The 144,179-nt window shown below is 45.5% G+C and overlaps 1 protein-coding gene across 1 annotated transcript; it reads right to left on the bottom strand.

The window, feature by feature from the left end:
- Positions 1-13,271: 13,271 nt before the first annotated feature.
- Positions 13,272-115,811, bottom strand: PYD2 (pyrimidine 2). Its single transcript, XM_086519513.1, has 13 exons — positions 115,665-115,811; positions 88,279-88,437; positions 87,873-87,924; positions 64,511-64,780; positions 64,182-64,393; positions 63,957-64,077; positions 28,548-28,635; positions 28,389-28,467; positions 15,471-15,558; positions 15,146-15,186; positions 14,338-14,390; positions 14,078-14,234; positions 13,272-13,903 (listed from the first exon to the last, which is right to left on the bottom strand). The coding sequence occupies exons 1-13, from the start codon at positions 115,746-115,748 to the stop codon at positions 13,721-13,723; spliced, it is 1,587 nt and encodes a 528-aa protein (XP_086375639.1). The 5' UTR covers positions 115,749-115,811; the 3' UTR covers positions 13,272-13,720.
- Positions 115,812-144,179: the final 28,368 nt, after the last annotated feature.

Consider the following 144,179-nt stretch of genomic DNA (forward strand, 5'->3'; position numbering starts at 1 on the left):
TCAAAGCTTAAAGAGATGAGAATTAGAGGTCAAATAGGAAGAGAGTAGGTGGGAGAAATGTTGAAAACCGTAGTGTGTTCTTCATCTTCATTTAGTATTCCTTCATCACTCGATTATTATCTCCCTCTCCTTTGGATTCCAAAATGAAAAGGCTTTGCTTGTGGATTGTAGGCCACAAGTATCATCATCCTAGTGTTTGGAATACCTCTGTTCCATTTTTCCATCAAGTACAAAAATACAAGCTACAGATCTAAAGAATTGCATTAAAGAGCTTGATGTATACTCATGCATGTGCAGGCGTGTGGCATGTGTTGTGTTCGGGAGCATATGTTAGTACCTAGTTCTACACCCACTATTGGTCACTAATGACACTAGTGGGGATGTCGTGGTATTTAGTCAATACTATGCATGATAGAGCTGATGGTTATATATTCATGTGGGTGTATCATGGACCTATACCTTGCACTTTCCTTTAAGGGTGAATCTTGGCTTTGTATCGCAAATGAAATTACTTTCCTACTCCCAATGCCTATGCATGGTTTCAATTTTACACAAAGATGATGAGTATCAAGAGTTCATTCTCATAAAAAAGGGTTCCTTGTTTATTTCACCTTAGCTCTTTAGTTAATATTAGAGCTCATGGTCCATGATTCCACATTGTCCCTAGTCATGCTGCTTGAACAAGATTTCCCAATCTCAGAGGTTAAAGGTGGAGGAAAACTTGCAATTTTTTTTTTCTTCATGGGTGGTCAATGAGAGCAGTTCAACGTGCCTACTGGAGTGGTTATGGGAGCAGATATAAAAGGTTGTTGCTTCAAGGGTGTCGGTTCGATTTAGAGGTTTCCTTTTGGAAGGGTAGTAAATTTTTGAGAGAGAAGAAAGGTAATCTGGTAGAATCTGAGAATGAATTGAATAAAGTACAAAGTTGCTAGTAGGAGTGTATTTTCAAGGTAATCAAGACAGACTCTAGTAAGGAAACCCGGATTGAAACGGTCCTCTTGCTAATTATGCATGCATGCATAAGTAGAAGTTGAAGAGTTGGGAGGTCGGCATGCAAAGTCGATAAATCAAAGCTTAAAGAGATGACAATTAGAGGTCAAATAGGAAAAGAGTAGGTGGGAGGAATGTTGAAATCCGTGGTGTGTTCTTCATCTTCATTTTGTATTCCTTCATCACTCGATTATTATCTCCCTCTCCTTTGGATTCCAAAATGAAAAGGCTTTGCTTGTAGATTGTAGGCCACAAGTATCATCATCCTAGTGTTGGGCATACCTCTGTTCCATTTTTCCATCAAGTACAAAAATACAAGCTACAGATCTAAAGAATTGCATTAAAGAGCTTGATGTATACTCATGCATCTGCAGGCGTATGGCATGTGTTGCGTTTGGGAGCATATGCTAGTACCTAGTTCTACACTCACTATTGGTCACTAATGACACTAGTGGGGATGTCGTGGTATTTAGTCAATACTATGCATGATAGAGCTAATGGTTATATCGTCATGTGGGTGTATCATGGACCTATACCTTGCAATTTCCTTTACGAGTGAATCTTGGCTTTGTATCGCAAATGAAATTACTCTCCTACTCCCAATGCCTATGCATGGTTTCAATTTTACACAAAGATGATGAGCATCAAGAGTTCATTCTCATAAAAAAGGGTTCCTCGTTTAATTCACCTTAGCTCTTCAATTAATATCAGAGCTCGTGGTCCATGATTCCACATTGTCCCTAGTCATGCTGCTTGAACAAGATTTCCCAATCTCAGAGGTTAAAGGTGGAGGAAAACTTGAAATTTCTTTTTTTCTTCATGGGTGGTCAATGAGAGCTGTTCAACGTGCCTACTGGAGTGGTTATGAGAGGAGATCAAAAGGTTGTTGCTTCAAGGGTGTCAATTTGATTTAGAGGTTTCCTTTTGGAAGGGTAGTAAATTCTTGAGAGAGAAGAAAGGTAATCTGGTAGATTCTGAGAATGAATTGAATAAAGTACAGAGTTGCTAGTAGGAGTGTCTTTTCAAGGGAATCAAGACAGACTCTAGTAAGGAAACCTCCATTGAAACGGTCCTCTTGCTAATTATGCATGCATGCATAAGTAGAAGTTGAAGAGTTGGGAGGTCAGCATGCAAACTCAATAAATCGAAGCTTAAAGAGATGACAATTAGAGGTCAAATAGGAAGAGAGTAGGTGGGAGAAATGTTGAAATTCGTGGTGTGTTCTTCATCTTCATTTTGTATTCCTTCATCACTTGATTATTATCTCACTCTCCTTTGGATTCCAAAATGAAAAGGCTTTGATTGTAGATTGTAGGCCACAAGTATCATCATCTTAGTGTTGGCATTCCTCTGTTCCATTTTTCCATTAAGTACAACAATACATGCTACAGATCTAAAGAATTGCATTAAAGAGCTTGATGTATAGTCATGCATGTGCGGACGTGTGTTGTGTTGTGTTTGGGAGCATATGTTAGTACCTAGTTCTACACCCACTATTGGTTACCAATGACACTAGTGGGGATGTCGTGGTATTTAGTCAATACTATGCATGATAGAGCTGATGGTTATATCGTCATGTGGGTGACTATCATGGACCTATACCTTGCACTTTCCTTTAAGGGTGAATCTTGGCTTTGTATCACAAATGAAATTACGCTCCTACTCCCAATGCCTATGCATGGTTTCAATTTTACACAAAGATGATGAGTATCAAGAGTTCATTCTCATAAAAAAGGGTTCCTTGTGCAATTCACCTCAGGTCTTCAATTAATATCAGATCTCATGGTCCATGATTCCACATTGTCCCTAGTCATGCTCGGACAAGATTTCCCAATCTCTAGTAATTTACCCATTACCCATTTGGATGGTAGTTTAAATGAAGATCATCAAGTCTTCCAATTTTCTGGATGCCGTAAACATTTGCATTCATTTCTTCACCCTAAAAACAGTTGTATGAGCTTACATGGATTTTTATGTAATGATGCATCTCAATTATCACATGGACCTTGTTCCCTTTACCATTCTATCATGCTAATGCGGCGATGGACTAGGTAGCTGACATTTGATGCAAAAATAACCAAATCATATGTTGACAAACTTATTCCTAGAATCTGATTGATGCCTCTCTACAAAATCTTTAGCTTATTTATGAATCGCTTCTACACAAGATTATATTACTTTTTCAAGTTCTCTAAAGAAACATGGCCTTCAAGTGTTATTTAGAAAATCATAATTCATGAGCACCATGAAGTGTACAAGACTCAGTCTCTTTAGAATAGAAATTCTAGTTAATGCAAAAAGACTTTGATGTTTTCCTTTTGAATAAGTTTCCACTGCTTTAGGAAGAAGAAGAGGAAGAAGAGAAGTCATAGGAACTATCCTAAGCCTGAACCATACACATAATAAGAAACTGGTGCATCTTCTGGCAAAAGGGAGAACTACCCAACTACAAGAAATATGATGCAAGTGTAGAGGGAACAAACAATAAAGATGATGATAGAAGAGAGAATGCAACCAATAATGATGCCATCAAAATAGAACATACATTTGGATGGATATGTACAAGTCCAAAATAACCAATGAATCCCTAGATCTGCTTATAATAATGGTTGACTCATCCTCAAAGTGTGTACATAGTGTTATTGAGAGACCAAAGTTAATGCACTGCATTGATTCCAAATTTAACATGCAACCTCTCTCTAACGCAGAATATTCTAAGATGCATAGAATTAGTGCTCTAAGGGTGCACCATCAAAATGTTTCTTTATATGGTGCATAATTTTCACATAGCTCATGAAACTTGTGCAATGATGCATGATTGTTTGTTAGAGAGGCGGTATATGCTCCATGAAAAGAGAGGTGAGCAGGGCCAAAGAGAGGTGTTGGGGTATAGGCGTCTGTGCCTTGCCCGGCCGCCCAGAGTCTGGGCGCCCACTGACTTTTATACCTTATACATAGCATAAGTGTATAGGGGGCTGCTCACTCTTTTGAGTCTCCCCACCCATATCTGTGTCGTGTATCTCCTTCTCTCTCTCTCTCTCTCACTCTCCGTCTGTGGTGCTCCCCGATCCCCTTCAATTGGTATCAGAGCTTTGGCTTCGCGACAGATGGAGTGCTATAGAGAAGTGAGCTTTCGGCTATGGTGAGCTCGCTTTCGGTGGAAGCTTGAGATCGGTGAGCAAACACCAGATCTGTGCTCATGGAAGCTTGAGGGGAATTCCCAAGCTTGAGGGAAGAGTGTATTGCAAGTGTGTATGGCTATTTGCAGCCATACTTACAGGAAGAATGCAAATTTTCATTTCCGCAAGTCATTTTTCTGGCCCCAAAAACAATGTTTTTTGCATAACTTTTGCATACGGAATGCGATTTATGCAAGGTTAAGGTGTAACCTGGGGTTTTGGAACGCTCCGGACGCAATGGTGATGTCCATTTGAGCTGATTTTGACCTCTCAAATTTCTGCAGCAGCAGCAAGTTTTTGTTGCGTTTTTGGGCCGAAAACAGTGTTTTTGGCATATTTTGCACACTCGGACTCGGATACATATGATCTAGGAGTCTACCTTGGGGTTTTGGCATGCTCCGGACGCGCTCATCATATCAGAATTTTAAAATTCTGAACGCTGAATTTTCTGCAGCAGCAATTGTTTATTGTGTGTCGAGGATTTCACACATGGTTTGCTCTCAGATGTGAGAGTGATATTTGCTGCAAGTTTCCTCACAGGTGGGAGGATACGATGTATGCCTTATGTGATTTGATGCTCAGGGAGACTAATGTGATTGCATTTTGAGCTCGTCAATGTATGCCTCGAGAATGTTTTTTGGCAGTCACAGGTAGAGCAGATATTTGTGTACTAGATTTACAGATGTTTGCAATGATGTATGCAAAGTGTGGAGATTGGTGCATGCATTTGAAGTGCGGTTTGATGCGCTTTGGTTGCTCATGGTTTTGAGCGTGCAGTCAGTTTGGTTACTGGTTTTGTGGCCGTTTTACTGACAAAACTCTGGCGAAATTTTCCCAGGAATTTTATGCGTATCATTTATGCGATCTAGGTAGAGATTGCGGGTTGCACTCAGCATTTGCGTGCGGTGTTCTCTGCAGGTGGGAGATTTGTGCGTGTGTATGCATCGATACCGCACAGTGTGGGCTTGGTGATTAGCTCACAGATTGCAGTGTGATACTAGAGCAGGTGAGGCTTGTATTGACATTGCGGGAGCTCTATTTTGGAGTGTGTCTCACAGGTTTTACATTGTGTTTCTGGCCATATTTGTAGACAATTTCCAGGTGTTGTTGGTGAGGTGGTTTTGCTTTCTAGTTTGCTACATTGTGCTCATGGCAGAGACAGGTGATCGCTCAGATTATGATCTCTCCGAAATGTGCATGTTTGATGGGTCAGACTTTGCAGCATGGAGAGAGTGTATGCTTGATGCATTGACACAACGAGGGTTGCATCGACCATTGAGTGGTGATGCAGGTAGACCTTCAATTATGTCCGACGATCAGTGGCAAGAGCTAGAGAAGATGACACTATCTACACTCTCTTTGCACCCTGCGGAATCTGTATATACTCTTGTTATGTATGAGACTACTTCGAGAGCACTTTGGCGCAGATTACATGATATGTATGATAGATCTGAGTCATCACGGACTCGTGTGAGACATGTACATTCACGAGCACGCCGACAGGTGACATGTTGGTATTGTGGTCATTCTGGACACGTTAGACGGCGTTGTTTTCGTCGTATGCGACATCGTAGGAGACATGGCAGTCTCAGAGATGTATGTAGTGATGCCATGGACTCAGTTGCTTTGACAGTTGAGACACATATAGTGTTGAAGTATACTAGTGACGGGGATGTCACTTTTACCTCGAGCTATGCACGAGATGCTATACATGTGGATAGTGCACTCCCTTCGCAATGGTTGCTAGACGTAGATGCTATGTTTCATGTCACGCTGCATCGTGCATGGTTTTGTAGCTATTCTAGCGGGATGCTTAGCAGTGTACGTTTGACCGATGGATCGGTGCATGCGATAGCAGGTGCAGGAGATGTGAGACTGTCATTACCGAGTGGTGCATCTTACTTGTTACGACATGTGCGCTATGTACTAGATTTGACAGTGAGTTTGATCTCGATTGGTCAGCTTAGAGATTGTGGATGTCAGATTTCGCTACGAGAGCGAGATTTTGTGATACATTTGGGTTCGCTAGTGATTGCGAGAGGTACCAGGAGTGGTACAGGTTACCCATTGCATGTGGATCACGGGAGAGACGGTGTTGTCTCTGTGATCATGCAGCCAGGTAGAGAGCGAGAGAGCAGGCGAGTCTCTTTTGCTCATGGGTTGCAGGGTACTTTGCATGGAGTGCAGAGTAGTGAGCTCGTTGTGCACACAGTTGGGGCACGACTTGAGCAGTCACACAGAGAGGTGACAGAGTCAGACATGCATGCTTTGCTAGTGACTGAGCAAAGCAGAGAGTCAGTTGTGTGAGATACTTCTATGCAGGATAGACAGGTAGAGCGGTCTTGCTCTAGTGAGTCACGCCAGGAGGACGTTGTGCAAGAGTCTATGCATACGGAGTTAGAGCATGAGAGCTCTAGTGAGTCACAGCAGATTGAGTGGTCATGTTTGCAGTGGATGATTGCAGAGGAGTGGATGATTGCAGAGGAGGCTGAGACGTCAGCGATTATGCAATCATTCCTTTGTATGCTCGACAGTGAGCATGGGGATATATTTGTGCAGGATATGTCTTCCAACAGACACCTAGAGCAACTGGTTTTCTCTGAGGTTGCACGACAGGTTGATGCGTCTTTTGCGGACAGTCAGGAGATACATGTGGTTGACACGCCTCGTTAGTCAGAGATGCCTATTGCCAGATATATATATTTAGATGCATGCTCCGTAGAGCTAGCAAGGCCCGCTAGCATTGCATCGGCATTCGGTGGTCTCATGTATGAGATGCTGATCTTGAGACCGGATATCGCAGCTGCAGTGGGAGCATTTGCAGTTGGGGTTGTCAGTCGTTTGTTGACTGATGATGGCATAGTGCATGAGGGAGATATGCAGGTATTGCGTACATACTTGCAGTACGTGTGCGGTACGTCTGGTGGTGTATGGACTTACACGGGAGCAGGACAGCCGGATGCACACGATCACAGCCAGCCAGTGGGCATCGGTTGAGAGCGGTTTTCTCTCGCCTTTTGTAGTCTTTAGATTAGGTTCTCTTGCTTAAAGGCACAGTCGCCTTTAAGTGGGAGGTTGTTGGGGTATAGGCGTCTGTGCCTTGCCTAGCCGCCCAGAGTCTGGGCGCCCACTGACTTGTATACCTTATACATAGCATAAGTGTATACGGGGCTGCTCACTCTTTTGAGTCTCCCCACCCATATCTGTGTCGTGTATCTCCTTCTCTCTCTTTCACTCTCCGTCTGTGGTGCTCCTCGATCCCCTTCAAGAGGCATGTGAGGGAATCAATGAGAATTTGTTTATGCAAGTTTTATTTGTTGGAGGCATAGTATATGTTATGCCCTAATTATTTTTGTGAAGAGCTATGAGGGTAATACCGTCTCATCAAAGTGATATTTTAGATGTATGCCTTGGCAGTATTGGACTGTAGGTTGTATTGTGCCTCTAAACTACTTTTCCACAAAATTGATAGGATAAACAAGAAGTTTGATGTAGAGGATAAATGCTCATCTTGTGTTTAAATGCACACTTGGTACAATGTGAAGGTATTTGCTGTTTAGAAACGTAGTGTTTTTTGGTGCCTACTTTTGTACAATTGAGGACTTCAAAATCCTGATATAATAAAAGAACACTTGAAATGTTTGTGCCACTATGATGGTGATATTGTCCTTATAATTCATTTTTCTATGCAGAAATACATGAACCTTCCAAGGAACTTATCGATACATAAAAAGCTCAAATGGCTTGGGAAACGAACTGATTTTATAGCTCTTCTCTTAGGATGATTAGGGAACAATATGTTGTTTCCTACAAGGTAAGAAGTTCTTCAAATAACCGGGCGGCAGAGGAGAGAGGGGCGGGGGACTTATGGACACCCAACTTTTTAATAGGGATCAATGGTCCCTGTCAAAATGCATGAACATCGCTCATCTACGTCGTCAAGTTGCAAATGTACACCGGTGTGATAACAACTAGTACGGCCGGCCGCCTTTGGCGGCCTCTCTCTCTCCCCCTCTCCCCCTCACTCATATAAACCAGAACTCACCGGATGCAACAAACTGTGACACGTGGCATTGGAAAACTAGCCTCCTTAATATATAGTATAGATGTGATCCTCTTGTGATGGGATCACAGGAGAGCCACAATAATCTGATCTTGCTATAATCAAAATGTGATCTCATGTGAGCTACACATGAAGCGTGATCCCTCTGTGAGCTGGATGTGATCCTTGTGCAAACTCAAAAACGTCAAAACCTGACATGCACTTAATAATTTCTCCCCTGTCTTTATTGGTAAGGTGTTCACGTAGTAGTCTTGGTGCAGTGAGTTCGAACCCCACCCTCATGGCGTTTCTTCCTTACCAAGGGAGATACCCTTGTGATTCTCAAATCATCTCCCTTGCCCATCCGACGGCCTTGGATGCAACTTATCCCCACACCGTTGATCCCTACTAGAATTTGGGTGTCAATTAGTCTTTGGGAGGTGGTCGACGGGGGTTGTTCATTGAGAAATTCTATTCCATGCACCAAAAGAACATTTCCAAAACTTACATAAAGTAGTGCAACCTTCAAAGAATGCGCTCAATGGTTTTGCCTTGTTAGTGAGGCATTCTAAGAATTAAAGCATAGCGCGGCATAATAGTGGCCAACAATTTTGTTTGCACAATAGTAAAGGAAGCTTACATTGGCTTGTCTCCTAGCTGACGCCATTTTGTTAGATCTGTCTTCCTTTTCTTGATGTCATATAAATTATCATTCATCTTCCTTGGTGCTTAGTGTCTGTACTAAAGTTTATGGTGAAATTTGTGACATTATTACATTGTTCAAGCTTGTTTCTAATTCTACATTGCCTCATTGCACGTGATGACAATTTTATTTAGAGCATATGCATCTTAGTGTGTGGCACAAAAACCTGGATGTTTAGTGCTCATATACGCAAAAGGAATAGAAAACATTGCTCTTTGTAATCGTTCCTTCTATCAAAATTCTTGCCGAATATCAAATGTTACCATATACATGTGGTAGTGATGTGTGTGAACACACTTAGGATTGTCGAGGCATTTTTTCACTCATTAGGAGGTTTTCCCCCCCGTGCATTGTATATACGCCTATCATTCTAGGGTTGTTATATCTTTCCATTGCACACTAAGTAATATACTCTCTGTTGTGTGCCTTGAGCTTCCTTCGTCTTCTCCAAGCTGTGTGTGTTTTCTTGCAACCCAATTGGTATCAGAGCACGTTGCGTCCTCCCGGGCTTAGTCGCCAGTAGCTGTAGCACATGCCTGCTCACTTTCTCCAATTTCAGTGAGCTTTGGCGAGCGTTTGCAAGTCGAAAAATATTAGAAATGAGCTCGAAGAGCATAGTCTGCTCAAATTTTTTATTCAGACTCATTTCGGTCTCCGTTTCCACTACAGGTAGTACTGTGCAGGCTATTTTGTCATTTTGTGCAAAAAATTTGTCAATGCCGTTATTTGCGTAACGGGTCCCTCACAATCTTCTATGGTTTGTGCTATATATCAAGTGTTTTTTTCGCTTCCTTTCTCCTCTTTTCGAGTAGTTTTCACATGAGGTATAACATTTACCATGGTTGACAACAACACAAATGTGTTCAAGATGTTTTATGCCAAGGATAGATTGGATGGGAACAATTACCCTATGTGGGCTTATATGATGCAACATGTTTTTGTGTCAAAAGGCGTTTGGAACATTGTGCAAGGCATTGATGTACTTCATGGTTCTGAGGATACAGGCGATGTTGAGTATGCTGTAGGTCTTGCTGTTGTTAGAGTTGTTTTGCCTACGGATGAGCAAGCTTGTTGGGGTGTAAAAGATGCGCAGACTTATGCATTGATTGCATTGTCTGTGAAGCCCACTAAGACTCCCCACATTTGTTTAGCAAAATCTACCAAATAGACTGATATTCTGGCTGGTCTTTATGCAAGTCGTAATGAGGCAAAAATTGCATTGCTGCGTAAAGAGATGGAGTCGAAGATTATGTATGAGGAAGATGACATGGACACTTTCTTTGTTGGTGTCAAGGATATCAATGAGCATGTTTTCTGCAGGTGAAGTCATTTCAAACAGTTCCCTTGTGCAGGCTGTACTTAATGCCTTGTCAAATTCTTACCAAACTTTTGCTAGTACTTACTGACCTATGACCCAGGGAAATCCCGAAGTTGTCAAGTTTGATGTATTGTGCACATTACTGTTGCAAGAGTCACTTTCCAGAACAATAGGACTAGACAACGTGCAATTAAACATGCCTTTATTGTTGTTCAAAGAAAAGGTGGTAACAACAATGTAGCCACTTCCCAGGGTTCTTCTGCAAGTGATAAATCACCTGTTCCTAATGCTTTTGTTGGCAGCAATTTGTCTGCGAATTCTAGTGATAAGGGTAAAAAGAAGATACGCTGCCATTATTATAAAGCTAATGATCACTTGATCAAGTAGTGGCCTAAGTTGAAGGCCAAAGAGACTGAGAAGAAAGAGGGTGGTTCCATTGCAAATGCTGATTCCACTACAAATACAGCTATTGTTGAGTCTTCTGTGAAAGGAGACTGTGATATTGATGTTGATGCATAACATGTTGTCCATGATGCATGCATGTTAGTTGCTGCACATTCAAATGTGTGGTATTTTGACAGTGGTGCTGCAAAGCGCATTACCTCACATCGTGATTTGTTCACCTCTCTTGAGTCTGTCCGTCATGGGAATTTAGTTACTTGTGCCACAATGCCTCTTATCCGGTTTAGGGAGTTAGAAAGATTGTGCTTACTGCTGCAAATGGTAGTTCTTTTACACTTGTTGATTCATTGTATGTACTTGGGATCAAGAAGAAACTTTTGTTTGTATCTGTACTTGCTAGACTTGGACTTGTAGTACTTGCTAGACACATGGACTTTATGTGATTTGTCTCCTGGCGAAAAAGCCATTGGTACAAAGTGGGTTTACAAGTTGAAACGCAAGCCAGATATGAGAGTGAGCGCTATAAGACTCGACTTGTTGCAAAAGGTTATGCGCAACAGAAAGACATAGATTATGAAGACTTTTGCTCCCACTTTTTGTATGACTACTGTGCATTCTCTATGTGCATTGACAACCCATTTTGGTTTATTACTGCTTTCTTGAATGGTAATATATTTGAGAAAGTTTATGTAACACAGCCTCGCGGTTTTGTCATTAAAGGGCAGGAAGATAAAATGTACAAATGCAAGAAAGCATTCTATGGGTTTGAAGCAATCTCCTCATGCTTGGTATGAGAAGGATGACACTCATTTGGTCAAACGAGGCTTTCGTAACAATCCAACAGAAAGAACATTGTATGTAAAGCGTGAGGGTAAAGTACTTCTCATTGTGGTTCTCTATGTAGATGATTTGTTGATCACTGGACCAAATGAGAGACATAGCATTGAATTTAAGGCTGATTTGAATGCTAATTTCAAGATGAAAGGTTTGGGATTGTTGCATCATTACTTGGATATACAATTTAAGCACTGTGACAGTGGTATCATCTTGTGTCAGAAAAGTTACATAGAGAAATTGCTATGTAAGTTTGGACTTGAGGATTGTAAACCATTGCCACTCCCATGGAAAAAGGTTTAAAATTGAGTCTTCATGATATTGGTGATCCTGCAGATGTCACTCTTTACCAAGCAATTGTTGGATGCCTCATTTATGTATGCAACACGAGGCCTTATGTTCCGCTACTTGAGTGGCACTTTACATCTTGGCTTGTTATACGAGTGTCCATAAGTGGCTTTTGTTTCATGCTTGGCAGTTCATGTATATCATGGTGGAGCAAGAAACAGCCTACTATGCCACTTCCAGTTGTGAGACTGAGTACATAATAGTCTTCACAGCTACGGTTGAGTATGTATAGTTCAGACGTCTTATGGTTGATTTGGATGTTGGATAGGACACTGCCAACACTATCTACACTAACAGTCAGAGCGCATTGGCAATTGCGAGGAACCCAGGTTTTCATGCTTGCACAAAGCACATTGAGGTGCATTACCACTATGTCAAGGAGAGGCTCTTAGCAGGAGAGATTTGCTTGGCTTATGTGCCAACACACGACAACCTTGCAGATCTTCTCACAGAGGTATTGTTTCATGAGAAGTTTGAAGCTTTTTCGCAAAAATTTGGGCTTACTCCCCTTTGTGGACTGATCATGTCCTCAAGGCATGGCACTTCCCTTTACTCTATGTGTCAGCTCTTGTTCCTGCAACACTCCCAAGGGGGAATTGGTTACCATATACGTGTAGTAGTGATGTGTGTGAACACACTTAGGACCGCTGGGGCATTTTTTCCCTCACTAGGAGGTTTTTTCCTCGTGCATTGTATATACACCCATCATTCTAAGGCTATTATATGTTTCCATTTCACACTAAGTAATACACTCTGTTGTGTGCCTTGAGCTTTCTTCATCTTCTCCAAGCGGTATGTTTTCTTGCAACCCTAATTCCAACATCACATACTTTTCTTGATGTGTAATAGGGTAACCGTATCTTTCAACTTTAGGCTAACTTGTTGTACAATTTTCTGTTTTTAACATGACTACATACCTTCGTGATGAACAATTCTGCACTGCTATCTACTCATTTGGAAATTAAACTAACCAATGCAAGATTTATTTATACTAATTCAATGACGTGATAACCTTTGTTTGTTGTTGGCACTACCTTTTGGGTAAAATGGAGGGTATCTGTCCAAAAGTTTCAGACCGTGTAGGGTAAAAACTCCCAACTTAAGAACACTCTAAAAGTAGGGACCAATAGAGGGAAGTTCAAATTGAGGTAATTCAATTGTCCACTTCAAGTAATGATTTCGAGTGAAACTTATCTAAAAAGAAAGCCCTTGTCAAAATCTCATCGTATCCCATGCTAACCCATCATGATACTTGAGTATTCAAAAAATAGAGTAGAGCCAAACAAAAGGTGTCCTTGTATTGGGGGTTTTACCCTAGAGCAGAGTACCCTTGAAATTTTTGAGAAGGTACGTTTTATTGTTCTCCCTCTTTAACCTTTAGTCTCTCTCTCTCTCTCTCTCTCTCTCTCTCTCTCTCTCTCTCTCTCTCTCAGATTGAAAGGCAATGCCAATGAATGTCTCTCACCAAGGTGTCTTGTGTAGATTTCCCTTTCAAAAAATATCAGTCATGTATCTATATCAGCCACGGGCAAGGGCCTGCCATGTGGTCACATGTCTAGGAATGATGGAGCATCTCAATGGGGTAATTGTATTTTCTGTTACTACAGAAAGGAAGTAGCTTGTTCATCCAGTTTTCTTTTACAAGGTTACAAATGTCTCCTAAATCTGATTCACAGAGTTTTATTTGCTATACACCCCAGTGGGACGAGTTAAGGGGGAAGAGTAAATGCACATTAAATTTTACAACAAATATGATTGAAAAGTACAGGTTCTTATACCTTGAATGCGATGTAAAGTTCACTGACATGCCTTCCCATTTCATACAAGGGAAGCATCAATATGGTGTGACTCTTTAGGATATAACTATGTGGATACTCTAGTCATATACTCTGATTCCCCCATACCTACTTTGAATAATGCCTAGGTGCTTTGAGGGAGGAAAGGTAGGCGGAGTCGATTTTATCAAGCCCATCAAAAAGATAGCTGTAAGGGGGTAAGTGTATGTATCTCCCAGAACCTGGGAATACATTTAGAACCCCATTCTCCCATACAACTCTTCCTCTGCTTATTGTCACTTCAATCTTGCCCTGGTATAAAACAGGTGAAATTTTTTGTTGTAAGTGTTTTTGTTCACTCAAGAGGGCAGACATAAAGATGTGCACGCCTATACACGATGCCTTTGATAGGTTCCATGCATAAGGAAAAGTTGTATGCACGTTCAACAAAAGCATGCACATGCTATGACACACACAAGAAGATACCTTCAGGGTCCATCCTTCGTAAATGTTTGTATCGACATTTGAATGATGCGTCTTCGAACTGATAGTGGAAGTTGCATTCGGATTCAAAAGAATGATGTCTGCATCAGCACCTGGGATTATTGCTCCTTTCCTTGGGTAAATATTGAAGATCTGGGCACTGCATGTAATAGTCACGGAAATGGTAGTTTTTTTCATAGCAAAAGAAACAAGAGGAGGAGAAATAGAGCTAGAAAACTACAGGTCTCAAATGAACCACGCACCATGCTGTGCTCGTTATTCGCACGTAGTCCATTGGTGTGATTTTCCCAGAGTTCTGAAATGTGGAAAAGTGTCCATCAAAATGCCATTGTCCTCCACATTCAATTTTGAGAAACAAAAATTCACACTACTTTTTCTTGCTATAAGGAGCAAGTTCAACACCACACAATCTGAAACTCAGGGTTGACATGTACGGTAACGTACCTCAGCACACATAGTGAAGGTGTGGTAATACTCAAACTACAAAAATTATAACGTACTGTGGATGCTACGTACGATAAGTAATAGAAGACTGGTTAATTTAGCCTAGAGTCTAGTCCTTGAAGAATAAACATGTGGGAAAAGAAGCTTACTGGGCTAAAGGCTATAGTAGAGCCCAAACACATGGAGAAAGGCCAAAAATGCAGCCCCCAAGCTAGTCCAATTGATTAAAAGCTGCTCTGACTGCCATGAGAAGTGGCTCACCCTATTTGGTTGGGTCGTTTGTTTTAAACGGTAGAGCCTGAGGTTCAACCCCTGCCCATTCATGGACGGGGGAGCTTTCCCGTCCAATACTTTGTCCAGTGCTCAAATCCCGGAGCCAACCACGTTTTGGCAACTGGCAGCCAGGTCAGCTCATGCACCTGCCCATCCCCTCCTGGGACTGGCTAGTAACAAGCCATGTGCACTAGTTTAGCGATAAGTATCTCGCTCAACATGCCCGGGAAGAGGAGTATGAGTTTAGCTTTGCCGGGAACCATCTAACCTACCTAGCCATAATCACTGAAAAGGACACAAAGTAATGCTATACTAGGGAAGTATATAACTCACCACCATAAGATCCCACAGAATATGCATTCGTTCTTCAATACCTACAATAATGGACAGAAAATTCACATCATTGCATGCAGATTGTGATAAAGATTCATTCACATGTATAGAGCCACAAAATCTACTCAGACAAGAGAGAGTGCGCGCACACAAACTGCAGAAACAGACTTCAATAGTCTCTTATACCTTATTTAGTGTCGACAAACATACATCCTCTTTCTGTGGCTATCATTGCTTGTGTCATAATTACTTACAATTCAAAATGTGAACGTCAAAGCAAGTTATCTGGATAAATGTGAACAAAAAAGATTAAGAGATGCCCAACCGTTGACACCATTTGGGATCTTCCTGAAATCACCCTTTCCTGCAGCCTTCTGTGTTGAATTAAATGTGCAATGATCTGTTCCAACTAGCTGCAAAATTCATGATTCATAATGGGTCAAGATAAGCTGAAAGAAATTCCTAGAGTTTCATTAAGAGTAGCAAAGCCCAAATACACGGACAGAAAGAGGAACATAAAAACTGTAAGATAAGCGTAAAAGAGTACAAGTAGTGGAGCCCAACACAGCCAGAAACAAGAACATAATGGTGGCAAATCAATGCATAGCTTTGAAGTCTCCAAACAATATTTGAGGTGTGGAAGATATAGAGCCACCAAGGAGGTTCATACCACATAAGGACTTTATGACAATACAAGAAAGTAGCATAATCCTAACCAATTGAGCATCTCCCACAAACCCTTTATCGTACACAAACTTATAAAACCCTGAGGAGCTACCAAAAGGCTGTTTGGGAGCATGCAGTTTGCCTTGCACTTATCCAAAGACACGATGAAGAAATCCAGCTGGAAAAAGTAACATTTTCATGTACCCTCAGTATATCTTTGAGCCTACAAGGAGAGTAGAGAGAGCCTAAACATTCTCTGATTTTTGACCTATGTCCTTTGAGACCACCCTGATCACAAACATAGCACAAAGAGTGATGAACTGTCCATGCAACAAAGGTAGGGCCATACAAATAATGTTGACATACCCTCAAAGCGTGGACCACGGCATAAAGCACTTTCTCATATGTTGGATAACGCATTTCAATGTCAGAAAGCTTCTTGCTTTAAAACGCAATAGGGCGTTCATCCTGATAAAGTGTTGCACCAACCGCATAATCACTAGCATCCGCCCCAACAACGAATCGCTTGCTAGGATACACAATATGCAGCATTGGTGCAGTAGTTGAAACAAACTTGTTCCCTCCAATGGACTACAACATGGATGCCAGATGAGCTTGGCATCAAGAATTGAAGGACAAGAATTATAGAACCAACAGTGAGGATTTCCTAGTGGCTAACGTGGACAAAAGTTGAGTCCTCAGGTGTATATCCCAGCCATTTCCCCACAAAGTAACTAGGTTTTTTATATTTTGTTCTTTTTTATATTGTGCCATTGGCACCCCTAAGTGCAATTAATGAAACTGCTGTATCCTACTTGTTGCGTAGGCATTGCAGCCTCCCATGCACTTTAATATTAGCTTTTTATTCTGTCTCACCTTATGCATGTACTTCTTCCATGGAAAAACCCATTAGCATTTGGTACTGACAGTATATGGCCTTTCTTGCTTTCATCATTTATTCTCTTGTGACCATATAATTTTAGTGAACATCTGTAGGGTTACAAACGACCATGATATTCATCTCCTCACTAACACTCTACCGTACATGAGCCCACATTTGCTCTTGCATGCATCTTTGACTGTAAGAAATATATAACAAATAGGATCTTGTAACAAGGAGAGGAGAAGATTAGTTCTATTACAAAGTGATGGCATCATTCACCAAGCACTCTCAGATAGAGCTTAGATTGCGATATAGACACTAGTAAGCAAGAAAGGGGCTAGTTATCCTTCAACATAGCATGCCATGGTTCATGGAGATGGCCTCCTTATATAGTCCTATGGGTGGGTGGTAGATAGGTGTGTGTGTGTGTGTGTGTGTGTGTGTGTGTGTGTGTGTGTGTGTAGCATGTGCGGTATTGACTATGCCAACCCACTGCCTGCGGCCACCGGCCATATATTAATGGTACTAATGGCATGTACATATGGCCTAATATCGCAAGGAATATTTTAGGAATATTTCTTCAAAATTTAAGGTGGGGCTCCTGAATTAGCTCTATACCATTCAAGATCACAAATGAAGACCTCATCAACATGCAAGATGGAATCCACGAAATACATGTGCACTATTGGCTTCTCCTCATATGGGGGCCTTACAAATTGTGCAACATACATGATGGTGCGAAAAATTGACAGGTGGGCATTGCAGGTATACTAACACCCCCTCTCAATGAACACTCCAAGATGCTTTATGTTGGCCGTGTGCCAACTCTAAGTCGATGAAGATGTCAAAGTAGTTGGTCTTTCCCAAGAGATTTAGTCAAGATATCTGCACAACTTTCTTTCCAAGAAAAAGATCCTTCCATTAGTTAAGAATACTGCCCAAGGGGCTACAACCAGCCTCTACTATAGATGACTACATCAAAACGTGGGAAGACTGATAAGATATGTACAATGAGGGCTAAATAACGAGATGGGAGGAGGGAACAACCACATTGGTGGCCGTTAGTGCCATCTAGGCACGCCATGGACCATGGTGAAGAAGGGCCGAGGGCGTCGAAGTCATAAGAAGGCCTCGCAGTGCTCCCGCACGTGGTCAAAGATGCCTTGAAGTCTCTCAAACTGTATGAATTAGCTCCAGCTTGATATCACAAACAGTCTCTGTCAGAGGGACAAGACGAGCCTCGAAAATGCAAAAGCAGAGGGCCCGCCAAACAAGCCTAATCAGGCCGCAGATGAACTCTCAACACCACTCTCTATCATTGCACCACTTGTAAGGGATTAGCTTTGTGGCGGGCTCGAGTGTATGCCGACCCTCCTAAATCACTATCATCCTACGGATGAAAGCCATCTCAATATGAAGCACTGGGCCCGTGAGTGTGGATTAGGCTGCGGCACCCCAAGTGTACTGGCGGGCTGTGGCAAGTGCTGGCATCAGCCGAAGAATCCAAAGCCAAACCTATTGCGCCATGGGAATTTGCACAATTATCTTCAATAGAACAAAACTCTACAATCTCATTCGCAATAATCTCTCCAACATAGTGACGTTGAACCTCAATATGCTTTGCACGTGCATGGAAAACAGGGCTCTTAGAAATCCCCATGCAACTTTGATTGTCACATTGAAGTTTCGTTGTTGAATCAAAATTTCCAATATTGAACAAAACATCAAACTGTTGTAAGAATTTGAGAGGATTGTGGGAATGGACGCCTGAGAAGGTTGTACCACCATCCTTGAAGGGTTTTGGACCTGATTCTGCTAGCTAAGGTGTTGAGTAATAATAATAATGGTGATGGTGTCCATCCGTTGTATAAGTGGGTGCATTTGGTGGTGGGGGGGTGGGGAAATCTGTAGTGGTACTTCGGAAACCACATGAGGTCGTTCTCCTAAGGCCATGTTCTTGAAAATGCCTCCTAGAACTGCGAGACATCTCCAGAGTTCTGTTGTGAAGAAGTAGTCGGGTAATTTCGAGGAGGATCAGAGGAGAAAATCTGGGAAGATTGGGGTGGCATAATAGGGTTACTAGGAGGATTCAAGGTGTTCAAATAGCTATGCAAAGCTTCCAAATCAATCCTGTCATCCGTCGGCTTCTCTCTTTGTTGTTCTGCTAAACATACCAATTGTCGTACCACATACTAGGCATCTGTCTCGTCAGGACGCATCTGGCTGGATGGGCTTGGTGGATTTCCTCCTTCAACAGTGTGATCTTCCGGTGCTCTGTCCATGTCGATAGAATCTTGGATTCTTTATGGCTTATGCCCCTTAAGACAGAGCGGTGTAGATGCGAGCGCGCCCAATGCGCAATGGACTAAGGGTGGGAGTGGCTAGTAAGTCCAGGGTAGGGACATGAAGATTCTTTGATAATAAAAAAATTGACTGCTCTATCTGCTCTTGAAGGACCGATATAATTTCAAAAAAACACACGCCTGAAGCTTTGATACCACTGTAATCACCTTCGGCGAGTGATCAAACGGAAACACAAAGATAACCGCAATCTACACACTTGGTAATTTAGTACTTCAAAACACTTGAATAAAAGAGAGAGAAGACGACATGGCACGGTGGAGTTCCGAGCCGAGATGCGTTGGCCCCAAAGGCTAGCACTCCTTTCGGTATTTCTTTAATACTGAACTGCAAGAGTACAACTCCTGTTGGGTCCAGGTCTTCCAGCTTTGTGTCTTGATGCCTAGAAGAATGGCCCTATGGGCACTTGTAAAGAGTACATGGGTTGCTAAAAGCAGAGCCCCAAAAGCATTAAGCCTAAAAGCACTTCGTTCTAAAAACATATGGACCCAAAAAGCTCACGTAAAAGCTCCCAAATCTACCAATGTAAAAAGCGAAAGTCCGTACAACAGTGTCATGTCATCGCCAACAACACAATGCGAAAATACGTATAGTAGTGCCACGTGTGGCAAAGTAGTGCTATTTACGGAAGTCAGCTCCATAGGTTAAGCTTTCATTGTTTGGGTTTTAGGCCGCTCGGCCAGTGCTCCATAAGTTGGTAGGGGTTAGGTTTATTAATCCCTAACCCCTAGATACTTTAGGCCATTCAATAGGACCTTTATAAGTTGGTTTTCTATTGTTTCTTCTTCGTCTAGGTTTTAGGCCTCTCGACTGGTTCCTCCAAAACTCAATCAAGTCAGTCTAGACTCGAAGGTCTCACAATTGCCCTTGCATCATGCAGATGACTTTAGATGCAAATATTTCATAGAGACTTCCGGCTTTGACCAAGAGATTGGCATGAACCACCCTCCTAGAGAGAGTGAATCTGGGACAAGCCAACAAACGCATTGGACCGATGCTTCTATGACCTTGGCACAAAAACCCTAACCCTAAAATCCGTCACAGGGCTTCCAAGTTAGCTCCGTACCATTCACAATCACAAATGAAGACCTCATCAGTGCGCAAGCTGGAATCCATCAAATATATATGCACTATTAGCTTCTCCTCATATATATGTGGTAGTGAAGTGTGTGAACACACTTAGGACCGCCGTGGCATTTCTTTCCTCACTACGAGGTTTTTCCCCCCGTGCATTGTATATACGCCCATCATTCTAGGGCTAACTTATCTTTCATTTATGTATTAAGCAATATACTCCCTGTTGTGTTCCTTGACCTTCATCATCTTCTCCAAGCCGTGTGTGTTTCTCTACAACCCTATTTCCAACAATTGGTATCATAGCAGGTTGCGTTCTCCTAGGCATAGTCGTTAGTGTCGCGAGCACCCACCTGCTCACTTTCTCCGATTTTGTGCGAGCTTTGGTGAGCGCCAGCAGGTCAACAAATACTTCGGGTAATCTCATTGAGCTTGGTCAACACATAATTTTCATTTGGGCTCATTTTGCCCTTCGTTTTCACTATAGGCAGTACTCCATAGGCAATTTCGTCCTTTTGTGCATAATTTTTGTCAGTGCAATTTTTGCATAACAAATCCCTTACAATCTTCTTTGGGTTGCGCTATATAACACGTGTTAGCCCCGTCTCGTTTCTCCTCTTTTTGGGTAGTTTTCACATCAAGTGCAAGCACTCGCCATGGCTGTTCTTATGTCAAAGAGCGTTTGGAATATTGTGTAGGACATTGATGTACGTCCGGATTCTATGGATAAAGGCTCTCTTGAGGATGTTGCAGATTTTGGTGGCAGGACTATTGTTGCTAGAGCTGTCTTGCCTATGGCTGAGCAGTCTCGTTGGGATGTTAGAGATGTGCACGCTCATGCATTGATTGCAATATCTGTGAAGCGCACTATTACTCCTCACATTCGTTCAGCTAAATTAGCAAAACAAGCTTAGGATATTCTGGCTGGTCTTTATGCAAGTCGTAATGAGGCTAAAATGGCATTGCTGCGTAAAGAGCTGGAGTCGAAGATCATGCATGAGGAAGATGACATTGGACACTTTCCATGTTGAAATCAAGGATAATAATGAGCAACTCATTATCAGGCAAAGTCATTTTTGACAGTTCACTTGGGCAGACTATTCTCGATGCATTACCAGATTCGTACCAAACTTTTGCTAGTACTTGGAGACTTATGAACCAAGGAAATCTTGATGTTGTCAAGTTTGATGCATTATGCACATTGCTGTTGCAAGAGTCACTTTCAAGAAAGAACAAGGCTAAACAACGTGCAGTTGAACAAGATTTTATTGCTGCTCAAAGAAAAGGTGGTAAATTGTAGCCACTTCTCATGGTTCTCCAGCAAGTGGAGAATCCCATGTTCCTAATGCTTCAATTGGCAGCATTTCGTATGGGAATTCTGATGAAAACGGCAAGAAGAAGATCTGTTGCCATTATTGCAAGACCAATGATCACTTGATTAAGCAGTGTCCTAAATTAAAGGCAAAAGAGGCCTAGAAGAAAGAGGCTTGTTCCACTACAAGTGCACCTAATGGAGAATCTTTTGTGAAAGGTGATTGTGATGCTGATCTAGATGCAGAGTGGGCATTTAGTGCATAGTGCACTTATGATTCTTCTGTTCATGATGCATGTACGCTCAGTTGTTGCAGATTCACATGTGTGGTACTTTGAGAGTGGTGCTACAAAGCACATTACATCACATCGTGACTTGTTTACCTCTCTGAGGTTGTCCCTCATGGGAATACAGTTTTTGTGCCAACAATGCCTCGTATCCGGTCGAGGGAGTTGGAAATGCTGACTGTTGCAAATAACTGTTGTTTCACACTTGTTGATGCACTTTATATACCAGGAATCAAGAAGAACTTGCTAGACTTGGTCTTGTTGTCAAATTTATGGATGACAGATGTACAGTTCATGATCTCAATTTTGATGATGAAATTGTTGCATCTTGCATTTTGTTATAAGGGCTGTATAAGTTCACTTTGTACGACAAGTGTGGGCAGAATTTTGCAAATGCAATTGTGGATTCAAAGGTTCTGCAAACCTTTAGCATACACGTGTTGGACATCTGAATTTTGTCAGTTTGCTACGTTTGCAAAAATATGATATGTTGAAATTAGGGTTGCAGGAAAACACACAGCTTGGAGAAGACGAAGGAAGCTCAAGGCACACAACAGAGAGTATATTACTTAGTGTGCAATGGAAAGATAAGCTAGCCCTAGAGTGATGGGCGTATATACAATGCACAGGAGAAAAAACCTCCTAGTGGAGAAAAAATGCCCCGGCGGTTGGTCCTAAGTGTGTTCACACACATCACTACCACATGTATGCAGTCACAAATCCCCTCTCGGAGTGATGCGGTGAACGAGAGCTGGCACATAGAGCTTAGGGAATTGTCATGCCCTGAGGACATGATTAGTCCACAAAGGGGAGTAAGCCAAAGCTTTGCGGAAAGCTTCGAACTTCTCACGAGACAATGCCTTTGTGAAAAGATCTACAAGGTTATCCTGTGTTGGCACATAAGCCAAGCTCATCTCTCCTGCTGAGAGCCTCTCCTAGACATAGTGGTAATGCACCTGAATGTGCTTTGTGCGAGCATGAAAAACTAGGTTCCTTGCAACTGCCAATGTGCTTTGACTGTCAGTGTAGATAGTGTTGGCAGTGTCCTATCCAACACCCAAATCAGCCATAAGGCGTCTGAGCCATACACACTCAACCGTAGCTGTGAAGACTGCCCTGTACTCAGCCTCACAATGGGAAGTGGCCACAGTAGGTTGCTTCTTGCTCAACCATGATATGCATGAGCTGTCAAGCAGGAAACAAAAACCACTTGTGGGCACTCGTGTGTCAAAACAACCAGCCCAATCTGAGTCCAAAAAAGCTTGTAAATCTGGTGAAAATGAGTCCCTCTTAGGATAAAACAAGCCAAGATGTAAAGTGTCACTTAGCGAAAAATCCTCTTGATAGTCTGCCAATGCTTAGACCTTGGGCTATATATGAATCGGCTATATATGAATCTGCTGACTTGTGAGACTGCAAATTGAAGATCTGGCCTCGTGTTGCATACATAAATAAGGCAGGATCACCAGCATCATGAAGACTCAACTTCAAACCTGTTTCCATGGGAGGGGCAATAGGTTTGCAATTCTCAAGTCCAAACTTACATAGCAATGTCTCTATGTAACTTTTCTGACACAAGGAAATACCACCATCACACTGCTTAAACTGTATACCCAAGTAATGATTCAACAACTCCAAGTCTTTCATCTTGAAAGTAGCATTCAAATCAGCCTTAAATTCAGCAATATGTCTCTCATTTGGTCCAGTGATCAACAAATCATCCACATAGAGAACCACAATGAGAAGTACATCACCCTCACGCTTTACATACAATGTGCTTTCTGTTGGACTGTTACGAAAGCCTCGTTTGACCAAATGAGTATCAGCCTTCTCATACCAAGCATGAGGAGATTGCTTCAACCCATACAAAGCTTTCTTACATTTGGACACTTTATCTTCCTGCCCTTTAATGACAAAACCGTGAGGCTGCGTTACATAAACTTCCTCATATATGTCACCATTCAAGAAAGCAATCACAATTCTGACTAATGTACATCCCAACCAAAATGAGCTACCAATGCACATAGAAAATGCACAGTAATCATATGACAAGTGGAAGAAAACATCTCTTCATAATCTATGCCTTTTTGCTGTGCATAACCCTTTGCAACAAGTCAAGCCTTATAGCGATCAATTTCACACAGCCTTCCAAAACAACCTCATGAATCGGGGATCTCTGTCAGAAACTATTGTCTCACGCATGCCATGTAATCTAAATATCTGGGCAATGAACAATCTCGCTAAATGATCCGGCTTGACTGTTTTCTTTATTGAAATGAAATGAGCCTGCTTGCTAAATCTGTCAATAACATTCCAGATACCATCATGCCCACTCTGTCTTCGGGAGATAAAAAATGAAATCCATAGCAATACTTTCCCATGGGCGGGTGGGAATGGGTAAAGGCTGTAACAATCCCTGTGCTTTATGCCTGTCAAACTTGACCTTCTGGCATACCAAGCAACTACGTACAAAATCGTCCACATTCTTCTTAAGTCTCGGCCAAAAAAAGTTTCGCTCCATACCTTTCAAGGTGGTATCAATGCCGCGGTGACCCGTAAATGGTGGACAGTGGTATTCGGTTAGAACCTTTTCCCTCAACGGCTGTGTAACGCACAACATCGTTTTCTTCATCAAGTAGCCATCCCAAATGAAATATCCAGCTACTACCTCCCCATTCTATATTCGACTGAATACATCTAAAAAATCTGGATCTGTGGCGTACTGATCGACCGTGTTCTCGAAGCTTCTATGATGAATCGCGGAAATAGCCAAGACTAACGGCTGCCGGGACAAAGCATCTTCCACCAAGTTCTTTTGTCCCTGCACATGGACAATCTGGAAGTGAAATTGTGACAAGATATTAGCCCACCGCATTTGCTTTTCCGATAGCTCCTTTTGTAACAAGAAGTAGCGTTAACTCTGATGATCAATGAAGACAATAAAATCGGCTCCCAGTAGGTAATGTCGCCACTGAGTAAGAGCATGGATAACCGCCAAAAGCTCTTTCTCATATATCTGTGTTGTCAATTCCCGCCTTGAAAACAATCAGCTCTCATAGGCAATGACGTGGCCTTCTTGCATTAAGACCGCACCCAGACTACGACCACAAGCATCACAATATACTTCAAATGACTTTTGCAAATCCGGCAAAGTTAAAACCGGTCCTGTAATCGATTTCTCTTTCAAAGTCTGAAAGGCAGTCACCTTTGTGGGTCCCCACGAGAAAGGGACTCCTTTTTGTGTCATGATATGCAAAGGGGAAGCGACCTCTGCAAATTTTCTAATGAACCGCCGGTAGTAAGAACATAAGCCCAAGAAGCTTCTAACTTCATGGACATTCTTCAAATCGGGCCAATCACGTATAGTCTCAATCTTGGCCGGGTCCATCTGTACTCCTGCTGCTGAGACGATGTGTCCCAAAAAATGTATCTCCGGTAAGAAAAATTCACTCTTCTTGGCATTGATCACCAACTTGTGAACTCGCAATGCCTGAAAGACTTGTAGCAGATGTTGTCGATGTTCTACCTCATCCTTGGAGAAGACTATAATGTCATCAAAGAAAGTACCAACAAAAGATTTGTACTCTTTGAAAATCCTGTCCAGGTTAAAAGTCGTTGGAGCATTGTTAAGCCAAAAGGCATCACCAAAAATTCATATAAAGCAAAGCTCGTCCGAAAAGCTGTCTTGTAGACATCTCCCAGTGCGATTCGGATCTGATGATATCCGCTTTTCAAATCGATCCTGCTGAAACAAGAGGATCCCTGTAATTTGTCACGAATATCATCGATCCGTGGAATCGGAAATCTGTTCTTGATGGTGATTGTAGAAAGCTACAGTGTCACTTTCACAGGACACACAGTTAGTACAGTTGGTCTGGTCTAGTTCACACTGGACGAACTCTCTGGGCTGGGCAGTGACACATGGCAAGGATACGGATGGTGGTCTAGTGGACATCGTGGCCAGGTCACCACCGCCACTAAGTTGGAGATAGACTTAGATGGCTGACATTTATTAAGATTTGCGAACGTGTGGAGTGAGAGAGAGGGGTCTACGGTGGAGTATGCCAACACCTGGCTAGCACACGAAAAATCCATGCTGGATTTCCACGCTGGACTCTCCAGCTTGCGAGCGCTGGTCTTTGCTGCAAACAAGAGCTCCTTTCTTCTTGCGCATGCTCCCTCTCTGTTCTCTTCCATTTCATTTCATTTTCTTCCGGCGCATACTCTTCTTCTTTGTCTTCTCTCTCTCTCTCTCTCTCTCTCTCTCTCTCTCTCTCTCTCTCTCTCTCTCTCTCTTTGCTCCACACTGGAAGCAATAGAGAAGGAGAGACAACTCTTTCTCGTTCTTCCTCTCTCCGTACTTACAAGCATGCCCCTGTAAGACCGAGCGTCCCATACCACCCGGCCTCGCCTCCTCAAGGTGACCTCGCGCACTCCTAGCCTCACGGGCTAACCACTGGCACTCTGCCAGTGGGGGTCGATAACTACAAATGAGGTCTTGGCCTTCCTTTTATAATAATGGCCGGCCACACTGGCTGCCTCAACACTGGACGCCCCATCCCGACGGCGTCTAGGCTAGATCCCCTCTCCTGTAAGCGGGACATAACAAATACCTCTACCCACAAAGGCCTCCTTCCATGAGTCCGCAATAGTCTTACATACACCTCATGGATGCCTCCAGACCCAAAAGCAGCAGACCAAAAGGTCTCATAGCGACCACGAAGAATCTGACCATAGCGCCGAATGCGGCTCTCACAAAGATGATGCTCCTAGAGCATAAGTGTATCAATCATACCACCCACTAGGCATCTTTGAATCTCCTGACGCAAGCAACCCCTCTGACATTGAAACTAGGGTCCACCTAATCCCTGCACATTCCATGAGACAATCCTCATGGGATCACTGAGAAAAAACCGATGCTGCAACAGGAGCCAACCGCACTATCTTCGAGGCCAGCTTCCATGGGGAGTAATCCGCATCCGAGCGATCCCGAGATAAGCGTGACTGTAGTGACTGTCCAACCCACGCCCAGGAAGAACGTGCAATCCGTAGGGCTATCTCCTCTGTCCAGGAAATGTCATGTACATATACATAGCAGGGTGTACACTGCACGTCAACAAAAAAGTGTACCACAATGTGCTTACATCCTGCTGTATTTGGTGGTGTCACAGAAAACTTGGCCAATGACCACAGAGTCTGTATCAAATCCCTCACTCCCAAGTCTCCCGTGTGGTGAGAGAACACGAGAGCCTAAACCCGATCACTGAATCCAAGGTCCACTCAGTCTGATCCCTGCACACAGTGGGAAGGAGAAACCAATCACTGTGTCCAGGGCTTCTGCCCCTCTAGCTGCTAGAAAAAGTACGTGAAATTTGAAGCAAGAAACCTCAAGCTCAGGAGAAGAGTCGCCAAGGAATCGTGTGAAGTCGTACCGACGATGGATGCCGAAACTAGTCAGCCCACGAGGGACTGCTGCAAAAGGTGACGTCTGCACTACCTGGGGCGTCCACAAAAAAGACTGCTCCTCCTGCGCCAGGTAGCTCGTGGCAAACGCTTTGCCAAGAGACCTCCCAGCAGTCGAGAAAGGTCAAGTCCCCTGGGTTGACTGTGCTGAAGGAGAGGGGGTAAACAATGGAGTAGGGGGGCTGGTAAGTGGGATGGGAGGGGGCGAGGTGGTAGCGGGGGGGGGATGATGGAGGCGGGAGGGTTTTGTGGAGCAGTAGCAGGGGGGGCTGTCGGTGGCGAGGCTGAGGTGGAAGGGGTGTCCATCGGCTCGTCCTACTGTAGGGGGTCAAAACGGTTCCCTATAAGAACCCACTGCTACTAGCCTGGATCAAGGCGGCAAGGGGGGGGGGGGGGGGGGGGGGGCAGCGATGGCGGGGAGAGTAGAGCCACGAGCGCTGATTAGAGGAAGTAAAATGCCCCACTATTCTTCATGTGGATCACAAACTACTTTAGTTGACATACACAACCAATGAAAGATGTATAAAGATCTTGTCTAGAATACACATAAGGCCCTATTTGGGTTCCTACCAAAGATCACCTTGCAAATTATCAATGCTTGTTGATATGTTTAACGATCTTCTAACAAATGCTTTCTTGTAAGAAATTCAAAGATTTTTGCAAAGCTATGGGCTTACTCGTTTAAAATTGATCACAATCCATGACGCTTGGCATGTTTTTCTAATGTTCACGGTGCTGTGGTAGTGGTGTGTGAGCACAATTAGGACATCCTCCACCCCCAATTTGTCTATACAATCTTGCGTACCCTAATTCCAACAATCCCTTGAGACTCGGTTCATACTTTGTAATTGAAGAATGCCAAAATGGGTAACCTGGGTAGGAGATCATTGCCCTTGCGGCTCCTATCTATTAGTTTCATCATTCAGTAGTAAATTTTGTATCCATTTTTCGTTTGTCTTCTTGTGCTTGCAAATGTATGATTGAATATGCTAAAATATAAGAGACTTTTTTGCAAGGTAATAGCAAAAACTTGTTGCTTGCCAAGCTTGCACATTTTCATAGAACCATGATTAGTATGGCGATTAATTACTAATAAAATGAGTACATGAAACAAATTGACCAAGTATGGTGCCTTCTCAGGGAGCCATAATTTTATAAAAAAGACAGGTACGTGATGAGGTACAAATAAGATCTAACCTGCAAAAGTCCGGTCGAAAGTGCAGCTCGGAGTGCCATATTGTGCCCCGCAGGCCTTATTGGTGGGCTCATCACATACCTACCATGTGGACTATATAAATTCACGTGTCTCCAGTTTTCAAGTGCTTTTAGACAAATACTGATGAAATATATACTCACTTGGCAGCAACATCAAAATCGGGGTCCCACAACACTGAATCATCGAGCGCTAATCCAGAAACAACAGGTTCTCCAATCACACGCTGTCCTATAATCATAAAGATTGATATAATCATAAATCTCTCTCTCTCTCTCTCTCTCTCTCTCTCTCTCTCTCTCTCTATACAGAACCATGCCCACCTACCAGCACCTTCTTTACCACTAAGATGGTAAAGAGAGCCATTGACAAGATGAGGACCAGCAGGGCATATGATCATGAAGATTGATATAATCATAAATCAATCTCTCTCTCTCTCTCTCTCTCTCTCTCTCTCTCTCTCTCTCTCTCTCTCTCTCTCTTCAAGACAGGAGACCCCACAGTGCCAGGGAATTACCGTACTATTATGGTAGGACACACATTGGCACGGTTGTATGCATCCATCCTTGAGCATAGGCTGAGCAGTTGGGCAGAGGTTATGGGCTTACGGGCACCTGGGCAGGCTGGTTTCAGGAGGGGTTTCTCCACACTGGATCATGTCTTTACACTTGGAGCTATCATCGAGGAGGGTTGAGCACATGGTAGACGGATTTATTGCAGCTTTGTGGACTTCCGCAAAGCTTTTGACACAGTACCGACGGCCAGATTGATGCGCCGACTTATGGAGTTGGGGGTACCCACAGAGCTGATATGGGGGATTATGGCATTGTACAATTGAGTGATGGGTCATGTACGCACATCAGAGGGGATATCTGACATAGTTCACTCCACTATCGGAGTGAAACAGGGATGCCCATTGTCCTCTACTTTATTTGATATGTATGTTGATGAGGTCTGTTGACAGTGCTGGATGGAGTAATATGGAGAGGCCCTTGATATCTATGATTTCTAGGCTGATTAGAGCCAAGGCCTCAGTTCCACATGACATCATTCGAGCGGAGCTGGCTGCCCCACCTATGGAGGTTGAGGCACTCACTAGATCAGTATCATTTGTACACAGCTTATGGGACACCACCAGGGACAGATATCCTAGACTTGCTCTTGAGTCATCGAGACAGCCGGCATTACAGGGAGATACATCACGTTGGTATGCACAGATGAGCTCATGGTTTCAGAGGCATGGTTTCAGGTTTCAGCATGGACAGGCTGCCCCCGTTCCAGTATTCTCTTGATGCACCATCCTTGGCTCTTACACGGATGGAGATTACTAGACTCATTCGGCAGGATCTTATCCAGCTTGATAGCAGGAGGACATGGATAGATCCATCACGGGAGTTGGGTACGAAGAGGGCTTTCTATAGAGAGCATCTTCTCCAACTCACGACAGACGGATTTGTCACACGGCACAGAGCTCGGTTCCCACCCATACACACACCAGCGGTACTCTCATTGACCGAGCTATAGAGTTGGGGAGATCGAGACGACCGCGACTGAGGGGAGCCACGCAACACCGGCGTAGAATGCGGCAGAGGATTCACAGGATTCTAGCACGACACTCTGAGTGTCGATCAAGGTAGGCTTCTACTACTGCTATATTATATCATGGTGACACTTATCCCCACTTTGTACCTATGTGGCATGATACCATTGCTCAGCCTACCAGCCACCCATAGGAGTCGGTAGCACTCCTATCTCAGTGTTTAGTTTGTAGTTTTCTTTGTTTGTACCCAGACTTGGTACTAGACTACTCATCATTGTAATTAGTTGGTCTCATAGGTCATTTTGGCCTTTTGTAGACGTTAATATATCATTTCATTTCATCTCTCTCTCTCTCTCTCTCTCTCTCTCTCTCTCTCTCTCTCTCTCTCTCTCTCTCTCTCTCTCTCTCTCTCTCTCTCACTCACTCAGACAGGTAGATTCAGAGGCATACCAGTAGACAGTAGGATATGTCAGTTATGCCATGCAGAGCCAGAGACAGAGTTTCACTACATATGTCACTGCACAGTCTACTATGAGATACGGGGACGCTTTCATTGTTTATTTAGAGATGGTTTTGACTCGTTAGATAGAGTCATGAGATATCAGGATCAGAGATGTCTCGCATTATTTCTACTTGAGATATAGAGACATAGAGACTCTCTATTGAGAGGGCATAGACAGAGACAGCCCCAGAGACGCATCTCAGATTTCTTCAGTCTGAGTACCACAGAGACAGAGGGGACACCACCATCACAGAGCTCGGTTCCCACCCATACACACACGAGCGGTAATCTCATTGACCGAGCTATAGAGTTGGGGAGATCGAGATGACAGCGACTGAGGAGGGGAGCCACGCAGCACCGACGGGGATTGCGGCAAAGGATTCACAGGATTCTAGCATGGCACCCAGAGTGTCGATGTATCATGGTGACACTTATCCCCACTTTGTACCTTTGTGGCATGATACCATTGCTCAGCCTACCAGCCACCCATAGGAGTTGGTAGCACTCCTATCTCAGTGTTTAGTTTGTAGTTTTCTTTGTTTGTACCCAGACTTGGTACTTAGACTCATCATTGTAATCAGTTGGTCTCATAGGTCATTTTGGCCTTTTGTAGACGTTAAAATATCATTTCATTTCATCTCTCTCTCTCTCTCTCTCTCTCTCTCTCTCTCTCTCTCTCTCTCTCCAGATAGCTGGCATTATAGGGAGATACATCATGTTGGTATGCACAGATGAGCTCATGGCTTCAGAGGCATGGTTTCAGCATGGACAGGCTGCCCCATTTCCAGTATTCTCTTGATGCACCATCCTTGGCTCTTACACGGATGGAGACTACTAGACTCATTTGGCAGGATCTTATCCAACCTGATAGCAAGAGGACAGGGATAGAGCCATCACGGGAGTTGGGTACGAAGAGGGTTTTCTATAGAGAGCATCTTCTCCAACTCACGACAGACGGATATGTCACACGGCCCCGTTACATGGACACACATCTATCTCATGGGTTACGATGTGCTATAGGCCAGATTCGCACATCTTCACACCAGCTTGGGATTGAGACAGGTAGATTCAGAGGCATACCAGCAGACAGTAGGATATGTCAGTTATGCCATGCAGAGCCAGAGACAGAGTTTCACTACATAAGTCACTGCACAGTCTACTATGAGATACGGGGACGCTTTCATTGTTTATTTAGAGATGGTTTTGACTCGTTAGATAGAGTCATGAGATATCACGATCAGAGATGTCTCACATTATTTCTACTTGAGATACAGAGACATAGAGACTCTCTATTGAGAGGGCATAGAGAGAGACAGCCCCAGAGACGCATCTCAGATTTCTTCAATCTGAGTACCACAGAGACAGAGGGGACACCACCATCACAGAGCTCGGTTCCCACCCATACACACACGAGCGGTAATCTCATTGACCGAGCTATAGAGTTGGGGAGATCGAGATGACAGCGACTGAGGAGGGGAGCCACGCAGCACCGACGGGGATTGCGGCAAAGGATTCACAGGATTCTAGCACGGCACCCAGAGTGTCGATGTATCATGGTGACACTTATCCCCACTTTGTACCTTTGTGGCATGATACCATTGCTCAGCCTACCAGCCACCCATAGGAGTTGGTAGCACTCCTATCTCAGTGTTTAGTTTGTAGTTTTCTTTGTTTGTACCCAGACTTGGTACTTAGACTCATCATTGTAATCAGTTGGTCTCATAGGTCATTTTGGCCTTTTGTAGACGTTAAAATATCATTTCATTTCATCTCTCTCTCTCTCTCTCTCTCTCTCTCTCTCTCTCTCTCTCTCTCTCTCTCTCTCTCTCTCTCTCTCTCTCTCTCTCTCCAGATAGCTGGCATTACAGGGAGATACATCATGTTGGTATGCACAGATGAGCTCATGGCTTCAGAGGCATGGTTTCACCATGGACAGGCTGCCCCATTTCCAGTATTCTCTTGATGCACCATCCTTGGCTCTTACACGGATGGAGACTACTAGACTCATTTGGCAGGATCTTATCCAACCTGATAGCAAGAGGACAGGGATAGAGCCATCACGGGAGTTGGGTACGAAGAGGGTTTTCTATAGAGAGCATCTTCTCCAACTCACGACAGACGGATATGTCACACGGCCCCGTTACATGGACACACATCTATCTCATGGGTTACGATGTGCTATAGGCCAGATTCGCACATCTTCACACCAGCTTGGGATTGAGACAGGTAGATTCAGAGGCATACCAGCAGACAGTAGGATATGTCAGTTATGCCATGCAGAGCCAGAGACAGAGTTTCACTACATAAGTCACTGCACAGTCTACTATGAGATACGGGGACGCTTTCATTGTTTATTTAGAGATGGTTTTGACTCGTTAGATAGAGTCATGAGATATCACGATCAGAGATGTCTCACATTATTTCTACTTGAGATACAGAGACATAGAGACTCTCTATTGAGAGGGCATAGAGAGAGACAGCCCCAGAGACGCATCTCAGATTTCTTCAATCTGAGTACCACAGAGACAGAGGGGACACCACCATCACAGAGCTCGGTTCCCACCCATACACACACGAGCGGTAATCTCATTGACCGAGCTATAGAGTTGGGGAGATCGAGATGACAGCGACTGAGGAGGGGAGCCACGCAGCACCGACGGGGATTGCGGCAAAGGATTCACAGGATTCTAGCACGGCACCCAGAGTGTCGATGTATCATGGTGACACTTATCCCCACTTTGTACCTTTGTGGCATGATACCATTGCTCAGCCTACCAGCCACCCATAGGAGTTGGTAGCACTCCTATCTCAGTGTTTAGTTTGTAGTTTTCTTTGTTTGTACCCAGACTTGGTACTTAGACTCATCATTGTAATCAGTTGGTCTCATAGGTCATTTTGGCCTTTTGTAGACGTTAAAATATCATTTCATTTCATCTCTCTCTCTCTCTCTCTCTCTCTCTCTCTCTCTCTCTCTCTCTCTCTCTCTCTCTCTCTCTCTCTCTCTCTCTCTCTCTCTCTCTCTCTCTCTCTCTCCAGATAGCTGGCATTACAGGGAGATACATCATGTTGGTATGCACAGATGAGCTCATGGCTTCAGAGGCATGGTTTCAGCATGGACAGGCTGCCCCATTTCCAGTATTCTCTTGATGCACCATCCTTGGCTCTTACACTGATGGAGACTACTAGACTCATTTGGCAGTATCTTATCCAACCTAATAGCAAGAGGACATGGATAGAGCCATCACGGGAGTTGGGTACGAAGAGGGTTTTCTATAGAGAGCATCTTCTCCAACTCACGACAGACGGATATGTCACACGGCCCCGTTACATGGACACACATCTATCTCATGGGTTACGATGTGCTATAGGCCAGATTCGCACATCTTCACACCAGCTTGGGATTGAGACAGGTAGATTCAGAGGCATACCAGCAGACAGTAGGATATGTCAGTTATGCCATGCAGAGCCAGAGACAGAGTTTCACTACATATGTCACTGCACAGTCTACTATGAGATACGGGGACGCTTTCATTGTTTATTTAGAGATGGTTTTGACTCGTTAGATAGAGTCATGAGATATCACGATCAGAGATGTCTCGCATTATTTCTACTTGAGATACAGAGACATAGAGACTCTCTATTGAGAGGGCATAGAGAGAGACAGCCCCAGAGACGCATCTCAGATTTCTTCAATCTGAGTACCACAGAGATAGAGGGGACACCACCATCACAGAGCTCGGTTCCCACCCATACACACACGAGCGGTAATCTCATTGACCGAGCTATAGAGTTGGGGAGATCGAGATGACAGCGACTGAGGAGGGGAGCCACGCAGCACCGACGGGGATTGCGGCAAAGGATTCACAGGATTCTAGCATGGCACCCAGAGTGTCGATGTATCATGGTGACACTTATCCCCACTTTGTACCTTTGTGGCATGATACCATTGCTCAGCCTACCAGCCACCCATAGGAGTTGGTAGCACTCCTATCTCAGTGTTTAGTTTGTAGTTTTCTTTGTTTGTACCCAGACTTGGTACTTAGACTCATCATTGTAATCAGTTGGTCTCATAGGTCATTTTGGCCTTTTGTAGACGTTAAAATATCATTTCATTTCATCTCTCTCTCTCTCTCTCTCTCTCTCTCTCTCTCTCTCTCTCTCTCTCTCTCCAGATAGCTGGCATTACAGGGAGATACATCATGTTGGTATGCACAGATGAGCTCATGGCTTCAGAGGCATGGTTTCACCATGGACAGGCTGCCCCATTTCCAGTATTCTCTTGATGCACCATCCTTGGCTCTTACACGGATGGAGACTACTAGACTCATTTGGCAGGATCTTATCCAACCTGATAGCAAGAGGACAGGGATAGAGCCATCACGGGAGTTGGGTACGAAGAGGGTTTTCTATAGAGAGCATCTTCTCCAACTCACGACAGACGGATATGTCACACGGCCCCGTTACATGGACACACATCTATCTCATGGGTTACGATGTGCTATAGGCCAGATTCGCACATCTTCACACCAGCTTGGGATTGAGACAGGTAGATTCAGAGGCATACCAGCAGACAGTAGGATATGTCAGTTATGCCATGCAGAGCCAGAGACAGAGTTTCACTACATATGTCACTGCACAGTCTACTATGAGATACGGGGACGCTTTCATTGTTTATTTAGAGATGGTTTTGACTCGTTAGATAGAGTCATGAGATATCACGATCAGAGATGTCTCACATTATTTCTACTTGAGATACAGAGACATAGAGACTCTCTATTGAGAGGGCATAGAGAGAGACAGCCCCAGAGACGCATCTTAGATTTCTTCAATCTGAGTACCACAGAGACAGAGGGGACACCACCATCACAGAGCTCGGTTCCCACCCATACACACACGAGCGGTAATCTCATTGACCGAGCTATAGAGTTGGGGAGATCGAGATGACAGCGACTGAGGAGGGGAGCCACGCAGCACCGACGGGGATTGCGGCAAAGGATTCACAGGATTCTAGCACGGCACCCAGAGTGTCGATGTATCATGGTGACACTTATCCCCACTTTGTACCTTTGTGGCATGATACCATTGCTCAGCCTACCAGCCACCCATAGGAGTTGGTAGCACTCCTATCTCTGTGTTTAGTTTGTAGTTTTCTTTGTTTGTACCCAGACTTGGTACTTAGACTCATCATTGTAATCAGTTGGTCTCATAGGTCATTTTGGCCTTTTGTAGACGTTAAAATATCATTTCATTTCATCTCTCTCTCTCTCTCTCTCTCTCTCTCTCTCTCTCTCTCTCTCTCTCTCTCTCTCTCTCTCTCTCTCTCTCTCTCTCTCTCTCTCTCCAGATAGCTGGCATTACAGGGAGATACATCATGTTGGTATGCACAGATGAGCTCATGGCTTCAGAGGCATGGTTTCAGCATGGACAGGCTGCCCCATTTCCAGTATTCTCTTGATGCACCATCCTTGGCTCTTACACTGATGGAGACTACTAGACTCATTTGGCAGTATCTTATCCAACCTAATAGCAAGAGGACATGGATAGAGCCATCACGGGAGTTGGGTACGAAGAGGGTTTTCTATAGAGAGCATCTTCTCCAACTCACGACAGACGGATATGTCACACGGCCCCGTTACATGGACACACATCTATCTCATGGGTTACGATGTGCTATAGGCCAGATTCGCACATCTTCACACCAGCTTGGGATTGAGACAGGTAGATTCAGAGGCATACCAGCAGACAGTAGGATATGTCAGTTATGCCATGCAGAGCCAGAGACAGAGTTTCACTACATATGTCACTGCACAGTCTACTATGAGATACGGGGACGCTTTCATTGTTTATTTAGAGATGGTTTTGACTCGTTAGATAGAGTCATGAGATATCACGATCAGAGATGTCTCACATTATTTCTACTTGAGATACAGAGACATAGAGACTCTCTATTGAGAGGGCATAGAGAGAGACAGCCCCAGAGACGCATCTTAGATTTCTTCAATCTGAGTACCACAGAGACAGAGGGGACACCACCATCACAGAGCTCGGTTCCCACCCATACACACACGAGCGGTAATCTCATTGACCGAGCTATAGAGTTGGGGAGATCGAGATGACAGCGACTGAGGAGGGGAGCCACGCAGCACCGACGGGGATTGCGGCAAAGGATTCACAGGATTCTAGCACGGCACCCAGAGTGTCGATGTATCATGGTGACACTTATCCCCACTTTGTACCTTTGTGGCATGATACCATTGCTCAGCCTACCAGCCACCCATAGGAGTTGGTAGCACTCCTATCTCTGTGTTTAGTTTGTAGTTTTCTTTGTTTGTACCCAGACTTGGTACTTAGACTCATCATTGTAATCAGTTGGTCTCATAGGTCATTTTGGCCTTTTGTAGACGTTAAAATATCATTTCATTTCATCTCTCTCTCTCTCTCTCTCTCTCTCTCTCTCTCTCTCTCTCTCTCTCTCTCTCTCTCTCTCTCTCTCTCTCTCTCTCTCTCTCTCTCTCTCCAGATAGCTGGCATTACAGGGAGATACATCATGTTGGTATGCACAGATGAGCTCATGGCTTCAGAGGCATGGTTTCAGCATGGACAGGCTGCCCCATTTCCAGTATTCTCTTGATGCACCATCCTTGGCTCTTACACGGATGGAGACTACTAGACTCATTCGGCAGGATCTTATCCAACCTGATAGCAAGAGGACATGGATAGAGCCATCACGGGAGTTGGGTACGAAGAGGGTTTTCTATAGAGAGCATCTTCTCCAACTCACCACAGACGGATATGTCACACGGCCCCATTACATGGACACACATCTATCTCATGGGTTACGATGTGCTATAGGCCAGATTCGCACATCTTCACACCAGCTTGGGATTGAGACAGGTAGATTCAGAGGCATACCAGCAGACAGTAGGATATGTCAGTTATGCCATGCAGAGCCAGAGACAGAGTTTCACTACATATGTCACTGCACAGTCTACTATGAGATACGGGGACGCTTTCATTGTTTATTTAGAGATGGTTTTGACTCGTTAGATAGAGTCATGAGATATCACGATCAGAGATGTCTCGCATTATTTCTACTTGAGATACAGAGACATAGAGACTCTCTATTGAGAGGGCATAGAGAGAGACAGCCCCAGAGACGCATCTCAGATTTCTTCAGTCTGAGTACCACAGAGACAGAGGGGACACCACCATCACAGAGCTCGGTTCCCACCCATACACACACGAGCGGTAATCTCATTGACCGAGCTATAGAGTTGGGGAGATCGAGATGACAGCGACTGAGGAGGGGAGCCACGCAGCACCGACGGGGATTGCGGCAAAGGATTCACAGGATTCTAGCATGGCACCCAAAGTGTCGATGTATCATGGTGACACTTATCCCCACTTTGTACCTTTGTGGCATGATACCATTGCTCAGCCTACCAGCCACCCATAGGAGTTGGTAGCACTCCTATCTCAGTGTTTAGTTTGTAGTTTTCTTTGTTTGTACCCAGACTTGGTACTTAGACTCATCATTGTAATCAGTTGGTCTCATAGGTCATTTTGGCCTTTTGTAGACGTTAAAATATCATTTCATTTCACCTCTCTCTCTCTCTCTCTCTCTCTCTCTCTCTCTCTCTCTCTCTCTCTCTCTCTGTGCAGACAGCTGGCATTACAAGGAGATACATCATGTTGGTATGCACAGATGAGCTCATGGTTTCAGAGGCATGGTTTCGGCATGGATAGGCTGCCCCCTTTCCAGTATTCTCTTGATGCACCATCCTTGGCTCTTACACGGATGGAGACTACTAGACTCATTCGGCAGGATCTTATCCAGCTTGATAGCAAGAGGACATGGATAGAGCCATCACGGGAGTTGGGTACGAAGAGGGTTTTCTATAGAGAGCATCTTCTCCAACTCACGACAGACGGGTTTGTCACACGGCCCGGTTACATGGACACACATCTATCTCATGGGTTACGATGTGCTATAGGCCAGATTCGCACATCTTCACACCAGCTTGGGATTGAGACAGGTAGATTCAGAGGCATACCAGCAGACAGTAGGATATGTCAGTTATGCCATGCAGAGCCAGAGACAGAGTTTCACTACATATGTCATTGCACAGTCTACTATGAGATACGGGGACGCTTTCATTGTTTATTCAGAGATGGTTTTGACTCGTTAGATAGAGTCATGAGATATCAGGATCAGAGATGTCTCACATTATTTCTACTTGAGATACAGAGACATAGAGGCTCTCTATTGAGAGGGCATAGACAGAGACAGCCCTAGAGACGCATCTCAGATTTCTTCAGTCTGAGTACCACAGAGAGAGTGGGGACACCACCATCACAGAGCTTGGTTCCCACCCACACACACACCAACGGTAATCTCATTGACCGAGCTATAGAGTTGGGGAGATCGAGACGACTGCGACTGAGGAGGGGAGCCACGCAGCACCGACGGAGATTGCGGCAAAGGATTCACAGGATTCTAGCACGGCACCCAGAGTGTCGATGTATCATGGTGACACTTATCCCCACTTTGTACCTCTGAGGCATGATACCATTGCTCAGCCTACCAGCCACCCATAGGAGTTGGTAGCACTCCTATCTCAGTGTTTAGTTTGTAGTTTTCTTTGTTTGTACCCAGACTTGGTACTTAGACTCATCATTGTAATCAGTTGGTCTCATAGGTCATTTTGGCCTTTTGTAGACGTTAAAATATCATTTCATTTCATCATCTCTCTCTTTCTCTCTCTCTCTCTCTCTCTCTCTCTCTCTCTCTCTCTCTCTCTCTCTCTCTCCATACAGCTGGCATTACAAGGAGATACATCATGTTGGTATGCACAGATGAGCTCATGGTTTCAGAGGCATGGTTTCGGCATGGATAGGCTGCCCCCTTTCCAGTATTCTCTTGATGCACCATCCTTGGCTCTTACACGGATGGAGACTACTAGACTCATTCGGCAGGATCTTATCCAGCTTGATAGCAAGAGGACATGGATAGAGCCATCACGGGAGTTGGGTACGAAGAGGGTTTTCTATAGAGAGCATCTTCTCCAACTCACGACAGACGGATTTGTCACACGGCCCGGTTGCATGGACACACATCTATCTCATGGGTTACGATGTGCTATAGGCCAGATTCGCACATCTTCACACCAGCTTGGGATTGAGACAGGTAGATTCAAAGGCATACCAGCAGACAGTAGGATATGTCAGTTATGCCATGCAGAGCCAGAGACAGAGTTTCACTACATATGTCACTGCATAGTCTACTATGAGATACGGGGACGCTTTCATTGTTTATTCAGAGATGGTTTTGACTCGTTAGATAGAGTCATGAGATATCAGTATCAGAGATGTCTCACATTATTTCTACTTGAGATACAGAGACATAGAGACTCTCTATTGAGAGGGCATAGACAGAGACAGCCCCAGAGACGCATCTCAGATTTCTTCAGTCTGAGTACCACAGAGAGAGAGGGGACACCACCATCACATAGGTTGGTTCCCACCCATACACACACCAACAGTAATCTCATTGACCGAGCTATAGAGTTGGGGAGATCGAGACGACCGCGACTGAGGAGGGGAGCCACGCAGCACCGACGGAGATTGCGGCAAAGGATTCACAAGATTCTAGCACGGCACCCAGAGTGTCGATGTATCATGGTGACACTTATCCCCACTTTGTACCTTTGTGGCATGATACCATTGCTCAGCCTACCAGCCACCCATAGGAGTTGGTAGCACTCCTATCTCAGTGTTTAGTTTGTAGTTTTCTTTGTTTGTACCCAGACTTGGTACTTAGACTCATCATTGTAATCAGTTGGTCTCATAGGTCATTTTGGCCTTTTGTAGACGTTAAAATATCATTTCATTTCATCTCTCTCTCTCTCTCTCTCTCTCTCTCTCTCTCTCTCTCTCTCTCTCTCTCTCTCTCTCTCTCTCTCTCTCTCTCTCTCTCTCTCTCTCCAGACAGCTGGCATTACAGGGAGATGCATCATGTTGGTATGCACAGATGAGGTCATGGTTTCAGAGGCATGGTTTCGGCATGGATAGGCTGCCCCCTTTCCAGTATTCTCTTGATGCACCATCCTTGGCTCTTACACGGATGGAGACTACTAGACTCATTCGGCAGGATCTTATCTAGCTTGATAGCAAGAGGACATGGATAGAGCCATCACGGGAGTTGGGTACGAAGAGGGTTTTCTATAGAGAGCATCTTCTCCAACTCACGACAGACGGATTTGTCACACGGCCCGGTTACATGGACACACATCTATCGCATGGGTTACGATGTGCTATAGGCCAGATTCGCACATCTTCACACCAGCTTGGGATTGAGACAGGTAGATTCAGAGGCATACCAGCAGACAGTAGGATATGTCAGTTATGCCATGCAGAGCAAGAGACAGAGTTTCACTACATATGTCGCTGCACAATCTACTATGAGATACGGGGACGCTTTCATTGTCTATTCAAAGATGGTTTTGACTCGTTAGATAGAGTCATGAGATATCAGGATCAAAGATGTCTCGGATTATTCCTACTTGAGATTCAGAGACATAGAGACACTCTATTGAATGGGCAAAGACAGAGACAGTCCGAGAGACGCATCTCATATTTCTTCAGTCTTAGTACCACAGAGGCAGAGGGGACACCACCATCACAGAGCTCGGTTCCCACCCATACACACACCAGTGGTACTCTCATTGATCGAGCTATAGAGTTAGGGAGATCGAGACGATCGCGACTAAGGAGGGGAGCCACGCAGCACCGGCGGAGATTGCGGCAGAGGATCCACAGGATTCTAGCACGACACCCAGAGTGTCGATCAGGATAGGCTTCATGCTACTGCTATATTGTATCATGGTGACACTTATCCCCACTTTGTACCTTTATGGCATGATACCATTGCTGAGCCTACCAGCCACCCATAGGAGTCGGTAGCACTCCTATCAGTTCTTTGTTTGTACCCAGACTTGGTACTAGAATCATCATTGTAATCAGTTTGGTCTTATAGGTCATTTTGGCCTTTTGTAGACGTTAATATATCATTTCATTTCATTTCTCTCTCTCTCTCTCTCTCTCTCTCTCTCTCTCTCTCTCTCTCTCTCTCTCTCTCTCTCTCTCATCCTACAAAGCCATGCCCACCTACCAGCACCTTCTTTACCACTGAGATGGTAAAGAGAGCCATTGACAAGATGAGGACTAGCAGGGCATATGATCATGATGGTCTAGTAGGAGAGCACTTTATACATGCTAGAGATATGCTGGTAGAGGTTCTTGCAGTGTTGTTCAATCGTGCCATGTGTGAGGGGTTACTTGAGACTTGGAGGTTGTCTACTATTGTGCCTATCCTCAAGGCAGGTGATCCTACAGAGCCTCGTTGGGCACACATTGGCGCGGTTGTATGCATCCATTCTTGAGCAGCAGTTGAGTAATTGGGCAGAGGGTGAGGGTGTATGAGCATAGGGCTAGGCTAGTTTTAGGAGGGGTTTCTCCACTCTTGATCATATTCTGACACTCAGAGCCATCATTGAGGAGGGCAGGTCACATGGGAGACAAATTTATTGTAGTTTTGTAGATTTCCGCAAAGCATTTGACATGGTACCGAGAGCTCGATTGATGCGCAGACTGCAGGAGATGGGGGTGCCTATAATGTTGATTTGGGGGAATATGGCTCTATACAGATCAGTGATGGGACATGTACACACCTCAGAGCGGATATCTGATTTAGTTCACTCCACCATTGGGGTGAAACAGGGTTGCCCATTGTCTCCTACTCTAGTTGGTATGTATGTTGATGAGGTGTCTGATTACATTGACAGAGAGGGTGATAGAGGTACCCAGCTGGTAGGGACGTGGATCCCATTGTTGTTATATGCTGATGATGTTGATCCGTGACTCAGCAGAGGGTATGCAGCGACAGTTGGATGTATTACAAAGTTTTGCAGAGGATGGTGGATTGTCTGTAAACCTTGGTAAAACCAAGGTAATGGTGTTTAACACCACACCAAAGTGGGTCAGGAGAGATCTGCACCGACTTTGGCATATGGTCATGAGATTGTAGAGTATACAGATGCATACACTTACCTTGGGGTTGTCTTCACTGGGTGTTGGGGTAAGCCCAACTTGTGGTGACAAAGTGGTGTCTATCTATGAGGCTTGCATAAATTGGTTAGACCGGAGGTCCCTAACACCTTAAGGTTTTGGGGTCTGGATGGCTAGACCAATTTGTGGAACGTCACAGTTAAGCGCATATGCGCGTGAACAGTACTGGGATGGGTGACCTCCCGGGAAGTTGTTGCCCTCATGACCTACAACTGGTATCAGAGCCATGGTTCAAAGTCCAACCTCTGAGTCCGTGGAACAAGACATGTTGATGTTGACTTCAACCTCTGAGCTAGCTCCCGGCCACGTTGAAGCTCTCAACCTCTGAGCCTAGAAAAGGCAGAACACGTTGGTACTCAAGGGGACAGGAAAGTCCCAAGTTTGGCTTAAGGGGGAGATTGTTGGGGTAAGCCCAACTTGTGGTGACAAAGTGGTGTCTATCTATGAGGCTTGCATAAATTGGTTAGACCGGAGGTCCCTAACACCTTAAGGTTTTGGGTCTGGATGGCTAGACCAATTTGTGGAACGTCACAGTTAAGCGCATATGCGCGTGAACAGTATTGGGATGGGTGACCTCCCGGGAAGTTGTTGCCCTCATGACCTACAACAATTGAAGGGGATCGGGGAGCACCACAGACGGAGAGTGAGAGAGAGAGAAGGAGACACACGACACGATGTGGGTGGGGAGACTCAAAAGAGTGAGCAGCCCCCTATACACTTATGCTATGTATAAGGTATACAAGTCAGTGGGCGCCCAGACTCTGGGCGGCCGGGCAAGGCACAGACGCCTATACCCCAACAACCTCCCACTTAAAGGCGACTGTGCCTTTAAGCAAGAGAACATAGTCTAAAGACTACAAAAGGCGAGAGAAAACCGCTCTCAACCGATGCCCACTGGCTGGCTGTGATCGTGTGCATCCGGCTGTCCTGCTCCCGTGTAAGTCCATACACCACCAGACGTACCGCACACGTACTGCAAGTATGTACACAATACCTGCATATCTCCCTTGTGCACTATGCCATCATCAGTCAACAAACGACTGACAACCCCAACTGCAAATGCTCCCACTGTAGCTGCGATATCCGGTCTCAAGATCAGCATCTCATACATGAGACCACCGAATGCCGATGCAATGCTAGCGGGCCCTGCTAGCTCTACGGAGCATGCATCAACATATATGTCCCTGGCAATAGGCATCTCTGACTGACAAGACGTGTCAGCCACATGCATCTCCTGACTGTCCGCAAAAGACGCATCAACCTGTCGTGCAACCTCAGAGCAAACCAGCTGCTCTAGGTGTCTGCTGGAAGACATATCCTACACAACTATATCCCCATGCTCACTGTCGAGCATAGAAAGGAATGACTGCATAATCGTTGACATCTCAGCCTCCTCTGCAATCATCCACTGCAAACATGACCACTCAATCTGCTGTGACTCACTAGAGCTCTCATGCTCTAACTCCGTATGCATAGACTCTTGCACAACGTCCTCCTGTCGTGACTCACTAGAGCAAGACCGCTCTACCTGTCTATCCTGCATAGAAGTATCTCGCACAACTGACTCTCTGCTTTGCTCAATCACTAGCAAAGCATGCATGTCTGACTCTGTCACCTCTCTGTGTGACTGCTCAAGTCGTGCCCCAACTGTGTGCACAACGAGCTCACTACTCTGCACTCCATGCAAAGCATCCTGCAACCCACAAGCAAAAGAGACTCGCCTGCTCTCTCGCTCTCTACCTGGCTGCGTGATCACAGAGACAACACCGTCTCTCGTGTGATCCACATGCAATGGGTAACGTGTACCACTCCTGGCACCTCTCGCAATCACTAGCGAACCCAAATGCATCACAAAATCTCGCTCTCGTAGCGAAATCTGACATCCACAATCTCTTAGCTGACCAATCGAGATCAAACTCACTGTCAAATCTGGTACATAGCGCACATGTCGTAACAAGTAAGATGCACCACTCGGTAATGACAGTCTCACATCTCCTGCACCTGCTATCGCATGCACCGATCCATCGGTCAAACGTACACTGCCAAGCATCCCGCTAGAATAGCTACAAAACCATGCACGATGCGGCGTGACATGAAACATAGCATCTGCGTCTAGCAACCACTGCGAAGGGAGTGCACTATCCACATGTATAGCATCTCGTGCATAGCTCGAGGTAAAAGTGACATCCCCGTCACTAGTATACTCCGACACTACATGTGCCTCAACTGTCAAAGCAACTGAGTCCATGGCATCACTACATACATCTCTAAGACTGCCATGTCTCCTACGATGTCGCATACGACGAAAACAACGCCGTCTAACGTGTCCAGAATGACCACAATACCAACATGTCATCTGTCGGCGTGCTCGTGAATGTACATGTCTCACACGAGTCCGTGATGACTCAGATCTATCATACATATCATGTAATCTGCGCCAAAGTGCTCTCGAAGTAGTCTCATATATAACAAGAGCATATACAGATTCCGCAAGGTGCAAAGAGAGTATAGATAGTGCCATCTCCTCTAGCTCCTGCCACTGATCGTCAGACATGTTTGAAGGTCTACCTGCATCACCACTCAATGGTCGATGCAACCCTTGCTGTGTCAATGCATCAAGCATACACTCTCTCCATGCCGCAAAGTCTGACCCATCAAACATGCGCATCTGTGAGAGGTCACAATCTGATCGATCACCTGTCTCTGTCATGAGCACAATGTAGCAAACTAAAAAACAAAACCACCTCACCAACAACACCTGAAAACTGTATACCAATATGGCCAGAAACACAATGTAAAACCTGTGAGACACACTCCAAAATAGAGCTCCCGCAATGTCAATACAAGCCTCGCCTGCTCTAGTATCACACTGCAATCTGTGAGCTAATCACCAAGCCCACACTGTGCGGTATCGATGCATACACACGCACAAATCTCCCACCTGCAGAGAACACCGCACGCAAATGCTGAGTACAACCCGCAATCTCTACCTAGATCGCATAAATGATGCGCATAAAACGGCCACAAAACCTGTAACCAAACTGACTGCACGCTCAAAACCATGAGCAACCAAAGCGCATCAAACCACACTCCAAATGCATGCACCAATCTCCACACTTTGCATACATCATTGCAAACACCTGCAAATCTAGTACACAAATATCTGCTCTACCTGTGACTGCCAAAAAACATGCTCGAGGCATACATTGCCGAGCTCAAAATGCAATCACATTAGTCTCCTTGAGCATCAAACCACATAAGGCATACATCGTATCCTCCCACCTGTGAGGAAACTTGCAGCAAATATCACTCTCACATCTGAGAGCAAACCATGTGTGGAATCCTCGACACACAATAAACAACTGCTGCTGCAGAAAATTCAGCATTCAGAATTTTAAAATTCTGATATGACGAGCGCGTCCGGAGCGTGCCAAAACCCCAAGGTAGACTCCTGGATCATATGTATCCGAGTCCGGGTGTGAAAGCTATGCCAAAAACAGTGTTTTTGGGACCCGAGAGTGCACAAATAAACTTGCTGCTGTACCTGCTGTAATTCAAAGCATAATTTCAGCAAATAGACATCACCATCGCGTCCGGAGCGTGCCAAAACCCTGACCTAGACTCCTGGATCATGTAGATCTGACTCTGTATGACGGAGCTACGCAAAAAACTGCGTTTTAGAGCCCGAAAATGGCAAAAACGAGCTGCACACAGTCTTGAACCTGCTCCTGCTCCACTCTGCGTGATGCAATGTCCTCTCAATGCAAGCTCCAACACAAGAGCTCTGCCACAACAGCATCCAAGCACTCGAATGTCAAGCTCTCCTCCGCCGAGCACTTCTCTAACGAGCTCCACTGAGCTCAAAAGCTCCTCTCACCAAGGAAGCCGCAACCGCCTCCTCGACCAAGCTTGACCACACCAAGCTCCTAAGCTCCAAAGACAATGCTCCTCAAGCTAAAATCGCTCTCCGTGAAACTCCGCGATCGAACTCCACCGTCGAGAGCGAGCGAGCTATCGCCTCGAAGCTCTCAAAGCCGTCGTGCTCTCCGCGGTCACCATAGCTCTGATACCAATTGAAGGGGATCGGGGAGCACCACAGACGGAGAGTGAGAGAGAGAGAAGGAGACACACGACACGATGTGGGTGGGGAGACTCAAAAGAGTGAGCAGCCCCCTATACACTTATGCTATGTATAAGGTATACAAGTCAGTGGGCGCCCAGACTCTAGGCGGCCGGGCAAGGCACAGACGCCTATACCCCAACACTGGGCCGAGGTTTTCTTTGGGGAGAGCAGCAAAGACTAGACTGACTAGAGATTATGTGGCCTTAGGAGGCTTGGAGAGGATGTGTTCGCAGGTTTAGTTCCAGAAACCTCGGACAAAGTTATGGCTCTTTGATACTTTAGTAGCCTCAGCTATGTTGTATAGGGTGCAGATATGGGGACCTTCTGTAGGCCAGGATGGTCGGAGACTTATGGAGAGGCCCTTGGTATCTATGATCTTTTGATGGATCAGAGCCAAGGCCTCCGTACCCCATGCTATCATTCGAGCAGAGCTAGGTGCCCCTCCTATGAGGATTGAGGCGTTTACCAGATCATTCTCCTTTGTGCACAGCTTGTGGGATACTACTAGAGAAAATTATGCTAGATTGGCCTCTGAGTCTTCCAAACAACTAGTTAGCTCTTCATGGGGACACTTCATGCTGGTATGCACAGATGACATCATGGTTTCAGACGAATGGCTTCACCATGGACAGGCTGCCCCCTTTCCAATACTCTCTTCAAACACCCTCAATGTCTCTTACACGGGTGGAGATTACTACTCATTCGTCAGGACCTGATCCAATTGGATACCAGGAGGACATGGATAGAGCCGCCACAGGAGTTGGGCACGAAGATGGATTTCTACAGAGAGCATCTTCTCCACCTCACAGGAGATGGGTTTGTGATTCGACCTAGCTACATGGATACACATATGTCTCATGGTTTGCGGTGTGCCATCGGTCAGATACACACATCCTCACATCAGCTAGAGATTGAGACTGGTAGATTCAGAGGGATATCAGCAGACAGCAGGATATGCCAGCTAGAGCCAGAGACAGAGCTACATTACATATGTCATTGCACAGTGTACTATGAGATTCGGGGCCGTTTCCACTGCTTATTCTGAGAGGGTTTCGGTCCTTTCTCTAGGGTCATGAGTTATGAAGATCAGAGATGACTTGGGCTATTCTACTTGAGTTACACAGATATAGAGACATTTTACTAGGGAGAGCTAGAGAGAGACAGTCCCAAAGACAGATTACAGATTTCTTTTCACTAGATATGGGACAGCCAGAGGAGCAGCCATCATTGCAGAGCTCGGCCCACACTCATTCGACCACTATCGGCACCCTCATCGACCAAGCACTGGAGCTACGTAGATCCAAACGGCCACGATTGAGGAGAGGGGCTACACAACAGAGGATTCGAGCCATACTCTCTCAACATCCAGAGTGCAGATGAGGATGGATTCTAGTAGTAGTAGTATCTTTGTTCTAGTTCTTTTGTACCCAGACATGGTATTAGATTGACCATTAACAGATTAGTCTCATAGGTCATTTTGGCCTTTTGAAGACGTTAATATAACATTTCATTTCATTTCATTTCATTTCATCTCTCTCTCTCTCTCTCTCTCTCTCTCTCTCTCTCTCTCTCTCTCTCTCTCTCTCTCTCTCTCTCTCTCTCTCTCTCTCTCTCTCTCTCTCTCTCTCTCTCTCTCAGACACCACGGAGGATTGCGCACACACGGTATACTTTTACACCAGAGACGGACTCAGTCTATGTGGAGGAGAATTATAGGTGGATGTGGGCAGCCGAACCTGTATATACAGTGGAGGAGATCACCACTCTATTGACGGAGATCTTGCATGGGGCAGCAGCAGAGGCATACCCACACACTCAACCAGATCAGAGAAGACGTTCTGGGAACATGCCTCAGAATAGTTGGTATGATGAGGAGTGCAGAGAGATGAGAGTTCAGATTCAGAGCAAGCTTATACTTGGAATCATTACATATAGACAGTCTCGGATTGCCCTTCAACGTTGAGTGCGAAGAAGCGGGCCTTTTTAGCCCAGATGGAACGTGATTTGTATCAGCTCTTTTTGAGTCGAGATTCAGGTGAGGCCTGGCGTCTCTTCCATGAACACTCACCTCCTCCAGTGATTACTTCTCCCGAGATTTGGGGGCAGTATGCAGCATCATTATATACAGTACCTGCGCAACCACCATTACCAGACCCTCTAGAGCCATGTCTAGCCACTAGTACCTTCTTTACCACTGAGATGGTGAAGAACGCCATTGACAGGATGAGGACTAGGAGAGCATATGATCATGAGGGTTTGGTGGCAGAGCACTTGATACATGCTAGAGATTTACTGTCAGAGGTTCTTGCGCGGTTGTTTAACCGTGTCATGTGTGAGGGACTACCCGAGTCTTGGAGATTATCTACTATTGTACCTCTCTTCAAGGCAAAGGACCCCACGGTGCCAGGGAACTACCGTACTATTATGGTAGGGCACACATTGGCACGGTTGTATGCATCCATTCTTGAACGGCAACTGAGTAAATGGGCAGAAAATGAGGGCATACGAGGAGCAGGACAAGCTGGATTTAGGAGGGGTTTCTTCACTTTGGACCATATTCTTACACTTAGAGCCATTCTTGAGGAGGGTTGGGCACATGGAAGACGGATTATTGTTGCTTTGTGGACTTCCGCAAAGAATTTGACATAGTGCGGAGGGCCAGATTGATGCGTAGGCTACTGAAGTTGGGAGTACCCACACAGATCATATGGGGGATCATGGCTTTATACGGCTCAGTGACTGGCCAGGTACGCACTCTTGAGGGGATTTCTGACATTGTTCATTCCACTATTGGAGTGAAACAGGGGTGTCCTTTGTCCCCTACACTTTTTGGTATGTATGTAGATGAGGTACCTTGTCTGTTAACACCACACCACAGTGGGTCAAGAGATCGGCACCTACACTCGTATATGGTCAGGATACTGTGGAGTACACAGATGAATATACATACCTGGGGGTGGTATTCACAGGACCGAGGTTTACTCTGAGGAGAACAGCAGAGACTAGACTGTCCAGAGCCTATGCGGCATTGGGAGGGCTAGAGAGGATGTGTTTGCAGGTTCAGTTTCAAGAACCACGAATAGAGCTATGGCTCTTTGATACTTTGGTTGCTTCAGCTATGCTTTATGGGGTCCAGGTTTGGGGACCATCGGTGAATCATGACGGTTGGAGGAGCATGGAGAGACCCTTGGTAGTTATGATATCCCGGATGATTAGAGCCAAGGCCTCCGTACCGCATGCGATTATTCGAGCGGAGGTAGCCGCCCCTCCTATAAAGATTGAGGCTCTTACCAGATCAGTGTCCTTTATGCACAATCTATGGGATACACATAGAGGCAGATATACTAGATTGGCTCTTGAGTCCTCTAGATAGTTAGCAATGCAGGGAGATGAATCATGTTGGTATGCGCAGATGACCTCATGGTTTCAGAGGCATGGTTTCAACATGGATAGATTGCCTCCTTTTCAGTATTCCTTGGATGCACCCTCCCTACCAGTCACACGGACGGGGATCATTAGACTCATTCGTTAGGATCTTATACAGTTGGACACCAAGAGGACATGGGTAGAGCCGGTGCAGGAGTTGGGCATGAAGATGGCTTTCTACAAAGAGCATCTTCTCGAACTTTCGGGAGATGGGTTTGTGATTCGTCCGAGCTACATGGACACTCATTTGTCTCATGGTCTGCGATGTGCTATTGGTCAGATTCGCACATCTTCACACCAGCTGGAGATTGAGACGAGTAGATTCAGAGGGATACCACCGGAGTCAAGGATATGCCAGCTATGCGATAGAGAGCCAGAGACACAGCTACACTACATATGCCACTGCACTGTGTATTATGAGATACGAGGGAGCTTCCATTGCTTATTCAAGGAGGGTTTTGGACCCCTAGATAGAGTCATGAGGTATCAGGATCAGAGATGCCTTGGCTTATATCTACTTGAGCTACACCGACATAGAGATAGTCTGCTGAGGAGACATGGAGTACGACAGTCACAGAGACAGATCACAGACTTCTTTGGATTGAGGGAGCCAGGAGACCAACCACCAGCACAAGGTTGTACCCACATTCATACCAGAGGCACCCTCATTGACAGGGCGACTAAGCTCGGGAGATCGAGACGACCATGACCGAGACACAGGAGCACACTCCATCGACGGAGACCCCAACAGAGGATCAGAGGCATTCTAGCACGACACTCAAAGCGTCATTGAGGGCCTACTCTACATTTCACATTTCACATTTCACACTTCATTTTCAGTTTTCATTTTTTGTATTCAGTACTTTTTGTACTGGTATTTCAGACATTGTATTAGATTCACCACTTTGTATCTGATGGTCTCATAGGTCATTTTGGCCTTTTGAAGACGTTAATATATCATTTCATTTCTCTCTCTCTCTCTCTCTCTCTCTCTCTCTCTCTCTCTCTCTCTCTCTCTAGAGCACGGACTCAGCAGCCACATGAGCATGCTTCATAGCTGACTTCACAGCCCACTTATACCAGAGGTATATTAGTGGACAGAGCCAATGCGCTCGAGAGAGCTAGACGCCCATGTCTACAAGGGCCACCATGACATCGACGGAGGCTCCATCAGAGGATCGGAACTATTCTAGCACGATATGGGAGACACCTAGTACAACTATTTACAGAAGTAGACATTGACGAAGCTCTTCAACGACCCACGCAATACTTTCTCGGACAACGCCAGATGCCGGGCATCCTCGGGCATTGATGATGATCATCATGATTTTAAGTTGACGATTTTAGTCTTTCACTTTACTTCATTTTTATTTTTGTACCCAAACATTGGATTAGATCCACAAGGATTGTATCAGTTTGGTCTCATAGGTCATTTTGGCCCTTTGAAGACATTTAATATAACATTTCATCTCTCTCTCTCTCTCTCTCTCTCTCTCTCTCTCTCTCTCTCTCTCTCTCTCTCTCTCTCTCTCTCTCTCTCTGCCCCCCATAATGTATAATGACATTGATCACCAAAAAGAAGCATACATGGTCAAACAACCAATCAAACTATGTATAAAGGCTAGAAGTCCAATCTTGGCTATGAACGTGAAAACTCGATAAACAAGATGGCAAAGCACTCATGCTAGAGGTTCAAACAATGAACGTCGCCGCCAAGATGCCGTTCTTCCAGACTCGTGCATTGGCCACAGAAATGACCCTAACACTCGTGAGCGAAGAAACACTCAAAAGGAAAATTACTTCTCAACCTGAACACATGCTGTTGAACACCGATTGCACCATAAAAATGAAGGCATTCCCCATGGTCCAATTGTGCCAAAACCCCTGGTAACGAAGCATATCGAAAAGCAGCTGAAAATGGCGAGTATGACATACATGAGAGTACTTTCCAAAAACCCAGTCATGAGGAGAAAGATTCACCCGAAACATGAAACCAGACACATGAAACAAAGGCCCATATTTTCTTGGCAAGAGGGCAAGTAATGAAGCGATTTCTATTGTCTTCACTGGGAGTCGTGCAAAAGAAACACATGCCATTGAAAAGACGACAATGACGCAAACTCGATCCCAATGCAAGGCCTCCCATCATAGCCCGCCAAAGAAACACCTTCCCCTTATAAGGAAGTTGGGTATGCCAGCCTCAAAACAATACATCTCTCCACCAAGCAACAGATTTCTTGACTCGCCATGCCTTGTTGGCCTTGTTAGTCAACCAATGCAGAACTGTCAATAATGGACTTTTTGCCTTTGACTTTCCAATCTTGCGAAGGCTCATCAACAAGCAAGGCAGGAAGCACATGAAAAGAAGAGAGGCAACCACAAAGTCGCTCCTAAATATGTTGATATCCACGAGGGATATGATAACGATGTTGCACTCTACAAAAATAGAGAAGCTAGCTGCCTTGCGACAACACAATATCAGAAAGGTAAACAATACCAACCCTCACCATACGGTTGAACAGTCCGTAAAGGTGCTCTTTGCCGGGCTAAGTTACAATTCTAGAAGTGGCAAGCACCTTAGCACATCCCATTGTAGAGAATTTTCTGCCTCTCTACTCGAGGGCCAATGCTTCTTGCCATGAAAACACCAAGCACGTGAGCAAAGATGACTATTTACATTTGAATGGCTCATTTACACCCAAAGATACATGAACCAATACACGTATCCTAAATGAAGGCTCCACGCCTAGCTATTATATGTGTCCATACATCCAAAATTGCTGCACCACCCATTCTTTTAAGGGTCCATGAGACCCAAACCATCCCTAACTTCAAGTTAATTTTCTTCCAAAGCATGAAACGGATGGGTTGAGTGATTCTCAAAATTGCTTTGGAATTCAAAGGCAGCAAAGGAACAAAACATGAAAGCATAGGAAGCATGATTGCTTGAGCTACTTTTAGCCGCACACGAAAAGGCCAATGCCTACAATTTCCAGCAAACTTATCCACGATCTTTCCAGAGATCCAAGACAGCAACTGATTGACACTAACGTCCACGCCCATTGGATAGCCAAGGTGCCTAAATAAAACATGTTTGTGCAGCAATGTGCATCACGTGTCCCTGCCACCCCAAGGCCAGCAAATACTCCTCTGTGTAGCTAATTAGAACATATTTACACATGTTTATTCACGGTCCAGATAGTGTGTTATGTAAGTGTGTCTCACCTCATGAAGTGGAAAGTATTTTGGAAGACGTGCATATTGGTCACTTTGGTGGTCACTACCCTGGCCACATTACTGTAGAGAGGATTCTATGGTGGCAATATCTCTTCTGAGATGCCATTGCCCACTTCAAGGGATGTGAGGCATGTCAATGATGTGCTTCTAAGCCTAGCCGCCAAGCCACTAGATCTTTCCCACGTGTCCATGGCTTGGTTACCTTTTGAGAGAGGGGGATTGGGATCTGTTAGGCCTATTAGTCCAACAACACAACCGAGGGGTAAGAAGTACATTCCTGTTGCAACTAACTATGCTACCAAATGGGCTGAGATGGCGGCGATCACTGACTGCACTGCAGCACAATGGGAAAATTTCTATATGAAAATTTATTTTGCAAGTTAAAACGTCGTCTAGGTATCAGTACTGATTAACGCAACCACTTTGTGAATGAATTGATGTCTACATTGCTCTTTAACTACAAGATATTTCACCAAAGTCTTGTTCATACAATCCAAGGGTCAATGGGCAAGCCGAGAGCACAAACAAGGTTCTCACTGGTTTACGAAGGAAATCTTTCTCGATAGATTAGTATCACAATTTTAGTACCACAGTTCTGGGATATTGACACCTCATCTTGGCATTCCCAATATCCATCTCCTCCATCCTTGCTTATGCAGTGCACCAGCAGGCCACTAGCCTACCCATCTCGGCCAGCCACTCCTCGCCCTGCCCACCCATAGCCATCAAACAGCCCTCCTCATCATCCAAACTTGGTCATCATCCAATCCTGCCCTAGACTAATCCAGGTCTTTTCATAATCTCACTTATTCCCGGTCCTTGTTAGAAATCCATGTCTAGTCTCTCACCCAGCTCTCTCATCTCACACCTTGTCCAGCCTTGCCCAACCCTCGTCACTTATCCATCCCTCATCCCCCCCCCTCCTTGTCACCTTGTCCAGCCTAGTCATATCCAGCACGCGTCGTCTTGTCCACGTCCAGCCTCTTCATCTAAGATCCTTCGTCTTGTCCACTCCTCGTCACCTTGGCCAGCCCCATTTTGTCCAGCCCTTGTCATGTAACCGCTTTTGTCCAGCCCTCGCCCATTTCGCCCAGTTTTTTCCTTGAGCGCTGAAACCAGCCTGTAGCTTTACTAAAGGGCGGTAGACTTTAGCTTTCACCCGTAAATAAACTAGAATTTCACAAATGAACCTGCAACTCGAATTCACCACTTCAAAACAATCCACGACTTGGTAGCTAGAGTGCTCCCAAGTAGACAATGACACCTAGTTGGCCCCAAAGACTGGACCCCCTAAACAAACGACTCTAACAATTACACTAAACTCTCACCAAGCTGTCCAAACCTGCCAAGGGCTGAAACTGCACTTTTCCGACCCAATTTTGGTAGAATAACGGTGCCAAAACCCCTGTAGGTCAAAAGTACACATCTAGGATAAATTTCCTTGCATTTTAGAAGCTTTCCGGTCAGCTGTAGATCAATTCTAGCATGCTGTAATTTCCTGTTTTGGTAACTGTCAGGTGCCCAAACCCCTGTATAACCACCCAAAGCTTCCTTGGTGTTATCTTGCAGTTTAGGTGTGAAACCCTAAACGTGCAAATAAACAGAGCAGGCTGTAATTCTCTGTTTTGGATCGTTTTGAGCGGAGCAAACACGTCCACGCGTGTCTCAGGAGCTCCCGCACACAATGGGACACTTTCCGTTTGGTTTGGACGAGTTTTTGCGTGAGAAAACTCTCCGTTTTCACAATTTGTCGCGATGGAACTGTGTACCTATGTGGAATAAGCAATTAGCTAATCCAATTCCATTTCAGAAGGCTCTTGCCTTGGCAAACGGGCATAAAACCCACAAAACTATACATGATCATATGAGAAGCCCAACTAGTGGGGCATTACCATATGTGCAAAGGGGAGAGAGAGATGCACGAGAGCAAATCATCGCGCTACATGAGACAAGGGAAGAAGGCAAGCTTTCCATTAAAGCTTCAAACCTGAAAATCCACTCACAAAAGCTGAAAATGCAGCCCCCTCTCTCTTTTGGGCGCTCTCAGCTGAGAATGAGCCTTTTGGATGGTGTGTTGGCCTGCACGTTGCTCTCTTACTGACAAGTGTCCAACTTTCCCCATTTGGTTTAATTCCTAAACCCCTCCAACTTACGAAGTCTTGCCACAAGGTGCCTCTACAAGTGCAAGACTTCACTTTCACCTTGGATTTTGTTGTGGTTTGCCTTCCCCAGGCCAAGGGTAGTTTTTCCTTGCTCATTGGCAGACCGTGGGTACGGTACACTAAGGCGCTACATGATTGGAGAAATGGCGCGATGTGGATTCATGCTCCTCAATCCGTAATGAAACACATTAGATTTGAAGGGGGGATGGATCCAATGGTGCATCATAGTTCTTTGTCAGTAGAGTCCAACCCCGAACTGGACCAACCTCCTCCATCTAACGGCCGAGAGGAAGACCTGTTTGAGTGGTTGAAAGCTACCAAGTCTATGCCATGTTATGTGGTCTCTATTCAATCGTTGCCTCAGAATACACCATCTTGTAGTGTCCATACACTAGCTCGCCCAAGTGTGTCCTCTAGCCCAGAAACAAGCGTCGAGGTCATAGAGGCTAATGACTCAAATGCTCCTACAGTGGAAGCTTGTGATGGAAATGGCTTATGCATTTGGAGAATAGCGGAATTAAGAGAATTAGAGTGAGCATTTTCATGAGACTACTTTGAGAACATAGAGGGTGAACTTAATTAGCGTTAGCAACATAACCGTTATATTAAAAACTTCGCATGAACAATACTTTTGCAAGAGAGAGTATTAGAGAACAAGAACAACAGTTGAGGACCGGATTTACTTGGAGCCGGTCCCCCCTCCAAAAGGCTTTTGTATTATAGATTCTCCCATCAAGAGAGACTTGGTACAATACAATCTTTGTGTTCCTTGTGACCTTGGTGATGCTATGAAGATGAAAAGCTTCACGCATCACGAGCATAACATAAACTTTGTAAAAGCATTAACCATCCTTGGCCTCAATCCCAAGGCCTCAAACACCTTCGAAGGTGTAGAGAGCTAGCGGGGAATGAGGGTAGGGAAGAGGAAGAAGAATCATTCAATAGGAAAAAGAAATAGTTCCTCACTTATCGTCACTCTTCTTGCGTAGCATAGCATAATAGCATAGTAATGAAGATGAAGAAGATGGCAAGTTTAAGCATTGGAAGCATGGCTCGTGGTTGGATTTGCATTCCATAGCCAAGAGTGTTGGTGTAGGCTCTCAACTTCTCAACAAGCTTGGAGAAGGAGATGGAGCTCTTGCACTTAACACTTCACGCAATGAGAGAGTATGTGTGTGTGTGTGGAAGAGTATACCCCCCTCTCATGCTTGGTCCACCCCTCTCTCCCTCTCTCTCTCTCTTTTGTATTATTTAATTATATCATTTTGGACATGTGTCCTCTTTTTCCTCTTTGAGAGAAAGAGCTTAATTATTTATTTTTATGCATCTAAATTCTCATTGAAACCTTTTAGGGCCTATCCAATAGGATTCAAGCACATCGTGAAGGCCAAATGGGAAGGATCTTGACATGTGTCTTTTATGCTTCTTAAGAATCATGTTTGAATTGAACACTTCAAGCACCTTAGTCGTTTAAGCATGAAAATCGTTTATGCCTCTTGAGAGATCATGTTTGAATTGAACACTTCAAGCACATTAGTCATTTAAGCATGAGAAGCACCTCAAGCTTGGGCAAGGTTCCCACAAACACCTTAAGCATCTTAGTCAGCAAGCATGACAAGCACCTCATGCTTGGGTAGGATTCCCACCTCACGGTCAGGCTACAATCAGTTGAAGATGGACAATTGGGGATCCATCCTCATGAATAGATCAAAACTGCTTTGCTCCCTGCTCACTGACCATCTCCGAATTTTCATGGATGACTTCTCAACATTCTCCGGCATGCAGTGTTCCACCTCCATTGTGAATTTGGGGGAGCACCTATCTCACCCTCCGCAGTATTCCTCATATGTATGGAGGTGCGACTCAAAATAAATGCCACTTTTTGGTCACTCAATGGGCTATTATGGTGCAAGGTATTCTACCCCAAGGAGCTATTCAACTTGTGAATTTGACGAGTCTGCAGTTACCACTGGTCAATAACTCTAAGATGTGCCTTTATCATCAACACACCATAGGTTCTCTATGTTTCTCTCCATCCAAGCAAACCAATCCACCTCACCATATTGTCGATGTTATGCCTATTTTATTTATGTCCCAGTCTATTCTTTTGTTATGTCGAATTTAGTTGCATAGTTGTTTTGCTCTACATAAACATGTAAGTGTCTTGTATGTTCTTGCTTACCATACACTCAGTATCATATGAGTTCTATTCATCATTCTCTGTGTATCCACCTTTTGCTGCTCGTCAATCTCTCGTTTGTGGACATAATTATACAAAATTCTATTTTAATGTCTTACTATTGTTGTGTGTCCTGCATACTTGATCATGTAAAGGTAATGTTGTACCTACAAATTTCTCTATGCCATGGTTGACATCACTCTCAAATGCCTCTTCCCGTCTTGGCAAACATCTGGGCTTCAAAAACGTCGTCCTCAACTCCTCCATCTCCACATCCTTCTCCTCTCATGCTTCGCCCTCAGGCCTCCTTCACCTCCAATCCTCCTCACCATCTTCGACCATACCCACCTTCCCACACCTCTCACCCAAGACCCCAATGCGTACATAGAACCATCAACCGCAAGCGTAATTTCCATGTACAAGGTGGAAAACAGAAGTAAGACAGAAAGAAAAGATGGCTTGGAGTTCAGAGCTCTTTACTGTCATTCGAGAGTAGAATCCGGTTGTTGAAATTCTTCTCACGTTGTCGCAAGAGAGCTGTGAGACGAGAGCTACGTAGAAGTTTATGCCATGAGGTTGCCGATGAAGAACGCAATCACTATGAAAGGAGGAGAGAGAGAGAGAGAGAGAGAGAGAGAGAGAGAGAGAGAGAGAGAGTCTATGTGAGGCTGAAGTCGGCCTATGAGACAAATCAAGTATACATGTGTGTATGTCTTCCATCTATCGGAAAAGACAAAACAATCCAAACTGGTACAAAATAAAGAGAAAACCTTGGTGTATGATGCGATTTGGAGGGGGGGGGGGGGGGGGGGGGGGGGGGGGGGGGGGGGGGGCAGGGAGGGGGATGGAGCTCTAGTACTAGGGATATGTGAATGTCTATATGCTCAGGGTACTACAACCATGCAGATGCATCAAGCTAGCTAGCTCCATCCTGTGCTAATAGGGGGGTGTAAAATGTGGTACATGGGAGGATCGGGAGCAAGGGCTACTCGGATGAAGAGAGGATGAACATAGCTAGGTGAGCCATCATCTGGGCTCGTCTCTCCTCAGCAGCTCTACGCTCTCGAGTGTGGATCTGTCTCTGATGGAGTCGTGGGGCTCAACATCCGATAACTCGTAGACACCGTCTAGCCCGCCGGCTCATCTCAAAAGCCTACTGGAGAGTCACTCCCCTCGGTGGATCTAGGAGTACGGGGGTGTGATCCTCTGGAAAAAATCTATAAGCTGTGACTCCCCCCCCCCCCACCTATGTCTTTATATGTGGCTGCAAAAGTGTATCTCTGTGCCTCTATATCTCTAGCAGGTAGTCCCCGCAACTATCTATGATCTTGAGAGTGCATGATCTCGCGGAGGGTAGGCTGCCCTCTAAATAATGACTTGTATCTTCCTTTAACATCATCATAAGCTCTGCATTTGCAAACAAGATTACTCGAACAGACTCTCTCCTCCCTCGGAATGTCATAAGCTCACCCCACCTCTATCTCTAGTCTGTGTGATGATACTCTAAGCTGACCAAACGCTACCCATGAGCTGTGTGGCATGTAGGTGTACATATAGCGTGGTCACTATATGAACCCGTCCTCAAGTATGGTAAGGAAATGATCTCTATAGTGTGACATCTGCCACCGAAGGGGCGATGTGATCCAAGTCTGTCTGATATGTAACTGCCAAAGATCCTGTCGGGGCACTATGTTTCTCTCACTACGTGAGAGATGAACCTGGGGTGAGTCGGCCCTCCGGGTCATAGTGAAATGGTGGCAAGCTCTCAAGATCAAGGTCATGTGCTCCAAACCATGCTCTAACCTGGGTGTGCCAAGCTCTTTCATATCCAGAATCTGCTATCTATATGGCTAACTCAAATGCTCGCCGTGTGAGTCTGTCGGCCAGGAGCTCTCTCTCTCTCTGGATTAAACAGACCGTCTCAAAGAGTGCCTCCACTACCGGGGAGGGGGGTAGCAAGCTCTGCCCTGATGATGTCCTGTGGCACTGTGTGCTTGCCTTGAAACAAGCGGAAGATCATATAGACCAGTGGTCTCTCGATCCGTGCCCATTGGCTATCTGTCAACCGGGGTGCCCACACTGTTGTTGCGTACATGAGGGCTAGGGTGACTAATGTATCAAATAGCCACCACTTCGTGCAAGGTTCTTCACAGTGTGCCTAATGACATCTCTGCTCTAACATGGCCAAAGCTGTGTATCCTCAAGCGAGTCTGTTAGTGGCGGCCTATGCCATGGAGAAGGGGCCCTATCTGCTAATGAAGATGACTCCCAGGTAGACGTAGGAGGTGACCACCTCAACTAGAACTCCTGCTGTTGTAAATGTGGTTGCTCGCCGGACTGATCTAGAGGTGTAGAAGATCATTACCTTGGTCTTCCCAAGGTTCATTCTCAGTCCTCTGTGTGTACAAAACTCATCCAAGGCGCTCAAGTGGCTTTGTAAGCCCTCTAGTGACTCTGAAATCAAAATAATGTCATCAGCATGTAGGATAATGTGGATCCTGCTAGGTCAGCTCCTGTCCCTCCCGCTCGTAAGATGTAGTCAGAGATCTCGTGGATGTAGAATCACGGGGAGAGAGGGCATCCTTGCTTAATACCATTGGTGCTAGCAATGGACTCTGACAGGCCACCTGGACAATGAACTCTCCCCGTCACTCTCTCTTAAAATGCATAGATGGCCTCTGATGGTATCCCAAACTCTCAAGTCGCTGAGAGAGCCTCTCCCATGGGACTATGTCAAACGCTTTGCGGAAGTTCACAAAGTAGCAATAAAGCTTTTTCTTCCCCACCTTTGCCCCATCAATGAGGCAGCACAAAACGAAGATGTGGTCGATGGTGGAGAAGCTCCGCCTGAACCCTGCCTAGCCAGGAGCCCGTAGGCTCTCAATTCTCCATATTAACTAAGCTCAGCCTCAAGTACTGCCCCATATAGTTTGGCCATTGTATGGCCAATCATGAGTCATATAATTCCCTGGGTCCAAGGCGTTTTCAAATCTGTGGACTGGCACAATGGTGTGCCACGTCCACTTCTCTAGGAAGCCCTCCCCTATAGCCCGGTTGAATACATGTGCAATCAACAAGGCTAAGTGGCGGCTGTGTAAATGAGGTGCTCACTATGTAATCTTGTATGATCTAAAGACCAGCGGTGTTGTAGGCGATGTATGGCCTTCTTGACCATCTCTGCTGTGAAGAAAGAAGAGCTCGTGGATCGAGGTTGGGGTGGCTGTGGAATCGGAGGCTGGTTTGGTACCTCATAGAGTCTCTGTGCATAATCGTGCCATACCTGTGGATCCTCAATAGGAGTAGTCGGTCGTGGCTCTCGAAGGGTGTGCCATGTTGTGGCACTACCCATGCTCATGAAAAAGCGGTATAGCTCTATCTCATGTGCCTTCTCAAAAGCTCGTTGCTTTCAGTGTGTGAGTATCTTCATCTAGCGTATGGCTCTCGATCAATGATCTCCCCAAGGGTCCGCTGCACACGCAGTTGGTGATAAAAGTCTCTGCACTCATTTTCATACCAGCTGTTTTGTGGCATAGTCGCAGGGGGGGGGGGGGAATCTAATGGCCGATGTCTAAAGGACATATGTGCGGAGGTGGGCATGGTTAGTGGTGTAGAGGGGTGGAGTAAAAGGAGTCCCTTCTCGACCTCTGCCGAGTATAAGGGGGCTAGCTCATGTGTGAAATGGATCGTGGTCAGTGGGGGGCACGTTGTGGATGGGGAGGGTGTGGCGTCTCCAGTGAGGGAGAGAATGCAAAATAGGTGTGGTCGGCTCCAATAGGTATGGGCGGGATGGTGAAAGAGCTAAGCAGGTGGGTGGCCTCTTTGGATCCCATGATGTAATCCACGGTACCCCCTTCCCCCTAGGCTGTAACTCCATGTGGTATGCATGTTAGCCCTCCTGAAATGGGCCACTGGGCCATCCGCTACAAATAACGAGATGGTGTTGAGAGCCTAATCTGAGCAAATGATGGTCGTACTCTATGATGCTGGTTGTGTTTGTTGAATCTCTCATGGTAGTCTCCTTCTGTGTGGCGTGTAGTGCCACCGGGTCCTCTGTGTCGTATGTCTCACACTAGTCACAACATGTCCTGGCATTGAAGTCTCCATGAAGGAGACTTCCCTGACTAAGCCTTCCAAGTCTTACTAATGTAGTCCATCTCTAATTTATACTAATTTCCCACTTATGCGTTCGTGCAAATTCTTTTTATGCTTTAAAATAGCCACACACACTACTTAATGTGCTTTCAAAAATATTTTATCCCATCAGGCATCTTCTAAATAAAACTTTCATTAATTTCCCAGTTTATGATTCACTTTAACTATAATACCGTTCCAATTTCACTAAAATATAATAACCACTTGATAGATTACTATATTTTATCGCACGACTCTAAAATCTTTACAATTTTTTGATTATTTTAACTCAGGACACCAATGTAATGATAAAAACTTGTAAATTTCTATTAAAATTTTCCAAATATAAATTTCTCAAGTTTTTCCATGAGACATGCTACTAAATATGCAAAACTATGCAGGATATTTCATTTTCCAACATATATTTTTAAATGCAGATAAACTTTCAATTGATCAAATTTCCATTTCGTTGTGAAATTAATGCCTAAACAGCTTAAGTTTTTAATATTTTGAAAGGATATTTTTCTCATGATTTTGATTTCTTTAATTATGATATGTATTAAAAAAACGAATTTTATTATTTTGATTTAATTTACACCATTTTCAACTAACCAATTATATTTTGGGAATTCTTTTCTGACCGACAATATTCGTTTCGTTGCAGCCTTCAATATCCAAGTTGTTTTGTTTCTCTCTCACTTCAACCGGTTGTGAAAGTCATCTCTCTCGTTGATCTCTCTCTCTCTTTCTATTAACGCACTACAAATATTCTCTCTCTCCTCTGGCGCACTCTCTTTATCCCTTTAACTGCAGGAAAGAAGCCCAATCGACTCCCTTTCTTTCTCTCCCTTCTGCACTATAAACAGGACAATCCTCTCTCAACTACTTCTAAAAGGAAGCCTGTACCAAGTCGTTTCTCTCTCTCACTCTCAATCCTTCTCTAATTCCTGCACTACAGACCTCCCTACACATACTCTTTCCTCTCTATCTCTCTCGGCTTCTGTATGTATTGCTTACAATTCTCTAGAGAGTGGGCAAGAAGACTGATGGTCCGGGAGAATCTTCAAAAGGGAGAGCTCTCATACTACGCTTCCCCTCCTTGAAAGAGAAGAAGGAATTCTTGAGAAAGAGGCCTACTCTCAAGAAGACGGGTATTTTCCTTGGTGATGATCTCACTCTCTCACAGCTTGCGCATATATGAGAGAGGTACTGCCAGAGATTACGGCGGAAAGGGAAAAGGGAAAGATGGCCTTTTACAGAGATGGTCGGGTGGTGATTGTAGAGCGGCGCTCTACATGACGGTGTGAGACCTATGGGACCACACTAAAGATGGCTACTTGGAATTGTAATGGATCTATGAGGTTGGACGTTGGTGCCTTTGAGAATAGTTTCAGAGACAGGGACATTGTTTTCTTCTCAGAGACTCATCAAGCCCCTGGACAGCTTATGCCACATGTGGTGGGACACAGATGGGAGACAGCCCACAAGACAGTCGCAAGATCTGAGCATGGGAGTAAGGGTTCTGGAGGAGTAGCAGTGCTATTTAGAGAGGAGTTACAGCCACTACTACATATTGTAAAGAGAGATGATCATGCTAGATATATTTGGGTGAGGTTGAGAGCTGACACAAGCCGATTTCTATACATTGCTATATGTTACTTCCCCCCTCGAAAGTCACTATATGCTACATCCAGAGGACAGTCGCCTTTCTCTATACTAGATGATGATATATGGGAGTTTTCTAGGGATGGTGATATCATCCTCCTAGGGGACTTCAATGCCCGAACGGGCAACTCTCAGACAGTCTTCTATGACACTTCAGATGAGATGCTTAGAGAGTTGGATGTGGGTGAGTTGGGGCTTGATAGATGCTCACATGACAGAGAGCAAATGGAGTATGGGAGATACCTCACGGAGATGATGACTACACATGGGTTAGCCATACTTAATGGCTTACTTATTAGCCATACTTAATAGCCGATTTGAGCTTTGGTGTGCATAGTTATTCACAGTGCAGCATGTTAACTGGCAAACATAAAGATACTTAGACGAAAGGAGAAGGCATATGAACAATGAAAATGGCAAAACAATAAGCAAAATGGAAATGGAAACAGCATCACAACAAACCGGACTGGCGGGCCCTTATGATCTCCTCCAAAGCTTCAATACTCATTACATGGACTACATACAAAGGAGTATTGACAAAGCTTGCCAGTCGAATGGCTCTGGACGTAGCCTCTCCCTCCAACTACAATACAAAAGAATAAAAAAGTTGTTAGAAAACATACAAATAGTTAGCACAAAACTTCAGAGGTCCCTCAGAATTTGGTTTGAGGTCATTCAATAGCATACTATCGAAGGTCTAGAGAGACAATGACCCTCAGGACCAGTTATTCCCATTTCAATCATCCGCGTCTGGCCCTCCACAACAGCATCTCCATTTTCAGCATGAACTTGTGCTAAAGCCCCCAGCTCTTTACATTTCTTGAGGCCTTGCAAGAGTTCCTCATCAGTGACCATAAGTGCTCCCTTGTATGCCATGAAGAATTTGAATGAGTTTATGCCTTCAAAGCCAACAGCAAGACTTTACTCATTGAAGGCACTCTTCCATATTTAGCAAGAAAATGCAAGAAAACAAGATGTGCAAGCACAGCTCTCGCGTTGCATGCACACTATACTACCTTCATCCTTCACAAGCATTTCCATATCACTTGCCACACGATCATTCCATTTTGTAACAGCCATGTGAAATCCATAATCCATGCAGGCTTTTGAGGCTTTCTCTTGATACTGTTTATATCCCGCCAAAAGATCACCATCAGAGGGCAGTGCAAAATCTATATGCATAGTTGTGCCTCCAGCCAATGCTGCAGCTTGTCCAGAGAAGAAATCGTCCGATGTCACCTGGCCCATGAAGGGCATTGCCAGATGAGTGTGAGGATCAATTCCACCTACAAAGAAATGTATCAATCAGTGAGCATTGCCTCTAGTGCACCTGATTTACATACACTTGAGTGAATAATAAAATCCAACAAGTGGCTTTAAGTTTTAAGGTGAAGAAATAAGAGCAGACACTTGAAATCGCTAGGCAATCCCAATTTCCTTTCTAAAGATAATGGAGGAGCATGGAAGAAGGAAACCAATGTAATCGGAAAATAAAAGCAATCCATTTAATAGAAAAATATTATTACCATGATCCACAGAATTCATTTATTCTCCAAAACCAGGAGAGGCACAGAACAATAAACAAAAGAAAAGGGAATCAAACAAACACAAACAACTTGAGAGAAACTGAAGGGCAGAAATTATAGAAGCTTAGAAGAGAAACAGAAATCAAGCATCCAAGGAAAAAAACAGGGGAAGGATTTTGTTTCTCATGGAAAGAAAAACATTAACAATGGTCTATGGGTGCACTAACCAAAGGCGCAAAATACAAAGCATTTTTTTGAAAACAGAGCTTCAATTACATATGACAAAAAATGCTTCAAACCGCCACTGTGCATAGCTCAGTCTTGCCTTCACATGGTTGGCTCAAATCCATCTGTCTCACGACCACTTCCCCGCCGTCAAATCTCATATCAGGTGCAGAGAAAGAAAGCCTACAATGTCTGTGCCTAAAGATAGGTCAAAATAATATGGTTAGAAACCATATTATTTTATTTTTTGATATAGAATTTTCCAGTCTTCCAACTAGAAAGCATGCACTGGAGTGCTGTATTTCCTGAACAACTTGTTCTCAAAGAACCAAGGCAAGGCTATTTCCTCTTGTAGAGGAATATACAGGTCAGTTCGATATTGTGGATGATCAACACACTATCATTCTGCCATGACTCCTCTGGTCTTCGTTTAGTTGATGCTTTCCCCAACAATTCACAAAAACTCAAGTATTCATTCTGTCCATATGTGACTTTATATCAACTTACAATGAATAAAGGTACTCATTTTCTTTGGCTAGACACTGTGTAGACTTGTGCCCAAGTTCCACACAAATAGAAAACACTTTCCCTGCTTGCACAATTGTCTCCTCTATTCAACCAAAGACTGTTCTCTATTATCAAAAGCCTTTCTCTTCTCTAGCTTCTCTTTAGGATCCGTGTAATTTGAGGATGGCAGAGTTCGTTTTAGCATTGCAAACCCATTCAAGGCATGTTCTATCATTCTTTGAATATTAAATGACTTTGCTTGAGGCAATAGTCCTTAAGTTCCTTGGAGACTCCGCAACATTATTTCTCTATCTATTCCTCAAGAGTGACCACCCTAGGAGAAGCAACTAGTAAATAAGTATGCAAAACCTTCTGAGTATAACTGAATGGTGTCATCCTCTTCATACGGTAACAAATTCAACCTGTTAAGATATCTGCTCCAAATGCATGTGTAAAACATAAGGAGAAAAATGATTTATTAAACATGTTGTAAAGCAATCACTTTTGGTTTTGTGAAAGTTTCTTGCATCTCGGGCCTGTAATTCCCATACATACCAAACCCTACAAAAGAACATTGTCAATAACTTGGTACAATTGCTCCCAAAGCACCATACCCATCTCGATTCAAGCCAAAAGTTTCTGCTCCTGCCAATCAAAAGCAGGTTGGAAGCGCACCCGAACCCAAGAGTTGTCCTTTTTTTTTGTTCCGAGAAAAAGATCCTTTTATTAGTTAATGAAACTGCCCAGAGGGCTACAACCACCTCTTCAAGAGAGGGCTACAACAACCATGATGGGGAGACTCTCCCAATGAAAAACCAGCTTATGTACAATGGGGCTAAATCAAGAAATGGGAGGAGGGAAAAGCTACACAGGTGGTCGGTAGTGCCATTGGAGTACACCCTAAACCATGGTGTAGAAAGGCCCAGGACGCCATAGTTGAAGGAAAGCCTCTCTGCGCTCCCGCATGCGGTCGGAGCTGCCCTAAAGTCTCTCGAGCTGTCCTCTGAGAGTGTGAATCAGCTCTAGCCAAAGATCGCGAACAGTCTCTGCTGGTGGCACAGGGCGAGCCTCAAAGATGCGGAAGCAATGGGCCCGCCAGATGAACCAGAGTGTCAGGCCACTGATGAGCTCCCAACACTCCTCTCTCTCACTGCACCACTCCTATGGAGTAAGCTCTGTGGCAGGCTGAAGTGTAGGTCGCCCCTCCAGCATCACTATCATCCTGCTCACTATCATCCTGCTGGTGGAAGATAGCTCAAACTGAAGTGCCGGGCCCGTGAGGGTGGACCAAGCCGCTGCTCCCCAAGTGTACTGTCGAGCCGTGGAAAGAGCAGGCATCAACCGAAGAACTCTAAACCACACCTGCTGTGCAAGAGGACAGTCCCAAAGACAGTGGTGCTGACTCTCCACAAGAGGGTCACAAGCTGTACATGCGGCCGAGAGACCACTATGCACTCGCCAGCTCCCAACTGTTGTAGCTCTGTGTGCGACCCAGCCACTGAAACAAGGTGACTCGTCTCGGCTGTCTGGAGTCCCACAACCTCTCCCAGAAGGCTGCCAAGAACTCAGTTGTGAGACCCTCCTCCTGCCAATGAGGTGCTGCAGCAGTGCGGGCCTCTCTCTGTGCTACTAGTATGTGACGTCCCAGTCGAACAATGTACTGAAAGAACAGGATACCTGGGTGGTCTGCAGAAGAGAAAGGGTCCCTCCAAAGCCACTCTCCAGGATCCCTGTCACGTGACACATCCCAACCCGATGTGTCCGTGGACAAGCTACACCATAGCAAGGTTCCCGTCAGTTCCGTCAGTTTAGATTAGCAGTGATCTGACACTTTTGTGAGTCTTTTCGTAGACCATGCATGCCCAGTCACTGAGTGTAGATGCATATCCTCCGGTTGCACATAGCATGATCATCAATATTCCCTTCAGAATCCATCAGATTCAGTCAGGGAAATTTTCCAGTGCATTTAGCCTATTTTCCTATTTTTGGTTATTTTCACTTATTATTTTTAAGTGACTTTCCAACAAAAGTAGGTAGGGCAATTTTGCTAAGTTAATATATAAGCAAACCCAAGTTAGCACTTTTTGGCAGAAGAGGCAGCAGGAGCTTCCCGCTCAACAGGCAACTTCTCAGTAGTACCCCCCGCCCAGCACCCCAGCGTTTTTGGACCTCCATCTTCGCGGGCATTTTCCAGCACTTGGCGCTTCAGTCCTTGCCTTGATCGCCATCACTCTCAGCATCCTAGCCATTGCAGATCCCCAACATCGCCATCAAGTCCCATTCCCTGGCGTTTTCCTTCTCCAACAGCATCGCCATCAAACCTCTATGCTGGCGTTTTTTCCACTGCCATAGTCAGCGTTTTTTCAGCAGATTACTAACGCTAGCAGACCTGCATACTTCAGCGTTTTCCAGCCTTGGATACCTGCAAATACCAGAGTTTTCCGCATCCGACAGTAGCCTAAAAAACACAGCCAGATGGTGTAAGCACATCAGCATTTTTGTCATCAGCATGAACCCTGACAAAACCATTCATTTTCAGCCATAAGGACAGCAGTACAACAGTCATTTTCAGCCCCGAAACAGCCACGAAATTCAGCCAATAGAAGATCACAGATTTCAGCCATCAAGTCGTCGTCGTCACCACTGTCGTCGTCATCGGCATAGTCCAATTGCATCAGTCCATTGCATACGCTTTGTACCACTTTGTGCAATCATTAAGTAGACCACTCTCGCCGACGAGAGTGGGGCCTTCGGAGGGTTTTGCAACCTCTCGGGTGTCGTATCTCTTCTCTCTCCTTCTCTCAGTCTCATTCACTTGCACGCACAATATCCACTCACTTTGTTCGTAATCATAGCACTCTCCATAAGACGGAAGGCTCTCTCCTTCCCTAAGAACTAAAAGGAACCTTGAGCAATATAGATCACTAATCTTGAGAAAATACAACATTCATTCCGCTGCACCTTACATTGGTATCAGAGCTTTGGAAGTGTTTTGTACTACTCAAGGGAAGAACCACAAGAATTTTTTTTGCTTGTTGCGGTCGCACGAACCCAAGTTCGCTTGGGCGTGTCGATTCCTAATCGTGTTTTGTTGAAGAGTGACAAGAATCCCAAGAAAGAAGGGCTTGTCCAACCTCCCCTTGTGTCTCTTTTCACTCATTGAGAGCGGACCGTGCACTTAGCAGCCGGCCAATCGACGTGAGGTGGGAAAAAGCAACCTTGGTGTGAGCGCAAGGCCGCCAAGGGGTGCGTCCGCAGAAAGGAGTAGAACTCGGGTGAAGAGAAGATCCTTCTCCAACGCGATTTGCAAGCGAAAGAAAACCTCAAGAACCTCAAGAACCCAAGACCCTCAAGAATCAAGAACCTCAGGAACCTCAAGAACCCAAGATTCTCACGAATCAAGGACCTCAAGAACCTCAAGACCCTCAAGACCCCAAGTTCCTCGCGAGCTTAAGAACCCAAGATCATGGTGCATGGTCATCACCCGAAGCGGAATGGATACTTCGCATACAGGTGATGAGCATGAGAGAGGAGACGAAGACTCGTCCCCACCCGGAGATGATTTCTTCAACCCTCCCCCTTCGCCATCAACGCCACCAAGTGCACCAAACCCTATGGAGGCAATGGTCAAGCAGATGATGGCCATGATGGATAGACAAGAAGCAAATCGCCTTGCTCAAGAACGTGAGCGCGATGAAAGAAACGCAAGACTTGCCGCAAAACAAGAAGACAATCGCCTTGCTCAGGGACGTGAGCGCGATGAAAGAAAGGCAAAACTTGCCACACAACAAGAAGACAATCGCCTTGCTTTAGAACGCGAGCGCAACGAACGCAAAGAACGAAAGCAACAAAGAAAGGCGGACGAGGCGGCAAGAAACGAGGCCTTGGAGGCTGATCGTACCGCTCATAGATTGGCCTTGGAGACCGAGCGTGAAGCTCAACGAGAGCTACGCACTCAAGAATTGCTTCGACAAGCACTAGCCTCGAAAACCGAACCACCCAAAGATCATGGGAGTTCCTCAAGTGGTGCAAGCCACGATGCGGATTCCAACAACCTAGTCACTGAAAAGTTGACTTTCAGTAAGTATGACGGTAAGATTGATGCTACAGTTATTCATTCTTGGTTGCATCAATTTAATGCTTATTTTGCGACAACTAAGAAAACAGGAAATAGCAAAGTTTTGACGGCAGCTATGTACCTTGCCGGTGATGCCATTAATTGGTACCACGCATGGCAAGAGGCACAGCTAGCCGCGCACCTAGAGGCAGCCAACAATTTCACGCCCCTCTTTTAGTTGGGTTGATTTCCAAGACAAGCTCAAGGCGCGGTTTATGCCACCTCAGTACCTCGCACGATTGAAGGACGATTGGCGCTCTCTCAAGCAAAATGGTATGCCAATCATGTCTTTTTCTAATCGTGTTTTGCAGCTAGGCACTCAATTACGGAAATCGGATGATGAGTGCAAAGAGGCTTTTCTCTTTGGATTGGACAAGTATATCAAGTACGATGTCGAGGTACTTGATCCAATCGATCTCAACAAGGTGGTAGCGATTGCTCTCGCACAGGAGATGAAGCACAAGGGAAAGCCTAAGGAGAACAAGACTTCCACAAGTACCTCGCAGACTTCTCAGAATCCTCAGAACAGTAAGAACGGTAAGAATGGTAAGAATGATAACTCTTCTAACCAATCTTCCAACACTCTCATCAAAGAATTCTTCCAATGAATCTAAGGGTAAGGCTAACATAATTGCTAAACCTAAGCTTACTCCAGATGAAAAGGTAGCACAAGGAATTGTAGGAGGATACATCACGTCGGAAGAACGAAGCACTTATTTTAAGGAAGGTCGTTGTTTTTATTGTCACATTAAGGGTCACATAAAAAGAACATGTCCTAAGCTTGAATCGAATGAATCTAAAGAACCCACAGCACCCACTTCCTTTGTCAATGCAATGAATGATAACACGAGTGCCCCAAGTTTCTCAGGACCTCCCATTGATGATTCTCTCATTAAATGTTATGGTCGGACGTCGAGGCACCGTTTTGTCATATTGTTTGACCCAGGTAGTATGCATGATGTGATCAGTTCCTCTCTTGTTGAGAGATCCCGCCTCGAAGTTAGTCCGAGATCTCCTATTGAGGCCTTTGGCTTTCGTCCTGGTATGGACGCTCTCATCACGGAGGAGTGCCTTGATGTGTTGTTTGCAATTCAACAGACTGCCTTCACTAGAAGATTTGTTGTTTCTCCTCTCTTAGGATGTGATATGATTTTGGGCATTCGATGGTTTCGTGATAATGATGCTCTCATGAAATTTTCAGCTAACACTATAACTCTCAATGCCGACAGTGATTCTCTTTTTGTCATTCATGGAGAGGACATTGCTCCTTCTCCAACTCTCATTGCTAATAGGCAGGACAAGGTTGAAAGGATTCGGGATAAGGAGCCTCTCTCAGTCTCTTTTTCTCCACAGCATGACACACAAGATTTGCATGATTATGAGAAGATGATGGTTTAAATGATAATGATTTACATAATGGTTTGAATGACAATGACAAGCATGATGATTTTCATGATCAAGATGTGATTTCTCACAAGCATGATGAGTTGCATGAAGAAGATGTGATTGTTCACAAGGATGATGTGTTAGTTGATGCTTTTTCTAGAGAAGCTAACCTCGTTGTAGATTCGATCAATCACCAAGAATCGATCTTGGCTTTCGAGTCAAGGTCCACAGATCCCCCACAAGAAGATTCGATAGATCCCGAAGAAGCGATCTTGGCTCTCGAGCCTTGGTCCAAAGAACCCTCACAGGAAGTATTATGTGTTCGCATGATTGATACGCACGCATTGTTCGAGTGTTTCATTCATGACGGTTCCCTGTATTTTAGTCAACATCGTTATGTGATCCCTTTTCCTAGGCATGACATATTGTACGTTGAGCACGTTTCTCTCATGGATGAGCACGAATGTATGCGGATTTTTCATGAAAAGTTGAAAAGTATGTATGTCAGGAAGTCACATTCCATGTCTCTTCCTTGGCATGACACAGTTTCCGAAAGAGCACATGATAGTATGAGCACCAAGCATGGGTGTTTCCATTGGGATTTGCCACAGTTGATTGATTTCGATCAAACAGAAAAGATTCGACCTCATTGTTTGCATGTGATTGATGAACGGGTTGTTACTCCGTCTCTATATTCATCTACATTGCATACACAGTCTTTAGAGAAGACAAGATTTTTTTCCTTCACTTAACATGGAATGGGTATGTTCATGGTTTTTTGTTGGAGATGGTTTCAAGAATTTTCAGCCATGGAGATTCTTGAAGACGAAAGAAGCAGGTCTCTAGACGAAGTTGAAGCATTGAAGGAGCCACAAAAGACTTTGTGTCGCTTTCGCCGCGGCCCAAGGAGCAAGCGTTGCAGACCTTTATGAAGTTCAAGTACCGCACGACCCACACATCAGAGTGGGCCAGCGAAGAGTCCCTCCCAGGATTCCGGATGCTATTGGCGATCTCCCTCGATGCCATGCAGTTCGGTACCAGTACCTCACTTTGAAAAGGAGGGGATGTCACGTGACACATCCCAACCCTATGTGTCCGTGGACAAGCTACACCATAGCAGGGTTCCCGTCAGTTCAGTCAGTTTAAATTAGCAGTGATCTGGCACTTTTGTGAGTCTATTCGTAGACCGTGCATGCCCAGTCACTGAGTGTAGATGCATATCCTCCGGTTGCACACAACATGATCATCAGTATTCCCTTCAAAATCCATCAGATTCAGTCAGGGAAATTTTCCAGTGCATTTAGCCTATTTTCCTATTTTTGGTTATTTTCACTTATTATTTTTAAGTGACTTTCCAACAAAAGTAGGTAGGGCAATTTTGCTCAGTTGATATATAAGCAAACCCAAGTTAGCACTTTCTAGCAGAAGAGGCAGCAGGAGCTTCCCGCTCAACAGGCAACTTCTCCACAGTACCCTCCCCCCCCCCCCCCCCCCTAGCACCCCCAGCGTTTTTGGACCTCCATCTTCGCGGGCATTTTCCAGCACTCGGCGCTTCAGTCCTTGCCTTGATCGCCATCACTCTCAGCATCCTAGCCATTGCAGATCCCCAACATCACCATCAAGTCCCATTCCCTGGCATTTTCCTTCTCCAACAGCATCGCCATCAAACCTCTATGCTGGCGTTTTTTCCACTGCCATAGTTAGCGTTTTTTCCGCAGATTACTAACGCTAGCAGACCTGCATACTTCAGCGTTTTCCAGCCTTGGAACCTGCAAATACCAGCGTTTTCAGCATGCGACAGTAGCCTAAAAAACGCAGTCAGATGGTGTAAGCACATCAGCGTTTTTGTCATCAGCATGAACCCCGACGAAACCATTCATTTTCAGCCATAAGGACAGCAGTACAACAGTCATTTTCAGCCCCGAAACAGCCACGAAATTCAGCCAATAGAAGATCACAGATTTCAGCCATCAAGTCGTCGTCGTCACCACCGTCGTCGTCATCGGCATAGTCCAATTGCATCAGTCCATTGCATACGCTTTGTACCACTTTGTGCAATAATTAAGTAGACCACTCTCACGACGAGAGTGGGGCCTTCGGAGGAGGGTTTTGCAACCTCTCGGGTGTCGTATCTCTTCTCTCTCCTTCTCTCAGTCTCATTCACTTGCACGCACAATATCCACTCACTTTGTTTGTGATCATAGCACTCTCCATAAGACGGAAGGCTCTCTCCTTCCCTAAGAACTAAAAGGAACCTTGAGCAATATAGATCACTAATCTTGAGAAAATACAACATTCATTCCGCTACACCTTACAATCCCACTGTACTCGTGCCAGTGGACAGCACTCCCGAGCCCACAGTCTCCAGTGTCCAGGCTCAAGAGCTGCTGGGTCAGGATCGATGACACAAGTCCTCCCACAGATGCCCACCACTCGGATCCTCTGAAAACAGCATTCTGCCACCTGCGGGGCCTCTACTGCAACTCGTTGTAAGAGTCCCTCACCCTGTAGCTCGAAGAAAAGGGATGGAACAGTCTCTAAGCAGGCCCGGACTGAGATGAGAACCTCTAGTCGTGTGAAGGCTCCCATCCACCTAGGTGCTACTGGCTGGAGCGGTGTGAGCCACTCAGCTGGAACTGCCTCTGAAATGTCCTGGCACATGCTCTGCACCCCTCTCATGCCCTGTAGCTGGAAACCCTGCACCTCCTCTGACAAGTCTAAAACTCTAACCAGTCACCTAAAGAACGCGCTGGACCCGCTGCCATGGGACCCTAGGAAACATGAGGCTGACTACCAACCAAGTGGCCTCTCTGAGTGCTAACCATGGGGTTCCAAACAAGGGGCTGTCGTAGACGCTCTTCCGTGCAAGTAGGTTGTCGTTGCTCCAAGCCTCGCCACAAGTGCTCCCAAGATCGAAGCAAACTCACAGCGAAGCGGTCCTCCAATCTCCTGCTCAAACCAACTCTACGCATCTCTATGAAGATCCATATGGTCGAAGGTCGCTAGGGGCCTCCAGCCTGAGGCACCCTAGCACGAAGGGCTCCTCACCTGGAAGAAGTCCTTTGACTATGAACTTCCCAAGAAGGGCTCTCCTCTGCTGTGCTGGGTCAATGATCCCAAGCCCTCCCTGTGAACAAGGAAGAGTGAAGATCTGCCAAGCCACTTTGGCTCGGGCTATCTGAGTGTCACGTCCTGACCAAAGGAAGTTCCTGATCAGCCTCTCTACCTGGCTGATGCAAGAACTTGAGAAGATCCAGCAAGAAGTGATGTACCATATAGTCGCCAACAACACCTGGTTGGCCACTACTACTCTGCCAGCCAAAGAAAGTCGTGCTGAACTCCAATGTAACAACTTCCTCCTGATAGACACGAGGAGAGCAATCTGCTGCTCGGGAGACAAGTCCAAACCAACCTGACAGCCCAAGTACCGAACTGCAGTCCCTGGGGGAATCCACCTGAAACCCTCTCCTGGCATCCAATCGGGCACAGGAACACTACCAACAGAGAAAGCCACTGTCTTTCTCCAGTTGATCAGTGCACTAGATGCACAACAGAAGGTCTCCAGAGCCTGCTCACACCTGTGAAGGTTGGCCTCTTGGCCATCTAAGTACAAGGCTGAGTCGTCGGCAAACTCAGCGTCCAATAGCTCATCTCCCCGAATAGGGAGTGCTAAGCCCCGTAGGCCAACCTGCTGCGACACCAAAAACCTGCTCGTCGCCTCCGCATAGAACAGAAAGAGGAAAGGGGCAAGAGGACAACCCTGTCTCACCGAACGTGTAAGCATGAAGCGATCACCTCTACCTCCTGCCAAAAGTACCTGACTGTGAGCCTGTCTGTACAAAGCTGACACCCCTCTGATCCAAGCATCTGAGAAGGCCATCCTGCATAGAGTGCCCTCTAGAAAGTCCCAGTCAACCCTGTGTATGCCTTCTCAAAATCGAGAAGAAGAATCACCAGGTCCTCACCACGGAGCCGCGCTAGGGCAGAAGCCTCCCAAAAAGTAAAGATGTTGTCAAGGATACTGCGTTCCTTGACAAAACCTGTCTGAGTCCCATGTATAAGGCTCTCTAGAAGTGGCTAGATCCTCAAACTTAGAGCCTTGGCAAGAATTTTGTAGGCTGAGTTGAGGATGGTGATGGGGCGCCACTGTCGAATCTCATCCAAGGAGCTACCCTCCTTGGGAATGAGGTAGATCAAGCCCTCACTCATGCTGTCAGGCATCATTCCTGTGTGCAAGATGTACTGAAAAGCACTGCAGAGATCTGGGCCAAGCAAGTCCCAATACTCCAAGAAAAAATTGGGAGTCAATCCATCCTCATCTGGACAGTTACCACGGGGGAGGGCACTAAGAGCTGTGTGCAGCTCCTCAAGCTGAACTGGCAACTCAAGCCCTCGACGTATCTCCTTAGTCACAAGGCAAGGCATATGTGCCCACACCTGCTCCCTGCATGCATCCTGACGCTCTGACTGAGGCTCTGCAGACAGTAACTCACGGTAAAAGCCAGTAGCAACTGCACGCATATCCTCGGACTTAGAAACAACTGACCCGTCGGGCCTCCTCAACTAACTGACCTTGGCATGCGAATGCCGAGGTCCCACTGCCTCGAAGAAAGCACCAGTCACTCTATCGCCTACCTGTGTCCACTGAGATGCCTGTCGATGGAAAGCAAACTCATGTCGCCGCTCCTTTGTGCTAACAAGCTCCTGGCGAGCCTGCTGTAGCTCCTCCTCCAACCAAGGACTGTCTAGATGCTGCTCCTGCATCCTCTGCAATGAAGCAATGCCCCGTCTGAGACGCTGCTCCTCCTCTCTCGCTGAAGCCTAGCGAGCCAAAGACTCCTGGAGAAAGAAACGACTAATCTGAGCAAGTCCTAAGGCCACTCTGTCAACAGGAGAATCTTGCCTGTCCAAGCTCTATGTCCATAGAGCCTCTACTCGCTCTCTGAGTGCAGAGTCCAGCAAGACCCTCTCTGGGATGCGCAGCATCGTGCTTCCACTCCTCTGCCTGTCTGCCACTGTGAGGATCACTGGTGCATGGTCCGAGAAGGAAGTCCCTGCCAGAATGCCAATTGTCCCTCCCAACTCACTGAAGTGGTCACTAGTGTAGAAGCGATCTATCCGCGATAGATTCACTCCTCCCACTCTGCGGTCCGAACGAGAGAAGGCAAGGCTGTCTGGGGGCCCCACAATACTAGAGTGCTGCCATACATCCGAGACCCTCAGAGTCATACAAAACCTCTCCCAAGCTGCCAGCTCAACTCCATGCACAGTAGCATGGCTACCACCAATCCTGCCAGAAGGGTCCTCCAACATGTTGAAGTCCCCCCCTATGCACCAGTGTTCTGCCTGCAGCAGAGACTCAACTATCTGTGACCAAAACTCTGCTCGAGCACTCGCCACATTGGACGCATAGATGTTCAGGAAGCCCACAAGGCAACGTGAACCTGCATAGTAATCCACTGAGCCCTACCTGGCACAATAATCCCTCTGCCCACAATGGCCTGCTACAGAGAATCCGCAATAGTCATACATACCCCACTCTAGATGCCTCCAGGTCCAAAAGCAGCTGACCAAAAAGTATCATATCATCCACGCAAGAGCTGACCACAACGTCTAATGCGGCTCTCACACAAATAGTGCTCTTGAAGCATAAGGAGATCAATCTCTCCTCCCACAAGGCAACGCTGAAGCTCCTGACGTAGTCGGCCCCGCTGACGCTGAAACTAGGGCCCACCTAGTCCCTGCACATTCCATGAGACGATCCTCATGGGGGACGAGAGAGAACAGATGTTGCTGCAGCAGCTAAACGTGCTATCTTCGAGGCTGGCTTGGATGGGGAGTAATCCGCATCCGAGAGTTCTCTAGATAGGCGTGACTGCAACGAGTGCCTGGCCCAAGCCCAAGTAGAGTGAGCTGTCCGTAAAGCAACCTCCTCTGTCCAGGAGTCCTCATGAATGTGTACATAGCATGGAAAGCACTGCGTATCGGCAAAGAAGTAGACCACAATGTGTCTACATCCTACTGTATCTGGGGGGGACACCACAAACTTGGCCAGTGGCCACAAAGTCTGCAGCATGTCTGTAACTCCTAGTTCTCCTATGTGGTGAGAGAACTCTAGGACCTATGTACACTGAGTTGAGAGACCACTCAGTCTGGTCCCTGCCACAGAGGGAAAACGAGAAGCCAACCGTTGAGTCCAAGGCCTCTATCCCCCTAGCTGCAAGGAAGAGAACATGGACCCTGAAGTAGGCTGCCTCATGATCTGCTGATGGGTCGCCGAGAAAACGAGTGAAGCCGTAGTCGAAGAAGTCCTATCGGCGCCGCAAGTCAATGCTCGTCAAACCACGAGGGATAGCTGCAAAAGGAGATGTCCGTACCTGTAGAGAGGGTCGCAAGAAAGGCTGTCCCTCTCTCCAAGCGACTCGTGGCAAAGGCGCTGCCAAGAGATCTCCTAGCAGCCGGAGATGGCCCTGCCCCCTGGGTCGACTAAGGAACTGGAACTGGAGGGGGGGAAGTAGGAGCAAGGGGACGAGGTGGAGAAGAAGGGCGGGGGGGAGCGGCAGGGTAGAGGGGCCGGGGGAAGAGGCGGCAGGAGCAAGAGGCGGGGGGGAGGATGATGAGGAGGGGGGGAACTCTTGGGGGGGGGCGGGGGGGCTGTTGAGAGTGAGGGTGAGGCTGAGGTGGGGGCTGGAGCAGGGACCTCATCCTGCTCAAGAGGACCAAAACGGTTCCCCGTGGGAACCCACTGCTGCTGTGTAGGCGCCTGAGGACCACTCTGAGTGTCAGGCTCTCGCTGTGGCCCCTGCCGTCGTCGACCACGGACCTGCTGCCATCCCTCCTCCGCTAGAGCCCCAGGCTCAGAGGGTGGCTCTACATGTGTGCGTTGTCTCTGTCCGGGACTGTTGGCCAGTCCTTGCAGGCTGGGGCTGAGTCTGTGGTGCATGTCGAGGCCTCCTCCGTGGACAGGCCTTCACAAGATGGCCCATCTTTCGACAAATGAAGCATTGGTTCGGGAGGCCCGAATACTCCACGATCTGTCTAAACCAACCCCCACTCACCCAAGGCAGAAGAATGACCTTCGGGAGCGTGTGAGTGTCTCTAACCAGAATGCGAACTGAGGGAATGCCAGCGCCTTGGCAGCTACTGAGGCTACCGTGCGAGGTGTCTTCAGGATAGTCCCAATCGCTGAGCCTATCCTGGACAAAAGTGGTAGGTACTCCCTCCGCAAACCAAGAAAGCAGACGGAGATGGGGATGTTTGCCTCCTCTACCAAAACATCCGAAGCAGGGTCAAAATCATGTCTCCACTGTCGAAAGTGGGCTCGAGCTGCTCGAGCGATGACCTTGGACGCCATCTCGGAGGTCTCAAACTCGAACTGATAGTAGCCTCGTCCGAGTATCTGTACGTCCAAGATCTTGCCCACCTCTGCGAGAAGGCGGGCCTAGAGAAGGTCACGCAGCTCTCCTCTGCAAGGTCGGGTGCCGAGAATCTTGCAGATGACAGAAGTCGCCTGCAAGCGCTCTACCTCTGCGGCTAGGCTCACTTGCTCTGTCGATGAAAGAGCAAGTTGAATGGTGGACTCAGCGGGGTCGGGCGAGGGGGCTTCGGATGAGTCTCTCTGTGGCGGAGCTGGAGCCTCCATCTGTGTCTACTGCTATGGCGGAGAAGAAACGGCAAAGAGTCGGAAATAGAAGATCCTCTGCAACAGACCCTGACGAGCACTACCTAGAAATCCAACGCTATCCGAGCCAGTCGAGAGAACACCTTCGGGGAGAGAGAGGCTACAATCGACATGAGCTGGGGGGGGGGGGGGGGGGGGGGGGGGGGGGGGGGGGGGGGGGGGGGGGGGGTGGGCTGGAAAAAAAGCGACGGGAGAAGGCAGCGGGCGGGGGCAATGGGGGGGCAGCGGGGGCTGTGGCAGGTAGAGGCAAGGCAGGCGGGCGCACGCTGGCTGAAAACGCGCAGCAGGGGAAGGGGACGCGAGGGCAGCAGCGAAGGGGGGGGGGGGGGGGGGGGGGGCGTAGGCAGCAGCGAGCTCCCCAAGAGTTGTCCTTTGAATTTTTTGTTTGTTGAAACAAATCTACGCAATATGACTTGCTTTTCCACTTCCAATTGCCTTGACTTTCTCCGGTATAGATCCCTTCACCATTTCTTTGGGAAATGGAGGTCTCTTAGAATTAGCAGTTGCCTTCAAGTCTTTTCATAGCTTTATCATTGACTTCAAGGCGCCATCTCCTCCATATGCTTAGTGTATAGTGCAAAGGGGTGTGTGTCACGTGCACATCTAACCCTATGTGTACGTGGACAAGCTACTTCATGGCAAGGGTTCAGTTCAGTTAGCTTAGCTTAGGAAGTGTTCTGGTTCTTTTGTGAGTCTGTTCGCAGGCCATGCATGTCCAGGCACTTAGAGTAGTTGCATATCCTCTAGTTGTACACAGCATGATCATCAGATTACCATCAGAACCCATCAAGAGCATTTTTACAGTGCACAGACCTAATTTCCCAATTTTAGCCATTTTTCGAAACTGGGTAGGGCAATTTGACTCAGGCAATATATAAGAAAACCTAGCGCTAGCACTTTCTGGCAAAAGAGGCAAAACGGACCAAGTGTTCGACAGTGCACCTTCTCAGCAAGACCCCCCGGTAGGCAACCTAGCGTTTTCAGCCACCAAAGACCAGCCAGCATTTTCAGCATTTGCAGCCCAGTGTTTTGCAGTTGCAAATCAGCCCAGCGTTAGCACATTCACCGCAGATCACCTAGCTTTTGCAGAACTCCCAGATCAGCCTGGCACTTTTGCAGACAATAGGTCAGGCCTAGCGTTTTGCAGATTCCCGGCGACAGATTCAGCCCTAGCTTCAGCGTTTTCAGTTTTCAGCATATAGACCTCGCAGATCTCACCTTCCCGCAGCAGATCCTTGCCACACGGTCAGGTCAGCCAGCGTCTACAGATTCAGCCCGCTATTCGCAGATTTCAGCATCTGCGTTTTCAGCGCGTCGTGTTGCATTGTCGTCATCGCTGCCGTCACCGACATAGAGTCAGAATTCAGCACATACAAGATTTGCAGATTTCAGCCCTTAGCGTTTTCAGATTTCAGCCCGCCGTCTCGTCGATGTCCTCATCTCGTTGACATCGTCGGCAAGTCCATTGCATTGTAGAGATTTGTGCAATCAATAGTAGATCGCTCTCGCCATAGAGAGTGGGGCCTTCGGAGAATGGTTGGACAACATTCTGGTGTCGTATTCTTCTCTCTCTATCTCTCAGTCTCAGCACCTTCATTCAGTGTTTACCACTTGTTTATGATCATTTGCACTCTCTCACTAAAGGAACGGAAGGCTCTCCCTTCCGTAAGTAAAAGGAACCCTTGAGCACAGTTCAGAGCACTCATCTTGAGCAAAGTTCAACATTTACTTCCGCTGCACTTTACATTGGTATCAGAGCTTTGGCAGTATTCTGTATCACTTAAGGAAAGAACCACATAATTTTTTTTGCTTGTTGCGGTCGCACGTAACCCAAGTCCACTTGGGCGTGTCGATTCCTAATTGTGTTTTTGAAGAGTGACAGGAAACTCAAGAAAGAAGGGCTTGTCTAGCCTCCCCTTGTTTCTCTTTTCACTCATTGAGAGCGGACCGTGCACTTAGCGGCCGGCCAATGGACGTGAGGTGGAAAAAAACCAACCTTGGTGTGAGCGCAAGGCCGCCAAGGGGTGCGCCCGTAGGAAAGAGAAGAGCTCGGGTAAGAGAAGATCCTTCTCTAACACAGATTGCAAGCTAAAGAAAGACCTCAAGAACCTCAAGAACTCAAGAACCTCAAGAGCCTCAAGAACCCAAGAACCTCAAGAGCCCAAGTTCTTCGTGGACTTAAGAACCCAAGACTTCAGTGTATGGTCATCACCCGAAGCGGAATGGATACTTCGCAGGGAGATGATGAGCATGGAGGTGGCGAAGAAGAATTTTCCCCACCAAGAGGTTTTTCCGACCCTCCCCCTTCCCCATCTATGCCAAGGATTGCACCAAATCCTATGGAGGCTTTGGTCAAGACGATGATGGACATGATGATACGACAAGAAGCGCAACCGCCGCCTTGGAGCGCGAGCGTGAAAAAGAACGGCAGTCTTCAAGCATGACCGAGAGCAAGCGCGCTTGGCGGCCGAAGACAGAAGAGTAGCCTTGGAGCACGAGCGTGACCAAGCACGCTTGGTGGCCGAAGATAGATGAGCGGCCTTGGAGTTAGAGCATGAGGCGCAGAGAGATCAACGCATGCAAGAGTTAGTCCTCCAGGTACTCACCTCGAAACCCGAGCCGGCCAAAGATGTTGGTGGTTCATCAAGTAGCAGAGACTCGAACTCCAACAACCCCGTCACGGAGAAGATCACGTTCAATAAGTATGACCGTAAGATGGATGCTAGTGTTATTCATTCTTGGTTGTATCAATTTAATGCTTATTTTGTGACAACTAAGAAGACAGGGAATAGCAAGGTTTTGACGGTAGCCATGTCCCTTGCCGGTGATGCCATTAATTGGTACCACGCATGGCAAGAGGCACAGTTGGCCGCGCACGTAGAGGAAGCCGACGGAGACGTGCCCCTTTTCTTCAATTGGGCCGACTTCCAAGACAAGCTCAAGGCGCGGTTTATGCCACCTCAGTACCTAGCACGATTGAAGGACGATTAGCGCAGTCTCAAGAAAAATGGTTTGCCAGTTATGTCTTTTGCTAACCGTGTTTTGCAGCTAGGCACCCAATTACGCAAATCGGATGATGAGCGCAAGGAGGCTTTCATTTTCGGGTTGAACGACTATATCAAGTTTGATGTCGAAGCCCTTATTTTGATGTCGAAGTCCCTGACCCCATAGATCTCAACAAGGCGGTAGCAATTGCTCTCGCACAAGAGATGAAGCACAACAAGGGAAAGCCTAAGGAGAACAAGACTTCGCAAAGTACCTCTCAGACTTCTCAGAACCCTCAGAATGGTAAGAACGGTAAGAATGGTAAGAATGGTAACTCTTCTAACCAATCTTCCTCTAGTCTCTCAAAAAGAACTCACAAAATGAACCTAAGGGTAAAGCAAATACAATTGCTAAACCTAAGCTCACTCTATATGAAAAGGCAGAACAAGGAATTTTAGGAGGATACATCACGTCGGAAGAACAAAGCATTTATTCTAAGGAAGGTCAATGTTATCATTGTCACATCAAGGGTCACATAAAAAGAACATGTCCTAAGCTTGACTGTAATGAATCTAAAGAACCCACAGAACCCACATCCTCTATCAATGCAAATGCAATAAAAAGAACAAGAGCGTAACCCAAGTTTCTCATGATCCTTCCATTGATGAGTCTCTCATGAAGTGTTATGGTCATGTGAATGGTCAACACATGGTGGTCTTGTTTGATTCTGGTAGTATGCATGATGTGATTAGTTCCTCTCTTGTCAAAGAGCCTGCTTGGAGGTTTGCAAGACATCTCTTTTCGAGGTGTCGAGCTTCGCTCCCGGTATGGACTCTCTCATTACAGGAGAATGCCTTGGTGTGTTGTTCACTGTTCAACAAGCGTCCTTCTGCAGGAAATTTATAGTATCTCCTCTTTCAGGATATGATATGCTTTTAGGCATTCGATGGTTTCGTGAGCATAACCCTCTCATTGATTGGGCAGCTAATACTTTTACTTTCAATGCTAAAAGTGACTCTCCATTGTCATTCGTGGGGAGCAAGTTGTTCATTCTTCATCTCTCATTTCTAATGTGCAGGCGAAGCTTGACAAGAATCAGGAGAAGGAAGCTCTCTCAGTCTTGTCTTCTCCAAAGCACAGCACACATGATTTGCATGATAAAGATGTGATTATTCACAAACATGATGATTTGCATGATAAAGATGTGATTGTTCACAAGGATGACGGTTTAGTTGATACTTTGTCTAGTGAAGATAACCTCATTGCAGATTCAATCAATCATGAAGAACCGATCTTGGCTCTCGATCGCGGTCCCAAGAACCCCCACAGGAAGTATTATGTGTGCGCATGATTAGTCAGCACGCATTGTTCGAGTGTTTCATTCGTGATGGTTTCCTGTATTTTAGTCGCCGTCCTTATGTGATCCCTTTTCATAGGCATGCCATATGGTACGATGAACACGATTCACTCATAAATGAGCACGGATGTATGCAGATTACTCATGAAAAGATGAAATGTTTGCACCTAAGGAATTCACATTCCATGTCTCTTCCTTGGCATGACACAGTATCCGAAAGAGCACAAGAAGGATTGAGCATCAAGCATCGGCATTTCCATTGTGATTTGCCACAGTTGATAGATTTAGATCAGAAAGATAAGTTTCGATTCCATTGTTTGTGTGTGTTTGATGAATGGTTTGGCACTCCGTCTATATGTTCATCTACATTGCATGCACAGTCCTTAGAGAAAACTAGAATTTTTCCAATCACTTTACACGGAATGGGTATGTTCATGTTTTTGTGTTGGAAGTGGTTTCAGGAATTTTCATCCTCGGAGATTCTTGAAGAAGGTAGACGCATGACTATAGACGAAGTTGAAGCATTGAAGGAGCCACAGATGACTTTGTGTCGCTTTCGGCGCGGCCCAAAGAAGCAAGCATTGTAGACCTTTATGAAATTCAAGTATCGCATGACCCACGCATCAAAGGAAGAGTCCTTTCCAGGATTCCAGACGCTGTTGGCGATCTCCCTCGACGCCATACAGTTCGGTACCAGTACCTCACTTGAAAAAGGAGGGGATGTCACATGCACATCTAACCCTATGTGTACGTGGACAAGCTACTTCATGGCAAGGATTCAGTTCAGTTAGCTTAGCTTAGGAAGTGTTCTGGCACTTATGTGAGTCTGTTTGCAGGCCGTGCATGTCCAGGCACTTAGAGTAGTTGCATATCCTCTAGTTGCACACAGCATGATCATCAGATTACCATCAGAACCCATCAAGAGCATTTTTACAGTGCACTGACCTAGTTTCCCAATTTTAGCCATTTTTCACTTATTATTATTAAGTGGCTTTGTTGGGAAACTGGGTAGGGCAATTTGACTCGGGCAATATATAAGAAAACCTGGCGCTAGCACTTTCTGGCAGAAGAGGCAGCAGGGACCAAGTGTTCGACTTTGCACCTTCTCAACAAGACCCTCCCAGCACGCAACCTAGAGTTTTCAGCCACCATAGACCAGCCAACATTTTCAGCATTTGCAGATCAGCCCAACGTTTTGCAGTTGCAGATCAGCCCGGTGTGAGCACATTCACCGCAAATCACCTAGCGTTTGCAGAACTCCCAGATCAGCCTGGCGTTTTTGCAGACAACAGGTCAGGCCTAGCGTTTTTGCAACATGCAATCCAACCTAGATTCCCAGCGACAGATTCAGCCCTAGCTTCAGCATTTTCAGTTTTCAGCATATAGACACCACAGAACAACCCCCAAACCTCGCAGATCTCACGTTCCCGCAGCAGATCCTCGCCGCACGGTCAGGTCAGCCAGCATTTGCAGATTCAGCCCGCTATTCACAGATTTCAGCATCTGCGTTCTCAGCGCGTCGTCGTTGCATCGTCGTCATCGCCATCGTCACCGACATAGAGTCAGAATTCAGCACATACAAGATTTGCAGATTTCAGCCCTTGGCGTTTTCAGATTTCAGCCCGCCGTCCTCATTGTCGTCGACATCGTCGGCAAGTCCATTGCATTGTAGAGATTTGTGCAATCAATAGTAGACCGCTCTCGCCATAGAGAGTGGGGCCTTCGGAGGAGGGTTTGACAACATTCTAGTGTCGTATTCTTCTCTCTCTATCTCTCAATCTCAGCACCTTCATTCACAGTGTTTACCACTTGTTTGTGATCATTTGCACTCTCTCACTAAAGGAACGGAAGGCTCTCCCTTCCGTAAGTAAAAGGAACCCTTGAGCACAGTTCGGAGCACTCATCTTGAGCAAAGTTCAACATTCACTTCCACTACACCTTACAGTGTGCCACATCATCACGTGATAGCCTATGTGTCCTCACTATCAAGTGAGGCAAGTATAATGTATAACTTGCATTGCTTTCTCAATTGATGGAGTAGGCTACTTGTGTTCATCTAAGTCATGATGTGAATGAGTACACACAAGTAGAGCATGATGCCTATCTTGATACTTTACCAACTTTTTGAAGCATTGGTAGATTGGGCGACCAAGCTTTTTGCAATATGTACACTTCTCAATTTTTCTTCGGGGTGGAATCCCTTGGCTGAAGGATCACTAACTATATATTTTCTTGTCTTCTACTACAAGTGCTGCTACCATCTCTATGTAAGTCACTTATTGCCAACCTTAAGTGTTGCAACTTTCTCCATGAGTGGATCATTGGCAAAGCTATTAACACTGCTTTCTTGCCATCATTAGAGTGTAGAAGAGATATCTATGCTAGTGTGTGGTGCTGAAGTGGGTCCCCTTGGAGCAATATGCTCCAAGCATCACATAGTGAAGTGAACTCACGGAGAGTATGTCAATGATAGCACACTGAAGTAAATGATACACAAGAACTGAACTGAAATAGAACAAATATAATGACAATGGAGTCGACACAAGGCACATGAAGATGTGCAATCTGGCCTCAATACACAGCAAGGATCCAAGTACAAGAAACTGATTGGCAGCACACTCAACTCAAGACCAAGTACTGGGTGACTCGCATACAAGAAGGTGCCAAGGCTAGATAAAGCAAGGTAGTGTGTTACGTGTGAGCTGAATGTGAAGACAAGGAGAGCAAGTCTTCTATGACAAGACCAACACAAAGAACTAGGACACACAACTCATCTCCCTCCTATATAAGGTTAAGGATGTATTCAAGAACCAAGTAAGTCCTTGAAGAAAAGGTGAATTGGGTAGACTCCGGTGGGTAGTATGCCAGGTGGGCACAAGGCCACCCTGATGGCCTAGCTACCACTTGTCAATCTCCTACTAAAGTGCTTGTCTAGTTCAATACTCGTCTTAGCCCCATCCAACGCGAGGCCACTAGCTAATGCGTCAGCCCATTAGCCTAGGTCCATCAGTCCTCTAGACCACTAGACTAGAGACTAGTCCAACTGCAAGGTCTATATTGAACACTGCTAGCAATATGGTTGGTTGGTTACAGATTGCCGCCACTTGGAGGGAGAGTGGTGGACCAAAGGAAGGGAGCCGGGGGTGGTGGGTGGGGGTGGTTGGTTGGTGAATGAATGTGCTCCAAGGAGGCACAAGAACTGTGTGGATCGACAACCATCACGTTGTGTCCATTGAACCCACCATAAAATTATATAGGGCTTGACATACAAAATCCTTTGGACCCCATTCTGTGAGGGAATTTGGAAACCCATCATGGACAGCAAACTTGTTAAGGGCTCTCCACACACTCTAAGCTTGTTGGAATGCTTCTCGGGGGTGATCACCATGGGTAGAGTGCTCAACAGGCACAATGATGCCAATTGCCTCCATCACCTCTAACTCTTGCTTAATTGCGAATCCATGCTTGGGGTTGAGCTTATAAGCCCTCCCCATATTGGCCTGGTGCCTGCCACTACAGCGATAGCATGAAATCCAAGCTCTACTGGTCATGGTGGATACAAGCAAGCACCTCCTTGAATGACCACATGAATGAGAGTACTTGATCAAAACGTAGTGGGTGATCCAATAGCCAGGTTACTAGTAGAACAGGCTTTGGATCCTCTTTAGTGCCCAAGTTCACCTCCTTGACTGTTCCATGTTTGGAGGTTGTTCTGGGTAGCCGAGACTTTCTCGATGACAGTGCAAGCCTTCTGGTTGGAGCTGATTCACACAGTGAAGAAAATAGCATACTCGCATCTCCAGGCCAGCTCCGACAGGGCTGAGAGACAGCGCCATGCTTTAATTCAAATGTGGTGGCTAGTATCTTTCTTCATGGTGTATAATGGCATTTACAGACCGCCTACCTGGCTCTTCCCACCTCCCATTTTGTGATTTAGCTGTTGTACATCTATCTGCCTTTCATTTTGGGAGAGTCTCCCCTCCAATGGGCAGTTTAGAAACTGAATGAAGAATCTTTTTGTGCCAAAAAAAAAGATGCCAGAGGGAATGTTCACAAAGCCAACTTCCACAATGTTTTTGAAGATTCACAATGTAACTGATTCTCATACTTTTGAATATTCATATAATCGACATGTGATTATAACATCAGACAACAATCATTCATACATAGAATGTGATTGCGAAAGATGTACTTGGAAAATAGAAAACTATTATACCCCTCGAAGACTGAATGTGAATAATGTACCGGAGACATGAAGTACCACATATAGGACACGCAGATATCTGAACATTCACTTGATGAATATGTGAATGAGAACCACTTGTGAGGGTGTGTAGATTTTGCATTCGGACCCTCTAGACCAAATATTAGAGACACTGATTTTTGATGGATCAATTCAAGCCAGTGTTTCAATGTAGAACAACCATGACATTTTATATGCTAGGTGCTATGCACATTATTATGGGTGTGGTATCAAGATGCCAAAGGCCTGATCAACCATCAATGCTGTATCAGCCGCAAATAAGCCCTCATATTAATAGCTTTATAGCTTTCATATTTCGAATGAGCTCTTCCTTGTGCAATAAATCAATACCTGGCATTACATAATGGCCTGCGGCATCGATCACTCGAATCTCGTCAAATACCTAGTCCATGTATGAAAAGAAATCAGTAGCTGCATGTAATCATGAATGATTCAATTTTTTCTGGTTGAGTGAGATTGCCAAGAACCATCATTCTTTTTTAAAAGTTGGGAGAGCTTTAGTTATGAAAAGTGCATCCAACCATCAGTTTATGATCTGTCTTGGCCATTTATTGTAGTCACTGGTCGACCAGAATTTTTGGTGACGGCTTTCCAGTATTTTTCTTGTAAACTCAAAGCAAAAATTTATGTAATTTTTATGAGCATCTCTCTAATTTTGATTGTGCCCAATTACCAAAAGCTTCTATAACATGAAACACAACGTAGATAAGACACAATAGCTTCTTGAGTTACAAACCTTCATGTTTGGCTCAACTGCCTTGATGATACCATCTTCAATGTAAACATCTGCAATTTCTTGTCTATCAGCATTAACTATAGTACCACCTTTTATGAGAAGCCTTGTTGATGACAGAGAATCACTCGCTGAGCAGCTATTTTTTGTAACCCCACATACCTGCCAAACACCAAGTAATTCACCAAGAATTTTAAGCAGCATACTTTACCGAAGGGAAAACAGATACATTTCTGAACATGAATCAAATAACACAATAAAGAAAATAGATTGCTTCTTGGCACTATTGACATAATGGGATGTAGCACCATAAAGAAAATGATCTTTATTTGCAGTATTACACTGTCAAGTATTGAGCTCTTGACAAGAAAAAACTTTTCTTTCCTCACAATTGCCCTACCTAATTGAGCACTTCCAGGCCCTCAGAAATTTGTGCAGAATGCGCCCCCATTATAGGCATCTTTTATAAATCTTCCTATGGCTGAACCTCTGCTTCATGATCCTACTGTTACTCATTTTACCATACATTAAATACATGAGTGTGACTGCGTATACATGGGCACGATATATGATGAGGTTATGCTTCTTGACCCATCCTCAGCCACATGTCTAAGTTGCACGGGGTCTTTAATGACCCCAAGCGGTGGGATCAACGGAGGGTGTTGAGAGGGGGGCGGGGGGGGGGGGGGGGCGCTCTCGGGGGATGAACGGCAACCAAAAAATCAGCCCCGAACGCACGATATGGGATTTGAACCCAAGCCGCCGTCGTGAGAGGCTCATGCCCTATCCGCACACATGCATGCATTTGGTTATCCAAATCGGGAAAACAAAAACATAAGGCAAACCAAAATGTTGAAAAGTAAACTCGAACACATCTAGCGGCTGAGCAATGTTTCACGTTTCGTGCCTCTCCTCCCGTCGATCCAATCGCCCATGCTTCCTTCAATACCCCATATTACTTAGTCCTGAGGCATCCTCATCTGACACCTATTGATGAATTTACAACATAGCTCACTTACATATTACATGATGTGGCTATATCTAGCTATCGATACTCCTCACAAGAGCAAAAGCCAAATTGGGATTGAAGCCTCAAAATAGTTGGTACAGTGACAAGTGTTGTGAAATTAGAATCCAGCTCAATCGACAAAATCTAACTGGAGAATTCTCCGCCCGTCAAGCACAGAGGCGTATCCGGTTAGTGAATCGGCAAAAGAAACCGTCTTTCGAAATTAAGTGCCACTTCGAAATGTGCCGGCGATTTAGAGATAGACATTCCGCTGAGGCTTGGAAGAATGACCATGAGAAGGCCTCCCCTACTCCTATCACAGACCCTAGTATATGGCATACTTACACCCCCTCTTTATATGACATACCCGATCAGCCCCCTCTTCTTTCACCACCTGAGCCGAGGCCCCTACATTCCGAATTCTTGGCACCATCCATGATAGAACAATCTATATGGAAGCTTAAAAGGGGGAGGGCAGCCAAGCACACCAGTATACAGGGAGAGCATTTCAAACATGCATATCCACAGCTTGCTCCATTCCCAACGGACCTATTCAATAAGGCCTTGGTTGAGGGGTTTCCACCTATTTGGACCATTAACACCATTACCCCTATCCACAAATTGGAAGGGGGTGGAATTGGAAGGGGGTGGGGGTGGGGGGGGGGTTTCAGGGATCCAAGTGACTTTAGTACAATGATAAGTAACTATAGTACAATGATAAGTAACTAAAGTACAATGATGGTTGGCACTTGTTGGCCAAGATTTATGGATTGGTAAGAGGTGCTGTTGAGTTTTGTAGCAGAGACAGCAAGGGTCAGAGCAAGATGACAGGGACGATTTTGGTGACAGTTTTCTTCTATGGATCATATCTTTACCTTGCAAAAATAAAATAGATGCAGGCTCAAGGCCGCCAATTATATTGTTGCTTTGTGGATTTCCGCAAAGCATTTGATATGATTCCATGAGATCGATTGATTCAGAGTTTACCATCCGACATGATATGGGACATCATTGTGTTGTGTGAGACAAGTACGTTGTCCAGGAGGTTGGTCCGCAGAGGTGGATAGCACTACAGGGGTGAAGCAAGGTTGTCCACTCTCTCCCACATGATGAAGTTGATGCTGTATTGTCTTATGGCTGACTACCATGAGTCTATGGCTGCACTTTCCTTCATAGGTGAATTTGGGCTCTTCCTCGATTCATCAAGGTATATGTTTTAGTCGTATTAGCGGACATGTAGATTTCACATCGTGAAGTTTTCATTCGAGTTGCGACCAACCGGTATTGTGGAAATTCTTCCTATTCTTTGTGGTGTGTATGCCCTATCAACTACCGTTTTTGTTGCTTTCTTTCTATCTAAGCTTCTTTCTAGTGCTGGGCTTCATCCCGGCTGAGTTTGCCTTTGATCTCCGGAGTCATGACAGAAAGTCAGTACGCTGAACTGTGTTGATGTATGCTCATATGTGTGTGTGTGTGCCCGCGCGCGCAAGAGAAAAAAGAGACCTGCACGTGAGCCCCTGCAATGTGGCGCGAGCTACCTGACTGCCTACACAGTTGTACACATGTGCGAGCTGCCTGCACGTGGCTGCCCACGAATCTCCTCCTGCACATTTCAGCAGCCCTGTGGTGGGTTTGCCTGAGTTTGCTTACCTGCATGGCAGTGCCTGCACCAACCTATTCCGCCTCGACACATCTTGCTGCAGTAGCTTGTTGGGCAACCCTGCGTGTTTGTGTACCTGAAGGTGTTCAAAGTACAGGGTGTTATACCAAATTGACAAGGATTTTGTGCAGATAGGGAAAGGAGCAGCTTCCGGTACGACAGTTGTGGATAATGTATATGCTTTTGCGGTCTCTGTACAGAGCTACAGTGTTACAGGAATTTGGATTCTGAGTATTCTCGCAGTGCTTGGTTTTTAGGTGTTTGCTCCTTGAGTAAGGTGTTCTTGCTGTATGTTCGACTCCTTGACTGTGTTTAAGCGTCAGAAAGCCATGGGAAGCTTCTCGGAGGCCACATCTGAGATAGATCAAAGCTTGTTTGTATGAGGACTTTGAAGAAGCTCGGACAGCCTGGAATGCTCCACATCTTCTCGATGTTCGTATTCCTGTGCAAGAACTCATGGACCCCGTTGCACAATATGCCATGAATACAATCATTTTGTTTTTCTTGGGGGAAATGCCTACTGCACAGAATGTTGGGCAATAGGTTGATGTTTTGCTCAAACGCCAAGCTATCTGGGGTGTTTACTTTGGTGTTCATGGATTTTACAAAGTCCTTTCGGCAGATGCTGAATCCAGGAACTTGTTGGAAATGTCTCTATTGTTCTTTGGTACGCAGATGACTCGTGTTCTGCCGTGGGCATTGACAAGGACTATCAAAATCGTATTCCCCACGAATGTCCGGTGTGGGTGGAAATAGTGGATTTCCCCCGCACACGGAGACACTTTCTACCTTTGTTGGCTGCACAACTCGAGAAGGTAGTCTGTCCCCCGAAACTGGATGTGAATACCAACAGGTTCTGTATTCTATGAGACACTGACAAACCTACACCAGAAAGGCATCATGGTTGATACGGGGGATCCGTGGGTGGGCAAACGCCCATTTAAACTTAAATGAAGCAAGTTTGCAAATTCATGTTTCCGATGTGGAAAGTTTGGGCATATGCAATCTAAATGACCTGAACCCGTTTTGCAACCACCTCCTTCAGCAGTTCCACCTGCTCCTGTTTCTACACGTAAACCTCTCAATGAGGCTAAGCAAAATGGAAGCTCGGTTGTTAATGTAACTCCCAATGGGGAGAAAGAGAAAGCCAAGCCTTCGCAGTCTACAGTTCCGGGTAATGGCAACGCTGTGAAGGGTAAATATGTGGGGCCTAGAGTTTGGTGCTTGGGTGGTGCCCAAAAAGACGGCGAAGATTCACACTCCTCCCTCTCGTAATTATGTTCCACCTGTAAATGCCAAAAAGAATGTATTGTTCAAGCAACTTCCATGTAATGGCAATCGTACGTTGATTGACGCATGGGAAAAAGTGATGCATTCTTATAAAGATGTACTCATTGGCGAGGCTTCTACCCCACATTTGAATTCCGCAGAAACCTGTTCCGCAATGAATCAACGGATTGGCTCTTGCACAAATGCGGTGGAGAAAGACGTGCACATGGGCACGTCTACATAGTTCCTCCTTTTTTTTGGCCGTTGTACATATGATCTCTCATGCACGATCACATCAGATGCATCTCGTTTAATGTGCGTGGGTTGTGTGACCTTGATGAATGGCGTCTAACCTGGCACTATGTAAATACATGTAGGGCTAATATAGTTGTTTTGCAAGAACATAATCAGCACGAGTTTGTTGGTCAGTGCTCCAATGTTGCCGGTTATTGGATTGTGTATGCTGGTTTGCATGATTACTCCGGATTAATGATATTTGTTCTGCATGAGCTTCAGCCAATTCTCGTGAGGAATGATCCGAGGGGTCGTTGGATGGTTGTGCAATGTTTGTTGAATGGTTGATTTTATGAAATTGGAGGTTTATATGCATATATAGCTTCTGGGAAAAAGGCTGCTCTATGGTGAGATATCTCTTCTTATCCATGGACATTCAATGCACTCCTTTGTGGTGATTTTAATAATACTCCTGACGTGTATGATAGAAACACAGGTAATTCGCATATGTTGCTTGTGGAGAGACAAGCATGGGATCATCAACTTGCTTTTGCACAAATGCTTGATTTATAGCGCTCTCTTCATCCAGATATCCCGGGTTTTACTTTTCAACATACCGCTCATCCCTCATATCGTGCACGTTTGGATAGATGGTATGTTCTCCACAAACAACAGTACGACGACTTTGTGTGCAATATGAAAATGGATTACACTTTGTAGTTGTCGGATCATCACCCTCTACTGTTGAATTTGTACTTTCAGCAATCACTTTTTGATAGACCTCTTTATCGGAAGCGTCTGCTACATATTAATAATGCTTATCTTAATCATGAGGCTTTTCAAGCTATGATTTCCGGACTTGTTCCTCACTTGATTGCTCACATGCATCTTGATCTCGATGTCGCGTGGTTTTGATTCCCGCATCTCCGGATGTAGAGGAAGTCGATTGTTCTCTGTCTGAATCCATAAGTGCCGCGTAAAAAGGATCGGATTTCTCGGTAGAAGAGAAATCGGTCACGCTCTGATACCACTGTAACAGACTTGGACACTCCAAGTCAAGATTCTACCGCGACACGACCAGAATTCACTTCAAAATAGCTCACAGTTCACAATTGATTCGACACGGCCCGGCGGAGTTCCGTGCCTAGAGATATTGGCCCCAAAGACTGGCGCCCCTTTCGGTATTTCTTTTTGTATTAATCTGCAACTCAAAGTACAAGGGAGTAAGAGGCTCTCACTCTCAAACTCTGCGTCCAGATGCTCTGAGAAGTAGGAGGTCTGCCCACTTATTTATTCATTACAAGGGATGCCAAAAGCAGAGCCCCAAAAGCTGTTCCAAAAGCTGCCCATTAAAAGCACGCAACTCCTCTCACTTCCTTGATAGAAAAACAAAGCAAAGCTTTAAAAATAAATTCTCTCTCTCTCTTGCTAATTGCATAGATGAAAAGTTGCCCATGCATCTACTTTTCCGTACGCTGCTGCCAGAGCTTTTGGCGCAGCAAATTGCGGAGGGTCCGTACGGCATGCCACGTCAGCATTTCCTCGCGTTTTTCGGGCTCTACCGCTAGCAAGGGTATGTGTGTGTGCGCGTCTGCTGCCCACTGGCCACTGGCCACGTCACCGGTTTATGACACTCCAAAGCACTTTAGAGTTTAGAAAGCAGTATGAAGCAATCTATAGTACTTTCTGGCACTTTCAAGCACCATGAAGCACTTTGGTGCACTTTGGAAGCGCTTTGAAATACTTTGAAGCACTTTTTTTCGCTTTCAAGCACACTGAGATGCACTTTTTTGACGCTTCAAGCATTTGCAGGCTCTAAGTGATACACTTTGAAGCACTTTGAGACACTTATAAAGCATTTCAAAGCTTTTTCAAGCACCCAAAAATTATCAAGTAAAGCATTGTGACACACTTTGAAGATGTTCTCGATAATATACCTGATATAGATCGAGGAAATGCACCGGATGCACCACATGTGCCCTCTTGCCGATTCTCTTTCGAACGACATCTTTCTTGTTTGGGGAGATGCGGGTTTCCATTGACCAGAATTGAAACATGATTTCTCTAACTTCGATTGTTAAGGTATTGGTCCTGTGTTGTTGACGTGCACACCTGTCTAAGGGAAGTGACCCCTCTTCCATATCAGTTTGCAGCCAGAAACCGGCTCCCGCGACATTTCTTCGATGAAGTCCTAATGCCTTCGCAACGTCATTATTGCTCATTACATTGTCAGCCCCATTGACTCCATTGAGGCATGCCATGACAGTAGCCCATTTCAAAAATAGCTCATTGTTTGAACGAGGAGTCTTCACCTCAGACAATGTATGACAAATGTTAGAGAAAATCAGCCTCCCAACTGTCTCCGATGTGGGTTGCAACACTGAGAACGTTGGATGACTGAGAAGTTGCTGTAGAATGCTCCATTGCAGACCCTCAGAAAGCCCGTTTGTTTGATTACGCCAACACTTAGCAATTGCCCTACAGATTTTCTTTGCCTCCTGCTCATCAATGTCACCATCCTCTCGCGCTCGTGCAATCCTTTTTTGCATGTTTCTTTGTTTCCTCTTCTTTGCAGCCCAGTAGTTTTGTAGACTCGACAGAAGATCCCTTGGGATATGCTGTGTAGCAGATAATGGAGGAAGGTAAAGGGGGTTCCATGTGGAACGTGCGAGGATGCTATTGACACGACAATGAAGACAGTCAAAACAGTGCCATAGTACTCATAAAGAGAGAGAGAGAGAGAGAGAGAGAGAGAGAGAGGTTTAGTTGAAGCTGAATATGGCAGGCAATAAGGAGCTGGTTGATATGGCTTTGTGTTGCGTCCGCAAGCACCTGCAGCCGCTATGGAGGAGAGAGAGAGAGAGAGAGAGAGAGAGAGAGAGAGAGAGAGCACTGAGCCCGCAAGCCTACAGACGCTGCACGTGCCCGACAACACACACACACACACACAGAGAGAGAGAGAGAGAGAGAGAGAGAGAGAGAGAGAGAGAGAGAGAGAGAGAGAGAGAGATGGGCACAAGAGGCGGAGGGACCCATTGAGGCAGCGCTGCAAAGAGCCCAGAGGAGTGGCGAGATGGAATTTAAATACGCAGGCAGTTTGCTACTTTAAGCTTTAGTATTAAAGTGAAATGGAATTTCAAGCCCGCCTAAATTCCAACCTCTCAGCCAAAAAGATTTTATCTTTCCTTTATATGAAATGAAAATGAAAATGAATAACCCACTACCCATTTCATCTCCTCCCAAAGGAATGTCCAAGACACTCCTTTTTGGTACCACCTAAACATGCTTTCAGCCAAAAGCATTTGGGTCCAAAAGCACACGCTGAAAATCAGCCAGCGCAATTTCAAGGAATCCGTGCACCTGCCTCGTCAGCAGTCAGCACACGAATTGTAGAGGTTCGTACAATCTGCCATGTGGTACTATCAGCGCAAAACATGAGCGTCTGTAGAGCTGCCACATCATGGCCCAGAATTTTTTTGGTTATTTGCGGGGAGAATGACGAGGTAGTCGTTGAGTAGCTTCATACCGTATACCATCTCTCTCAGGGGAGTGCTTAGCGGCGCTGTTCTTTGTCTTTTTTTTTTCCGAGAAAAAGATCCTTCTATTAGTTACTGAAAACTGCCCATAGGGCTACATCCACCTCTGCAGGAGAGGGCTACAACAAGCATGATGGGGAGACTCTCCCAATGAAAAAACAGCATATATACAATGAGGCTAAATCAAGAAATGGGAGGAGGGAAGAGCCACACAGGTGGACAGTAGTGCCATCTAAGCACCCCCTGGACTATGGTGTAGAAAGGCCCAGGACGCCAGAGTCGAAGGAAAGCCTCGCGGCGCTCCCGCATGCGGTCGGAGCTGCCCTGTAGTCCCTCAAGCTGTCCTCTCAGAGTATGGATCAGCTCTAGCCAAAAGTCACGAACAGTCTCTGCTGGTGGCACAGGGCGAGCCTCAAAGATGCGGAACAGCGGGCCCGCCAGATGAGCCAGAGAGCTAGGCCACTGATGAGCTCCCAACACTCCTCTCTCTCATTGCACCACTCCTGTGGAGTAAGCTCTGTAGTAGCAGGCTGGAGTGTAGGTCGCCCCCCCTGCATCACTATCATCCTGCTGGTGGAAGATAGCTCAAACTGAAGTGCCGGACCCGTGAGGGTGGACCAAGCCGCTGCCCCCCAAGTGTACTGTCGAGCCGTGGAGAGGGCAGGCATCAGCCGAAAAACTCGTAGCCACACCTGCTGGGCCGAGGGACAGTCCCAAAGACAATGACGCTGACTCTCCACCAACTGGTCACAGGCTGCACATGCGGCCGAGAGACCACTATGCACAAGCCAGCTCCCTACTGCTGTGGCTCTGTGTGCAACCAGCCACTGGAACAAAGTGACGCGCCTCGGCTGTCTGGAGTCCCACAGCCTCTGCCAAAAGGCTGCCAAGAACTCGACTGTGAGGCCCTCCTCCTGCCAATGACGTGCTGCAGCGGGGCGGGCCTCTCTCTGTGCTGCAAGTATATGACGTCCAAGCCGAACAGTGTACTGAAAGAAGGGGACTCCTGGGCGGTCTGCAGTAGAGAAAGGGTCCCTCCATAGCCACTCACCAGGATCCCACTATACTCGTGCCAGTGGACAACACTCCCAAGCCCATAGCCTCCAGTGTCCAGTCTCAAGAGCTGCTGGGTCAGGGTCTATGACGCAAGTTCTCCCACAGATGCCCACAACTCGGATCCTCTGGAAACAACACTCTGCTACCTGCGGGGCCTCTACTGCAACTCGCTGTAATCGTGCCCCACCCTGAAGCTCGAAGAACAGGGCTGGGACAGTCTCTGAGCAGGCCCTGACTGAAATGAGAACCTCCAGTAGTGTGAAGGCTCCCATCCACCGGGGTGCTACTGGCTCGAGAGGCGTGAGCCACTCAGCTAGAACTGACTCTGAGATGTCCTGACACATGCTCTGCACCCCTCTCATGCCCTGTAGCTGGACACCCTGCACCTCCTCAGACAAACCTGTGAACTCAAGCCAGTCACCTAGAGAACGCGCTGGACCTGCTGCCATGGGACCCCAAGAAACATGAGGCCGACTCCCAACCAAGTGGCCTCTCTGAGTGCTAACCATGGGGTTCCAGACGAGGGGCTGCTGTAGGCGCTCCTCCGTGCACGTCGGCTGTCTCTGCTCTAGGCCACGCTGTAAGAGCTCCCAAGATCGAAGCAGACTCACAGCGAATCGGTCCTCCAGTCTCCTGCTCAAACCAACTCGGCACAACTCTGTAAAGATCCATCTGGTCGATGGTTGCCAAGGGCCTCCTGACTGAGGCACCCTGGCACGAAGCCTCTGCAGCAAGAACTCCTTCCAGGGCTCCTCGCCTCGAAGAAGTCCTCTGACGACGAACTTCCCAAGAAGAGCTCTGCTCTGCTGTGCTGGATCAATGATCCCAAGCCCTCACTGAGAACAAGTGTGATGACCGACCAAGCCACCTTGGCTCGGGCAATCTCAGTGTCACGACCTGACCAAAGGAAGTTCCTGATCAGCCTCTCTACCTGGTTGATACAAGAACTCAAGAAGATCCAGCAAGAAGTGATGTACCACATAGTCGCCAACAACACCTGGTTGGCAACTACTACTCTACCAGCCAACGAAAGTCGTGTTGAGCTCCAATGTAACAGCTTTCTCCTGATGGACAGGAGAAGAGGAGCAATCTGTTGGTCGGGGGACAAGTCCAAACCAACCTGACAACCCAAGTACCGAACTACAGTCCCTGGAGGAATCCACCTGAAACCCTCTCCTGACATCCAATCTGGCACAGGAGCACTGCCAACCGAGAAAGCCACTGTCTTTCTCCAGTTGATCAGTGCGCCTGATACACAGCAGAAGGTCTCCAAAGCCTGCTCACATCTATGTAGATTGGCCTCCTGGCCCTCTAAGTACAAGGCTGAGTCGTCGGCAAACTCAGCGTCCAGAAGCTCATCTCCCCGTATAGGGAGTTCTAAGCCCCTCAGACCAACCTGCTGTGACACCAAAAATCTGCTCATCGCCTCCGCATAGAACAAAAAGAGAAAGGGGGCAAGAGGACAACCCTGTCTGACAGATCGTGTGAGCATGAAGCGCTCACCTCTACCTCCTGCCAAAAGCACCTGACTATGAGCCTGTCTGTACAAAGCTGACAACCCTCTGATCCAATCATCTGAGAAACCCATCCTGCGTAGAGTGCCCTCTAGAAAGTCCCAGTCAACTCTGCCGTATGCCTTCTCAAAATCGAGAAGAAGAATCACAAGGTCCTCCCCACGAAGCCGTGCCAGGGCAGAAGCCTCCCAAAAAGTGAAGATGTTGTCAAGGATACCGCGTTCCTTGACAAAACCTTTCTGAGTCCCATGTATAAGGCTCTCCAAAAGTGGCTGAATCCTCAAACTCAGAGCCTTGGCAAGAATTTTGTAGGCTGAGTTGAGGATGGTGATGGGGCGCCACTGTCGAATCTCATCCAAGGAGCCACCCTCCTTTGGAATGAGGTAAATCAAGCCCTCACTTATGCTATCCGGCATCACTCCTGTGTGTAGAATGTACTGAAAGGCACTACAAAGATCTAGGCCAAGCAGGTCCCAGTACTCCAAGAAGAAACTGGGAGTCACCACGAGGTAGGGCCCTAAGAGCCGTGTGCAGCTCCTCAAGCTGAAGAGACATCTCTAGTCTCTGGCGCATCTCCTCAGTCACAAGACAAGGCATCTGTGCCCAAACCTGCTCTCTGCATGCATCCTGCCGCTCTGACTGGGGCTCAGCCGACAGTAACTCACGGTAAAAGTCAGTAGCAACTGCACGCATATCCTCTGGCTCACAAACAACTGACCCATCGGGTCTCCTCAACTGATTGACCTTGGCATGCGAGTGCCAAGGTCCCACTGTCTCAAAAAAAACACCTGTCACTCTGTCACCCACCTGAGTCCACTGAGATGCCAATCGGTGAAAGGCGAACTCATGACGCCTCTCCTCTGTGCAAGCAAGCTCCTGTCGAGCCTACTGTAACTGCTCCTCCAACCATGGACTGTCTGGACGCTGCTCCTGCATCCTCTGTAGTGAAGCAATGCCTCGTCTGGGACGCTGCTGCTCCTCTCTCGCTGCAGCCCGTCGAGCCAGAGACTCCTGGAGAAAAAAGTGGCTAAGCTGAGCTAGGCCTAAGGCCACTCTGTCTGCAGGTAGAGCCTGGCTGTCCATGCCCTCTGTCCAAAGAGCCTCTACCCTCTCTCTGAGTGCTGAGTCCAACAAGACCCGCTCTGGGATGCTTCGGGATGCGAAGCATCGTGCTCCCACTCCTCTGCCTGTCTGCCACTGTGAGGATCACTGGTGCATGGTCCGAGAAGGATGTACCTGCCAGGATGCCCACTGATCCCCCCAAGTCACTGAAGTGGTCACTAGTGTAGAAGCGATCTATCCGCGATAGATTCACTCCACCCACTCTGCGGTCCGACCTAGAGAAGGCAAGACTCTCTGGAGGCCTCACAAAGCCAGAGTGCTGCCATGTATCCGAGACCCTCAAAGTCATACACAACCTCTCCCAAGCTGCTAACTCGACTCCATGCACAGTAGCATGGCTGCCTCCAATCCTGTCAAAAGGGTCCTCCAACATGTTGAAGTCCCCCCCTACACACCAATGGTCAGCCTGTGGCAAAGACTAAACAATCTATGACCAAAACTCTGCACGAGCACTCGCCACATTGGGCGCATAGATGTTCAAGAAGCCCACAAGGCCACCATGAACCTGCATAGTAATCCACTGAGCCCTGCCTGGCACAACAATCCCTCTGCCCACAATGGCCTGCTGCAATGAGTCCGCAATAGTCATACATACCCCACCCTGGATGCCTCCAGGTCCAAAAGCAGCTAACCAAAAGGTATCATATCGTCCACGCAAAATCTGACCACATCGCCGAATGCGGCTCTCAGACAGATGGTGCTCCTGTAGCATAAGGAGATCAATCTCTCCTCCCACAAGGCAACGCTGAAGCTCCTGACGCAATCGGCCCCGCTGTCGCTGAAACTGGGGCCCACCTAGTCCCTGCACGTTCCACGAGATGATCCTCATGGGGAGCGAGAGAGAACATATGCTGCCGCAGCAACAAGACAGGCTATCTTCGAGGCTGGCTTGGATAGAGAGTAATCCGCATCCGAGCGTCCTCTAGATAGGCAAGACTGTAGTGAGTGCCTAGTCCAAGCCCAAGCAGAGCGAGCCGTGCGTAAAGCAACCTCCTCTATCCAGGAGTCCTCATGAATGTATACATAGCAAGGCAAACACTGCGTATCAGCAAAAAAGTACATCACAATGTGCCTACATCCTGCTGAGTCTGGGGGTGTCACCGCAAACTTGGCCAGTGGCCACAACGTCTGCAGTAAATCTGTAACTCCAAGTTCTCCCATGTGGTGAGAGAACTCGAGAACCTGTGTATGCAACCATCCCACCACTGAGTCGAGGGACCACTCTGTCTCGTCCTACCACAGAGGGGGAAGGAGAAACCAACTGCCGAGTCCAAGGCCTCTGTCCCCCTAGCGGCGAGGAACAAAGCATGGACCCTGAAGCAGGCTGCCTCGTGGTCTGCTGCGGAATCGCCGAGAAAGCGAGTGAACCCGTAGTCGAAGAAATCCCAGCGGCGTTGGAGGTCAATGCTCGTCAGACCACGAGGGATAGCTGCAAGGGAAGATGTCTAAATCTGTAGAGGGGGCCGCAAGAAGGGCTGACCCTCTCTCGCTAGGCGACTCATGGCAAAGGCGCTGCCAAGAGATCTCCTAGCCGCCGGCGAGGGACCAGTCTCCTGAGTCGACTGTGGAACTGGAGCAGGAGGGGGGGGGGTAGGAAGCTGGAGGGGGCGGGGGGGAGGAAAAGCGGGGTGGGGCGAAAGAGGAAGAGGGGCGAGGTGGGGAGTGGACGGGAGCAGAGGGCGGGGGGGGGGAATGAGGAGGAGGAGGGGAACTTTGAAGGGGGGGCGGCTGGCGAGGGTGAAGCGGAGGTGGAGGCTGGCGTAGGGGGCTCCTCCTGCTCAAGAGGACCAAAGTGGTTCCCCGTGGGAACCCACTGCTGCTGAGTAGGCACCTGAGTGTCAGGCTGTCGCTGTGGCCCCTGGCGTCGACGGCCACGGGCCTGCTACCACCCCTCCTCCGTTGGAGCCCTAGGCTCGGAGGGTGACTCTGAATCTGTGCGCTGTGCCGTTGGCTGTGGCTGCGGCCCAGCCTTGGCAGGCTGGGGCTGAGGCTGAGGTGCAGGTCGTGGCCTCCTCCGTGGACAGGCCTTCGCTAGGTGGCCCATCTGTCTGCAAATGAAGCACTGATTCGGAAGACCCAAGTACTCCACACTCTGTCTAAACCAACCCCCACTCACCCGAGACAGAAGGATGACCTTCGGGAGCGTGTGGGTATCTCTGACCAAAACTCGAACTGAGGGGATGCCAGCCGCCTTGGCAGCTACTGATGCTGCCGTACGAGGTGTCTCCAGGACAGTCCCAATGGCGGAGCCAATCCTGGAGAGAAGTGGTAGGTACTCCCTCCGTAAACCCGAAAAGCAGACTGAGATGGGAATGTTTGCCTCCTCTACTAGCACATCCGAAGTCGGGTCAAAACCATGTCGTCACTGTTGAAAGTGGGCGCGTGATGCTCGGATGGCTAGTGGACACATAGCTATGACCTTGGAAGCCATCTCGGAGGTCTCGAACTCGATCTGGTAGTACCCCCGTCCGAGAATCTGGACATCCAAGATCTTGCCCACCTCAGTGAGAAGGCGGGCCTAGAGAAGGTCACGCAGCTCTCCTCTGCTGGGTCGGGTGCCGAGAATCTTGCAAATGACCGAGGTCGCCTGCAGACGCTCTACCTCTGCAGCTAGGCTCGCTTGCTTTGTCGGTGAAAGAGCAAGTCGAATGGTGGGCTCAGCGGTGTCGGGCGAGGGGGCTTCGGAGGAGTCCCTCTGGGGTGGAGCATTAGCCTCCATTAGTGTCTGCTGCTCTGAAGGAGAAGGGCGGACGAGAAGGCTAACGCTTGAGAGCTCGGCAAGGAGAAACCAACTGAGAATCCACTGCCAGGCAATTCAAACAAGGCCTTCGGAGGGGGGGGGGGGCATGAGGATAAGGGGCTGGAGCGGCGAGGGCAGCGGGCAGCGAACAAGAGGGGGGGCAACGGGCGGGGCTGCACTCTGGCTGGGCTACGCGCAGGCTGGGTGTAAGCTCAGCAGCGCGTGTGGACAGACATCGCGCAAGCAGGGGGCAGCGCGAGGGCGAGGGCGAGGGAGAAGGGGGGGCTATGGCGCCGGGGAGCAGGAGCAGGCGGGGGGGAGGGGGGTGCACAGGAGCAGCAACGAGCACTTCTGTTCTTTGTCTTATAACATGCATATGTGACGAAACGCTCCCCAGACATCCCATCTGCATCGTTACGAGGTTTTCAAGCATGTGACGAAACGCTCCCCAGACATCCCATCTACGTTGTTCTAAGGTTTAGACAATTCCAAAAAAACATTTCTCACTACTCCTCCTGGAAGTCGATCACCAATCATTGAAACCACACTCAGACAATACAAATCGGCACCAAGACAGGTTTAAAACAGATACCATCCATTTCAAACAGTACTTTCTCAAACGAGTTCAAAAGTATTTAAAACAACCAGATAATTCATTCAAGTTTTTGTTCGGACAACCGAACTTTTAGGACGACTCCCTTGTCCTTCTGCATCAGTGTAATGATACCGTTCCGAATCTGGAGAGTCACGTCATTCTTGTCATGCCAAGGCATGCCCAAGAAAACGTTGCAATTGCCCAACTTCATAATGTGGAAATCTGCTTTTCCATGATAGCCTTTGGAAGAGCACCAATGAGCGATAATAGTTTCTGAGTTTGCCCCGGAGCTAGCTAATCTTTAAAGGCCCTTAGCCTCTCAAAAGCAGTTACATGAAAAGCTAAAACTCCCAAAAGCATCTAGGTCCAAAAGCACACGCTGAAAATCAGCCAATGAAATTTCATGGAACATGTCAGCAGTCAGCAACACGAATTGCGAAGGTCCATACAGGTCTACCACGTGGCACTGTCAACGCAAAACGCGGGTGTCCGTATAACTGCCACGTCATCAAGTATTACGCAAGTCTTTGTGTGTGTGGGTCTTCAAGTTAGCTGGGGGTTAGGATTTTAATCCTAACCCATCTTTTAAAATTGGGTCACTCAGCCAAACTCCATTAAGTTGGTGGAACTTCTTCTGCTACTTCTTCTCTTGGGGTTTAGGCCCCTCAACCAGGATCTGCAAATCACCTCAAGTCTTCAGTGGCTTGACACCGTAGCAACTTGTGACACATTCACCATCAATCACCTCTACTGCATATTACAGACATGCCTTTCTATCTTCGGTTACATGTCAATCTCAAACCAAGCAAAAAAAGATCATGTGGTTCATTAGGTTCTTTTCTTGAGTGGTGATACCGAAACAATGCCAAAGAGTTCTAATACCAATGTTAGGTGCAAGGAAAGTGTTGATAATGATAGTTCAGGATGAGTGTTGAGTACGCATACAAGGTTCCTTTTACTTAATAAGAGATGCAAGAATAGAGAGAGAGAGAGAGAGAGAGAGAGAGAAGAAGAAGAAGAAGAAGAAGAGAGTTTTAACGTCGTAGGAAACTATCCCAAGAGACCTTAAAGATCTAGCCGACGAGGAGAGAGAGAGAGAGAGAGAGAGAGAGAGAGAGAGAGAGAGAGAGAGAGAGAGAGAGAGAGAGAGAGAGAGAGAGAGAAGAAGAAGAAGAAGAAGGAGAAGAGAGTTTTAACGTCGTAGGAAACTATCCCAAGAGACCTTAAAGATCTAGCCGACGAGGAGAGTTGAACTCAAGACATGTTATTCAAGAGGGAAATGGCATAACCAATCTACCACACTTGGGTGATAGAAAGGTTATACCATTGCAAGAATAGAGAGAGAGAGAGAGAGAGAGAGAGAGAGAGAGAGCTATGCGTGAAGGTTCTCAGAGAGAGAGAAAGAAAGAAAGAAAGAAAGATTTTTAACGTCTATGTCAAGCCGAAATCGGCCTATGAGACAAATCAAATGTACATGGTGTGTATGTCATCCGTCTATCGGAAAGACAAATGAAACAAAACTGATACAAAACTGAACTGAATGTAGGTAGTGGAGTATCTGAGGAGGGATGGAGCTCTATCTCTAGGGGGTATATGCATGTCTATATGCTCAAGGTAGTACAATCATGAGAATGCATCAAGCTATCTAGCTCCATCCTGTACTAATGGGGGGATGTAAGATGTGGTACATGGGCGGGTCTGGTGCCAAGGCTACCAGGATGAAAGCTGTCGGGTCGGCCCTCATCTGAGCCACTCGCTCCTCAGTGGCACAGCGCTCCCGGGCTCGGATCTCCTCGATCTGTCGGTGGTGGGAGCTCGCGCCCCTGTAGCCTGTGACTCGTGGTCGTCGTCTAGCTCAGCTCACCTCCGCCTGTGGGAGTGTCACTCCCCTCTGAGTGTCTGGTGAGGGAGGGGCGGCAATCCTCTGAAAGAAGTCTGTGAGCTGCGACTGTCTCCCCTCTGTCTGTGTAGCTGTGTGTGGCTGTAGTAGTGTGTCCCGATGGCTCTGTATCTCTAGTAAGAAACGTCCGAGCTGTCTCTGATCTCGAGAGTCCATGATCTCTCGGAGAGTGGGTTGTCCTCTGAATAAGGCCTCATACCTGCCTCTGATCTCAGTGTATGCTCTGCATCTACATACAAAGTGCTCCTCACTCTCCACCTCCTCTGTGCAGGCTCTGCAGACTCGCTCCTCCCTGGGAACACCAGTATGTCTCCCGATCTCAATCTCTAACCTGTGTGAAGCCACTCTCAGCTGACCAATCGCCACCCGTGAGCTATGTGGCATATATGTGTCCATGTAGCGTGGTCTCTGTATGAACCCCCCAGACAATATGGTGAGAAACTGGTCTCTGTAATCTGACATCCTCGTCCCCAAGCCAGGTGACTCCCAGACTCTCCTAGTGTATAGCTGCCACAGATCCTGTCTCAATACCAAGTTCCTCTCACTGCGGGAGAGGTGAACATATGGTGAGTGGGGGTCGTACTGGAATGGTGGTAGGCTCTCCATGTCAAGACCGTGTCCCTCAAACCATGCTCTGACCTGTGAGTACCATGCTCTCTCATGCCCACTCTCTGATAGCTGTATAGCTGCCTCAAATGCTCTACGAGTAAGTCTGTTAGGAGGTAGCTCTCTCATCCTCTGGATGAAGCAGACTGTCTGGAATAGTGCCTCTACAACCATAGGTGGTGTGGCGAGCTCGGCTCTAATAATGTCATGTGGCACTGTCTTCTTGCTGCGGAGCAAGCGTGAGATCATACATACCTGTGGCCTCTCAAGCTGCGTCCACTGGTCAACTGTCAATCCTGGTGCCCATACTGCCGCCGAGTACATCAAGGCCGGGGTGACTAAGGTGTCGAAAAGCCACCCATTCGTGCGGGGCTCCTGAAAGTGTGCCTGGTGGCATCTCCGCTCTAGCATGGTCAGAGCTGCATATCCTCGGGTGAGCCTATCAGCAGCAGCCTGCCTCATAGTGAAGGGTCCTGGTAGGCTGGTGAATGTGATGCCAAACCCCCCTCCAAGGGCTACCCACTCTATTGCTAGAGTGGTATTTGCTTTAGATTGCACAAATGCTAATACAATGGATCTAGATGCTGAGATGCTGATGGGATCGTGCATTGGAATGCTTCGTGCTGACCATACAAAAGAAGCTAAAGGTTGAAGTCTGAAAACTCAAAAAAACTCACTCAGATTTGCAACCTCTGACTTTATCTACCGATGTGGGATTGAGGGTGATGAGAATGGGCTGAATACTGAAAATGCTAGTGAGGCTGATATATGAGGGTTAGAAATTGCTGTCGCTGATCTTCCTTCCAAACACGTTAAGCTGGTCTGCTGATATGCAAGCGCTAGAGAAGGGAAAACGGAAGATGCTCGTGCAATCAGAGGGTATGCAACTAACTAAAGTGCGTGGATATATATGTCTTGCAAACATGCTCACAAAGGTTGCAAGTAGGAGTTACAGCTTGTCTACATGCATGTAGGTGTAGATGTGCACGTGACATGTCTCGATAGGTCGGTGACTAGGAAGGCCTTCCTAGAGGTTGCTGCTACATGAGAGGGAAGAGGAAACTGGCAAACAACAACGGTTGTGGTGCCATTGCAACAGGGCAAGGCTATGGCAGCAATTCCAGAGCGCGCTCAGCAACAAAAATTCCATATGTCAAAGATGCAAACCTGCTAGCCGAAACCCTAAACCAGGGTTGGGCTAAGCAAGTAGAGCAGGTACGGCGCAAGCTCTAGCACGCGGGCTGAATGACTTTAGGCATGGCCAAGCGGAGCAGACAAGGCTGCTAGCGGTGCAATGGGCTCACGGCACTGGTGCATCCATTGCAATAGAGGAGGGATGGGCACCAACGACAAGGGCGAAAACGTAAAGGAGGGCGGAAATCAGCTCGTAGAGATGTCAAAGGTCTCTCTCTCTCTCTCTCTCTCTCTCTCTCTCTCTCTCTCTCTCTCTCTCTCTCTCTCTCTCTCTCTCTCTCTCTAACTTTCTGGTCTCATAGGTCACTTTGGCCTTTTGAAGACGTTAATATAACATTTCATTTCTCTCTCTCTCTCTCTCTCTCTCTCTCTCTCTCTCTCTCTCTCTCTCTCTCTCTCTCTCTCTCTCTCTCTCTCTCTCTCTCTCTCTCTCTCTCTCTCTCTCTAGAGTCCTCCAGACAATTAGCTCTTAATGGTGTCACGTGACACATCCCAACCCTATGTGTCCGTGGACAAGCTACACCACAGCAGGGTTCAGTCAGTCCAGTCAGTTTAGATTAGCAGTGATCTGGCACTTTTGTGAGTCTATTCGTAGACCGTGCATGCCCAGTCACTTAGCATAGATGCATATCCTCCGGTTGCACACAGCCTGATCATCGGAATTCCCATCAGAATCCATTAGCATCGGTTAGGGGAATTTTCCAGTGCATTTAGCCTATTTTCCTATTTTTGGTTATTTTCACTTATTATTTTTAAGTGACTTTCCAACAAAAGTAGGTAGGGCAATTTTGCTAAGTTAATATATAAGCAAACCCAAGTTAGCACTTTCTGGCAGAAGAGGCAGCAGGAGCTTCCCGCTCAACAGGCAACTTCTCAGCAGAACCCCCCCCCCGCAGTAGACCCTCGCCATCCCCATCCCTCCCTTGGCGTTTTCCCCACAGCATTCAGCCTCGCCGTCGATTGGCCTTGCCTAGCGACTTCCCACAGGCCATTCAGCCCAGCGTTTTTCATTTCCAAGACACCCCACTTTCAGCCAGCGTTTTTGATGCAAAAACGGCAGCAACACCTCAGCCTTTCTCAGCGATTTCAGCCCCAACACTAACGCTAAGAGAGCTGCAGTTTCAGCAGTGACAAAACGTAGGTTTTCAGCAGTTAGCAAAGTAGCAGATTCCCCCCATTTAGTTGCAGAAGTACCCCCAAGTTTAGCCCAAGAAAACGCAGCCAAAACAATCATTTTCAGCCACCGAAACAATCCCCGAATTCAGTGATTAGAAGCCTACAGATTTCAGCCATCAAGTCGTCGTCATCATCACCGTCGTCGTCATCGGCATAGTCCAAGTTGCATCAGTCCATTGCATTCGCATTGTATACTTTTGTGCAATCAAGTAGATCACTCTCGCCGACGAGGGTGGGGCCTTCGGAGGAGGGTTTTACAACCTCTTGGTGTCGTATCTCTTCTCCCTCCTCCTCTCAGTCTCATTCACTTGCACGCACAATCCATTCACTTTGTTCGTGATCATAACACTCTCCATAAGACGGAAAGCTCTCTCTTTCCCTAAGAACTAAAAGGAACCTTGAGCAATAAAGATCACTAATGTTGAGAAAATACAACATTCATTCCGCTGCACCTTACATTGGTATCAGAGCTTTGGAAGTGTTCTGCATTACTCAAGGAAAGAACCACAAGATTTTTTTTGCTTGTTGCAATCGCACAAACCCAAGTTTACTTGGGCGTGGCGATTCCTAATCGTGTTTTATTGAAGAGTGACAGGAATCCCAAGAAAGAAGGGCTTGTCCAGCCTCCCCTTGTGTCTCTTTTCACTCATCGAGAGCGGACCGTGCACTTAGCGGCCGGCCAATCGACGTGAGGTGGGAAAAAGCAACCTTGGTGTGAGTGCAAGGCCGCCAAGGGGTGCGCCCGCAGAAAAGGGTAGAACTCGGGTGAAGAGAAGATCCTTCTCCAACGCGATTTGCAAGCGAAAGAACCCCTCAAGAACCCAAGAACCAAGACCCTCAAGAACCCAAGTTCCTCGCGAACTTAAGAACCCAAGACCCCCACGAACCCACAAGAACCCATGAATTCAGAATGACCATCACTCGAAGCGGAATGGATACTTCGCTTGGAGGTGATGAGCATGAGAGAGGCGAAGAAGAATTTTCCCCACCAGGAGGTTTTTCCGACCCTTCCCCATCTACGACAAAGATTGCACTAACTCCTATGGAGGAGTTAAAGCAGATGTTTAAGGAAAGAATGGCAGAAATGAAACGCAGACACGTAGAAGAAAAAGCAGAAAGAGAAGCCCAAAGAAAGGCAAGCCAAGAACGGCGCGACCGACACATGCAAGAGTTCTTGCGACTCTTGTATCCCGTGCCGACACAAATACAAGAGATTCAGGAGAAGGAGACTCTCTCAGTCTCTTCTTCTCCACAGCATGACACACAGGATTTGCATGATTCTGTGAAGCATGATGATGATTTGATTGACAATGACTTGCATGATGATTTGAAGCACAATGATAAGCAAGATGATTTGGATGCCAATGATTTGCATAATGATTTGGATGACAATCACAAGCATGATGATTTGCATGATCAAGATGTGATTTCTCACAAGCATGATGAATTGCATGAAGATGATGTGATTGTTCACAAGGATGATGTGTTAGTGGATGCTTTTCCTAGCGAAGCTAACCTCGTTGTAGATTTGATCAATCACCAAGAATCGATCTTGGCTTTCGAGTCGAGGTCCACAGATCCCGCACAAGACGATTCGATAGATCCCGAAGAAGCGATCTTGGCTCTCGAGCCTTGGTCCAAAGAACCCTCACAAGAAGTATTATGTGTTCACATGATTGATACGCACGCTTTGTTCGAGTGTTTCATTCGTGACGGTTTCCTGTATTTTAGTCAGCATCGTTATGTGATCCCTTTTTCTAGGCATGACATACTGTATGTTGAGCACGTTTCTCTCATGGATGAGCACGAATGTATGCAGATTGTTCATGAAAAGCTGAAAAGTTTGTATGTAAGGAAGTCGCATTTCATGTCTCTTCCTTGGCATGACACAGGTTTTGAAAGATCACATGATAGTATGAGCACCAAGCATCGGCATTTCCATTGTGATTTTCCACAGTTGATTGATTTCGATCAAACAGAAAAGATTCGACCTCATTGTTTGCATGTGTTTGATGAACGGGTTGTCACTCCGTCTCTATGTTCATCTACATTGCATACACAGTCTTTAGAGAAGACAATATTTTTTTCCTTCACTTTACATGGAATGGGTATGTTCATGGTTTTATGTTGGAGATGAATTCAGGAATTTTCAGCCATGGAGATTCTTGAAGACGAAGGAAGGGGGACTCTACACGAAGTTGAAGCAAGAAAGGAGATTCAAAAAACTTTGTGTCGCTTTCGGCGCGGCCCAAAGAAGCAAGCATTGCAGACCTTTATGAAGTTCAAGTACCACACAACCCACACATCAGAGTGGACCGGCGAAGAGCCCCTTCCAGGATTCCAGATGCTGTTGGCGATCTCCCCCGACGCCATACAGTTCGGTACCAGTACCCCTCTTTGAAAAGGAGGGGATGTCACGTGACACATCCCAACCCTATGTGTCCGTGGACAAGCTACACCACAGCAGGGTTCAGTCAGTCCAGTCAGTTTAGATTAGCAGTGATCTGGCACTTTTGTGAGTCTATTCGTAGACCGTGCATGCCCAGTCACTTAGCATAGATGCATATCCTCCGGTTGTACACAGCATGATCATCGGAATTCCCATCAGAATCCATTAGCATCAGTTAGGGAAATTTTCCAGTGCATTTAGCCTATTTTCCTATTTTTGGTTATTTTCGCTTATTATTTTTAAGTGACTTTCCAACAAAAGTAGGTAGGGCAATTTTGCTAAGTTAATATATAAACAAAACCAAGTTAGCACTTTCTGGCAGAAGAGGCAGCAGGAGCTTCCCGCTCAACAGGCAACTTCTCAGCAAACTCCCCCCCCCCCCGCAGTAGACCCTCGCCATCCCCATCCCTCCCTTGGCGTTTTCCCCATAGCATTCAGCCTCGCCGTCAATTGGCCTTGCCTAGCGACTTCCCACAGGCCATTCAGCCCAGCGTTTTTCATTTCCAAGATACCCCACTTTAAGCCAGCGTTTTTGATGCAAAAACGGCAACAACACCGCAGCCTTTCTCAGCGATTTCAGCCCCAACACTAACGCTAAGAGAGCTGCAGTTTCAGCAGTGACAAAACGCAGGTTTTCAGTAGTTAGCAAAGTAGCAGATTCCCCCCATTCAGTTGCAGAAGTACCCCCAAGTTTAGCCCAAGAAAGCGCAGCCAAAACAGTCATTTTCAGCCACCGAAACAGTCCCCGAATTCAGCGATTAGAAGCCTACAGATTTCAGCCATCAAGTCGTCGTCATCATCACCGTCGTCGTCATCAGCATAGTCCAAGTTGCATCAGTCCATTGCATTCGCATTGTACACTTTTGTGCAATCAAGTAGACCACTCTCGCCGACGAGAGTGGGGCCTTCGGAGGAGGGTTTTACAACCTCTCGGTGTCGTATCTCTTCTCCCTCCTTCTCTCAGTCTCATTCACTTGCACGCACAATCCATTCACTTTGTTCGTAATCAGAGCACTGTCCATAAGACGGAAAGCTCTCTCTTTCCCTAAGAACTAAAAGGAACCTTGAGCAATAAAGATCACTAATCTTGAGAAAATACAACATTCATTCCGCTGCACCTTACAAATGGGGATACATCATGCTGGTATGCACAGATGGCATCATGGTTTCAGACACATGGTTTCACCATGGACAAGTTGCCTCCTTTTCAATACTCTCTACAGGAACCCTTGAGGTGACAGGTCTCTGACACGGATAGAGATTAATAGACTTATTCGTCAGGATCTGATCCAGCTAGACGAGGAGGACATGGATAGAGCCGTTACAGGAGTTGGGCACAAAGATGGCTTTCTATAGAGAGCATCTTCTCCACCTCACGGGGGATGGGTTTGTGATTCGACGTAGCTATATGGACACGCATCTTTCTCATGGTTTGCATTGTGCCATTGGCCAGATACGCATGTCCTCACATCAGCTCAAGATTGAGACGGGCAGATTCAGAGGGACACCAGCAAATAGCAGGATATGCCGCTTATGCCATCTAGAGCCAGAGACAGAAGTACATTACATATGTCATTGCACACTATACTATGAGATACGAGGCCGTTTTCATTGTCTATTCAAAGAAGGTTTTGGGCCCCTATCTAGGGTCATGAGTTATAAGGATCAAAGATGTCTTGGGCTATATCTACTTGAGTTACACAGGCATAGAGAAACTTTACTGAGGAGAGCTGAATAGAGACAACCCCAGAGACAGATCACAGATTTCTTTACACTAGATATTGTACACCTAGAAGAACAGACAGAGGTGCAGCCAACAGTGGAGAGGTCTACCCGCACTACTGGCATTCTCATAGACTGAGCATTGGAGCTAGGGAGATCTAGACGACCCCGATGGAGAAGAGGAGCTACACAGTTTCGAAGGAGGCTACAGCAAAGGATTCGAGCCATACTCTTTCGTTGTCCAGAGTGCAGATGAAGATGAATCTCTATGAAGATGGACCTCTACTCCCTCCCATATTGTCTTCACATTGTACTGCTTAGTTTAGGATCCCGCAGTATTTATATTTTGTTATCCTAGTTTAATTTATTTTGTTAATCTGACTTTGTATCAGATACACCGCATTGTAACTTTCTGATCGCATAGGTCACTTTGGCCTTTTGAAGACGTCAATATAACATTTCATCTCTCTCTCTCTCTCTCTCTCTCTCTCTCTCTCTCTCTCTCTCTCTCTCTCTCTCTCTCTCTCTCTCTCTCTCTCTCTCTCTCTCTCTCTCTCTCTCTCTCTCTCTCTCTCTCTCTCTCTCTCTCTCTCTCTCATTGATATTGTGGTGGCTTCGGCTATGCTTTATGGGGTCCAGATTTGGGGACCATATGTGGATCAGGATAATTGGAAGTCAATGGAGAGACCTTTGGTATCTATGATTTCCTGAATGATTAGAGCCAAGGCCTCCGTACCACACGCGATTACTCGAGCGGAACTAGCTGCCCCTTCGATAGAAATTGAAGCTTTTACCAGATCAGTGTCCTTTATACATGGTTTGTGAGATAAGAATAATTGCCGATATACTAGATTGGCCCTCGAATCCTCTCGACAATTAGCAATGAAAGGAGATACATCATGCTGGTATGCGCAACTGTCCTCGTGGTTTCAAAGACACGGGTTCAGTATGGAAAGATTACCCCCCTTCCAATACTCTCTTGAGGTTCCATCACTGGCAATCACACGAACGGAGATTAATAAAATCATCTGCCAGGATCTTATACAGTTGGACACTAAGAGGACATGGGTAGACCCTACAAAGGAATTGGGCACGAAGATGGCCGACTACAAAGAAAACTTCCTACAGCTATCTGAAGATGGTTTTGTGATTCTCCCGAGCTACATGGATACCCACCTGTCTCATGGTTTGAGATGTGCTATTGGTCAGATTCGTACATCCTCACACTAGCTGAAAATTGAATTTGGCAAATTTAGGGGAATCCCACCTGAGAGCAAAATTTGCGAGTTATGCAGAATGGAGCCGGAGACAGAATTACACTACATATGCCATTGCACCGTATATTATGAGATACGTGGGCGTTTCCATTGCCTATTTAAAGAAGGCTTTGGACCTCTAGATAGAGTCATGCAATACCAGGATCAAAGATGCTTAGGCCTGTACCTACTGGAACTACATCGGCACAGGGATAATCTAATGAGAAGACAAGGAGCACTACAGCCTCAGAGCCAGATCACAGATTTCTTCGGATCGAGAGAAGCAGGAATGGAAGGAGAAGCAAGAGGCCAGCAGCGAGCACAAAGGAGTACCCACATTCATACCAAAGGCACCCTCATTGACAGGGCGATTGAGCTTAGGAAATCGAGACGACCACGACCGAGATGCAGAAGCACACTTCACCGGAGGAGACTACAACAAAGGATTAGAAGCATTCTAGCCAGACACCCAAAATGCTCCTAAGAAGTTTATCTAATACTTTGTATTTAGTTTTTCGCATTTATTTTCACACTTTTCACACTTAGTACTTTAGTACTAAGATACCCAGACATTGTAACAGATTCACCGCTTTTGTATCAGTTTGGTCTCATAGGTCACTCTGGCCTTTTAAAGACGTTAATATAACATTTCATTTCATTTCTCTCTCGCCATCGTTCCATCTTTCGTTGCATACTTTCACATATCTATTGGCTTTATGAATGAGAGACAGTACAATGCATTTTTGGTTCAAAGTTGTTAACAGTCTTGGACTTTGAGATGCTCGGTGTGTCAAGGGTGTCTCACTACCATTGCCACACATCCTAGTCTTGCACTTTGAGATGCTCAGCGTGTCAAGGGTGTCTCACCGCCATTGCCACACATCCTATGTTTTTAAATATCAACAATCTCATTCGGCAAGAAAGCTTATAGAGCTTTCCATGCCCCAGATGGTTTGCATTTTCTGTCTAAGGCTTATGCAAATGGTTCACTATTTTTATGCAATATTCAGCTGAGGAGCTGCAAACAATTATGGATGCACTTTCCCTAAGTGGGCTTCTATAGCTCAGCTAATATCAATTTGCTACAATCCCGGCTTCTGCCACTCTCTCATTTATGTTGACATTCATATCTATGGCCTTGTGCATTGACTAGTCGTGAATATAAAATCGATTATTGAGATCTTTCCACTATCGCCTTGACTCATCTTGAATATAAGATAAATTATTGAAATATTTCCACAATAATAGTAATAGACTGATCAATTATTAATCAGTCTATTATTATGTTTACAAAGAGTTTTATCTTCCAATTGAGTCTTGGAATATGAGCTCAATATATCCTCACGACGATCCTCCAAAGGTTCAACAAAATACATGACTATAGTCAAGCTCAGCAATGACTATCTTACAACCAACTCTCAAAATTGGCCGGGACTTCTCAAAATACCAAGATACAATGGTAGTGTTTACAACTCAACGTACAGATAGGGATAAGTCACTACAAAACAATAGGACGCATGTACAAACAAGTGCCACAAGATGCAAGCAGTGTAAATCAAATCCCTAGAGGGATACCAGTGTAAGGTATGAGCTTTGTCCGAAAGTCACTAGAGTATGAGTCAAAGAGAGAAAAGGTGGAATTATCCCACACGTATCGGTGCAAAGCTGTAGAGCTACTTAAAGCTCATTTCATGAATAAACAATCCACTCCATGTTTGCATTACACCTCTCTTGTTAATGGTGAGCTTGTGATGGCTTACCAACTACTCAAGATTGTGTTTAAGAGTCCAGGCTAATGCATCTTGGAACCTGATTCGCTTGAGTGATAATCTAGCCTCTATACACTCACTTGTGTGCACAATGTTTGTCTTTCATCCACCTAGCTAGCACAATCCCATTCCCATCAACCTGCTCTCAAGACAGCTCAATAGCATGGCAAGTGCTCACAAAAACGCATTTGATAATGCATAAGATCCCACTGTGGTAAAGCTGCTGCAAACTCACTGACTTGGATCATTTCTATCGAAGGTCCTCACCAAACACCACTGAGATCTGATAAGTGGCACTGCTCATAGCTGCCCTTATGTGGATGGGTAGGCGCTTGAGATTGTTGAGACAATGCACCTGCATGCGAAAGGGAGCTTATAGAGAAAGAGGATTGGGTCTTTACTGCTAGAGGTGGAAACATCTGACATGAACAACAGCTTGAAGTACTTATTTGGGCTAGCCCTCACTGTGAAAGGGAGCTTATAGAGAAAGAGGATTGGGTCTTTACTGCTAGTGGTGGGAAACGTCTGACAGGAAGAGTATTTATTTGGGCTGTGAAAGAGAGAGAGAGAGAGAGAGCTTACGTGATCCTGGGCACGCACAAGGGCCAGGAATGTGAACGCGGTTGTGAGGAGCACAGCCTCCTGCCGCAGCGCAACGTGTCCCATGGTGATCCAGATTCCAGCGTAGCATAGATTCTGCTGTTAAAAATCATCATCCGCCGGGACAACGGCTTTTTATTCATTTTCAGAAAAGTAAAGTTTAAGATTTTAGAAGATTCGGGCTAATTTTTACTTCGTGAACCAAAGGTCTTTTTTTGGGTCTTTGAGCCCACAAGCGGCCACTTGGCAAGATCCAAGCCATTGCCCACAACTCGAATCGCATGGCCAGGAGCCTCGCAGGAACAAGTGAAAACAACGCTACTTTTTACAGTGGCAGGATCTGCAGCCCAGAAACCTGCGGGCCTGCTATAACCAAAAAAGAAAAAACCTACTGTCGTGTACGTACCAAAAAAAGTTCATGAGCCCTCGCACAGGTGCCGCGCTCTATACAAGGAGAAGCAAGCTTCTGTGGAGAAGCCATGGAGTTGAGCCTTTTGCCCACCATAGATGGAAGAGTCAGTTATCCGAGATGGTCAAGATCAACCCGTTTTGGCCATTAGCAAATGCAAAGAGAGGGCATTTGCAATCACCTACGCTTCTATCTTGAAGGCATGTGGCATTGAGCTCTCGATACAATGACCTACATGTGCAGCTGGAAGGCATCTGGCATCATGCAAGATGTTGGTATGGGCAAAAGAGTTCACGGTGATATTGTTAGTCAGGGGCTGTTGACAAAAAACGTTGTGCATTTTGAAGGCATGTGGCTCTACCCAAGGTGCTGATATGGGCTCTTCCATGTTGTCCCTTGGAATGCTCTGATCGCGAGATATGCCCAACAGTGGCAAGGCCAAGAAGCTCTAGGCTATTTTCAGCAGATGCAAAGAGAGGGCAGCTCTCCAAATGCAATCACCTACGCTTCTATCTTGAAGGCATGTGACATTATGCAAGATAATGATATGGGCAAAAGAATTCACGATGATATTGTTATTCAAGGACCGTTGGGAAAAAACTACGTACTTGGCATTGCCTTGGCATGTATGCCAAATGTGGTGCACTTCAGAAAGCAGAAAAAGTGCTTGAGGAGCTTACTATTCGGAGCGACGTCTCCTGGAATGCATTAATTGCAAGTTACGCACAACAAGAGCAAGGCTAGAAATGTCGAGGCTATGAATCACCTATGCATGCATCTTCATTCTTGAAGGCATGTGGTTCTACCCAAGGTGTTGATATGGGCTCTTCCATGTCATCTCTTGGAAAGCTCTGGTCGTGGGATATGCAAGGCAGGAAGCTTCGAGCTATTCTCAACAGATGCAAAGAGAGGGCAGCTCTCCAAATGCAATCACATACGCTTCTATCTGAGCGCAGGAGATTTTACCTATTTAGCACGGACCATAAGAAAATGTACATCATGGGTGCAATTTTACCTCTTGATAAGGCATTATAGATCAAATCTTATATGACAAGATTCTGGCTCACAATGGCATGTATTTCTAATGTTGCATGCTTTCCATCCTCTTTTTCCACTATCTGCGAGCAGAGGCCACCACGTGGCATGATTAAAAACAAAAAACAAGTAACGAGCGTCTAAAAGCAACGCCATGAAAAGCTTATTATTTTTTGCGTTGTCTCTAGCAACGAAAAAAGCAACAATAGCTCGTATATAAACCAGTAAAAACTTATTGCTTGCGCTATTTGCAGTGGCAATTCGAAGCTTCGCACACGTTCCCAGAGCCAGTTTGCAGAGGTGTGTGTCTTTTCTACAATCTATTTTCAAGTTGAGTTTGTTGTTTTCCCTTCAGTTCCGTATTGTTGCAATGTCTTCTATGGCTCATCAACATGTATGCAACACGTGATGTATTTGACCCTCTCTGTTCAAAAACGCGCCGCTCTCTTTCCGACCTCCTTGCCTCCTCTAATTCTCTCCACATATGCACCATAGACAAAGGTCTGTTGTGTCTTCTCTCCTCTCTAGTCCCTAATGAGCATGTCATTGACGAGTCCCCTCTTGTTAATGATTCTCTCAGAAAGGATGCATCTAGTATGTAAAAAAGCAAGGGCAAGTAATTTGCCTTCACAAGCTTGCCTTTCCATTGTTGTGATCATCTCTTGAGCATGCTCTGCTGCCCAAATGGACAAGATATTAGTGCGAGGTCGCTCCTGAATAGAAGTCTGACGATCTGCAAGACTATTATTTACCTCGCCTTGTTCTTGCTTAAGCGTGCCGCTGCTTCCATTTCTTTTTTTTTGCCTATGATTTAAATGATTTCTTTTCTAGGCCTTTTTTGTGCTCTTCAAATAAAAATATGCTTTGCCAAGCATGAAAAAGTCGTTATCCATCAATATCCGCATTCCTTAGGCAACACTCTCAAAACACCTTGACAATGGAAAACTGCGTCAAGCCTACAAGCTTTGCACTTGCACCCTATATGTAGTTGAGGAAACTCAATGAGAGATGGGCAAGAAGGGGTGCTGCAGAGAGGTTATTTGTAGTCAACAAGGTGGCGAGAGAGAGAGAGAGAGAGAGAGAGAGAGAGAGAGAGAGAGAGAGAGAGAGAGAGAGAGAGAGAGAGAGAGAGAGAGAGAGAGAGAGGGAGGAACATGTAGGGTTTGAGAATGACCACCATGAAAAGGTTGTCGAGAGTAGAGAGGCTAAGCAGACGCTACACCAAAGGAGAGGAAGACAGACAAAATAATGAATTGAACCGTTTCATGCTTGTGGATAGAATTTCGAGGCAAAAGAGGTGCTTTGGGGCATGAATCATTGTGTACAATTCATTTGTGGCTAGCCAAATTATTACGACTATTTTTTTTTCAAAGAGAGAGAGAGAGAGAGAGAGAGAGAGAGAGAGAGAGAGAGAGAGAGAGAGAGAGAGAGAGAGAGAGAGAGAGAGAGAGAGAGAGAGAGAGAGAGAGAGAGAGAGAGAGTTACATTGAGCTTTCGGGGCCGAAGACGGGGCTGAAAGGAGAGGGGTTGAAAAGGAAAGACCCTTATTTCGTTTGAACACCCCTGACGATCTTTCACAAGATGAACAGGCACCCAAAGAGCAGCACCATGTCGAGCAAGAATGTGTTGCAAGTCTGCATCTACTAAGCTTCTTTGTATTTAGAGGCACTCCACAAGGTTGGCTCCCTCTCTGTCTCTCTTCCCAGATCCCTTCCTTCTACGTGCGCTCATTCCTTAATGCTTTCTTTCACATGGTCCCTCCTCCTTAAGGCTTAGCTTAACACCTTTATTCCCAAGGCGGAGAAGATAGAGATAGTGCAATTTTAGCAAGGAAAAATTTATCGAAATGCACCCATAATTCTTTATGTACTAGACCTTCGACATAGAACATAAAATTAGATTTGTTTCTCTTTATGCTTAATCGATATGCTACATCTCCTGTATTTATCTTAATGCAAGTTTTGTGTCTAGCAGGCAAAACATATATTCACAACACTGAATGTTTCAATTGCACAAGCGCAACTCCAACTGCACTACACTGCAAGGTTCGTTATTTGCATCCAACTCCCCATGACTATGTGTTTGCTTGGCGCAACACATAAATGCTAGGGGGGGGGCATGGCTTCCGTTTCTTATATTTTTTGGAGAGACCACAGTGCCAACTCTCCACCATAATTTTGTATGGCATTTCTGCATGGCATGCACTACATAGTTTGCAATTTTGATCTGTGACGTTTCGTTGCATGACATAATGTTTAACTATTCACATTCCTTTTTTGTAGCTTGACTCAACCATTGGCTTGTAGAGTGGACAATTGAAAAGCGCCACTACAACATTGCAGGTCAGTAAAGCAATTCATTTCGTGTTGCAGTTCATTAACGCTTTATCCATTTGCATATGTCATGTTATATTCTATAGATGTTAAATTCTATAGATGGTAAATTTCAATTTGCATATGTCCTGTTATATTCTATAGATTTTATATAGTGAGGCCCACCAAGCAAGACTAGTTGGCATGCCTAGTGTCGTAAGCTCACTTCTCTCTCTTCTTACGTAACGATGGAACTCTTGGCCAAGATAAAGCTTGTTGATTAGTGACACATGGTAAGTGAATGATGGCACTGTTATTTTCCTTTTTTCCCATGATTTTCTAATAGCGTTCAAGAGAATTTTGGAAGGAGAGTTGGCGATCCAGTCAACTGGAGAAATCACTCTAATTGTAGCTACTAAAAACAAAGGATTATAATAACAAGCAGTGTCCTGTGGTGATTGTGATTCAGAGCTGAAGCGGTGCTAATAAAGCATTGATACGATAAAGGCGACAAAGAAGCAATCATAATAACAAGCAAGGATGTGGTGACTAATTGTCAAAGTTGAAGAAACGCTAATAAGGCACTGATAAAACAATGTTGGTAAGGCATGCGTTTACATACAAGTAGATCATAAAAAAGCTGAAACTATTAGAGAGCATCCATGAAGTTTTATCTCTCTTAGAACTTATAGAAAATTTATCACTTATAGCACCTCCTCTCACAACTCTTTTGCATAAGAAAACTACATGTAATGCATGTGAGAGCCAACAAAGGACTTGATGCACTCAAGCATGTTCTCAAGTATGCATGTTTAGGTACGGTTCTAGACCTTTCTTTCTAGTTGTTGCCAATGCTAGTTGGTCACATGTAGGTGCTAGTCTATACTCAAGGGATTCACTAGTAATAATTGAGGGATGTCACTTGAATGCATTACATGTTCCTTATTAGCCCCTGTGCAGACCATCGTGTTGCACATGTAGAGAGGGTTTAGGGTTCCGTAATCACTCTATCTCTAGTTGAATGCATTACATGCTCCTTATTAGCCCCTGTGCAGACCATCATGTTGCACTGTAGAGAGGGTTTAGGGTTTCGTAATCACTCTATCTCTAGTTGTGTAGACCACCGTGTCACATTGTAGAGATGGTGTTTAAATTGATACACTTATTTTCAATGAAGTAATTGATCACTTGTTCAGTACAAAGCATTACAAAATCAATGAGAAATAAGAGTGTTGCACCATCATCACATCTACCATATTTACATACACACATCTACTTAAAGCTTGCATAGTAACTTGTGCCCTTTAAGCATGTTTGTGTGTGTGTGTGTGTGTGTGTGTGTTCAAATATGAAAAATGTGCCAATTGTGCACGTTCTCTATTTCTCATTGAATTCGTAGTTGTTCGTTCTAAACAAGTGACTTTACTACAGAGTTCAAATAAAAAAGTGCCTTGTCTCTGGCTGTGTGAACCATCGTGTCGCACTATAGGGAGGGCTTAAATACAAATGCTCTATCTTTGGCTGTTGTACAGACCACAGTGTCCCGCCGCAAAGAGGGCTTAAGGAGTGACACACTTACTTGCATACAGTGAAGTAGCTAATCTTATCCAAAACCATTCATTACAACATCATTGAGAAATAAATGTTGTGCGCCATTTGTGCACATCCTCTATTTTTTACTAAGTTTGTAATTGATTGTTTGGACAAGGTCACATGTTGTACTTCTTAGTTCAAATAAGTGTATATTTTCGTCTTATCTCTGACAGTGCAGACAACTACGTTGCATTGCAGGGAAGATCGTGATTTAAATAAACACCTTGTCCTTGACTGTGCAGACCTCCGTGTCGCAATGTAGGGAGGGTTATGTCTATTAAGCTTTTCATTTTGAATTACTTACATGGGTCTTTTTATGTTTATGTTTGATGTCATTTCTGTTTATGAAATTTTCATGCAAGTTATTATGATATTTTCATGCAATAACAATTGGATTTACTTTTCTAATGTGCTTTTCAAAATTCCAATCATGGTAGAGACAAAGTTGTCACATGCTCATTGTAAAGTAAATATCGATGCTCTTGTACATCTCTATCTATATCATGTTATAGAGGATCATCTACAACGAGCATTTAATCCGCTTGCATCAAATTTTGAGGACTTCATTATAGAGATTGTGAGACACTGTTTCACCAAGCTCGAAGCTTCATTTTCTTTGATGCAATTTGATCCAATTATGCTGACAAAGGGAGTCATGGATATAACAATCAAGCAACTCTTAGGACAGATTTCCAAGAAGTTTGAGAGCATCCAACGTCTTGAGATCAGACTATCCCAAGGATTCTAGATCAAATGCAACTAATTTCACAGCTGCATTCAGAGATTAAGGGCAAAAATAGACAAGAAGACTCCTCCAAATTTTCAAGGAATAAAGAGGAAGGTCCGGTTGCTCATGAAGCACTTGTTGAATCTGTAGCCCAAATTCTGAGAGCAGTCACATCTTCTACATGTCCCTCTATCACAGGGACAATTGCTTTCAATGAAAGCCTACCCCCCCCCCCCCCCCCCCAAAAAAAAAAAAAACTTCTCACTTGCTTGAATAAATTTTAGTTTTTCACCTACAAGCTCCCCAACTTGGCAAAGGTCGCTTTGCTGTTGTGAAGCAGGTGAGGGTGACACATCCAGAATTCAAGGATCCAATGTATGCGACCAAGATTTACAAGCTCATGCCACACAAATAATCTCCCATACAGTTGGTACTAGAAGAGTGCACTTCCATGACTATTCAGCATCCTCGTATGATCCTTGCAAAGCTCTTGTATGTCATAGCCGCAAGCCAATGCTTATCTTTAGAATGTGGAATGGTGGTCACCTAGAACATTCGATACAAGCATGCCACCATGATGGGAGCAAACTAGAGCTATATGAGAGTTCCAATACACCTCTCAATCTTTGGAGCTATTTATTGAGAACATCTTACCAATCATGAATGCCCTCTTACAGAAGCTGAAAATTTTGCACATCCATGACTTTCTACACAATGATTTGCATGCTTGTAACATAATGATACACTGCAATGCCAAGGGATTGTATGTCGGCATTGCTGATTGGGGATCAAGCATTGTCGCAAACACCAAAGAGACATTTCCTCGCTTGATGGAGTTAAGCCCAGAAGCAAAATCACAGCAAGAAAAAGATTATCCATGAATAGCTCCAAAAAATATTAGCACAAACCCCCCTTCTTTCACTAAAGCCTCTAATGTATATACCTTATGTTGGATTCTTAGATGCTTGATTTTGTGTATTCCATAGCCTCTTGAACGTGAAAAGAGACCTTTTTGTGTCGTATATTACAACATATCACCCAAAGGAAAGAGAGGAATCCTTTAAATACACCAAAGGCATGTGATTTATCACTTTGTATGAATGGAGCCCACAATGTTGACTATAATATTGTAACTTACTCTGGTCTACACTCAATTGATGATTAAATGAACCAATTAGACGGTCATGGTGATGCCTACGTGTGGCTCTTTCCCGATGGTACGCAGCCCTTGCCCGACCACGTAACATGGCTAATATTTGGAAGGGATAAGCACCTCCTCTTGTGGGCCCTCTGGTGTGTCAAAAAAAAAAGCATGATCTCTAATGAACTTGATGACATGATTCACGTCTATTAAAAGTTGTCTCATTGACAACACTTTTTCAAAGTCTTTGAAAAGAAAATTCAAAGTGTGGGCAACACATGGAGCTAAGGATACTCAATTTTGATTGCACACCCTGCACATTTGTAGTTAGATGCATTGTATGCGATGATGGCAACAACATTTTTGGGCCCACCAGCTTTTTGAATTGCACGCTCATAGATGCCTGCTATAAAATTACTTATTTTATCTTTCAAGGATGTATCAATTGCTTCAATGAAAATAGATCCCCTATGGAAAATCAACATCACATTTATCAAGGGTTTTCTTTGACAATATGTCCATCCATCAAGAGCAGTTGTACATCCATACTATGGCATGTACTCAAGCACTATGCACTTCAAAATACTCTTTGTCAAATTTTTTACTTTATTGAAATATTTTGTATGCATCTTGTTATAATTAGGTGCCACAAATTCTTTCTTCTATGTGCTTATCAAAGCATCCTTGAAGATAGGATTATGGATTACATTAAAGGGGATTTCGCAAGTGACAAAAGCTTGATTCCACTTGAGATGTAGCTCAACCAACCATTTCTTGTCAAATGCTTGATGCAAAGTAGAAATACTATATGCATGTTGACCACCAACTGATGCTACAAAAGACAAGTATGATAGAGGAAAGCAACTTGGATTACTCCAGCTATTGCCAATCCCTAATTCTCCATGGGAGAGTATATCCATGGATTTTATCTTTGGATTACCCAAGTCTATCTAAGGGAATATGATAATATGGACAATAGTCGACAGGTTTAGCAAGCAAACCCAAATGGTAGCCCTCTTCATATCCTAGATTTTAAAACAACAAGGATTGCCAACATCCATCCTGTGAGATAAGATCCTAGAATGACCGGTGATTTTTGGAAAGGTATCTTTGAAAATATAGGTACAAGGTTGAATTTCTCTTCGGTCTATCACCCACAAACAGATGGCCAAAGTGAGATAGCTAACCTTACGATTCTCGATCTACTAAAGACATATGTTACAAAAGTAGATCAATGCTCACAATGGGAGAAGTATCTATCAATTGTAGAGTATGTGTACAATAACACTATCAATACTACTACAGGAAAGGCACATTTTGAAATCATAGAGGAAAGACCTAAAAGTCCCTTGCTACTTAAGGTACATGGGAAGATCTTCGTTGTCGATGAGTATAGCCGAGATATACAAGAATCTTTCCAAAAGATTAAGGAGGCTATATCCATCTCACAACAAAGGCAAAAAGCTGCTACTGAGACAGGCACATAAGGGACTTAATGTTCAAGGAAAATGATTGGGTCTTACTTAAGTTTCTCAAGGCTCAATTGGGGCAAACTACGGGCAAAAATCCTATGGGCCACCAAAAGTATTATACTAAATTAACAAAAAGATATTATGGCCCTTTTCAAATCTTAAAACTAATAATGAGATGGCTTGTCAACTCAAGTTGCCCAACCATTGGCTCATACACAATGCTTTCATGTGAGTCTACTCAAGCCTTACAAAGGAGAGCCACCAACAAAACCAATTATTGAAGACCCCCTAGCGATCGAAGATCAAGAAGAGGTGCTACAACCGGAAGCAATCGTTCGACATGAGGACAAGGTACTATGGCATGGTAAGATTATCCGATGATATCTTTGTTGGGTTAAAGGCCTGTGTGCCCGGCTGCCCGTTGTTCAGCCGCCCATGTACAGCCATTCTTTTACTCATTCATAATAACTATACTCATAACTACACATTGTAGTGTGAGTACCGCCCCGCCACACACTGTGTCTATCTCCTTCTTCGTGCTGGCTCTCTGTGTGTGTGCTCTTCGATCCCAACAAGTGGTATCAGAGCTTGCTAGTGAGAGCATTGAGAGCTTCATCATCATTGTTGAGTGTGCTGGAAATTGTTTTTGTTTCATTTCCGTTTTTCGGTCTTGCGCACGCGCGCATTTCTAAAGAGCAAAAGGTTTTTCCGAGCTTGGCATTGGAAGGTTCAGCACTCCGCGAGTATTTTTGACAGGTGTCCTGCAGTTTAACCCCCCTTTCGGAGCCATTCGTGCCATCAGAAATCCCATCCGAGCTACAAACTAGGAGCTACATTTTTCAGCTCTCTTTGGTAGTTTTCTGCTGCCAGAGCTTCCATAGCCATTACAGGTGCCATTGCTGCAGTGTCTTCCACTTACATGAGCCCACAACTCATTTGAGAGTGTGTAGCCTCTTCTTGGAGTGGCCTCATACACACAGATAGAGTGGGAGTTTGGCGGCATTGTCTTCTTCGACTACAGGTACAGGTGGTACAGGTACAGGTTACAGGGAGCTTTGGATACAGGTTTCTTCTGTGGTTACAAAACATGTATTTTGACTGCGGGACAGCCATGTATATGGTTGTGGTTTGAGTGGGAGCTTCTACTTTTCTGGGCAGTCTGTTTATGCGTGTTCTTGAGCTACAGGTTTACATCATCTATGTATGTTGATGGATGTGGATATGGCAGTTTGACAGACACTCTTTATGCATGATATTGTGGAGATTTGGTTCACTTATACATAGAGCGGGTTTGCTCTTGCTTACAGTGTTGCGGTTTGAGTACAGATAGGTACTTGGTTGACAGTAGAGATTGGACTTCGTTGAGCTTGTGCATTGGTTATTTGCTCACTTGGATCCATTTATGCTCACGGATTTGTGTAAGCTTGGTCAGCTTATGTCTCTATTGTGGTTATTCAAACATGGAGTATGTTTATGCCTCTATGACAGCTCATTGTTGATGCATTTTGTGGCACGGTTTGCATGGTCCGGTTGAGTTACAGGTGTCACAGGTTTATGCATTTGTTTGTGGATTTCTACGTACGTTTTTTGACCATATTGTGGGCTGATTATACTCTATGCGTTTGCTCTTTGATTGAGCAGCAGGTGTTGTCAGATTTGCAGCACTACTTTGTTGTGGCAGTTTGTTGGTTGGTTACAGATTTCTGATTGTTGCATTCTTGTTGTAATGGGCACTAAAGAGGACACAGTTTTCAATATTGAGAAGTTGGATGGTGCTAACTTTTCATATTGGAAAGATCAGATTTGGGATGTCTTGGTGCAGAAGAAACAGATTCGACCTCTAAAGTTGCAGGGAGTTAAGCCAGAGAACATGGAGAGGGATGATTGGGAGGAGTTGGATGAGATGTGCAGGTCTACCATTAGGCTTTCCCTTTCAAAGTCTGTTTATTACAATGTGAAAGATGCACAGGGTGGAGCTTATGAGCTATGGCAGCGGATTTGCGATATGTATGATAAGCATTCGGTTGCTTCTATGGTGTATTGGATTAAAAAGCTTATTGATTTGCGAATGGAGGAAGGTGCTTCCATGAATGCGCATTTGAATGAGTTCAATACAATTTTCAGCCAACTTGCTACGCAGAAAATTACGTTTGAGGACAATATAAAAGCTATGTTTTTACTTGTCACGTTGCCTGAGTCATGGGACACATTTAGGACAGCCATAAGTAACTCGGTTCCTGCGGATGAGTTGACAAGTACTAATGTGGAGTCTAGTCTTCTCACGGAAGAGATTAATCGAAAGAATAATGCAGGTAGTAAGTCTTCTAGTGCAATGGTTGTCACAGGCAGGACTATGGACAAGTATAAGTCCAACAGGGGTAAATCTAGAAGCAAGTCCCGTGCAGGCACAAGTAAAAAGGATGTAGAATGTTTTCATGTGGTAGAAAAGGCCATTTCAAAAAGGATTGCTACAAGTGGAAAAGGGAAAATGGAGATGGTAAGAAGAAAGACCATGATGCTAAGGACAAGCTTAAGTCCAATGTCAAGATTGAGGAGTTAAATGCAACACAGGGAGAGTGTAGCTCTCAAGATGACCATGTATGTGCTCTGACTAGTGCTACTAGTGAAGAGCTTGGTGATGTGTTGCTTGCATCCTATTTTGATGATGCTTTTCTTCTCACTCATGAGAGTAGTATGCCTATGGATTGGGTCATTGACAATGGTGCTTCTTTTCATGTTACGCCTCATAGGTCGTGGTTTCATGATTATGATGCTTCGAGCACAGGTACCGTCAGGATTGCCGATGGGTGTTCTATGGCATTGGGGATATTCATTTGGCTTTGCCAAACTCTACTACGTTTGTCTTGCATCGTGTGTGTCATGTGCCGGCTCTTGCAAAAAGCTTGATTAGTGTGGGTCAGCTGGATTCACTTGGTTTCAATGTATCTTTTGGTGACAGAGGTTGGAAGCTCACTAAGGGCAGCCTTGTTTTGGTTAAAGGTGCTAAGAGGAATACGCTGTATTCCCTTTGTGTAGCTAGTGTGGTTGATCACATTGTGGGGATCACTGAGCAACCTCCTGCTTCTTTATGGCATCAGCGTTTGGGGCATATGTCACTGAAAGGTTTGAAGTTGTTGGCACGTGCGGATTACATTCCCGTTTCAGATTTTGGTGGTTTTGAGTTTTGTGAGCATTGCCTTTATGGTCCACATGCTCGGTCTTCTCATAAGAAGAGTGTTCCACACAGATCTTTGGAAAAGCTAGCTTTGGTACATAGTGATGTATGTGGGCCGATGCCCAATGCTTCTCTTGGAGGTGCTATGTACTTTGTTACGTTCATTGATGATGCTAGCAGGAAGGTATGGGCATACCCCATTCGTAAGAAGGATATGGTGTTTGATATATTTAAGCAATGGTTGGCTCTTGTTGAGAACCAATCAGGTTGTAAGTTGAAGTGCTTGCGTACGGACAATGGGGGTGAATTTATGTCTCATGCTTTCACTGCATTATGTGTTGAGAAGGGTATACGGCGTGAGCTTAGTGCTCCCTATACACCTCCTCAAAATGGTGTGGTAGAGCGCATGAACAGGACTATAAAGGAGAAAGTCCGTAGTATGCTTTCTATGGCTGGTTTGTCAGATGGATTTTGGGCTGAAGCAGTTGCCACTTCTGTGCATTTGATAAATCGTTCACCTAGTGTTCCACTGGGCTTCAAAGTGTCTGAAGAGGTATGGACAGGTTTGCCACCTTCGTATGTTTTTGGCTGTGAAGCTTATGTACATGTACCTAAGGCAAAACGCAGCAAATTGGATCCAAAGAGCAAGAGATGTATCTTCTTAGGTTATGGTAGCTTTGGTGAGATGGGTTATTGATTGTGGGATCCTATTGACAGGAAGATTGTGCGCAGCCATGATGTTGTTTTTCATGAAGACTCTATGTATAGAGCATCACCGCGAACAGTTGAGGTTCGGCGTGTGATATTTGAGGAGGATGGTCATCGGTATGATGGTCCCATGGCTGCTCGTGGGCAGCCCATTGACCCTCAGGTGGGAGATCAACCCTTGTTGGGAGATGATCAGCCCTTGTTGGGAGATCATGTAGATGTGGGACAGCCAGATGCACCTCCTGCACAGTTTTTGAGGCGTTCAGAGCGGTGTGCAAGACAGCCTCAGCGTTTTGTGCCTTCTATGGAGTATGTATTGTTGATTGATTGCAGGGAGCCATCATGTTATGATGAGGCCATGTCTAGTGTTGACAAGCTCAAGTGGGAGCAGGCTATGCAGTCAGAGATGGATTCGTTGATCCAAAATGATACGTGGGAGCTTACTCCTTTGCCAAAGGGTAAGAAGGCACTACCATGCAAGTGGGTTTACAAGATAAAATTGTGTTCAATGGATGCAAAGCCTAGGTACAAAGCAAGGCTTGTGGCTAAAGGATTCAAGCAACAAAAGGGCATTGATTTTGATGAGATCTTCTCCCCAGTGGTGAAGATGTCTACTTTGCGTATGTTGTTTGCTTTGGTAGCTACGGAAGACATGGAGTTGAAGCAAATGAATGTAAAGACAGCTTTCTTACATCCGGACTTGCACGAGGATTTGTACATGGAGCAACCAAGTGGGTTTGTTATTCATGGCTCAAAGAAGATGGTATGCCGGCTTCTTAAGACCTTGTATGGGCTGAAGCAATCACCTCGTGAATGGTATCGTAAGTTTGATGCATTCATGAGTTCATTGGGCTATGTACGCAGTTATGAGGACCCATGCCTCTATACTCGCAAGGCTGCAGATGGCAGTCTTATTGTTTTGGTTTTGTATGTGGATGACATGCTGATCGCAGGGAAGTGTATTTTTGATGTGAATGCCTTGAAACATAGGCTACATGAAACCTTTTCCATGAAGGATCTTGGGGATGCCAGTCATATTTTGGGTATGCGGATCACTCGTGATCGTTCTCGCAGGGTGCTCTTTCTTAGTGAGAAAGAGTACATTGACAGGGTGCTTGAGCGTTTTCATATGGAAGGGGGGAAGGCCATTAGTACCTCGTTGCCTCCATATGTAAAACTCAGCCATGATGACTGCCCTCATATAGATTTGGAGACTGCAGAGATGTCTCAGATTCCCTATGCGTCAGTTGTTGGTTCCTTGATGTATGCCATGGTGGCTACACGTCCAGATCTTGCTCATGCAGTTGGTGTGGTTAGCAGGTACATGTCTAACCCGGGCAAGCGTCATTGGGATGCAGTGAGAGGTATTCTCAGATACTTGAGAGGGACTTCAGAGTTGTCCCTATGTTATGGTGAGAAGGATATGTCTGTTTGCGGATATACAGATTCAGACTATGCAGGGTCAGTGGACTCGAGGAAGTCTACTAGTGGCTATGTGTTCACAGTTGCAGGTGGACCGATTTCGTGGGCATCACGTTTACAGCCATGCATTGCTTTGAGCACTACAGAGGCTGAATATATGGCTGCCACTGAGGCTGCCAAGGAGGCCATATGGCTCTCACGACTAGTGGGAGATCTTGGTATGGTTGGTGATGCTCCGATGCTACATTGTGATAGCCAGAGTGCCATAGCGTTGGCACGGAATCCTGTCTTCCATGCAAAGACAAAGCACATTGAGGTGAGGTATCACTTCATACGAGAGGTGCTAGAGGACAAGCGCATAGAGCTTGTCAAGGTACACACTGACGATAACCCTGCTGATCTACTCACGAAGTCGTTAGCCTCACAGCGGTTTGCACACTGTAGATCGCTGATGGGTATGGCTTGACTTCTTTTGCTGTACTTTGGCCACTTCAAAGGCACACTGCCTTTAAGTGGGAGATTGTTGGGTTAAAGGCCTGTGTGCCCGGCTGCCTGTTGTTCAGCCGCCCATGTACAGCCATTCTTTTACTCATTCATAATAACTATACTCATAACTACACATTGTAGTGTGACTACCGCCCCGCCACACACTGTGTCTATCTCCTTCTTCGTGCTGGCTCTCTGTGTGTGTGCTCTTCGATCCCAACAATCTTATTAAATTCAAAAATTATCATTTTGAAGATGCTAGATGGATGCAAGGAACACAGCTTAAGGATAGTATGAAAAGGTCAATGCTTACAATTCTATATTAGAGTAAGAAAATGTAAATGTTTCTTTTAAATGAACAATGTTTGCGTCTTATAAGACTATATCTCTCTTTTTATTGTGCATTAATTTGAGTAGCATGCATGCTTAGAATCATGTTTGTGACGACGACGGATTAGTCATCCATTCTGGAATGATGTCGTAGGGTAACTACCCGCTAAGAAACATATACTAATGACTAAAGCTTTATCTTCTCTACCTCATAGTCGAGGACGACTATGATTTCAAGAGAGAGGTAATGCCATAAATCTAATATCTAACTAACCCAAATGATTTTCTCACATTGAACTGATCATTTAATGTGGATAAATAAACAAGAACAAGAGTTAGAATATAGACATGTGTTTTTAGGTCTATCTCAGCATGGGACCAAAGGGAGAGAAGGCAATGGGTCCAAAAGGGAGATGGTCTATCAAAGAGCAATGTCCAGATAATGGAGCTTAAAAGACCTTAGGGTTAGCTTCATTAAAGACCTCCAAAAGCTAGTTTTAAAAGTCCTTAGACCTAGGACCTTAGGGTATTTTAGACCTTAGACAAGCTAAGCATGTGTTTGAGGTGCTTGAGATGCTTGTCGTGCTTGGGCGAACTAAGGTGCTTGAGGTGCTTGTCATGCTTCATGACTAAGGTGCTTGTCATGCTTTATGACTAAGGTGCTTGAGGTGCTTCATGACTAAGGTGCTTGAGGGGCTTGATGTTGGGAGAAGAGGGGAGACCGGTTGCTTAAAACCATTCAACCTTGCTCACAGACATCACCATCAACCTGTCCACCTCTTTTCTCAATTTCCAAGCACAAACACACACCTAAACTATGACACACACACACACATAGAACATAGAATTGACATAGACAAGATTGTAAGAGTATGTAAGAGAATTGTAAGAGATAGAGACTTGATTAGAGAGTACACAGAAAATTAAGCATAGCATAAGAGTGTAAAGAAGAGAATCCGCAAGAGAAAGACCTAAATCTAGCCCCAAACTCCACGGCACCTATTCTTGTGGAGTTTGGTATTTAATATATTATTTGTGAGTTTAACGTGCCAAAATTTTGAGGCCCCTCTTTTACAACCACTTCATTTTTGTAAATGAGTGAAGCTCATTAGTTCTTGCATGACTCACAAGGGGATTTCCCACTACAATTATTTACAGAGCCATAGTGGCTTATTGAAATGAAAATCTAAAATACTGTGCGAGTACAAAATGGCCGAGAGGTATTGCCTGCGCCTCTTCGTCAACTCCCTGCATTCCACTCTACAAAATCATCATCATCAACTTAAGTATAAAAATAAATAGACAACACATAATTAACCATTACGCGAGCTATCCTAATTGCAACTAACCACTACAATAGGAGGGTGCCCAGTCTCGTAACATCCATCCCACCAGGGATAGCAACTGTCCTTAGTTGCTTAATAGAGAAATCAACTGGATCGTGAGTGATGGAAACTGTGTAGACGGTCTGGGAAGTTGCAAAAAAACTTTTCAGGCATCCATTTGGCATCCTCTCTAGGGTGGCCCTTGAAAGTCAAAAGGTAACGGTGATAAACCATACCAGTGCGTGTAGTGGTGGTCTCGTGATCAACTATTTTTTCAGGGATGAGTTGCTCTTCTTCGTTTACACTTGAGGTGGGTCTTCATAAATGTGATGTGTAGGTAGGGGTCCTCTGAATGGTCTTAAAAGACTAATGTGAAATACATTGTGAATGTGCCAATGTGCAGGTAGGTCTGAATGGAAAGAAACATCATTAATGATAGCTGAAATTTTAAAAGGTCCATAAAAACGAGGAGCAATTTTAACAAAGACATTTGTATCAACACTTTTGATCCTTCGGTTTTCAATGCGAAGTAAAACATAATCACCTTTCTTAAACTGATGAGCCTTGTGGTGTTTGTTAGCATGTTTAGTGTAAATCTCTTGTGAGTGTTTAATTGCATAATGCAAATTTGCATAAACATCATGAAAGTCAGTAGTGAAAGGAAAAATATTAGAAAGACGTGAAGCAAGAGTAGGAAGAGAGTGACCATATACAACTTCAAATGGAGATTTACCTGTGGCAGTGTGAGTGGTGTTGTTATATGCAAATTGTAGAATATGCAGGTAATCATCCCATTTCTTAGGTTGAGAAGAAACATAAGCCTTTAACAAATCAATGATAGTGCGATTGGTGACTTCGGTTTGACCATTAGATTCAGGATGGCATACAGAAGTGAAGTCAAGCGTAGTGCCAAGATTTTCAAACACAGTAGTCCAAAAAGCATTACAAAATTTGGAATCTCGATAAAAAATAATGACTTTAGGCAAACCATGATGTGGGAAAACAGTCTTGAGAAACAAAAGTGCAGCTTGATGTGATGTGAGTATTTTCTTACAAGGAATGAAATACTCTTGTTTAGAAAAACAGTCCAGATCATGTCATGCTTGTGCGTTGTGAGTGGGAAACCAATAAAAAAATCCATTGAAATGTGTTTCCAAGGTTTTTCAGGAATACGGAGGGTTGTCGTGTGACTGTACCCTTAATCAAAGGGTTAAAAATAACATGCAATGGGCGGCCGATTGAGTGGTAAAGTAAAACCTTGCCCTGTTTTTTTTATAAAGTGTGTGAACACCTTGGCATGTGAGGTCGACAGCGAGCAGGAATAGGCCGACAATGCGCGGGCAGGGAGAGATGGACAGGGCAATGTACAAGAGCCGATTCAGGCCGCGGGACAGAAGAGCAAATGACCCTCAGACCAGGGCGCCCCCTTGTGATGCAACTCCCGCCGAATTTGGGTGGGGTTGACAGTGGACAGGTTGCAAGCAAGAGGAAAATCTTCAGGCAAGAGTCAATTCCCACACAATCTCCTCGAATTGCCTCTTGGAATAGTAAGCGATCGCTTCCCATGCAATAGTAACGGAATTGATGCCCATCTCCTCCACTACACATTGCCTTGAAATAATCTTTACGGAAATTTATCCATGCATCGGCTTTGGGTGCTCGTATAATGCTTGAAAAATTCTCATAAGGTTCTCAAAGCGGTCCTTGTGCCATCTTCGTTCTTGTAATTTCGCATCTTGATCCCGCTTCTTCAATTTCTTCAAAATTCCTTGCTCGTTCGACTCTTACTCTACCGCATTCACAATCCTCAAATTTTTTTAGGCATTAACTTGGAACTTGAAATTCGACATACCGTACCTTGATGACCAATAAGTCGAATTAATTGGTCATTTTGTCGATTGATCGTCAATTAACTTCAATTTGCTGAGTTGATATTGCCAATTGAAAATTCCTCTTTGGAGTTGGGATTTGATTGCCGATTTCCTCGAATCCGAAGCTCCGATACCATCGTTGGGAGAAGAGGGGAGACCGGTTGCTTAAAACCATTCATGTTGGAATTAGGGTTGCAGAGAGACACACACATCTTGGAGAAGACGAAGGAAGCTCAAGGCACACAATAGAGAGTGTATTACTTAGTGTGCAATGGAAAGATAGATAGCCCTAGAGTGATGGGCGTATATACAATGCTCGGGGGAAAAAACCTCCTAAAGAGGGGAAAAATGCCCCGGCGGTCCTAGTGTGTTTACACACATCACTACCACATGTATATGGTAACAAATACCCCCTGGAGTGATGCGGTGAATGAGAGCTGGTACATGAGTAAAGGGAAGTGCCATGTCCTAAGGACATGATCAGTCCACAAAGGGGAGTAAGCCCAAAGCTTTGCGGAAAGCTTCAAGCTTCTCACGAGACAATGCCTTTATGAAAATATCTGCAAGGTTGTCCTGTGTTGGCACATAAGCCAAGCTGATCTCTCCTGCTGAGAGACTCTCCCTGACATAGTGGTAATGCACCTCAATGTGCTTTGTACGAGCATGAAAAACTGGGTTCCTCGCAATTGCCAATGCGCTCTGACTGTCAGTGTAGATAGTGTTGGCACTGTCCTGTCCAACACCCAAATCAGCCATAAGGCGTCTGAGCCATACACACTCAACCGTAGCTATGAAGACTGCCCTGTACTCAGCCTCACAACTTGAAGTAGCCACAGTAGGTTGCTTCTTGCTCAACCATGATATACATGAACTGCCAAGCATGAAAAAAAAACCACTTGTGGACACTCGTGTGTCAAAACAACCAGCCCAATCCGAGTCCGAAAAAGCATGTAAGTCTGGTGGCAATGATCCCCCCTTGGGATAAAACAAACCAAGATGTAAAGTGCCACTAAGGTAGCGGAAAATCCTCTTGACAGCCTGCCAATGCTTAGACCCTGGGCTATGCATAAATCTGCTGACCTGTGAGACTGCAAACTGAATATCCGGCCTCGTGTTGCATACATAAATGAGGCAGCCAACAACAGTTTGGTAAAGAGTGACATCAACAGGATCGCCAACATCATGTAGACTCAACTTCAAACCTGTTTCCATGGGAATGGCAATAGGTTTGCAATCCTCAAGTCCAAACTTACATAGCAATGTCTCTATGTAACTTTTCTGACACAAGGCAATACCACCATCACAGTGCTTAAACTGTATACCCAAGTAATGATGCAAGAGCCCCAAATCTTTCATCTTGAAAGTAGCATTCAGATTAGTCTGAAATTCAACAATATGTCTCTCATTTGGTCCAGTGATCAGCAAATCATCGACATAAAGAACCACAATGAGAAGTACATCACCCTCACGCTTTACATACAATGTGCTTTCTGTTGGACTGTTACGAAAGCCTCGTTTAACCAAATGAGTGTCAGCTTTCTCATACCAAGCACGAGGAGATTGCTTCAACTCATACAAAGCCTTCTTACATCTGCACACTTTGTCCTCTTGTCCTTTTATGAAAAAACCGCGAGGCTGCGTTACATAAACTTCCTCAAATATGTCACCATTCAAGAAAGCAGTAACAATGTCTGATTGATGTACATCCCAACCAAAATGTGCTGCCAATGCACATAGAAAACGCACAGTAGTCATATGATAAGTGTGAGGTCCCCACCCCGCCGTATCAACCGGCGGATTGATGGTGAACCTGGTGGCCACTAGATCTATTGCGGAAGCAAAAAAAATGGTTCAGGGTTCGTCTAGCGGACGATCTCTCATCACAAAGTGAGTCGAGTTCGAGCCTACTAGCAGGGAGATCTAGCTCCACCTCGCAGGGGAAGCGTACTTGAACTATCTAACGATCCTAAGACCCACTTTCCAAGAGGAGAGAAACCCGAGTGCCTTTTTCCCCATGTTTCAGAGGCACGTACTCTCGAGAATTCGCCGCTCTAGGGGCAATGAGTATTACTAATATCGAGTAAGCACTATGGGCACAGAGAGTTCCCGACCAATTGGGACCACCCATCTCGTAGGCATTGGCAACCTGAGCTAAGCCCCCACTTTCCACCCCCACACTCACACTTCCTTGTGTGACCTAATTACTACTACACGGGTTGTTTAACATAAACATTCCTTGTTTTAATTCCGAAGCACATTGTTCGTTAAGACAGCCCTTCAACCAGTATTGCAAACAACACCAAGACAGTATTCTAGTAAAAAATTCTACTCAAACTTATTCATTAAAATTCCAATGTTCTGGAGGTACAACATCCCCCCTCCAGCGAGAGTTCACTCCTCCCGTTGTTGCCTAGCTACCCATACAACTAGGTATGTCCACCGCATAGAAAGCACGACGTGGACATTCCCACCGCTTAACCAGCAGACATGGGTTCCCACCGCTTAACCAGCAGTCGTGGGTATCCACCGCTTAACCAGCAGTCGTGGATTCAAGAGCCCTTAACCAGGAACTCTGCCCCCTGTGATCAGGAGGGGGTTCATGACTAATTCAACATTGGAAATAGAATGAACATGCCGAGCTAAGTTTTCCCTAGCAGACATTCTTTCCTATTGCAAACAGTATATCCGTCAATCATTTCTTTCCTACTTTAGACTTTAATATACAAATGAATTCAATTGCCGAGGTTTTCGTCGAATTTCTCCAACATGTTTGGGGATATGTTCATTCCTAGCTAAACGTATGCAATGTTAAATTAAACAACTTGAATAAAACTGTGATCTACCTCTTCCATTTCTTCGTCATTGGCTTGTGAGATGGCCGGTGCTTGTTCGACCATGGGAGCTTTTCCTTTTCCATTTGTATTGCTCGTTCCCACCTCGTGGTCGTGGGCACCACCGAAGCGAGTTCTCTTAACCAGGGCCATTTTACTCACTACTTTAAATGATAAACTTGAAGAAAAGAGCTAAAGTCCGAGAGCATCATAACAACCAAATGGCAGATTAGAATTATTAAAGAATCCTCCTTAAGCAAGAGATTAGATTTTTCCTTCGAGACCTAGCAATTTTATGGGTAATTCCTTACTTACCCTATGGGAAATGGCTCTAAGGTTAATAACTTGGCTTAGATGATTAAGAAATTCAGAATTTTACTAATTGATTCACGAAAGAGATGAAGTAAGCAAGCTCATTCATTTTCCTAGAGCAATATGAAGATGCAGAATTGCCGCACGCATGTGTGACATAAAATTCTCTTCTTAATGGCCTAATGACGGATTAATTTTCAGCCTTAATCAGATTTTAATGTGGGAGAAGATTGAATCTAATTTAATTACAACACTATTGAGTGGTAAAAGAATGAATTTCATCAAATCTACACTATTACTGGCTGACAATTTATTAACTATGCTGCCTAGAGAGAGAATCTTTCCTAATCATGCATTAATCCTTGGTTAAGGATGATGAATGGCTGCATAATTTAGCTAATTGAATGATGATTATGTAATGGAGTATAGCTATGGAGATTTATAGAGTAGCTATAGGGGATTGTAGCCAGGATTAAGCATAGTAGTTAAGGAATTTGGAGAATAAAGATGAGAATTAAGAAGAGCAGTAATTAAACCATGATTACCGTGATTAGGGGCTGAGAATCCTCTGATTTTTCTGATCCAATGAATCCTCAAGATGAGAATTTCGGCAGCACCTCCCTCCTTGCTTCTCCTTCAAAAACTGTGTGTGTACCAGCAGCACCTCCCCAAGGTGTGTGTAGGTGTGTGTGTGTGTGTGTGTACTGGGTGTGTGTGTGTGTGAGCAGGCCTTTAAATAGGCTCCTACAGGCTGAAAATCGACCAGCCTTGCTATTTGCATCTGGGGGAGCACTGAGTCTCTGCATTGGCAAGTCCAGTTCCCCTACCCACCAAGTGTCCAGTTGGCTTGGTTAACTGGCTCTGACACTTAGTTACTGGCTTGGCAGCTTTCCCAGGACTCCCACAAGGCAAGAGGGCACCCCCTAGCTGCTAAAGCTGATTTGGAGTGGCCTGGGACCTGTTCCCACACAGTCCCGGGCCCCCGGTGCCTCCCCGGACAATTTTTGGAAAAATTGATTTTAGGCTAAAACGGGCCATACGAGTCGGATTTTGATGCTGTAACTTGCTATACGGAGCTCTAACTAAGACGTACTGGCCCGAGTACTTGCCATATTTAGCAGCCCCCGGGGTCCGAAATGCATTTTTTTGAAATTCGGGGTACGGGTGCAGATTTTCGAGACGGTCAAAACTAGACGAGTCGGGTGACCAAAAACTTACTATATTTAGAAAATTTTCACAAAAATTATTTTAATTCACATTTCGAAGCTTTATAACATTCTAAACATCATGGCACTGACAGAATCAGAAAAACTGCTAAAAATAGTAACTTTTTCGATTATGATCATTACTGTAAAGAATGAGGATGCAAGAGAGCTACACAAGACAAGCACAAAGCACACAGAGATGGAAAGCTTCTTCTTCTTCTTCACAGAAAAGAGAGTACAAAATGACTAAGTGCTAAAGCTGAAAAGTAGCACATATGTACATGCGGTCACTAAGTGTGAACTCGCTAGAAGCGTACTAGGCTGGCACTATAAGTGTAGTCCAGCTGTAGAATCACTGGCAGAGATCCTCAGTGTCGGTCACCTAACGCGCCAGTGAGTAAATGCCGTAAGCGGCCAAGACCCGTAGTGGATGCCAGTTCAAGATGTAGAGCTCGACATCTCAACACTCCCCCTCGAGCTCTGCATGTCGCAGAGTCCAAGCATAGTCCGGAAACGTCGAAGCTTCTCAGCTCCGAGGGCCTTGGTAAAGATATCCGCTATCTGCTCCTCTGTGCTGACGTAGACCAAGTCGATGTCGCCCGCCAACACTCGCTCTCGAACGTAGTGGTAATGGACCTCTATGTGTTTGGTCCTGGCATGGAACACTGGGTTTCTAGCCAACTGCATGCTGCTGAGGTTGTCACAATGGATGAAAATCTGCTGGTCCACCTGCACTCCCAAGTCCTCAAGTAATGTGCGTAGCCAAGCTACCTCGCACGCCGCAACTGCTGCACCTCTGTACTCGGACTCTATGCTCGATAAAGCAACCGTAGGCTGCTTTTTGCTGCTCCAAGTAAAAGCAGCACTCCCAAAAGAGAACATGAAGCCACTCGTAGATCTCCTATCAACAATGCTACATGCCCAATCTGCATCTGTATACCCATACAATGCTAATGGTGCATCTGCTGCATAGAACAATGCGTAGTCAAGAGTACCTTGCACATACCTAAGTGTGCGTCGTACTCCATCCAAATGTGGCTTCCTCGGAAGTTGCATGAACTGACTCTCCAAGCCTACTGTGTAGCTCAAGTCTGGCCTCGTGATAGTCAAGTAGATTAGACTACCCACAATCTTCCTGTACATGTTGACATCCTCAACAACATCACCCTTCTCTGCACTCAGCTTTGCATTCACATCCAAGGGAATAGAAATTGGCTTACAATCAGCCATACCATACTTTGACAACATGTCCAAAGCATACTGTCTCTGTGATAGCCATACACCCTCTGGAGTCCTGATCACCTCAATGCCAAGAAAGTAGCGCAACTCGCCTAAATCTTTCATTTCAAACTCCTGTTTGAGAAGACTCTTCACATGGTCAATCTCCATAGCATTGTCACCAACAATAATAAGGTCATCTACATATATGGTAATGACCACAATCCCCACATCACTCTCACGTACATAGAGTGAATGATCAGCATGAGCTCTCCTAAAACCAATACTGACAAGATACTTGGCAATCCTGTCATACCATGCTCTAGAGCCCTGCTTCAAACCATACAAAGCTTTGAGAAGTCTGCATACATAATCTGGGTAACCTGGATCGACATAACCAGGTGGCTGATCCATATACACTTCCTCTTGCAACTCACCATTCAAGAAGGCATTCTTTACATCCATTTGATGCATAATCCATCCTCTAGATGCAGCCACTGCTATGACAGCTCTCACTGTCGTCATCTTTGCCACTGGAGCAAAGGTCTCCTCATAGTCTATGCCATACGTCTGTGCATAACCCTTTGCGACCAGCCTTGCCTTGTGACGCTCAATGTTACCATCAGCCTTATGCTTGGTTTTATACACCCATTTACAGCCAATAGCTTTCTTGCCACTTGGCAATGGCACCAACTCCCATGTGTCATTTGCTTCCAATGCAGCCATCTCTTCATTCATTGCATCATCCCAATGCACATTTCCAACTGCATCCTCAAAACATGTGGGCTCCACATCCTGTATCACCTTAGCCATGTAGGCTTGGTGATGCGCTAGATACCCATCATAAGTCAATTTCTGAACTGGATTTCTGACTCTATTAGATCTGCGCGGTCCTTGGTCACTCCTTTGCCCTCTAGCATCTTCTTGGACTTTCCTTACACCAGGTGTCCTGACAGCCGGAATTCCAAATTCCTCATCAAGACATTGTTCAGAACCATCTGAATCCATGTCTACATGTGAAAAACCTGATGATGCATCAACCATAAAGGGAGGTTCATCAACCTTTTCCTTTCCTTTTCGTGATACATTCCCTGTACCTGTTGGTGGAGTAACCTGCGTACGTAGTCTACCATTCCATGGTTTCTCAACAGAGCCACGAGAAGAGGACTCTTGTGGTCCACTCAAAACCTGTGACTGTGGCCTCACATTTTGTACAACCACATCATCTTTTACATCAGCCCCAATAGTGCCATGTGCATTACTGTACCAGCTGCTCATCTCATCAAAGACTACATCTTTGCTCACTCGTAATTCTCGTGTAGTAGGATTGTAGCACCTGTACCCCTTTTGTTCAAGGGAATATCCCACAAGAATACATTTCTCTGCTTTAGGATCCAATTTCCTACGCAACTCATCTGGTACATGCACGTAAGCTATGCAGCCAAACACTTTCAAGTGTGCCAAATCAGGCTTTGTACCTGTAAACTTTTCCTCAGGTGTTACATCATGCACCGCAGCTGTAGGTGTCCTGTTCATAATGTACACAGCTGTATTTACGGCTTCAGCCCAGAAATGATGAGGCATGTTCTTCTCATTCATCAATGCACGTGCAACCTCTGCAATGTGCCTGTTTTTCCTTTCTGCGACCCCATTCTGTTGTGGAGTATATCTGCATGTAAACTGCCTGCGTATACCATGCATTCGCAGAAAATCTGAAAAATCATTGGAGAAGTACTCTCCCCCTCCATCTGACCTCAATGTCTTGATTTGCATATCTGTCTCCTTCTCAATCATGACTTTGAAGTCTTGAAAGTGACCAAACACTTCACTTTTGTTACGCATGAAGTAGACCCATACTTTCCTTGTATGGTCATCAATGAAAGAGACATAATACGTGCAACCATGTATACTTGCAGTATCGGTTGGATCCCAAACATCTGTGTGCACCACCTCAAGTGGCCTTTTACATACATTACGTTCATGTGGAAATGAGCCCTTTGACTGTTTTCCAAACTGGCATGCTGCACACACTTTATGCATACCATCCACCTTGAATTTGGGCAAACCTTTTACAATCTGTTTTGATTGCATGCTGCGCAATCTCTGCTCATTGACATGGCCAATGCGTTTGTGCCAAATGTCAACATCAGCCACAACACCTGTGCCCTGTGCAAATAATGCAGCTTTTACCTCAGGCATGTCTACATTCAGCGTAAACATTCTGCCCGCACATTTGCCCTCTGTGATCAGCTTACAGCCATTCTGGAAATCTTCTACATAACAGCCATTTGGATTGAAGCGAACCTGCAAACCCTGCTCAACCATTTGTCCAACAGAAACAAGATTCTTTGTAATGTTTGGGACATGAAGTACATCTGCTAAGTACTTTGATTTCCCACTCTTCGTATTTAGAGGTATGTCCCCTACATGAGCAATGGGGTGAGCTGTGTCATCTCCTGTCTGCACATAGCCTGACACATCTGGTTTGCGCATATCTCTAAACCACTCTCCACGAGACGTCATGTGATTAGAGGCACCTGAATCCACATACAAAACATCATCTTGGGTGGAATTCTGTGCAGTCATTGTATTCATTACATGTTGCATAACAAACATGCGCTCGTTTTTGCTGTCATCTGCATCTCTGCTAGTAGATGCATAGTTGCCCTGTTCTCTCTTTCTACTTGCTTTTCCCTTTGGACAGTCACGTGACATGTGACCTCTTTCACCACAAGTCCAACATTCTCTGCTATCTGGAGTATGTTGCTGCCTGCTTGATCCTGCACCACGACCTCTTTGACTCCCCCTGCCTTGAGACTGGTTTCCCTTGCCACCTGTATTGTTTTGATTTGATTGACCTTCCAGAAATTGGCCCCTGCAACCCCTTGGGCCTCGACCACGACCTCTACCTCTACCTCTGTTGGAGTTAAAATAGAAGGCCTGTTCAGAATTATTTCTGCCAGAGTGATCGCTGATGAGAGGTGCACTCTAACTAGAGCATTGAAGGGTTAGTTGGCTAAGCATGGGCGCCCAAGTGTGAATGGGTGAGCTCATTTAAAAGTCAACTAAAACTAAAAATCACTCATTCTCTCATTTGTGCAATTGAAGAGTGCTCTTGCTCCATCTCCATCTTCTTCTTCATCTCCTTGTGTGTGTGTGTATGTGTGTGTGTGTGTGAGAAAGAGAGAGAGTGTATGTGTGTGTGTGTGTGTGTGTGTGTGTGTGTGTGTGTGAGAGAGAGAGAGAGAGAGAGAGAGAGAGAGAGAGAGAGAGAGAGAGAGAGAGAGATCGAGCATTGCAACGACGGCATGGCGTCGGCGAGGCGGTTGAGCGCGGCACGGTGGTAGCTCCTTCTTCTTCGCAGCGAGGAATCCTCCACGAAGGCGAGCGTAGGGCGCTGAGTGACACGGCCTTGCTGTCTTGAGCTTGCTAGACTAGTCTGGTTGTGTGCTTGCAGCCATTTGTGGCTCAGACACAATGTACGGCAAGTCCCTTGCTTTGACACGTGCGATAGATGTGCACAATAGACGACCATTGGGCAAGCTCCTTGTGCATACTACAACTCGTATCATAGTGAAATTCACCACGTGTAAATTGAAATCTTTCTATTAGAGTGAGGGAGTCTGCTATTTTAGAATATCTGCTTGAGATGAGTCTCTGGTTTACATATTTAACTTGTAACTCAGGCTTTGATTTGGTATGTTTCTAAGAAAGCTAGTTGCATGCATCTTTTTTTACTTGTTTCACTGAATATTATGCCAAGTTTGGGTTGTGCTATCTTTAGTTAATAATGGTTGAATAAAGACACTTGGATGTAGGCAACAATTACATTGGGTGCAACATTTATGTAAACATGTGAAGTATCCTTGGGAAACTTTTGGTACATTGTCACGTCTACTATAGCATTAAGACCATGGAGCACACACGCATGGATAGGGTGCGTAGAGCACACTGTGGATATAGAGTTAAGGGTGGATTCCATGCTAGAGCAGTAGGCTACATAGGATTTGAAGCCATGGATGGCAACAAGGGTGTGTAGCCCCCCAACACGAGACACGTCTGGCCAATGACTAATTCTCTATATAGGGGACTCCTATGGTTGGTGGAAAGACTTATGCATGGGATTTGAAACAAGGTGTCTAAAGATAGACATTGGCACTGCCTTCCACTCCGATTGAAGAGAGAGAGAGAGAGAGAGAGAGAGAGAGAGAGAGAGAGAGAGAGTATATGAGAAAAATAAAACATACCTTCGAAAATTCGAAGGGTGCTTCTTTGTACGCAGGTTGAAACTCCCTCGGAATAGACACTTCCTTTCTGCCGAAAGGCTATGCCAACAAATCCAAAGGTGGGAACTAACGAACGACTATTGCATTGTTTTTCCAAGTACTATGAGGGTGTCCAATTCTCTCTCTCTCTCTCTCTCTCTCTCTCTCTCTCTCTCTCTCTCTCTCTCTCTCTCTCTCTCTCTCTCTCTCTCTCTCTCTCTCTCTCTCTCTCTCCCCCCTCTTGAATAACAGGTCTTGAGTTCAACTCCTCGTCAGCTAGATCCTTAAGGTCTCTTGGGATAGTTTCCTACGACGTTAAATCTCTCTTTCTTCTTCTTCTTCTCACACACACCCCTTTCAATTTTGATTTTCACAAGAAATTTCACACTTTTTTCAATTTCTCTTTGTCTTTGAATCTTTAAATTTGCACATTTTCTTTTTTTGCCCAAATCCCTCAATATCTCCTCTTTGCTCAATTTCCTCAACTGCTCAATTTTTCCCACTGCAAATCATTATGCCTCCAAGGAGTACGGATCAATATAGTGCATGGGTAGATTTGTTCTTAATTATGAAATATAGGACCTCTAGCAGCACTAAATCGTATTGTGGAGATACTTTGCATGGAGACACTAGTCGTGTAAAAGCACACTACACTTGGAG

This window comes from Adiantum capillus-veneris, chromosome 9 (assembly GCF_014529385.1).
Source record: "Adiantum capillus-veneris isolate H3 chromosome 9, ASM1452938v2, whole genome shotgun sequence".
Taxonomy (NCBI): Eukaryota; Viridiplantae; Streptophyta; class Polypodiopsida; order Polypodiales; family Pteridaceae; genus Adiantum; species Adiantum capillus-veneris.

Excerpts from the sequence above, each read along its gene's own strand:
- PYD2 (XM_086519513.1), bottom strand. The coding sequence starts at position 115,748 with ATGGGACACGTTGCGCTGCGGCAGGAGGCTGTGCTCCTCACAACCGCG. Across the intron at positions 88,438-115,664 it reads TTGTGCGTGCCCAGGATCAC|GTATGTGGGGTTACAAAAAA; the intron begins GTAAGCTCTCTC and ends GGTGTTTGGCAG. Across the intron at positions 28,468-28,547 it reads GATTTTGATGTTGCTGCCAA|GTATGTGATGAGCCCACCAA; the intron begins GTGAGTATATAT and ends TCCACATGGTAG.